Source organism: Heloderma suspectum, chromosome 9 (genome assembly GCF_057233095.1).
Source record: "Heloderma suspectum isolate Gila_16-S chromosome 9, 16-S_ref, whole genome shotgun sequence".
Classification (NCBI taxonomy): Eukaryota; Metazoa; Chordata; class Lepidosauria; order Squamata; family Helodermatidae; genus Heloderma; species Heloderma suspectum.
In genome coordinates this window covers 9,538,175-9,682,353 of record NC_139466.1, presented here as the reverse complement: position 1 = coordinate 9,682,353, position 144,179 = coordinate 9,538,175, and positions in this window count along the sequence as shown.

Below are 144,179 nucleotides of genomic sequence, written 5' to 3'. Positions count from 1 at the left end.
GCAATTAGAGTGAGTTTTTCCTTCCTTTCCAGAATGGTCATTGAGGGCAAAGGATTTCCCTCACAAACATCCTAAAACTTAATGGATGTTAGGGAGAAATGCAATTATCCAGGGTATAATCAAAAGCACAGTTGCAATGGAATGCAAAGTATGAATTTGGCAAGCACAGAGTGCAGGCTTGTTAAAATAGAAAGGAACACGCATGCACGCGCACACACACTAATCACAACTTCTTGTTTTAGATGTTCTTGAAACTGACAAGAGAAAAGGCATATGCTGGTACCAAAATAACAAGAGATAACTGCCTGCATTTCTACTGATTAGCTGAGCTTTGCAAAGCAGCCTGAATAGCCTTCATTGAATGTATTCTTTGCACAAATGAAGCAGATGGCACGCTATTTCTGAAGTGTGCAATAATGGTTAGGCAGTGTAAATATATATATAAATGAAGGATAGTACTGTCAGAGCAACTGCATCTACAGTGGAGGATTTTCTGATCCGTGTTCTACTCCACTTGAGATTAGAGGAGAGAAAGGCTGGAACACCTGTCCCCTCCAGGTTCAACATTGCTCACCAGCCCAGGGAATTTTGGAGACCAGTGATCGGACCTGCCCTGCCAAGTCTATTACTTTATACTTAAAGCAGGGATGGGGATCTTATGTAATCCCCCCGCCCTACTGTAGCACTTCAACTCACATCATATCTGACTATTGGGCATGTTGGTTGGGGCTGAGTGGAGCAGAAGACCAAGAACATTTGGATTAATTTTTTTTATCTATTTATAACTTTTCTAACTTGCCCAATAACTAATGTTCTGTAGGTGCATTACCAATAGTTAAAAAAAGCCTAAAATGCCATTTTAAACAGTTAAAATCACAATAAAAGATTTTAAAAATAAAATTCAAAACAATAAACAGCACAGGAATAGGTAAGACACCCATAATGACATAAAGCTAGGTCTCTAAAATGTGTGGGGAAAAATTAAGGTCTTTGTACATAGTAGATGCCAGGCAAGCCTCTTTGGGGAGTTCATTCCACAAGTGGGGTGCCACCTTTGAGAAGGCCTTCTCTCTTGTAGCCACCTGCCTAGCTTCCTTTGGCAGGGGCACCCAGAGGAGTGCCTCTGAAGATGGCCCAAGGATCCTAGGAGGTACATGTGGGAGGAGATGAGTCTTTAGATACCTGTTTAGGGCTTTGAAGGTCAACATCAACACTTTGAATTAGGCTCAGAAATGGGCTGGAAGCCAGTGCAGCTGACAAGGCCCTGGGATCACATGATCAAATCACCCAGCCCAGTCCCAGTTAGTAACCTAACAGCTCTGTTTTGAAAAAGCTGAAGGTTTCTGAATCTCAAGGGCACCAGCACACACCACACTGCAGTATTTACACCAGAAGGTTACCAATGTATGGGTAACTGTTGTGAGGCTATCTCCTTCCAGAGAGGGTTGCAGCTGGTATGGCCACAGTTTCCCATGATTTAGGCTGAAATCCTATTGAACTCAAGGAGGGGTTACTTTTGAGTATACATCTACAGGATTGCTCTATTGAAAGGTTTTTCTCTTCCCATGTGAGCCTGATCACTAATTAAGGGAGCAATCCTTTGCGTGTTTAGACAGAGAAAAGGCCTACAACTCCCAGCATCCCCCAGCCAGCCATGCTGGCTGGGGGATGCTGGGAGTTGTAGGCCTTTTCTCTGTCTAAACATGTGAAGGATTGCTCCCTAGATATGTCTACTGAGAAATGTTGCCTTAGTTCTATATAAGAGGTGAAAAGGGAGAAAGGAAAGCAAGGGAGAGATGGTCAGGTTGGTGCTAATTGTTCTAAACAAATTTGTAATCAAAAGGTATTTTCTAATATAAAACACAGAGAAAGTATGTTTAGATACCAGCCAAAGTCAATAAATACTTGAATGGAAATATTTCACAGCACATCAGTAAGAATAAAGACCATCGAGTCCAAAAATCCAAACTGCTTTTGATTGGCAATAAAATAAAATCAGATACAAACACCGATTGCTAGTTTGAGAAACTAAAATCCACAATGAGCAGTCAGGGGAATGTGCTAGGAATGTGGTTTGGAAACGAAGTAATAAATTAGGGGCCCAGATTGACCCAGTTATTGCATTAATTTGAAGAGAAAAAAAACACAATTTAAGTATAAATAGATGGCAATAATAATAAAATGTATGGACATGAATGATGTATGGGTTGTGGCCTGCCAAAAGATGGGAAACTAACTCTTTATAACTGGAGGCATTCTGCCCTTGGCAGTTTCATGGGGAAAAATGAAGTCCAATGTATTTCACCCAGGGTCTTTATAGTAAGGATGTATGAGAAATTCATTTCAGTTAATCTTTGAACAGTATTTCATCCATTTTGCACTTGAAAATGGACTCATACAAAATTTCTGGTTGAGGTCCATACGTTACCGAGCTTCCAGTATGATTTGTGGACCCCCCAAATGTGTTTGACAGCATGTACACATTTGAAAAATGCACATAAAAAGTGCACTTTAAAAAAAATGCATAGAAATATGTGTGAATCAATGGGAAAATTATGTGCACATTTCAAAGATGTGCACAACTGATGCATACATTTGAAAAAATATTCATGGAAATATGCACGGATTGTCATATGAAAAGAAAACACACAAACACACACACACCAAGGCTCACAGTTTGATACAATTTGTGTGTTCAAGATGGAATTCGGAGAACTTCAGCAAGCTCAAGTTTTGCACATCCCAACTTTGTAGTTTTATGCAGTGGTGCAACTAGATAATTTTAGACCTCGGACTTAATGGTCTGAGGGTGGGGGTGGCATCATGTGACCATGCACATGCCAAGCCAGCTGCCCCCAGATTATAACATTCATTATTGTTGTTGTTGTTATTGCTATTATTAAGAAACAAAGGATTGTGCAGCAAGAACAATCAGACAAGGCCATGCTGGCCTAGATCTGGATCTAGATCTGGATCCATGATCCTAGATCTGGATCTGGATCATGATCTAGATCTGGATCATGATCTGGATCTGGATCATGATCTAGATCTGGATCCATGATCCTAGATCTGGATCCATGCTGGCCTAGATCTGGACACCAGGCCTGTTAGCCCTTCTCCCCATCATGTACTGCTCTCTGAGGGGACCCCCTAGAGAGCAGTACATGACAGACATCTTAGGGGGGAGTGCTGCACCCCCCTAGACTTTGGCCCCAAGGTGCAGCCTTGGCTGCAGTACGGGATTTATTGAGGCAACAAAATGGGTGTGGGGATTTCATTTCTTTTCAGATATGTGGAGAAGTTAGCAAAGTTCTCTTACAGCTTCTCAGAACATGAGGAAGGAAGGAAGGAAGGAAGGAAGGAAGGAAGGAAGGAAGGAAGGAAGGAAGGAACACATAGCAGTTTTACCACTATCATACTGCAGTGATAACTATTGGTGCCCATTGGTGTCATGTGCACCAATAGTTATCTTTGCAGTATGCAGTATTTACACTCTCCATGGCCCCCTTTCCGCAGTGAGTTTACCTTCTCACCACGATTGTCACTAGCTGGTATTGCTTCTCCTTCTCTTTCTCATCACTGCTACCACCTGCTTTCTTGACAGGCATGGAGCCAGGGAGCAAGGAGGCTGCAGCATCTACTGCTCCTTCTTCTGAGCACCTCCTAGCCCAGGCTGAAGAGTGAGGCAGATGAACAAGCAGCTACAATGGTGAAGAGGGGGAGCAACTCCAGGGAGTTCTCATCAGAGGGCCCTGCTGGTGTGTGAACCCTTGGCAGGTGCCTGACCATGCCTACCATTGATACTTGCCCTGGCCAGTTGATACTGCTGTCGTCCAGGCAGAGTCCCAGTAGATCTGTCATATCAGGCATCCCTGGTTTACTCTGAAGACACCAGTTCTCCAGAGTAATTTCCCAACTCCTGTTGTTGTTGTTGTTCAGTCATTAAGTCATGTCTGACTCTTCGTGACCCCATGGACCATAGCACGCCAGGCCTTCCTGTCCTCCACTCTCTCCCGGAGTGTGCTCAGGTTCATATTCATTGCATCAGTGATGCTATCTAGCCATCTCATCCTCTGCCGTCCCCTTCTCCTTTTGCCTTCCATCTTTCCCAGCATCAGGGTCTTTTCCAGGGAGTTTTCTCTTCACATTAGGTGGCCAAAATATTTGAGCTTCAGCTTCAGTATCTGTCCTTCCAATGAGCAGTCAGGGTTGATTTCCTTCAGGATTGACTGATTCGACCTCCTTGCAGTCCAGGGGACTCATAAGAGTCTTCTCCAGCACAACAGTTCGAAAGCATCGATTCTTTGGTGCTCATCCTTCCTTATAGTCCAGTTCTCACAGCCATACGTTGCTACTGGGAAAACCATAGCTTTGATTATACGGACCTTTGTCAGCAAAGTGATGTCTCTGCTTCTTACTATGCTGTCTAGGTTTGCCATAGCTTAGCTGCAGATGCCAAGAATTGAACCTGGGACCTCCTGTATGGAAGGCATATGCCACTTTCCCTCAAAGTTGCCAAATATTGACCCACTGATAGATCATTTATTTGTATTTATTTAGTACTATCTGTACCTGGGGATAGATGAACACACTGCTGTCCAGTATCAGTGGACCCCTGCAGAAGTTCTGTCCCTGCTCAAGCCCCTCTGGATCTGCACTCGAGCTCCCACGAGCTCGCTAAGCCACCTGCACTCACCCTTGGTCCGCGAGTGCCCACCAATTTGCTGAGCTTATTTTTATGGAAGAAAGGAGGTATTTAAAAATGTGCATACGTAAATATCTGAGGTGCGGCAGGGGAGGGCAGACAGACTCCCAGACCCAGTTGGGCATCCACACCATCCCTATCTATACCTGTATCATCTCATCTCTCCTGCCTTTTAGAAAATACTTTCTTATAAGGTGGCTTACAATATAAATCAAACAATTTATAAGAATAGGAAACAACCATGATTATTAAAACATTAAAAAACCATGGTCACAATAAAATTAAAGTTTACATAATTAAAATTTATATTAAAAAAATAAAAAAGGCTAGCAAAATTTGTATGGGAGTGTTTTTGCACAGCAAATTAATTTCATCTCTAGCAGATACTCACATTGCAGTGTAGCATCCTGAAATTATGTTCAATCAATAAAAAAAGTTCTCCTCCTTAGAAATAATTATGATGAACTGTCTACACATTAGTCGTTTTCTATAATCTGTTGCTTTGCTCATTGCTGCAAGACAGCTTGAAGAAGATAGACATGTGCCGCGAAGGTGAAAGCTTTAAGAACAGCTATCACAGAGACTTTCTATAATTCAGATGGACTCCCGTGGCCTTCATGTGCTCGTATTATTCACACAAGGTTAAGTGTCAAGTTGCATCTCGAATCAAAGGTTGTTCTGCCCACCCTTTGTGTACCCCTAGGTAGGGATGTCAGAGAATTTCGCCATGAATCTTGGGGAGGCTTAATGCCAGCGTATTCGGCCCCCCGAAATTGGTGGCGAAATGGTCTGCCCCCCCACCCCCACCCCGGGATGGGACTTACCTTGGGCGAATCCTCCTGGCGGCGGCAGCGGCTCCGGCGGCAGTTCGGCGGCTAAATAGATCATAAACAAAAAAGTACCTTCACATAATAAATAAAGAAGCAAACAAGTCAATAAATAAATAAATATCAGGGATAGGAAATGCGTCCAAACTAAAAGGTTACGTTGAGCCGATGCCCCCCACCCCTCAAATAAAATGAATAGTATCTTCATATTTCCTTCCACTTGTGCAGGCTGTAATGAGTGACCTCACCCTAACAGAAATCATAATTTGCTTCCCAGATTCTGAATTCCTCTGTCCAATCTTGGACGAAAGCAAAGTTTTACCAGTCACGTCGGATTCCCCTGCCCCCAGGGAGGGGTGTGAGGTGCAGCCAAGGTCAAAAGCCAGGAGATCAGTCAAGCAGAAATACAGGCTGAAAGCATAGTCAGATAGGAGTCCAGGTGTCAGTAGCACAGATATCCAAATGCACAGCAAGTTCAGGGGAGAGGAGGAGGGAGAAGGGAGCTTTGGCTATTGTGAGGTATAGAAATGAAATACATACATACATACACACACACAACAAGATATCCAAGACTACAGCTGAACATAAAATGCTGTTTCCAGCTGCTGGCATGGGTGTGTGTGTGGTGGGGGTAGGGGGGTAGGTGGTGCCCAATATATGGCTCTGTCTCAGAAGCTGAGCTCTCTGCCTCTCCAGGAATCCAATTCAAAGGCATCACCCCTGAGGGCCCCAGGTTACCTTGGGTAGTGCCAGGATCTTCTAAGAGGCCACCTGGCCCTGGAATTTCTGGCTCCTTCTCTGAAGATAATTCAGTGGTGGCATGACACCTGGGGCTTTGACATCAGCACTTTGGGACACTGTGGGAAATTAAAAGTGTGATAAGAGCTAGCTGCCCAATACTGCTTCAACTGCTGCCCCTCCAGCTGTGAAAGCCCACCAGGGTCCACAAAAAAAGGAGGGGCCTCACCAGGGGACATTTTGACTAGGGCCCTCTCAAACCTGTAGTCGGCCCTTCACTTAGGTCCATCATGGATAGAATCATAGGACAGTAGGGCTGGAAAGGGCCTATAAGACTATCGAGTTCAACCCCTATATGTACACCCATGAGGGCTAGAAACCTGCATTCTTAAAAATGAAAGCCGGCATCCTCTGTTGTGTTAAATTCTGTACAGCTTTTACATTGTTCCCTTGTGCTTGCACAGAACTGCAGAATGCACACAGGCCTGCATATGGTAACAAGGAAGGGCTTCCTAGACTTGCCCAAGGGACACTTCCAAGGGGAAGCTGAATTTGAGCCCAGGTTCCCTCCGCCACAAAAGGACATTTAACACTTCTTCATTTCCATCTGCAGATGATGATTGGCTATAGCTGATTGCTTCCCCTACACCCCATGATGCTCTATTATTCCCCAGACTTCCTTTTGTCAAAATGTAGGGTGACACTGAATCACAAGATGTGATTGTGAATCACATTGTGAATCTGAATCACAAGATGTGACTCATCAAAAGCTGAATGAAGGTTTCTGTTCATTGATGTGTTTATAATTTGGATCAGCAGATTCCTGATTTTTTTCTTTTCTTCCAGAAATAACTCTGTGAGCTGAGCATCTGGAAGACAGGGTAGGGAATGAGTGCCTTGTCACTGGTAAGCAAGGGAGACGAACAAGAGTAATTAAATTAATCTGACTCATTAATGTTTTAATTAAAAAAAGCAATTCATGTGGACCACATATGTTTGAATTGTTAAAATACTATAGCATTGGACGTCATCCAGTCAAACTGAAGCACTTTTCATCCCAATCTGCATGTTCAATCCTAAGTAAATCCCCCTGACTTAATTGGGATTTGCAGCTTCTAGGTAAGTATTTAAAAGGTTGCAAGCCTTACAAATACAATCCTAAGCAGGTTTTCCCAGGAGTAAGCCCCAAAGAGTTGAATGGGACTTCTTTGTAAGTACGCATGCTTAGGTTTAGATTGCAGCCTAATTGATTTTAATGGGATTAATGAAAGGCACAATCCTATACACATAGAGCACTATATGGGAATAACATTTAACTAGAAAAGATTGTCATGCTATGAATACTGACCAAGCTGGACCAGTCATAGATGTAGTTAGAGAGGTTGCAAGGTAATAATTCAGGGTGGGTGGTTGATGTATCCTCAACAGGATCTGATAGTTGGGAGATGGTCAGAGATTATTCTTGGACTACAACGCCTATTTAGAGAATGTGACTCGACCATCCTTCCCACCCTATACCACCACCCCGATCAGGAAAGGTCTGTGTATGGAGGTTTTAAGGTCTGCATATGGAGGAAACTGCTGTTTTGGAGATCGGAGACATACAGAGACAGAGAGAGAGCTGTGAGCTGAAGGTAGCTTGGCATGCAGATATTTCTCCTTGGGGATCTGATGTGGTATCTACCTTGCTGCCTTCTAGGAGGGCTTTTTGCTGCTTGCCTCTCCTATACTGTACTTGCCTGTTTCTAAATAAATTAAACATTAGTAAAATACCATAAGGAAGCATCCCTAAACTCACAGAGAGGGTGGCCGAGGGTCTCTTTGATGGTCGCAGAACTTGCTTTCTGCTAGTAGAAAGGAGCATTCACAGGCAGAGAAAGAGGTCCTCCACCAGAAGCATCCTTGTTATGGCCATCATTTTTCCTCCACCATCTCTGCTTCAGCAGCTGTAGGGGTTAAAAGGGTTATATTGAGTGGATTGGGGGAAGCCTTTGATCTCCAGGATCCAAGGGCCTCCAGTTCCCTAACCATACCACAAGAAGGGGGAGGGAGATTTTTTGTCAGCTTTTGTCCTGCTCTAGAGCAAGTCTTGGATGTTTGTGAACGAGGCAATAGAGTAGTTGAGTTGGCAAACAGCCAAGCCTCGGACAGTTTGTTCCAACCCTGGCTGGGGTTCCAGTGAAGGCTTTTAAGCTCCAAGCCAGCAAGACCCCACCCAGAGTCAGCTGTAGCAATCAGGGCTCCCTTCCCAGAGCCTATTCCTGAGGAGTCTCCTTCTCCTGAGGAGACCTCATCTGCAGGCAAGCACTCTTTTGCACAGGAACCCTGCTAGCCTGCCTCTTGAGGCGATGATGCTCCTGGGGATCAGGGGGTGGGTCAGCCTCTGCCTCAGAGGCAGAGTCCCTCTCTCCTGACCTGGACGGTCCAGCAGCCACTTCACCCAAGGGTTCAGGCTCCTGTGGGGCTGGTGGCAGTCCCTGGGCTGGGCTTCTGGAACCTCCAGCTCCTCCTCTGAGGAAGACTCCTCCAATTGTGTTATGACAGCCTCAGAGTTATTTTCCTTCCCATTGAAACCAATGGGACTGAAAAATAAAGGAAAAGGATGGATGCCCAAGAGCATAAACAGAAGGGAAAGCTGCCTCCCACTTCATAGCTGATGTGATTGCAACAAGGCTTATGAGGTGACTACTTCTCTGTCATGGACACCTCACTTCCCCCCAACCTCCATAGGATTGCTCTGTAAGTCTCCAGTAGGTAGGGATGTACGAAACTCCTATCTTCCATCCCGGGGAGGGGTCTGTGGGGGGAGGCGATCCATTCCTCCCCCTGGAATCCTCATGGGCCTGCTCCGCTCCATGGCAATTCCGCGGAGTCGCTGGCCAGCTCCATATACCCAGCAATACGGCTGCCACTGCCATGCCATATCGCTGAGGAGGAAGGAATCCAGACACAAATGGCATCCACTACGCCATTTGTGGCTGTAAAGCCCTTAGTTTAACCTAAATGCAGCCATAAATGGCTAGCCTATCATGGGAAAAACCACAGGTGCAAATGACGTAGTGGATTCCTTTTGCGTCCAGATTCCTTCCTCCTCAGCGATATGGCATGGCAGTGGCGGCCGTATCGCTGGCTATACAAAGACAGCTGTGGAGAGGAGCTGGCTTCAAAAGAGCTTCCGGGGGGGGGGGGAGGTGAGTGCACTATTCTGCCTCGGACTCCGGAGGCTGGATTCAAAGGAATCCAGCCTCACTGGGGTCCATGGCAGATTTCTCTGACATCCCTTCCAATAGGGATGTCAGAGAAATCTGCAATGGAATAAAATGAGTTTGGATTTCTATGAATCTGACGTGTGGATTCCACAGCAGACTGGCTTTTAATGAGTCATACAGATTCCATGTACTTGCAAGCCTTTATTTTTTTTCCAGAATTTTATGCAAATTTAGTTGCAATAAAGGAAAAGTTAAAAAAAACAACACACTGGCCCCAAATCTGCATTTCACCCATGCACATTTTGGGGGGATTTGCACATTTTCACAAATGAGAACTTGTGCAAATTCAGGAAATTGGAAAATATCTGATTCTATCAATGAGTAGATGATGGAACAAAAGGCATCTGACAATCCGTGAAATGCAGACGTAACAGATTTTATGAAATCCAACATCCACAGTATCCAGCAAAGAACTATCTAGAGATGGATGGATCTGTTGATCTCAGTCTTGCCAAGATTGCCAGGTTTTTTTAGCTCTATATTGTTCTGTCCTATTTCTGCCTGGAAATTCTTGCTTCTTGGTGGAAGTGGGTGCATGTAAAAAAAGGAAGTTGGAATATGAAGATCAAGCAGGAATATAAGCAACAGACACTGGGCAGGGGAGCAGAAACAAACCCAATGTCTCTGATACCTAGGATCGAGAGGAAAGCTAAAGTGAGCTCTTGTTTACCAAATGCTCTCTTATGAACAGCCAATGTCCTGTCCCGTGTGATTAATACTGATGAAACATTAGGGACGCTGTCTAACAGGCACCATTCTTTATAGAGGAGCAATTACGTTAAGGCTGATTGAAAAAATATTAGGAGAAATAACTCTTTGCATGGTGTTATCTGCTCCCTGGATGGTAAGTAATTGTCTCCTATCGTAGGATTTTTGCCCTATTATATGCTTCAGTAATTCAATCTGCTGTACAGCATTTTCCAGATCTTTGAACAGAGCTAGGAAATTTGGCCTTCCACACATCCCTGTTCTCTCTCTCTCTCTCTCTCTCTCTCTCTCTCTCTCAATTTGGCATGGGGTAACATTTTCAGCAGGGAGTAGCAGTGGTGGAACTACAACTGGACCAACATTCCAAGGGCCCACAGCCTCAGGGGTGGGAGAAATGACCACCCAGAGAGTGGCAGATGATGGAGGCAGTGACAAAGAGAATCGGAATAAACACCTTTTCTAGAATAGGCATACCAGTGCCCGCCAGGGCTAGTGCTGCTGGGTTTGGCCTCCTTCATTGTTTGTTTTTAAAACATTTTTGAGTCAGGCACAGCTGACCAGGCATGTACATGGTGAATGATGGGCATTTTATTATTTTGATTTTAATAAAGAAATGGTGTGTATTCCCCCAAGTTAATATCTTTAGGAGCAAGTCAGCTAGAAGAAACCTATATTTTCTTCCTGGAGTTATGCTGGTGCTATGATTAAAATGAGTTTAAAATGCAAAACAGTATATGCTGGGAGTACTTAAAAAACAGGATCTGTGGGGTGGGGGTGGAGGCTATTCTAACATGTTAAGAATATAGAAGCAGTTGTGAAGCATGGGATGGCAGTGGGGGAGAGAAGACAAATGTTAGCTGTGTGCTTCATAGCTGAATAAGCATGGAAATCGAATGCCCCCTTCCATAAGTAGGGATGGCGGAGAATTTCTCCCCGAAACTTCGGGGGGGCCGAGCGCCAATGTGTTCGGCCCCCCGAACAAGTTTCGGGGAGAAATCCTCCGCCCCCCCGCCCCCCGCCCCCCCGGGACGGGACTTACCTTCCCTGAATGTCCCTCCCGGCGGCGGGTCCGGCTGGCGGTTCGTCTGGTGTTCGAGCGGGGCGGGAGCGGCAGCCGGTCTTTCCACCGGCTGCCGCCCCCGCCATTGTAATGAAAGAAAAAAAAAAAAAAAGTCCCCTGATAGGCTACGTGACGATTCACGTAGCCTATCACGGCAAGATTTGCAAAGTCAGCCGTGATAGGCTACGTCAATCGTCACGTAGCCTATCACGGGTGACTTTAAAAAAAAAAAAAGTGTGTACGGATAATGGCGGCCCCCATAGGGAGCCTCCATTCCCCTTCCTTATTTGGTGGCTGTAGTCTACGTCAATGTTTACATAGACTACGGCGAAAATAAGGGCAACGCTATTTGCGTTGCCCTTATTTTCGCCGTAGTCTATGTAAACATTGACGTAGACTACAGCCACCAAATAAGGAACGCGAATGGCGGCTCCCTATAGGGGCCGCCATTCGCGTACGCGCTTTTTTTTTTTTAAAGTCACCGTGATAGGCTACGTGACGATTCACGTAGCCTATCATGGCTGACTTTCCAGATCTAGCCGTGATAGGCTACGTGAATCGTCACGTAGCCTATCAGGGGACGTTTTTTTTTTTTTTTTTTACTTTCGTGTTCGCGGCCGGGCGAGGCGGGAAGCCTCCTCCCCGGCCTGAATTTCAGCCGGGCGAGGCGGGAAGCCTCCCCCCCCGGCCTGAATTTTGGCCGGGCGAGGCGGGAAGCCTCCCCCCCCGGCCTGAACTTCGCGGGGGGAGCAGCGAAGCGCTCCCCCCCACCGCGAAAAAGCTGCGAGAAAAGGTAAGTGACTTTCGTTCACCCCTATCCATAAGACAATTAAGTCCAGGGTCTAAATTACTTATGAGCCTTGCATGGCACAGAGTGGTAGGCGGCAGTATTGCAACCAAAACTCTCCCCACGACCTGACCCCACGCAAATAGCGTTGCCCTTATTTTCGCCGTAGTCTACGTAAATCTTTACATAGACTACAGCAACCAAATAAGGAACGGGAATGGCGGCTCCCTATGGGGGCCGCCATTATCCGTACACGCTTTTTTTTTTTTTAAAGTCACCCGTGATAGGCTACGTGACGATTGACGTAGCCTATCATGGCTGACTTTGCAAATCTAGCCGTGATAGGCTACGTTAATCGTCACATAGCCTATCACGGCGTGGTTTTTTTTTTCTTTTATTGTAATGGCAGCGGCGGCAGCCGGTCGAAAGATCGGCTGCCGCCCCCTCCCAGGACGAACACCCGCCGAACCGCCAGCCGGACCCGCCGCCGGGAGGGACATTCGGCGAAGGTAAGTCCCATCCCGGGGGGGGTGCGGGGGCGAGGGGGTGAGGAGAATTTCTCCCTGAAACTTGTTTGGGGGGCCGAACACGTTGGCGCTCGGCCCCCCGAAGTTTCGGGGAGAAATTCTCCGCCATCCCTATGACTCGGAGCTTGCATAGGAGAAACCTTTCCTTTTCTAAATTACTTAGCTGCACTACTTGAATGTAGCAACCAGAAGCTTATCCTTCCCCCTTTTCTTTCTACCTCAGTTTGGTTTAAACAGTTTTTCTCTTTGCTAAAGCTGTGGTCGTACTCCATCTGGGACCATCTTGCCCCATAATGCATCTGAGGAAGGATGCTATATTGGAGATGAGGAATATTGACTGCTACTCCCTGCTAAACATGGAAGAGCCTCACCCTTGAAAATCTTTCATCTGAATTTCCCCAGACACTTGTAATGTGAAGATGGCACCCCTAAGAACGGAACTGTGAAACTGAGCAAGTACTTTTTGTATTGTCCTAGTTTTCATTAGAGATGTACAGAATTTGAAAAATCCATTCTGTCTGTGCTTCACGGATTGTCAGGTGCCTTTTGTCCCATCAATAGAATCATTGACAGAATCAGATTTTTTCCAATGTCCTGCATTTGCACGAATTCAAATTCGTGCAAATTTGCACTTGTGAATTTGCCTGTTTGCAAAAACAGGCAAGTCTCCCCCAAAATGCACACATTTTCCCATATGTGTATTTTCATGTTTTAGCCTATGGGGGAAATCCACGTTTTGGGTTGGTGTTTATTTTTATTTTACATATTTTTCTATGACTAAATCTGTGTAAAATTCTGGGAGGTAAAAAAGAAAAAGAAAAAAGGTTCACACATCTACGGAACCCATGTATCTCAGGAAAAGCTGCTCTGTTGTGGAATCCACAGGTCAGATTCACAGAAATCCAGATTCATTTGATTCCATTGCAGTTTTCTCCGACATCCCTAGTTTACACATCCAAGTTTTGGTTCACAGTAAAAGGTCCATATGTGAACTGCTGTATTTGTGCATATGTGCTTGTGTGCAAGTTTTCAGCATACTCTTGTGCCCACCACCCCCATGTGAATCAGTATTATAGAGGGATGAAAGAACCAGAGACATTTGAGCTCACTGATGTCAGCTTGAGCAATGAGTTCATTTTAAAACTGTGCATTTTTAAAGTGGTGAATTTTGCAAATGCACGTTCAGGAGTTTGCAAACGTTTTCAGAGAACATGCGGTTCCGTTCATGTTTGAAGTTGTGGACAGGACATTTTCAAGTGATTTGTAAACTGAAACAAGGGTCTCATACATCCCTAGTCTTATGTGACTGTTTCAAATCCCACTGTTTTAAGCTGGTCTCTGGCAAAAGGAGAAGGGGACGGCAGAGGATAAGATGGCTAGATAGCATCACGGATGCAATGAATATGGACTTGAGCACGCCCCGGGAGAGAGTGGAGGACAGGAAAGCCTGGCATGCTGTGGTCCATGGGGTCACAAAGAGTCGGACATGACTGAGCGACTGAACAACAACTGTATCAAAAAAGTATAAGAAAATTGTAAAACATCCAAATTAGATCCAAAGAGAGAGAGCAAGTCTCAAGATGCTGAAACCCACCTATATTCAAATGTATTAGGCAGTCCTGACAGGGTTCTCTGAAGGCTTTTTAAGAATTCCCCTGGGGAAGGCCATACATAATATACTGGGCTGAAATGCATTGGGAGTCTTAAAGAATAAAACTATTCTTTCAGCATCTCGAGACTAGCTCTCTCTCTCTACGTTCAAAAGCCATGTATCAAAACTCTTATCCTAGCTGCAATATGATAAAGATTCTCATTCTCTCTCTCTCTCTCTCTCTCTCTCTCTCTCTCTCTCTCCCTCTCTCCTTTTTCAATGTTTCATTTGAAGTTTGGCTTTAAAACAAATGAACAAAAAATCAAATTGAATAGATTCCCAGGTATCCTTTGAAATACAAATGACACATGGCACACCAGCTTTAATAAATAAAAATACATATTTGTTAAGAGATATCGTCCCGGCAAACCTCTCCCAGAAACAAATAATCCACAAAGTCCACATTTCAATTCCACTCAGGCATTCTGAACATCCAAACTTACGTTGGAAGTCAAATTTTTAATTGGATTTCCTGCTACAAATGCACCAGAAGCACTCCATGTTATTTCTCCATTTAATTTACTCTGAGCATGTTCTGAGTCCCTGAGCCCTCCATCAGCTTAGTCAAAGTTTCCCTTGGCCAACAGAGTGTATCTCTATTTATTAGATCCCTTAGCTCATCCCTTGCACTCTTAAATAGGAACTTTTCTGCAGAGGCTTGGGAATGTTCTGAATTAACTCTTTGTCTTCTATGAGTTTTTTTTTTTTTTGAAACACACACATCCAGGAAGATCTGAGCTCAACTCTGTTCCTTCCAACAGACATTTTCCCTATCACAACTGTCTGAATCAATCAACAGGAAGATATTTACTTTTCAACAGACGAGCAAACATGGCTGATGGGAAGTTTTGAACATTGGAAGTTCAATCTCAAAACTCCCTGTTCTTTAGAGATGGCAAAATATGGTTCCCTGGAAAAATCCAGGACAGAGCTGGCTCCTGGTTTGAAGGGACCCTAAGCAATGAGGGGTGGGCCCCACTGGCTTTGCCTGGTGGTGGCAGAATTGGGCAGCATCAGTGTTCCAATGAGTGCTAGGTGGCTGGGTCTCTGGGAGCCACCATTTAAATTTCCCCAAATGCATCATGGGAAATTACAATGGAAATAGCTCCAGCCCAAAATCATTTTTAAAGGGGGACCAGGGCAGGAATAGACTGGTTCAGGGATGCTAGAGATTCAGGATAGCTGAACCACCAGCAGTTGCCCAACTATGCTGCATACTAGTGTTGGACCTGGTCCAGATTACGGATTAGCAGACATGCAATGTTCAAGTTCATTGAGGTTCTCTGAATTCTTCCCCAAAGCTCTTTTTCCTTCATTTGTATTACCAAATGTGACTGTTCTTTTTTTTAAAGTGCACATTTTCCCCTTGTGTATATGTATACATACATACATACATGTACGTATGTATATATGCACTTTTTTCCCCAAACAAAAATGTGCATTTTCCTCCATAGGTTAAAGTCTGAAAATGCTGATTTAGAGGGCCTTTGCCCAAGTGTGCACATATGCATGTCTTCATATCTGCAACTGCATTTACACAAGTGTGCATTTTCAAACTTGAGTGCAAGTTTGGGAAATTACAAACATTTCCCGAGAATTGTGTTCCTGCTCCTGTTTGCATTTGAGGATGTGTAAGGAGTGTGTTTGCATGATTTGTGAACAGGAATGAAATTCTAGAACATTCCTACTCTAGTTGGAAGCCTTTCCTGATTCCTCTGTCCTGCTTCCCTGGCCTCCGCTGAATTCTCAGGTTCACAATCTGGATGTATTCAGCCCTGGACCTGGATGCCCAGGCCAGGTCTTATCAGTGGCTAGGATTGTGACTGCGTAGCTGAGGCCTGTGAGCCAACTTCACCCATTCCTGGAGATGTCTGATCTGGCCATGATTACACATGCTTTAGTTAAACCCCATTTGAATACGGTAACATGCTCTTTGTGGGGCTGCCTTTGAAAACTGTTTGGAAACTTCTGCTGATCCAGAATGCTGCAGCCTGACTGTTGATAGGGACTTGTTACAGGTGAGCATGTGACTCCCTTGTTCCAACAGCTGATTTATACAAAGGCAGGGTATACATCAGATCAGGAAGATGAAGATAAATCTTGTTGATAGGATTATTACATTAATGAGGGGGAGGGGATGCTCTTTAAATGTGATTTCTATATCATTATTGGTGAAACACTCTGCGTTATTAGTACCACCCTATTATTATTATTATTATTATTATTATTATTATTATTAACATTGTTAAATGAGAGAAACAAACATCTGGAGCTGCTTCTTCACTAATGACATTCCCAAATCTTTGATTCCTAGAAAGCTCTTCTTATAAGCTGAACGTTTAAGAGAAGAGCCCATAATGAGAAAGTACATCTCATGGACTCCAATTTGCATGCTCTTTAGAGACTTAACATTGTCAGTGCTTTTCAAAGTTAGCCCCCTCCCTGCCTCCCCAGGGGACCTCTGAAAGTGGCTGCTGCAGAACTTGAATTTGCTTGAAGGAAATCAGAAATGGTAAGACCTTACAATGATGGGCTGGAAGGAGTTGTAGCAGTCGAGATCAAAGTGGATGTCCTCTGAAATGAGAAGGAGGGTGGGAGCAGGGGCCAGGAAATGGATGTGCAGATGAGCTGCAACATCATTTCCTCTATTTCTAATGTTTGGGTGTGAATGCCATTTTTTATGGAGCCAAGATGCCACCACTCAGACATAAGAAAGGTGCATTAGCAAGCTCAGGGGAGCCCCAACATTTTTAGAAATGCAACAAAAATAGGGGGGGAGACAAAAGGGAGATAATCCCTCCCTCCTCCAAACAACAAGAACAACAACAACAACAGCTCAATGTGGGCTGAATATGCTCAGTGGTCACCAACATCTGACTGACTGTTTGGAGAGTGGGGGAATGAAAAACAGATGTGATTGTGTTATTGTGTGTGTGTGTGTGAAGGGAATGGAATTGGAGTATGCTGGAACCCCAGGAAGAAACACACCACACTATAACATTATATTGAAGGTCCCCTTGATTCATGCTTCCCTCACCATCACCCATATAGGTGGCCCTTATGTTTACCTCTGGATGCTTTACTGGGATGCCACAATTTCCTCCCTCGTCAGTTAGAAGAAAAGAGGAGCCCTGCTGGATCAGGACAAAAGTTGATCCAGCCCCAGAGTCCTGTCTCCTACAAAGGCCAGACAAGGCTTCCAAGAATGTTAGCCCCATTGAAATGAATGGAGCTTGCTCACAGTTATGTGAGTACAGTATTGCAGCCTGAATTCCATAAATCAGTTACGCATCATGAGAGAATGCCTTGAGAAGTCAAAGCAAAAAAAATTGGCTCTCGGATTAGGGGGAGGGACCTCTGAATTCATTCCGAATTTTGCTCAGCGTGAAATTCATGAACACATAGGGAAGGACAGGACCCCCATGGGGATTATTGCTGATTTTCCTCAGAGGAACCCCACATATCCTCGGTTTTGCCTCAGAGGAACCCAAATTCACTTTTAACTGCTGTTTACACAAAATTCCACTTTCAACCCTATTCCTATTTTAATAACATTTTCTTTTTAATGATTTCCCCCCCCCATGGCTTTTACCTTAATTAGTTTTTTACATCAACAGTATAGTTCCAGTCAGGTGAGAAAAAAGTGTACACCATCAGTTAAATCTGATAGAACTCATACCAAGCCTGAGAGGGGGGAAAGGCCTAGTCTTTTCTATGTCCATATTTGAAAATCCGTATTTGCAACTAGGGATTAGGGATATGCAAATCAGCAAAACCCAAACTCACTGAAGTCCCAAATTCCATCTTGAAGTTTGTTCTGACTCAAGCCCATATCAGATTGTGAGCTTAGATTTTGTTTTGTTTTCACAAAAAGAACCGTGAGCATTTTTGTACCTATTTTTTTAAAGTGTACACATCAATTCTGCACATATTTGAAATGTATGCATTCTTCTCCATTAATTAAAGGATATTTTTGTATATTTTTCAAAAGTACACATTTTTAATGTGCATTTTTCAAATGTACACATTCTATCAGACACATTTTGGGGGGGGGGGTCCACGAATTACATTGCAAGCTCCGAAATGTATGGACATTGTCTGCAGGTTGTATCCAAGTCCATGTTTAGTCCAGAGGGTGTGACCTGGGTAAATCCTGATCAAAAACAAGCTGAATAAATTTATCATAGATCCATATTAGGGATGATTCTAGGGTTGGCGGAGAATTTCTCCCCGAAACTTCGGGGGGCCGAGCGCCAACATGTCCGGCCCCCCGAACAAGTTTCGGGGAGAAATTCTCCGCCCCCCCGCCCCCCGCCCCCCCCCAGGACGGGACGTACCTTTGGCGAATGTCCCTCCCGGTGGCGGATCCAGCCGGCGGTTTGGCGGGTGTTCGCCCGGGGCGGGAGCGGCAGCCGGTCTTTTGACCGGCTGCCGCCACCGCCATTCCAATAAAAGAAAAAAAAAACAAAAACGCCCCCGTGATAGGCTACGTGACGATTAACGTAGCCTATCACGGGGGCATTTTTTTTTTTTAACTTTTGAGTTCGCGGCCGGGCGAGGCGAGGCGCCTCCTCCCCGGCCTGAATTTCGGCCGGGCGAGGCGGGAAGCCTCCCACCCCGGCCTGAACTTCGCGGGGGGAGCAGCGAAGCGCCTCCCCCCCACCGCGAACAAGCTTCGAGGACAGGTAAGTGACTTTCGTCCATCCCTAGATGATTCAGAATTCCATTCTTATTCACAGAGTATATAAACATGTCTTGTTCTCAACCCTGAATGTGAATGCAAGCAGGATCACAATCCTCAGGAATGTTTCACAATTTCCCAAGCTTGCATTTACGTTTGAAAGTGCACGCTTCTGAAAATGTGCATCCCCCTCTCCCCCTCCAGCACACACCACTTTTTCATACATTAGGCTATGGAGGGAAAGTCCACATTTGGGGTGCATGCTTGGAAAAGTGTACACGTTTCATGTTCAAAAATGTACACATTTCCTGTTTGGAAAAATATGATGCTCATATTCAGGAGCATGAGGAAAGATGAGCATTAAGCTGGAAAATGGAGAACCTTAGAAAACTCGAACATGGCTCATCTTCCATCCCTATTTGTGACTGTGATCCTTCCAGAAGGCACTAAACTGTTACCATAACTGCTTGGTGAGATTTCCTAAAGGTAAACAGAGATGTTTAAAGGCACACAGTATTAGGGATGCTGGAGAAATTTGAGACGGGCTTAAATGAGCTCAGTTTTCTAAGAATCTGACCTGCAGAATCCACTACAGAGCTATCCTCTTAGGCCGTGCGGAGTCCATGGATTCCTGGATCTTTTTGTTTAGTTTTTACTTTCCAAAATTTACATATATTTATTCATAGGGAGATATGCAAGTTTCTGCTTAGGAAAAGTTGAATGGAATGGTGGAGAATATGCTAATTGCTACGTATTTAGGTAAATTATGTAAATAGTTGCAAACCCTCTTATGGAATTATTTGAGTATTTTTCCCACCTAACTTGCATTCCTGCCTGCCATTGCACATTCCTCTCTCTCCAGTCTGACAACCTCACATCACATAACCCTTCTTCCTTACTTGCTCCTTTACCTCATGGTTCCATATTACTGTGCACATTCATATTATTCCATAAGGATTGAAAGCTCCCTGCACAAAGCAAACTTTCATGCCATTGGGAAGGGTTTTATCCCTGCCTTCATCCTGACATGCCAGTTTTCTACAGGCAGAGAGCTGCTGTTGTTGTTGACCATGAGAGGCATTCCAAAATCTCCCTCCCCCCTGCACAACTCAGTCCCAGGAAGGCTGTGCCATGACACTTTTAAAAAGTGTCAACCAGTTTCAGAGCAATGGATTTATGTAGATGTTCTGGAACTTTATGGCACTAACTTGTGCTTTAATATGCATTAAATTCAGGAAGAGGATGGCACGTTCTGCTACAATCCATGGCTTATTTTATGATGAACTGATTTATAAAGTATCAAGGTTGTTGAGAAAGCCTCTCAATGGATACTTTTATAACCACATCAGAAATATGGCAGCTGCAAATTAAATTATTCTATTAAAGCCTCAATAGATTTGTTCTGCAGGGTTTAATCTGACAGCCATAGCCAGAAGACCTCCCAAAAGTGAGGCCAGAGTTTTTCTTTACAAGAGACATAGGGGCGACATGAACAAATGGCAACCCATGTTGAGTTCTCCCCATCCCTCTCCATAATGTGTAATGTGATACTTAATTTAGGTTATCATGTCATAACAACACAGCACTCTCTGCTACCATTCATACCATAATACATAATGTCCTGATTTTCCAACAAAGGTTCAGGGTGAATTCAAGACTTACTTTGAATTGATGTCAGAAACAGATTGGAAGCCTGTGCAATATGGTCAGCAAAACACACACCAGAAATCTGGCAACTGCACATTACAATAGCTGTAATTTCTGAACACTTTTCAAAGGCAGCTCCATGTAGACCACATTGCACTCATCTACATGGGAACCATGGATCACTGGGGCCAGTTCTGCCTTCTCAGGAAAAGGCACAACTGGTGGACCAGCCAAAGCTGGGCAAAACCTATGAACATGTAGTGGATTTTCACAGAAGTGAGTGGTGAGGAGTTAAGTGTGAACTTTCCACAGAGCCATGTACAATGTCTAGTAACATATGTGCATATATTTAATAGAGTACTTTGCAACTGTTATGATGTTAGAGTTGGTTTACATAGCTGTAGTACACACATATGTATCTATTGCATTTATATCTTGCCTTTTTTCCTCTTGCAAGGAAGCCAAGGCAGCTTACATTATCCTCCTCCTCTCCATTTTATCCTCACAACAACAGCCCTGTGAGGTAGGTTGGGCTGAGAGTGTGACTGGCCCAAAGCCACCCAGTGACCTTCCATGGCTGAGTGGGGACCAGAACCTGGGTCTCCTGGCTCCTAGGCCAACACTCTCACCACTACACCACACTGGTTCCCACCATATAGTGAAGGTTAATGCTTCTTGCTACCATAACCAAGCAGATAATGCTCAAGGGTTGTCCTGTACATTTCATACTTTACTTCTGATACATCTTTTCTTCTTTGCTGTGAGAAACTCTTTCCTGCCAAGAAGTTAACATACACACACCCTTTCCCCCTCGTTGGTGAGGAGAGGGAGATGTGTGTGTCTTCTGACAGTTTCTGGAACTTAGGAGAAACCTATGAAAACCATCTGAGAGGGGGAAGGTCTGCTACCTGCTCAGGAAAACAGCCCCAGGGGCATCACCTGGTGTGGGCAGCTGCAACTTTGAGTTGAGGGGTGTGTGCAAGCTTGCCTTTGCTTTTATTGTCTACATCCACTTTCCATCAATACATTATATATTTTTCTTTCACACAAGTGGACTTGAGTCATATTGGTACACTCAGATCTGTTTAGCTTGGATCCTGAGTGAATCAGGCCCCAGGTTTAAGACATCATGTTTGAAAAATTCATTTCAGTTTGTTTTGTTTGTTTTAATTAGGATTTAGGATGCAATCCTATCAGGATAGGTGTCCACCTCCGAATTCAGAGGCGACCGCCTATCCAACGCAGGACAGGAGCAGCACGGAGGGGATCTTCTCCTCTGCACTTCAGCTGCCCTGCATTCATGGCTAGACAGACCATTTTGGCTGTCTAGCCATGGAAAGTCAGAGCAGCTGGGGAGGGGGGAGGTCGCACTTCTGCCCTCCATGCCCCGCCCCCAGGAATGCCCCGTTTTTGCTGATTCTAGCTGCTCTTATGAGCACGGAGTGCTGGGCTGATCAGTGCTGCCTATGAGGCAGCGTGGGAGAGGGTGGAGGTCAGTTCTCAAGGAACCAACCTTGGGGTGCGGGCTGCAAGGTTAGTTCCTGGGAACTGACCTATCCCATGGTCATCTAGCCACTAACTAGCAGCCATAGGATTGTGCCCTTAACCAGGCAGTTTGCACCTCCCCAACTGAATACGGATTCAAATGCAAGCTGTGGCTGATGTACGCCCATTTGCAAGCTTCCAATGTGATTCCTGGGGGGGAAACAAACAAACAAACAAACCACCACCACCACCAACAACAACAACAACAATGGTGCTTGACAGCATGTGTACATTTGGCAAAATTGCATGAAAAAATGTGTACTTTTGAGATATGTGCACAAACATGTTTTAATGAATGGGAGAAGAATGTGTACATTTCAAAGATGTGAACAATTTATGACTACATTTGAAAAAAGATGAATGAAAATATATACAAATTTTGATCTGAAAAACAAAACAACAACAAAGAGACAAATGCAAGATGGAACAAACTTTGAGGTGGAATTTGGAGAACTTCAACAAGCCCAAGTTTTGGTTGTACGGACATTCCTAGAAAAGGTACTCCTGGCCAGAACAGCCACCTGACCTTCCAGGAGCAAGGCTGGGTCCAGAAGCACCCCAAAGCTGTGAACCTGATCAGTGATCATGTCTAGCGCTGTGCTGAAAATTTCTCCCACATTTCTTTCAATCGTTCTCATTCAGTTTGACAGTATATATGTATGTATGTATGTTGGCCACCTAATGCGAAGAGAAAACTCTCTGGAAAAGACCCTGATGCTGGGAAAGATTGAAGGCAAAAGGAGAAGGGGACAGCAGAGGATGAGATGGCTAGATAGCAACACTGATGATAGGGATGTACGAAAGTCACTTACCTTTTGACGAAAAGTGATTCGAGGTGGGGGGGAGGTGCTCCGTCCCTCCCCCCGAAATTCTGGCCAGGGGGGAGGCACCCCATCCCTCCACCCCAACATTCTGGCCAGGGGGGGAGGCGCCCCATTCTTCCTGCCACGAATCCTGGCCGGCCGGGTCTGCAAATGGCAGCGGCTGTAGCCGCCACTGTTTGCGTCCCTGCAGTCAGCCGTGATAGGCTATGTAAATGTTTACGTAGCCTATCACGGCTGAGTAAAAAAAAACAACAACAATGCTACGCTATTTGCATTCCCCTTATTTTCGCCATAGTCTACGTAAATGTTTACGTAGATGAGACGTGCCAAAATATGGAACGCAAATGGCAGCGCCCACGGGCACCGCCATTTGCGTATGCACTTTTTTTTGTTTTTTGTTTTACTCAGCCGTGATAGGTTACGTAAACATTTACGTAGCCTATCACATTTTTTTTTTTTACTGGAAATGGCGGTGGCGGTGGCGGCGGCAGCCAGTTGGAAGACCGGCTGCCTCACCACCGCCGCCGCACCGCCGCTGGAGCCGCCGCCACTGCCACCAGGGAGATTCGCCCAAGGTAAGTCCCGTCCCCGGGGGGGGCGGGGGGGCAGATTGTTTCGCCACCGATTTCGGGGGGCCGAATGCACTGGCATTCGGCCTCCCCAGATTCGTGGTGAAATTCTCTGAGATCCCTACTGATGCAATGAATATGGACTTGAGCACACTTCGGGAGAGAGCGGAGGACAGGAAGGCCTGGCATGCTATGGTCCATGGGGTCACGAAGAGTCGGACACGACTGAACGACTGAACAACAACAAATGTATGTATATGTATGTATATGAAATTCAAATAGAAGTTGTTCTTGTTTTTGTTTTTTGATTAAATTCTCATGGTTTAGGTTGGGGGTTCTTGTGCTTACCTTACTTATGAAGTGGCTGAAGAGTGTGTGCAGGTATCCTGTCCTTCACTGTGAACTCATTTCTCATGAAGCTTTTAGCCTCCCTTGTTTCCCACACATAGGTTGAAGCCCAGGGGCAATTCCTCCCACAGGGATTTTTCAGATCAAGAAGCACAGGCAGCCTGGGAGGCTGCAGAGCAATGGAGAGATATGCAAAAGAAAGGGGGGGGAACCGATGCATCCCCATCAATCACATCACAATGATTAAGCTTAAAAACAGCACCAAAATAAACTCAAAATAAGGTATAAAATGCCCTGAGAATGAGGCAGAAAAAAAGGAAGCCCCTTTAGTGAGGGAAGAGAACATTCACGAAATTGGAGGTTAGAATTTGGCACAGCAGTAGCTAGGGATGCTGGAGAAATTCGAAATGGACTAAAATGAGACTGGATTTCTAAGGATCTGACCTGCAGAATCCACGATGGAGTGATCCCCTCAGGCCAAGTGGAGTCCATGGACTTTCAGAATTATTTATTTTTTTAACTTACCTGAAATGTATGCATATGTATTTGTAGGAAAATACATATGTTTTTGCTGTGCTGAGAAAAAGTTGACTGCAATGGGGAACAATACACTAAATGTTACGTACTAAATTATGGAAATTGTTAGGAAAACTCTTACATAATTATTTGTATACTTTTCTACATGATGGGGGAAAAAAATGTCATCCATCTGTAAGCGGTCAACAGAACAAAAGGTGCCTGACAATCCGTGAAACACAGACAGAGCAGATTTTACACAGTTCATCCCTAGCATCAGCTCCACTTCTGGAACTGGACAACACCCCCTCCACACACACACACACACACACACACACACATGAACACACCTGCATTGTGGAGGAAGCAAAATGGGGGTTAGGCCTCCCACACGACTGATGCTGTTGCCACTTGCGGTGGCAGTGCAAAAAACAAGCAAACAACCTTAGGAAGAAAATAAAAGAAGTGCTACAACTAGGGGTGTACAAATGACTTACCATGTTCCTTTGGGGCCCTCCACTGGGAGGGGGGAGATGACCCATCCCTCCCCCCCCCCAGAATCCTCCCTGGCCAGCTCCGCTCTGCAGGGATACATAAATATATACGTAGCCTATCACGGCTACCGCAGGGATGCAAATGGCATAGTGGCCGCCATTTGCATTCCTGCCTTTTGCCGTGATAGACTAAGTATATATTTATGTAGCCTATCATGGCTACCGCAGGGACGCAAATGGCATCCCTGAGTTAGCCGTGATAGGCTACATAAATACTTATGTAGCCTATCACAGCTAAAGTGGAATGGAAATGGCGGCCGCAGTCCAGGGAAGCCATTCACAGGGCAGCGGACAGCCGACAAAGGTAGGCTCTGTCCTGGGGGGATTCCGCAGGGTGGCAGGGGTGATTGCTAAAGCATCTGGCCTCACTGGAGTCCATGGTGGAATTCTCTAACATCCCTAGCTACAACCCCTGCCAATAGTGAGCCCTATCTGTGAGAGAGGGTTGGAGAATGTCTGCTTCCTATGGAGAAAGTCAGCAAAATTGTCCCCCAAATTTATCATAGAATAGTAGGGCTGGAAGGGGCCTACAAGGCCATCAAGTCCAACCCCCTGCTCAATGCATCTGCCCACAAGTAGGGTGGAGAATTTTGAGAGGCTATTTGCATACATCTCTAATCTGTCACCCCTTAATCTCCTCTTCTCCTTTCTCTCTTTTGCCACTGCTGTGTTTTTGTTTACAGTGCCGTGCCATTTGCTACGCTCATTGATGATAGTGCTAACAGCAACGGCAATAAATGGTGTGAAAGCCTGGTCACAATATACAGAGCATGAGCATTGAAGAGCAATAGTGCTTGCTAGAATTTGTCAGATAACTTCCAAACATGCAGACCAGGTCCTTGGGGAACAAATTAAATGTCTTTAGGATCTGTGGCCAAATAATTCATAACTGATTTGCAAAAAGGATATTTCAGGCAGATGCGTGGTTAAGATCTTTCAAAGGAGAAGGGTCCTCATTGGAAAAGAATAGACTACAATGTTTACTTCTCCATTTTCTATATCATTATTGTGCCCTCTCGTGGAATTTGTATTTCATTGCATGCCATCTGTGTTGCGCACAATGCAACACAAGTTAACAGTTTTGTGCTCTCTCTCTCTCTCTCTCTCTCTCTCTCTCTCAGTGTCCAGATCATGAAAACATTTTGCCTGATTAAATTATGCAAATTAAGCTAATGTTTGTACCAATGCAGGTGGATGCAACTGGCAGGGGATATCCAGTGATTTGCAACTGGCAGGGGACATGATTTCCAGCTGAGCTGGCAGTTCATTTTTTCAGTCCTGTGAAACTGAGATGGGGGGAAAGAGGTGAGGTCTTAGGAGCATGGGCAATGCATAGATAAGGCAAGGTAAGGGGAGGGCCGAAGTGTGGGAATTATGGTGGGGGAGGTCAGAGGCAGCCTGTCCCCTGATCTTTGCCTCCCTTACAGCGCAATCATATACATGTCTACTCAGAAGCATGACATGCAATTCGGATGAGGCTTACTCCCCAGAATAGCAGGTATAGGATCGTAGCCTCATCTACTGTTTTTAAAAGTCTATGGATTGGCTAACTTTAGGGAGGAGGGAAAAAGAGGGTCAGCCACCTCCCCACCTCCCCCAAGAGTCTAGGTAAGGGATAAATGGAAGAAACCAGGAAACAGGCTAATATTGTGCCTTTCACGCATGCTGTTCTGAGGTTCTGGACAAGAGCTAGGAAGCTCCTAGATGTCGTTGCATTGGCAATTGTGGTGGAACTTATTTGGGGCACCATTTATGTGTGCTTCCTTTTTGATACAATCATATGAAAGAGATGGTATCCTAGTCTTCCTGCATTCCCGATTCACAATAGATCAATGTCATGGAACACTTACATTGAAGGAGCTTTCTTTTCATATATTTGCAACAGAAGAGATTGATTCCCCCTTATACTTGTTCAAAAACACTGAAAGCCGCTCAGTGGATAATTATAATAAATTACTCTAAGTGGGATGGGTGCTATTATCTCACGTTAGGCAATCTTGTCGTGAGAATCAGATAATTTTAAAATTGTATTTAAATGAGGATTAAATAAAGATGTTAAAAAGTAAGCGTAGGTAAATGAAGCATATCTGAGCCCTGGAAAGGAAAGGGGGAGGGGGGAGCTAAACAGATGTAATTGAAATCACTTAAAATAAGTCATGTTCCCTAAGTTAATTTTAAGAAATTCATCACTAATATTATGTATCTTAAACAAGGGCTCAGATTGTATCCACTGAAATAGATTCTTGGATCGAAGCAAGGAAGTGAATGTTTGGAACATAAGGATGGGCGGAATAAGCCTAGAGAAGAGAGGCATGAAATTTTGCTGTGTCAGCCTTCCCTAAGATATGACAATTGGCCATTGGTGGGGATGATGGGACTTGCAGTCCAGCACATCTTGAGGACATCAGATTGGGGAAAACTGGTGCATGTGAATACTTTGGATGGAGTTGAAGATGCTCCATGTTAAAGGGCAACACAAAGCCTTCCTCATCCCAGGGTCATACAGATGTGTTGGACTACATATCTCCTCATCCCCAGCCAATGGCCTACTGACTGGGGATGATTGGGGTTGTAGTCAAATGTATCTAGAAAGCACCAGGTTGGGGAAGGGTGGGATATAATGTTGCTGGCCACCATCATCAGGAGAGAAATAAAGCCCTAATATTTGGATGTGCAAAGCAGAGGTGGGCAGAAGGTTGATCTACCGATAGATCTCAGGTGATTTGCAGTAAATTGGCAAGGGTTTCTGACTTCCAACAAGGGATGTACGGATTGTGGAAAATCCTCTCCATCTGTGTTTCACTGTCATTCCATCATCTGTTCACAGATGGGTTCAATTTTTTTTCATTGTGCAGAAAAATATGTAAATAATTCCATAAGAGGGTTCACAACAATTTATGTAATTGATGTTCGTATGCAACATTTAGCGTATTGTCCCCCATTCCATTTCACTTCTCCCCAAATCTATTTACCAATCTCAGAAGAAACTTGTGCCTTTTCCGACTAATAAAGATGCATAAATTTCAGGAAAGTTAAAAAAGGAAAGAAAAGAGAAAAAGACCCAGAAGTCCATGGACTCCATGTAGCCTGAGGAGGTTGGTCTGCAGTGGATTCTGCAGGTCAGATTCTTAGAAATCTGGGCTCATTTTAGTGTGTCTCAAATTTCTCTGGCATTCCTACTCCTAACTGTTCAATACTAGCAAAAACAATAACAAAATGACACACACACACCCATGAGGCTTCTGAAATTAAGAAAGCTGGGATAACCAGGTGTGGACTTTTCTGTGAAAGGGCTGTGAGTTCAGTTCAGTTGATACTGAAAACAAATCCCTAGGACTAGCCTTGGAATGTGCTCAGACTCAGAGAGGTACCCTTTCGTTTACTTCTACCTGTATGAATTTTGCTCCCGGCTCTGGTTGGTGGATCTTGGTGTTCTAGTAAGAAAACAAATAAACAGACAAGTAGATCTGACAAGCCTGAAGTGCCTCCACACTACGGATGTACAAGCATTTCATTTGTGTTTGCAAAACTTTCATGCAAGCACTGTTTGCCACCCTGAACAAGAATGTGTATGCATTCTGGAGAATTCTGGAGAAAATGGTTGTACATTTCCAAAGTTGAAGCCCCTTTCAAAACATGCACTCCCCCCCCCCCCAAGACTATGCATTTTCACACTGGAGTTGGGGGAAAGTGCATATTTTGGATGTACACTTCAACATTTTTACTTCCTCCCCCCAATCAAATATGCTCATTTTTTTTTCTCCTGTTTGTGGGTGGGGTGACACCCATATTCAGGAATGTGAGGCCTCCATCAGGGTGGCCTCCAAAAAAGGAAGCATTGTAACAATGGGTGACTTCAATTACCCCCACACTGATTGGATAAATGCATGTTCCAGCCACGACAAAGAGCTTAAATTTCTAGACGACCTAAATGATTGTACCCTAGAACAGTTGGTCATGGAACTGACCAGAGGGGAGGTGACCTTGGATTTAATTCTAAGTGATGTCACCGAGGATCTAGTACAAGAAGTAAATGTTGTTAAACCAATTGGAAACAGTGATTCAGTCTAGTATTGACCCGGTTGTTGGTATGTTTGGTATTATATATTTCATTTATAAAGATAAAATAAATAAAAATATATTGGGAAAAAAAGGAACCAGTGATTCAGTGTTATCACATTTAATATATATTTAAGTGGAAAATTGCCTAGGAAGTCCAACATAGTCACATTTGACCTCAAAAGAAGAAACCTCCCTAAAATGAGGGAACTGGTGAAAAGGAAGTTAAAAGAAGGAGTTGAGAGGATTAAATCCCTTCAACATGTTTAGAGATAACTCAAACCCACAATAATAGCCCAGCTAAAATGTATAGCACAGGTTAGGAAAGGTAGCACCAAGTCCAAGAGGTCGCCGGCATGGTTAATGAGCAGTGTTAAGGGAGCTATTAGAGAAAAGAGAGCTTCCTTCAGAAAATGGAAGGCTTACCCAAGTGAGGAAAACAGAAGGGAGCACAAGCTTGCACAAAGATGATGCAAACAGACAATAAGACATGCAAAAATGCATTTTGAAGATCATATTACTAACAACATCAAGGCCAAAAAAAGTTATTTATTTATTTATTTATTTATTTCTATACCACCCAATAGCCGAAGCTCTCTGGGAGGTTCACAAAAAATAAACAAAGAATTCTTTAAATATATCAGAAGCAGAAAACCAGCTAGGGAGGCAGTTGGACCATTGGATGGCAATGGAGTTAAAAGACTGCTGAAGGAGGACAAGGAGATTGCAGAGAAGCTGAATGAATTCTTTTCATCCATCTTCACTGCAGAAGATATAGAACAGATACCTGTGCCTGAACTGATGTTTTCAAGAAGGGAGTCTGAGGAACTGAGGTAAATAATGGTGACAGAAGATGAAGTTCTCAACCTTATTAATACATTGAAAGCAAATAAATCACCGGGGCCAGATGGTATCCATCCTAGAGTTCTCCAAGAACTCAAATATGAAATTGCTGATCTTCTAACCAAAATATGCAACATGTCCGTAACATCAGCCTCTGTACCAGAGGACTGGAAGATGGCCAATGTAACCCCAATTTTCAAAAGGGATCCACAGGGGATCTGGGAAATTACAGGCCAGTGAGCTTAACATCTGTTCCAAGTAATTTGGTTGAAGGCATGATTAAAGATAAAATTAGTTACATCAACATAGCTTCCACAAAGGTATGTCCTGTCTCACTAACCTTGTAGAGTTCTTTGAGAGTGTCAATAAACATGTAGAGAGAGGTGATCCGGTAGACATTGTTTACTTGGACTTCCAAAAGGCTTTTGGCAAAGGCTCACCAAAGACTCCTGAGCAAACTTAGCAGTCATGGAATAAGAAGACAGGTCCTCTTATGGAGCAGTAACTGGTTAAAGAACAGAAAGCAGAGAGTAGGAATAAATGGTAAATTCTCCCAATGGAGGGAAGTAAATAGTGGGGTCCCACAGGGATCTGTATTAGGACCAATGCTTCTCAACCTGTTCATAAATGATCTGGAATTAGGAGTGAGCAATGAAATGACCAAGTTTTTGGATGACACCAAATTATTTAGAGTGGTTAAAACAAAAATGGATTGAGAAGATCTCCAAAACGATCTCTCCAAACTGGGAGAATGGGCATCTAAATGGCAAATGTGGTTCAGTGTACGTAAGTGTAAAGTGATGCATGTTGGGGCAAAAAATCCCAACTTCAAGTAGAGCCTGATGGGATCTGAGCTAGCAGTGACTGACCAGGAAAGAGATCTTGAGGTTGTGGTGGACAGCTCAATGAAGATGTCAACCCAGTGCACAGCCATTGTAAATTTATTTATTTATTTATTTATTTATTGTTGTAAAAAAAGGCAAACTCCATATTAGGCATACTTAGAAAAGGGATTGAGAATAAAACTGCCAAAATCATACTGCCCCCATACAAATCTAAGGTGTGACCACACTTGGAATACTGTGTACAGTTCTGGTCACCATGCCTAAAAAAGATATTGTAGATCTGGAAAAGGTGCAGAGAAGGGCAACTAAAATTATCATGGGGCTGGAGCATTTCCCCTATGAGAGAAGGTTACAACAGCTGGGATTGTTTAGCTGGGGTGGAGGGAGTAGGGTAAGGGAAGACATGATAGAGGTTTACAGAATGATGCATGGTGTGGGGAATGTAGATAGGGTGACATTTTTCTCCTTCTCTCAAAATTCTAAAAGCCAGGGTCATCCTATGAAGCTGATTGGTGGGAGGTTCAGGGCAGATAAAAGGAAGTACTTCTTAACACACCACAGAGTTGAATGATGACCTTCTCTACCACAAGATGGAGTGATGGCCATCATTTGGATGGCTTTAAAAGAGGGTTAGACAAATTCCTGGAGGAAAAAGCTATCAATGGCTACTAGTCCTGATGGCTTTGTGCTGCCTCCAGTACCAGAGGCAGTGAACCTGTGTACACCCATTGCTGGGGAACATGGGTGGGAGGGTGCTGTTGTGCTAATGTCTTGCTTGTGGGTTCCTGGTCGACAGCTGGTTGGCCACTGTGTGAACAGAATGCTGGACTAGATGGACCCTTGGTCTGATCCAGCATGGCTCTTCTTATGTTCTTATGAATATGAATGTGGTGAACTGAGCTTCAAGGAGAAATTTGGAGAATTTCAACATGCTCAGACATTGCATTTTTGCCCTCCTATGCCCCACACCAGGCTTAAAGTATACCATAGTCACAAAAACCCCAAAGCAATGCAGGTGATGAGTCCAATGCCCTGGGAGCCTCTGGGCTATAGACCGTGGGCTAAATCAATGTTGGGAGTTCATTATTCCCCAGATCCCCAGTATGGGTTCCCAAAGTCTCTACCCATTTGTCCTAGCCCGACACACACCTTGTAGGAGAGAATAACAAACATCAGCTTCTCAAAGGACATCTCCTAGTCTCAGTGTTGTAGGATGTATGTCCTACAACTAATGAGCCATAAAAAAATATTTACAGGTCCAGCTACCTAATTGCACAACCATTAATGCAAATTGAAACAAAGTGATCTCTCATATGTTAATGAGAATTTTGACCGTTCTGTGAAAGACGGTGTCCTGGAGCTTCAAAGTTAAACATGATTACAACTGAAAGGTAATACCTTTAAACAGGTTTGGGTAGAAGGATCCAGATTCATCATACGAAGAGCTCTAGCTTAATATACAGCTTTCCATAAGTGAAAACCAGCAGAAGTTGTTGTACTAAGAAATGTCCTTCTGCTTCTTCATTAGGGATGGACACAAATCAGAGAAGCTCAAGCTCACTGGTTTTAGTTTGTTTTTGTTTTGTTTTTAATTCCAGCTTAATATGGCTTATTTCCATACCAGATTGCAAGCTCTGTGTATGTGTGTTTCTTTTTCATTCACATGAAAATTTGTACATCTTTCTGTGCACATTTCAGCACACACATTTTTCTCCCATTGATGAATGAATTCATGTTTGTTCACAGTTTTCAAAATATGCATTTCCCCCCCATAGGCACACAGTTTTGAACATCCCTCCCCCCCTCCTTGGGCCACATATTGCATGACAAGCTTGGAACTATATGGACGTCGTCTGCCGATAGCATTCGAGTTTGTGCTCGACTTGGGGACGTGTGACGTTGGTCAATTCTGGTTTAAAATGAACTGGAATGAATTTCTCATACATCCCTATTCCTCATTTTGCAACACCCACCTTTAGGGATGGTGTGTACAACCAACTCAGTATGTAGTCTGATGGACTCCCCCGCACCCCCACTCACACCTCAGGGCTATGCCTGCTGAGCTCCTGCCCCCGCTCACGCCCCCTCCATGCTCACTGAGCCACCCTCACCTACCCTGAGCTGTCCTAGAGCTCCCGCCGCCCCCACCATCTCCATTTTGCAAAAAAAAAAAAAAAGGTTCCTCTGGAACTTCCATAAATCTTATATTGCACACATAGTGGCTGTGAAGGCCCCCACCTATGCAACGTTACAGGTAAATGGCTCATTTATGCCTCATTTATGCCCCACAGATGGGGCCTTATGGCTGCTATGTACAAAATATTAGATTTGCAGAAATTCCCGAGGGCTGTTCTTTTTTGCAAAATGGCAACTGCGGGAACACCAGGTTCTTGAGGACGGCTCAGGGTAGGTGAAGGCAGCTTGACAAGTGCAGCGGGGGGGGGGGTGCAAGTGTGTCCATGTGTGCATGAGTGGGGAAAATGGCTTGGTGGGCACCAACAAATAACAGGGTGAGTGCCCTACCTACATTTACACATCCTGCATTTCTACTCCTGTAGGAAGCCAGTTTAGACACATAATATGCTCAGACTTAAAGATGTGGGATCCTGGGAAATCCCTTCCATTTAAGACCGACGGATTTACACAGCATTTTTGGTCCAGTAAGCGGGGGCTAGGGATACCACAAGCATCTGTGTGGTGGGGGTAGTGGCAGAGTCTGACAACCCCTCACCCCTTGCCCACCCTCCCAGACCCCACTTGCTGAATGCTGGGGCGCTCGCAGACTCCCCGCCTCTAAGGTCTTTAGGGCTTTATAAGTCAGCACCAATGCCTTACATATAGGGATGTTGGAGGGATCTGTCCAGGGGGGTGGAGTTCACTGAGACTTTGGTTCTCATACCTGCAAGCTGGCCTGATTCAACCTGCATCAAGTTGGGCCAGCTCATGGATGTTCTAGTTTGGTGTTTTTTTCTCGGCAATAGAAAGTTGTGCAAATTGTAGGCACAATTTTCATAATTTGCACACACTGTAGGCATAGTTTGTGGACATTGCACAAATTACACAAATTCCAGTCGGAATTTTGCTCAAATCAAGCAAATTGCAGCCAGAACTTGTGCAAGTTAAGCAAATTGTGCCTGCAATTTGCACAACTTTCTATTCATGAGAAAAAGAAACCACACAAAAACTTCCCAGACTTTGGGGAAAGCCCATGGTTTGGCTCCTAAACACAAGCTGAGCCGGGTGGGCAACGGGGACCCATTGGGCCCCCAAAGGGCTGGTTTTTCAAAGGATGGACATCCCGATTAACCCATCTGTAAATTAGGGATGGTGGTGGAATCTGTCCAGGGGGTCAAATCCACTGAGCTCTGGGTATCTTGGCCACCCAGACTCTGGCTTGCTTGCCCACAAGATGGCCTGACTCAACACAGCTTGAGTTGTGCCAGCTTGTGGGCTTCTGCCGCAGCCATTGCCCAGGAGGGAGAAGGAGAAACTTGCACACAGTGACTCCAGTGCCACAACTGTCTGCCACTAGTGGCTGTGCGCAACTTGTCTCTCCTTCTCCCTGCTGGGTCCCGGAGGGAAGAAAGAGAAACAAGTTGCACACAGCCACGGTGATGGCTGGGAGTCTGGGAGTTGCGGCATGGAGTATGCAGCTTGGGTCATGAACACACACTGAAGTGGGGGCACTGGGGAAATCCAGTGAGTCCCAAGAAGGTCATATTTCCTTCTGCCAGACATTCCTAAGTTAAATGCAGACATATGCACTCTAAGGGAGATGCCAGATGCCAAACCTGGAATGTTCTGTTTTCAAAACATGTGTTCCACCTAGGGATGTCAGAGAAATCCACCGCAGACTCAAACGAGGCCATATTCTTTGGAATCCAGCATCTGGAATCCGCGGCAGAATGGTTCCACTTACCTCCGCTCCAGGAGGATTCTGGCTGGAATGGCACTCCGCCATTACCATTGTAGCAGCCATATCAGGGGTCAGACTAAGTAGCCTCATGCAGTCTCATGCTTCATGTTCTTGCTGAGCTCTTTCTCCCTTGAATATATTGTTGTAAGCTGACGAGACACAAGAATTCCTTATCTTGTCAAAGGTCATACAGTTGTATATCTTGTTCTCTGCTGTTCTCTTCTTTTCTCTCCTTATCATGGCTACCCTATAACCCAGTTCTTGTATTATAAACAATAGTGCTAAGAGAAGAAATGTTGAGGATTGCAACCCCATGCGGGAGGGGGAGGAGGAGCCGTTTCATATGTGTCACAATGTCTATAAAACCAATGTGCTGATGTATTTCGGGGCTTCTGGCTCTTTGGAAATGATTCCAGCCTTAAGCCCGCGCGTTAAATAAAGAATCTCTTTTTCCTTCACTCCATGGTCTCTCTGACTCTGGGTTCTGCAACACCATATCACCAGCGCTCCAGAGCCGGAGTGCCATTCTGGACAGAATCCTCCTGGAGCGGAGGTAAGTGGAGCGGTATGGAGCCAGAGTGTGGCTCTGTAGAATCCGGAGCAGAGCCGCTCTGGAGGATTCCAAGGGGGAGGAACGGATTGCCTCCTCCCCAGGCAGATTCCCCACCAGACAGAACATGGGGAATCCGTACATCTCTAGTTCCACCACTGAGCTATGCCTCTTTCATTTTTTCTTTCTTTCAGTACAGTTAAATTCACAATGGGAAATGAAGTGTTGTGAGATTCCCGTCCTTTTTTCTACTTCATTTCTGCCAAGAGTTTCTTGTCTATCTCCCCCTTTCTCATTCCTATTTAGTATCATCAGACCCTGATTTCTTTTTGTAAGACAACATTGAAAAAAAAATCTTTAGTGTCTCACAAGCAAATTTCTCAAGGCATCAACTGAACCATTATGCATCTCTATGGCTCTGGGCAACACATTCACTTTCATCTCTCTTCACTAGATCTGCTCTATCGTTATGTTCATCTTTGCCTGTAGATGGCAATAGAGAACAAGAAATGGCCTCTTTTGGATTGTAATTGTAATACAAAGCTGCAGTGGAGCTCAAAAAGTCAATGGTTGCTTTCTTTATTCCATTTTTGTTCAAAGCCTTTAGATGTAAAGCTGTGCTTGCAGTGGGCCAGCTGAGTAGTGATGTATGAGAATTTCATTGTGATTCGTTTATGACCAGAATTTACCCTGTTTACAACCCTGAACATGAACAGGAGCACTTATTGTTAGGAAAACCTCACACATCCCCAAGCCTGCAATTGCATTTGAAAAATTTGCAATTTTTTTTTTTTTTTGGGGGGGGGAAATCACATGTTCATGCTTTAGTCAGTAGGGGAAAGTGTGCATTTCAGTACAAACTTCTTAAAGTGTGCACTAGAGTGGACATTTTCCCATTCAACTGAAAAGAAAAAAAAGAGATTAGAAGCAGAACCAAGGAGGTCTGATCTTCAAAGAGGAGCTTGGAGACTCTAAGGATGCTGTGGGAGTCTGAGGGGGGAGTTGAGTGTGGTGGACTCCCCCGTGCTTGGCCTCCCAGAGCCTGCTGGCTAAGCCACCGTGCTTAATGGACCTGCTTGCCAAGCCACCGTGCAGTCCGCGAGCGCCTGACAGGCGCTCATTCCGTCAGCGAGCTGCCATTGCTTCTGAATACATTCATCCATAAGTCTGTTTCATCCCATTTGTGCATTATTCTGCATTTGGGGTAGGATCTACAGGATGACTATTCAAATATATTTAAACACTATTGTAAAATGTATTTTCTCTCAAATACCCAACTGTAAAGTATTATCTCTCAAAAATAAAAGACACATTTCGAGACATTTCTTTTCTCACAAAATATGTATTTCAGTTAGTGCTGTGTCAAAACTCTATCCTGCATAATTCATTCATCTATTTTTACCCTTCTCATTCAATTTGGTAGAAAAGATATTGCTTTCGAAAAGAAATTAAAAGGAGAGGAAACATTCAGAGAAATTCTCATGGTTTGGGCTTGGGCTTCTTGTGCTAATCTGATTTACGAGATGGAGGAGGAGGGTGGAAGGGCATCCTGTTTTTCATTCTGAGGATATCTCTCTGGCATCCTTTAGCCTCCTCAGCTTCCCACACACACACACTCCTTTCTGATGTCTTTAATTGTAAATGCCAGCAATAGAATCTGGGACTTTCCGCACCCAAAGCATGCAATCTTCCACTGATCTAGGAGCCATCACTCAGACTCAGGTTTATTGTTGGGAAAAGCCAAAGGTGCACACAATTTGAGGTACAAAGGCAATCCAATGTTCTCTTGAGTTCCTGGGGTTTCATTGATCATAATTATCTCCACCAAGTAACTTTTCTCAAGAGCCACCCACCCACTTGAGCACCAGACAGAACTTAGCAAAGGCAACTACTGTTCTATAGTTCCTCCCTATGGGTTAAGTTCTTCCTACTCCTGAAAGACTCTGGCAGCCCCCCCCCCCCAGCACTGCTGCTAGTTCAAAGCCATCAGTGCAGCAATGAACCATCACAAAAGCGTCTGTTGCCTTGGATCCAAGAAGACACGATGATGTATGTATGTATGTATGTATGTATTTTCTTAATTGCCCATCTGGCTGGTCACATGGCCACTCTGGGTGATGTACAACAGTACAAACAGTTTAAAACAGTAAAATTACACATTGGAAACATAAATTTTCCAAACCAAAACCTTAACCCACTCCAAATGCCTGCCTGAACAACCAGGTTTTCGATGTGTGGTGGAAGCTCATTAAAGAGGGGGCATGGCAGAGTTCCCTAGGGAGGGAGTTCCACAGAGTGGGGGCCACCACAGAGAAGGCCCTCTCCCTTGTTCTCACCAGCCTAGCTGTCCTGGCTGATGGGGCAGAGATAAGACCTCCTGAGGCTGGCTACAGCTCATTAATTAAGCTGACCTGTGGGTGTCATCTGTGTCTCACTGGCACAGATGACTAGATGTCCTGTTGACAGTTTGGGATGGGCGACTGGCCCATGTGGTGGGCAGAGCTGAAAGAAGATTGGCCAGTGCATTTTACTATGTTGGTTCTAGGAATGTGCAAGAATTTAGATTATCTTCACGATTCATGCACACATGCCCCATTCGCAGTCTGGAGATGAATACTAGCAGAACTGCTTTTCCCCCCAGAAATGTTCACCAATTCCTGAATGTGCAATCATGGGATAGATATAGATATCAATAGAGACACACACACACACACACAGTTTGAAATGATCATTTTCAAAAAGACACATTTCACTCAATGGGGTAAACTGAACACTTCTGAAAAATCTGCTCCGCCATGCACACTTTTCCTGTTTGAAATGCACACATGAAAAGGAACAGAAATGAACTTTCAAGTGATTTTCAGAAGATGTAGGTGAGCTTGAAAATTGCAGGGATGGCGGAGAATTTCTCCATGAATCTTCGGGAGGCCGAGTGCCGACGCATTCGGCCCCCCCGAAAGTGTTGGGGAAATTCTCCGCCGGCCCCCTGCCCCCCCGGGATGGGACTTACCTTCGGCGAATGTCCCTCTCGGCGGCGGGTCCCGGTGGCAAATAGCGTTGCCCTTATTTTCGCCGTAGTCTATGTAAAGATTTACGTAGACTACAGCGACCAAATAAGGAACGGGAATGGCGGCTCCCTATGGGGGCCGCCATTATCCATACGCGCCTTTTTTTTTTTTTTTAAGTCACCCGTGATAGGCTATGTGACGATTTACGTAGCCTATCACGGCTGACTTTGCAGATCTAGCCGTGATAGGCTACGTTAATCATCACATACCCTATCACGGGGGCGTTTTTTTTTTAACTTTTTAGTTCGAGGCCGGGCGAGGCACCTCCTCCCCGGCCTGAATTTCGGCCAGGCGAGGCGGGAAGCTTTCCCCCCCCAGCCTGAACTTCGTGGGGGGAGCAGCGAAGCGCCTCCCCCCCACCGCGAAAAGCTTCGAGGACAGGTAAGTGACTTTCATGCACCCCTAGCTCTGACTTGGATTCCTGCATTGAGCAGGGGGTTGGACTCGATGGCCTTGTAGGCCCCTTCCAACCCTACTATTCTATGATTCTATGATTCTACGTGCTATGACAGTCATTAACACCAAGTATCGAAATAAACTGAACATAGAACCAGATGTTTGAATCGCTGTATCACAAAGTGTTAAACCAAGATTTTCAAAAATAACGAAGCCTATTCAATCACATTGCTCTCAGTATATATATATATATATGGAGGGCAAAAAGTTTTTTTGTACATTTAATAAATAAAATAAAAACATTATTTTTTAATAAAATGTTTATTTCATCTTTACCTTATCCTTTTTAAAATTTCTATTTTTGTGTATGTTTTATAATGTACATATTATATTAGTAGAGTAGTGCATGTGTACAGTTTATAAACAAACAAACATGCATTGGGGGTGCATGCTCAAAACATTTTTACTGAAAGGAGTATGTGATCAAAAAGTTTGGAGACCACTGGCTTAGAAAAACTATCTGAGTAGCACTGAGGGAAGCTAAAAAGAGTTCTATAAGTCAGGGGTGGGGAGCATGTTGCACTCCCAGTCCCATCCTTACAGGGTTATCTACCATCTACCTACCCATATAGGTAGGATTCCAGGAGAGAAACAGGTGAAGAAGGCCTCAGAGCTTTCTCCGGTGTGACCACACACACACACACACACACGCACACACACACCAATCTAACATCAATAGCTCTGAGGGAAGCATTCCAGGAAAGAGAGGGAGGTAGATGAGGATAACAGCTTCTCTTGTTCCAGCTGGACCCTCCCTGGTCTTAAGGAAATCTTCCATCAACAGCCTTGTGGGTAGGATCCTGATGCTGTTATTGTTGTTTTCTTTTTTTAAAAATATTGTTTATCATGTTTTTATTATTATTTTATATGTTACTTGTAAGCCACCTTTGTATATTCTGTATCAAAAAGGCAGCCTATAAGCAAATAAATGAAAAAGGCCTTACCATTGGCTAAGGTGCCTAGGGCTGATGGCTAAGCCTTGGTCCCCAGCAACATATGGAGGGCAAAATGTTCACTGCCCCCACTATAACTAGTGCTGTTTCCCCTGGTAGGATGATGTTCTAATTTTTCTTTCCTCAAAGAAGCAAGCATTTTCTCTGTAAGTCCAGCTCTATGGGTCAAAGCAAAGGACTTGGGACTGCATCCTCAAAGCAGGAACACTCTGGAGGAAATCTGGCCAAAGAGCAAAACTAAATGAGCAAGGCAACAGCCGCTGAAGTCTTTCCATCTCATAAAAAGGTCACAGCAAGAATCTGTGACCTGGAGATTGCAGGAAATGGATGTACGAGTGGGCACCATGAAGACTGGGATCTATATTTAAGGAAATGAACAACTGTCCAAACAAGCAAGAGAGGACAATCAGCCACCTCTTCCCAACTAAGAAACCAGACCACTGCAGGCTAATGGTGGCCTTTTATTATTCATTTAGCAGTGACATTCTGAAAGGAAATATGTTGAGACAAGTTTGAGCTCAGTGGGTGGCACCGAGAGCAGCCTGTTCCTATGCCTTAGTAAATGCCAGGCTGACAGTTAAAGGGTCGGAATACTCATTTTGTCTCCATTAACTCATCACTGATGACACTCTCCACTGTGGGAGAGCCCAGTCAGCATCAGTGGAGCCTGTAGTGCAAAAAATCTGCTTTGAGATAACAAAGAGTGAGACACAATCTCCCTCCCAACTCCATTTCCCCCCCTTACACCCTTGTTTAAGGGCCTGATTCCTTCAGCTCAGGGCTGTACTGGTTTAGGCCATGGGTTCTGGTGATGCTCTGTGATGTAACATGGGTTTCAAGGGACACCTTAAGCAGGTGTCAGGTTGGGTCAGGTTTCTCAGGAGCAAAACAGAAAATAATCAACACCATGGACAGTTCCAAGTGGGACTGGAAGCCAGACTGGGCTGCTTGCATGTTTCTCCAACAAGGAGCAGAGCAAGACTGGGGCTCAAATAAGAGTGTAGTCAGATTAAGGCTGATTGGCCCCGCCTCAGTACTGATCAAGACTTGGTCCCTTAAAGGGTCTTGACCTGTTTTAGCGACCTCTGGCTGTGAAGATGTGGGAGTGTCTATGCTAGTGTCCTCATAGCACACAGGTCCTCAGAATCTGAGGATGGTAGTGTAATCTCCACTGGATGCAATGGAGAAAACCTCTAGGGTATTTCAGGTGAAATGGATCCTGGGATGGTAGAAACCTCATGGCACCTTTCTTTGGCCAATTTATCTTCCTAAACTGGAGTATTCTTGGAGGACTAGGAGTCAGGATCCTCTGAGGATGAAGGTTTCAAGTCTTGCTCCAAGACTCAGGCCTAGCATCACCATGTCACATCCTTGAATAGCTACTGGAGCTATGGCAACCCAACAGGCTACACTGATGAGGCCTATCATGGGCTTCCCTAATTCCCCCCCCCAAATGCCGAGCATGCCACTATTTGATCTTCACTAATTCCACCCCACCACATAGAATATGTGTTTGTTTGTTTCATTTCTATACCACCCCATAGCTGAAGCTCTCCAGGCAGTTTACAGAAATTAAAACACTAAATACAATATAAAACATTAAAAGCCATTTACATAAAAGCACACAGACAATATACACAAACCACATATAACTAAAAAACAACTTTGAACTGTCAGTCATAACTGGACACATCCAGGACCGATTAAAACTCATCATGTGCTCATCGTGTTATGTAGGCATTGCTCCTGGGCATTGTAGGAAAATAAAATGGTGGTTTCCCAGTGCCAATTTCAAGAGTATAAGCCCACCATGGGGGATCCACTGGTACACATGTGTTTACATGTAAATAGATGGGCTTTCAAAACTTTGATAGAATCCTGAAAGCTTGGAGTAGCCAGGCTGAAATCAGTGGGACTTCTCTATGTATGTACAAGAATATAGTTTTGTCCTGTCTGGTCTGGTCTTTCTTAAGACCAGAACTTGCCTCATTCATAGCCCCAAATGCGAATGTGAGTGCATTTTGTAGGCAAAAACTACACATTCCCAGGCTTGTGATGCTTGTCCACAAAACGTGTACTCGAGGGGAAAAATTACACACTTTGGGGAAAATGTATGCATTGTGTTGTGTATTTGAAAAATAACTGTGCACCCAAATGCATACTTTATGTGTTTGAATGGGGTGGGGGGTCACAATCAAGAATGGGAATGAGATGGACTGAGCTTTGGGATAGAACTCAGAGAACCTCCTCAGGCTCAAGCCTTGCTGAGTCTCCCATCCCTAGGTGTCTCCGGTGGTGGGGGGAGTACTTGAATATGGTGACTAGCACTGTAACATTTTGTTGTGTTTGATTTCTGTTGTTCTGAGTCACAAATCCATACTAACAGTCTAATTGTGTTGTTCTCTAACTGTAAGACACCAGGACCAGCAAAATGATATCAATGCAAAATACAGAATACTGCTCTGTTGTGTGTGTTTTAATTTTATATGACTGCCCCCCTTTTTTTTATTTGTAGGAAAGAATAGGATGGAATTCATAAGGCAGGGTTGCTGCTAGGAATGTACAAAACTCCCCTTACCTGGCTCTGCCGGGTTCCGCTGGGGGGGGGAGGTGCTCTGTCCCTCCCCCTGGAATCCTGTCCAGCTGGCTCTGCTCTGCCGGGATTCTGCAGAGCCGCCAGCCAGCTCCGCCAGTGGCTGGACATCCATCTGCTGGCTAGGAGGGACGCAAATGGAGGTGGCCGTAGGCGCCGCCGTTTGCGTCCCTGTATTCAGCCGTGATAGGCTACGTAAAGACTTACGTAGCCTATCCCATCTGGGTTAAAAAAAAAAAAACATGTACGCAAATGGCAGCGGCTATGGCCACTGCCATTTGCGTTCCCTATTTTTGGTTGTCTTAGTCTACGTAAATATTTACGTAGACTAAGATGGAGAAACTAAGGGGGAACGCAAACAGCGTAACGGATGCTATTTGTGTTCCCCTTTATTTTTGCTGTCTTAGTCTACGTAAATATTTACATAGACTAAGACGGTGAAAATAAAGGGGAAGGCAAATAGCATCCGCTACGCTATTTGCGTTCCCCCTTAGTTTCACTGTCTTAGTCAATATAAATATTTACGTAGAATAAGACAACCAAAAATAGGGAACGCAAATGGCAGCATCTATAGCCACCACCATTTGCATACGTGGTTCTTTTTTAACCCAGACATTAAAATGGGGGGGGGGGGAGACTGCAAATGGAATTCTCCGAGCTCCGAGATCCATGCACCGAGATCTGTGGCAGAATTCTCTGACATCCCTAGTTGCTGCTGTTTTGTTTTGTGGCTATTCTTCCAGGTGAAAAGCTCAACCCATGTCCACTGGAGTCACTTGGTTATACACCCACTCAGAATCCTGATATCCATATCCAACTTTGAAATTTTCTATAAATCTACAAAAGACACTTCAGAACTCTTGGTAGCAGCCGTTAGTAGGGATGTCAGAGAATTACACATGAATTTTAAATGGGACCAAATTCTGACAAATCCTCCTCAGAATCCTCCTCGGAACGGAGCGGCCCAGTCAACCTGGACTGGAGCTTTTCTTTTTGTCCACAAAATGACAGATTTTACAAAAAATAATTACGAAAAGACATCCGTAAATCAGAAATGGAGGCAGAAGAACGCAAACGGTTTTAACCTTTTTACAAGGCTTTTTCCCTGTGACCTGAGGCTTTCTTTCATTGGGGCTGAGTCTTGAATTCCATGGAAATCCTCCATCATTTCTGTTTATTGTCTGTGGAGGTGAGGTCAGGACAGGTGAGGTCAGGTGAGGTCAGGTGAGGTCAGGTGAGGTGAGGTGAGGTCAGGACAGGTCTTGTGACATCAGGTGACCGGAAGTTACATGGGGAATCCCCATGAAGGGCTTTAACCTTTTTACAAAAATAAATATGCATTTTCCCTATGACACAAGGCTTAAGGTAGGGATGTACGAAAGTCCCTTACCTGAACCCGAAGCTTGATTCGTGGTGGGGGGAAGTGCTCCATCCCTCCCCCTGAAATTCTGGCCAGGGGGGAGGCACCCCATCCCTTCGGCCACGAATCCTCCTGTCCTGTCGGGACGCAAATGGCAGAGGCCATAGCCGCCGCCGTTTATGTCCCTGCAGTAAGCTGTGATAGGGTACGTAAATGTTTATGTAGCCTATCGCGGCTGACTGGGGGAAAAAAATGCACGTACGCAAATGGCGGCACCCAAAGGTGCCGCCATTTGCGTTCCTTATGTTGGCACGTGTAGTCTACGTAAACATTTACATAGACTACCGTGAAAATAAGGGCAATGCTATTTGCGTTTCCCTTATTTTCGCTGTAGTCTACGTAAATGTTTACGTAGACTACACATGCCAAAATAAGGAATGCAAATGGCGGTGCCCATGGGCACCGTCATTTGCATACGCATGGTTTTTTCCCCCCCAATCAGCCGTGATAGGCTACATAAAGATTTACGTAGCCTATCACAGTGTTTTTTAAAAATCTAGCCATGATAGGCTACATAAATCTTTATGGAGCCTATCACATTTGTTTGTTTTTTTAACATGGAAATGGCGGCAGCGGCGGCAGCCGGTCAGAAGACTGGCCGCCGCCGCACTGCCACTGAACTGCCGCCGGAGCCACCGCCGCCAGGGACATTCGCACAAGGTAAGTCCCATCCCGGGGGGGTGGCAGGTGGGTGGCAGACCGTTTCTCCACCAATTTCGGGGTGCCAAATGCGCTGGCATTCAGCCTCCCCGAGATTTGTGGAGAAATTCTCTGACATCCCTAGCTTAAGGAGACTGACGATGGGTGCACGGAAAGGATTTTTTGGTGGAATTTACGGAATTATTTACGTAAGTTTAGGGATGGCAGAGAATTCCACCATGGATCTCGGTGAGGCTGAATGCCAGTGCATTCAGCCCCCCGAAATCTGTGGCGGAATGGCCTGCCACCCCCCCGCCCCCGCGCGGATCCCCCCTGGGATGAGACTTACCTGGGGTGGATCTTCTGTGCGGCAGCGGCTCTTGCGGCGGTGGCTGCGGCGGCTGCGGCAGCTGCAGCGACTGCGGCGGCTGCGGCGGCTGGTCTTCCGACCGGCAGCCACCACCGCCATTTGCAGTTTTTGTTGTTTTTTTTACAGAGACGTGATAGGCTACGCATGTTTTTACATAGCCTAAAACGACTGGGTAAAAAAAAAAAAGACGTACGTAAATGGTGACGCCTATGGCCGCCGCCATTTGCGTTCCTTACTTTGGGCCATCTTAGTCTACATAAATATTTACGTAGACTAAGATGATGAAAATAAGGGGAACGCAAATAGCGTCCGCTACACTATTTGCGTTCCCCTTATTTTTGCCATCTTAGTCTACGTAAATATTTACATAGATTAAGATGGCAAAAATAAGGAACATAAATGGCGGCAGCCATAGCCGCCGCCATTTGCGTACACGGTTTTTGTTTTTTCCCAGAGCCCTCCGCAACTGGAAATCCGGTTGCGGACGGCTCTGGCCTGGCTGGGCCTGGCCGGCTGCTCCACGGAGCTGTATGGAGCACAGCCAGCCGTGGAGGATTCCGGGGGGAGGAATGCAATGCCTCTCCCCCACCATCAACATAATCTGTGGAAGGTAAGTGACTTTCGTACATCCCTACATAAGTTCGGGGAGCCAGAAAAAAAAAGGGGGGAATCTGGGGCATGCGTACAGTGGAACGCAGTGGCCCTCGGCTCTGTGGAGTCCTCACAGAACAGAACAGCTCCATGAGGATTCCGGGGGGAGGAATAGATCGCCTCCCCCCCCCGTTGGTTCCCCATCAGAACGGATGGTGGGGAATCCGTACATCCCTAGCTGTTAGAGCCTGGTGATTGTGTTTGTTTGACTAAGGGCTTTTCTGCATGATGCATTTATTGTGTGCTCATCATTACTTACTCAAAGTTGTTTACATGTTCTTTAGATGAGTTAATGACATTCCATTTTTTTTCTTGTTTTGCAAGCACATTTTCCCATTTTTAAATAATAATAATAATAATGGAAAATGGAGGATTATTTCTCAAAGCAAAAGAAAAATATTTCCTTACTTGTGTAAATTGTATTATTCTGCTGTAACATAGCACCACCTAGAGGTTATGTAGTGGAAAAGCAGAAAAGGAAGAGCTTGGTTCTCAATTTGGTGATGAAACTGAAAGTAGATACAGCAGATGAACAGGCGGAGGTTTTGGGGGCGGTTCGGCGGCTGCAGCGGCCGGTCTTCCAACCGGCTGCCGCCACTGCCATTTCCAGGAAAAAAACAAACAAACAAAAAGTGATAGGCTACGTAAAGATTTACGTAGCCTATCATGGCTAGATTTTTAAAAGAATACCGTGATAGGCTACGTAAATGTTTACGTAGCCTATCACGGCTGAGTAAAAACAAAAACAAAAACTGCGCGTACGCTAGGAGTGCTCGAAAGTCACTTACCTCATCTCGCAGCTTGCTTCGTGGTGGGGGGGAGGCGCTTCGCTTCTCCCCCCGAAATTCAGGCCGGGGGTGAGGCGCCTCGCCTCGCCTGGCCGCGAAATAAAAAGTTTTTTAAAAAAACACGCCCCCATGATAGGCTACGTGACGATTAACGTAGCCTATCACGGCTAGATCTGCAAAGTCAGCCATGATAGGCTACGTTAATCGTCACATAGCCTATCACGGGTGACTTAAAAAAAAAAAAAGCGCGTACGCAAATGGCGGTCCCCATAGGGAGCCGCCATTCGCGTTCCTTATTTGGTCGCTGTAGTCTACGTAAATCTTTACGTAGACTATGGCGAAAATAAGATTTACGTAGACTACAGCGACCAAATAAGGAACGCGAATGGCGGCTCCCTATGGGAGCCGCCATTCGCGTTCCTTATTTGGTCGCTGTAGTCTACGTAAATCTTTACGTAGACTATGGCGAAAATAAGATTTACGTAGACTACAGCGACCAAATAAGGAACGCGAATGGCGGCTCCCTATGGGGGCCGCCATTAGCATACGCGCTTTTTTTTTCCCCCAAAGTCACCCGTGATAGGCTACATGACGATTTACGTGGCCTATGACGGCTGACTTTGCAAATCTAGCCGTGATAGGCTACGTTAATTTTTTTTTTTTAACTTTTCTTGGAATGGCAGCGGCGGCAGCCGGTCAAAAGACCAGCCGCCGCCCCCGCCCCTGTCGAAGCCCTGCCGAACCGTCGCTGGGACCCGCCGCCGGGAGTGACATTAGGGAAAGGTAAGTCCCTTCCCGGGGGGGGTGGGGGGCGGGGGGGCGGAGAATTTCTCCCCAAAACTATTTCAGGGGGCCGAATGCTTTGGCACTCAGCCCCATGAAGTTTCGGCGAGAAATTCTCTGACACCCCTAGTGTACGCAAATGGCGGCACCCATGGGCGCCGCCATTTGCTTTCCTTATTTTGGCTCGTGTAGTCTAGATAAACATTTACGTAAACACCCGTGATAAACACCCGTGATAGGCTACGTGACGATTTACATAGCCTATCACGGCTAGATCTGCAAAGTCAGCCATGATAGACTACGTTAATCGTCACGTAGCCTATCATGGGTGACTTAAAAAAAAAAAAGCGCGTACGCAAATGGCGGCCCCCATAGGGAGCGCCATTCGCGTTCCTTATTTGGTCCCTGTAGTCTACGTAAAGATTTACGTAGACTACGGCGAAAATAAGGGCAACGCTATTTGCGCTGTCCTTATTTTTGCCGTAGTCTACGTAAATCTTTACGTAGACTACAGGGACCAAATAAGGAACGTGAATGGCAGCTCCCTATGGGGGCCGCCATTAGCCGTACGCACTTTTTTTTTTTTTAAAGTCACCCGTGATAGGCTACGTGACGATTAACGTAGCCTATCACAGCTGACTTTGCAAATCTAGCCGTGATAGGCTACGTTAATCGTTACGTAGCCTATCACGGGGGCGTTTTTTTTTTTTACTTTGCTTGTAATGGCGGCGGCGGCAGCCGGTCGAAAGACCGGCTGCCGCCCCCGCCCCTGACGAAGACCTGCCGAACTTCCGCCGGGACCCGCCGCTGGGAGGGACATTCGTGAAAGGTAAGTCCCATCCCGGGGGGGGGTGGGGGGGCGGAGAAGTTCTCCCTGAACAATCTTTGGAGGACCGAATGTTTTGGCACTCGGCCCCTCGAAGTTTCGGGGTGAAATTCTCCCCCATCCCTAATACGTAGCCTATCACGGCAAAAGACAGGGACACAAATGGTGGCAGGTACGGCGGCCACCATTTGCTTCCCTCGCAGCCCAGCAGCGTCCAGATGTCTGGCTGCGGGCGGCTCCGGCTGGTGGCTCTGCAGAGTTGCCACGGAGCGGATCCAGCCAGGGAGGATTTCGGGGGGAGGGATGGAGCACCACCCCCCCACCGCAGATGTCCCTGGACGAAGCCAGATAAGTGTTTTGTACATCCCTAGATTCTACTGTTTGAAAGAGGGAGAAAAATGTCCCCCGTCTATATTCTCCATACCATGCATAATTTGGTAGACCTCAATCTTGTCTCCCCTTAACCTATTTCCCCCCACACATTAAACAATCCCAGTTTTTGTAACCTTCCCTCAGAGCAGAGTTGTTCCAGCCCTTGATCACTTTCGTCCTGCAGCTAAAATCTTTGTCCACTCTGACTGGCAGCGGCTTTCAGGCAGAGCTCTTCTTTCCCATCCGTTACCTGATCCTTTTCCACTGGTGATGCCATGAGTGGAACCATGTTCCCTCTGCATACAAAGCTAATCTAACCTGCATGCATAGCTCCGCTACTGAGCAATGGTCCCTATGTGTAAGGGGAAGCCCAGCACGTAGCTGGATTTGGGTATGTCCAGCAAAGGAGATCGTTACCTTGTCGTGGTGCTGGAGCTTGAGCCCCTCAATGACTTCATGAGCTAAACCGTGAAGGGACACCCAAGATGGGAAGGTCATGGCAGAGAGGTCAGACTAAATATGATCCCTGGGGAAGGAAACGGCAACCCACCCCTGTATTCTTGCCATGAAAACTAAATGGATCAGTACAACCAGAGATATGTCAGTATACCATCGGAAGATGGGACTCCCAGGTCGGAAGATGGTCAAAATGCTACTGGGGAGGAACAGAGGATAAGTTCAACTAGCCCCAGATGTGATGACGCAGCTAACTCAAAGCCGAAAGGACGGCTAGCAGCCGATGGTGCTGGTGGTGAATGATGAATCCCATGTTCTAAAGATCAACACATCATAGGAACCTGGAATGTAAGATCTATGAGCCAGGGCAAATTGGATGTGGTTATTGGGGAGATGTCAAGATTCAATATAGACATTTTGGGTGTCAGTGAACTAAAATTGACTGGAATGGGCCACTTCACATCAAATGACCACCAGATCTACTACTGTGGACAGGAGGACCACAGAAGAAACAGAGTAGCCTTCATAATTCATAATAAAGTGGCTAAAGCAGTGCTTGGATACAATCCAAAAATGACAGAATGATCTCAATTCGAATTCAGGGTAAGCCATTTAACATCACAGTGATCCAAATATATTCCCCAACCACAGATGATGAAGAAGCAGAAGTAAATCAGTTTTATGAGGATCTGCAGCACCTACTGGATAGTACACCAAAAAAAGATGTTATTTTCATTATAGGAGACTGGAATGCTAAGGTGGGTAGTCAAACGACACCTGGAATTACAGGCAAGCATGGTCTGGGAGAACAAAATGAAGTAGGACATAGGCTGATAGAATTTTGCCAAGACAACTCACTGTGCATAACAAACACTCTCTTCCAACAACCTAAGAGATGACATTATACATGGACTTCACCAGACGGTCGACACCGAAATCAGATTGACTACATCCTTTGTAGCCAAAGGTGGTGGACGACATCTATGCAGTTGGTAAAAACAAGACCTGGAGGTGATTGTAGTTCAGATCACGAACCTCTTATTGCACAAATTAGAATCAGACTAAAGAGAATAGGGAAGACCCACAGATCAGTTAGATATTCCTCATGAATATGCAGTGGAGGTGAAGAATAGATGTAAGGGACTAGATTTAGTAGATAGGGTCCCGGAAGAACTATGGACAGAAGTTCGCAACATTGTTCAGGAGGTGGCAACAAACAACGTCCCAAAGAAAAAGAAAACCAAGAAGGCAAGACAGCTGTCTGCTGAGACCCTGGAAGCATCCCAAGAAAGAAGGAAAGCAAAAGGCAACAGTGACAGGGGGATATATGCCCAATTCAATGCAAAATTCCAGAGGTTAGCCAGAAGAGATAAGGAATTATTTCTAAACAAGCAACACACGGAAGCGGAAGAAGATAATAGAATAGGAAGGACAAGAGACCTCTTCCAGAAAATTAGAAACATGGGAGGTAAATTCCAGGCAAAAATGGGTATGATCAAAAACCAAGATGGCAAGGACCTAACAGAAGCAGAAGAGATCAAGAAAAGGTGGCAAGAATATACGGAAGATCTGTTGAGGAAGGATAATAATAGCGGGGATAGATTTGACGGTGTGGTCAGTGAGCTAGAGCCAGACATCCTGAAGAGTGAGGTTGAATGGGCCTTAAGAAGCATTGCTAATAACAAGGCAGCAGGAGATGATGGTATCCCAGCTGAAATGTTTAAAATCTTGCAAGATGATGCTGTCAAGGTGATGCATGCCATATGCCAGCAAATTTGAAAAACACAAGAATGGCCAACAGATTGGAAAATATCAACTTATATCCCCATACCAAAAAAGGGAAGCACCAAAGAATGTTCAAACTATCGAACAGTGGCACTTCTTTCACATGCCAGTAAGGTAATGCTCAAGATCTTGCAAGGTAGACTCCAGCAATTCATGGAAGGAGAATTGCCAGATGTACACGCTGGGTTTAGAAAAGGCAGAGGAACTAGAGACCAAATTGCCAATATCCGCTGGATAATGGAGAAAGCCAGGGAGTTTCAGAAAAACATCTATTTCTGTTTTATTGACTATTCTAAAGCCTTTGACTGTGTGCATCATAACAAATTGTGGCATGTTCTTGGTGGGATGGGGATACCAAGTCATCTTGTCTGCCTCCTGAGGAATCTGTATAATGACCAAGTGCAAGTAGCAACGGTAAGAACAGACCACGGATCAACGGACTGGTTTAAGATTGGGAAAGGAGTACGGCAGGGTTGTATACTCTCACCCTACCTATTCATCCTGTATGCAGAACACATCATGCAACATGTTGGGCTTGATGAATCCAAGGCTGGAGTTAAAATCGCTGGAAGAAACATTAACAGTCTCAGATATGCAGATGGCTGAAAGTGAGGAGGAGCTGAGGAACCTCATGACGAAGGTGAAAGAAGGAAGTGCAAAAGCTGGGTTGCAGTTAAACCTCAAAAAAACCAAGATTATGGCAACCAGGTTGATTGATAACTGGCAAATAGAGGGAGAAAACGTGGAGGCAGTGACAGACTTTGTCTTTCTAGGCCCAAAGATTACTGCAGACACTGAATGCAGCCAGGAAATCAGAAGACGGTTACTTTTTGGGAGGACAGCAATGACAAATCTTGATAAAATAGTGAAGAGCAGAGACATCACACTGACAACAAAGGTCTGCATAGTTCAAGCAATGGTATTCCCCGTAATAACCTATGGCTGTGAGAGCTGGACCATAAGGAAGCCTGAGTGAAGGAAGATAGATGCTTTTGAACTGTGGTGCTGGAGGAAAATTCTGAGAGTGCCTTGGACTGCAAGAAGATCAAACCAGTCCATACTCCAGGAAATAAAGCCAGACTGCTCACTTGAGGGAAGGATATTAAAGGCAAAACTGAAGTACTTTGGCCACATAATGAGAAGACAGGATACCCTGGAGAAGGGGCTGATGCTAGGGAAGCGGAAGGCAAAAGGAAGAGGGGCTGACCAAGGGCAAGATGGATGGATGATATTCTGGAGGTGACGGACTCGACCTTGGGGGAGCTGGGGGTGGCGATGGCCAACAGGAAGCTCTGGTGTGGGCTGGTCCATGAAGTCATGAGGAGTCGGAAGTGACTGAATGAATAAACAACAACAAACCTATTTTCCTGGCATTGTTTTAAACCATACAAAATCCAGGTCCTGAGTTAATAACTCATTTGATCAAAGATGAACTTTGCAACTTGGGGGGGGGGGTTGTCCTTGAACTCCTTGGAATAGTGAAAACAGAGTTGTTTGCATGAATTCTATGCTTCTCTATTTTTCCCCCTCTGCAACAAATTATATCAATGGTAATGAAATGTGAATAGGGTAGAAAGAGAACAGTCAGCAACATAAGCATACTGAGCTATTAAGGTAGACAAAACTTTAATTATTCATGTTGCCAGTCCTGTACCTGGACCAGATATATGGGGCTATGTGCTGTTCTAGTAATAATGTTGACACAGCTGTTGCTACCCCCCCCCATATACTTAACAGAAAAACTTTGGAATATTAACAGATTTTGACATTGTCCTGTGGTGTAGACTTGAACACACTTTGGTGACAGTAACTAACGTTGAGCAGATCTCTTTTTCAAGCCTTGGTGAACTTTGCAAAGAGTCTGGGGTGATTTTGCTAGCTTTACTGTGGAGTTCCATATGCAAAATCCAACAAGAAGCTTTTAACAATGCACTCTTATTTTAACAATGCACTCTCCAATGAAGGCATGTCATCTTGGGCTCAAAACCGATGCCCCTGAGAACTCATGACTGAACATGAGATGGATTTGTGATGAGTAGCTCTTCCAGATATATTAGGCATGATAGCTAAATAGAAGTTTCATGCTCAGAGGCAGGATATCAGAAGCTGTGCGGGGTGGTGGTGGTGGTGAAGAACAAGGAAAGTTCTGCATCTCCATGCCTGGTTTCTGAGAGTTTGTTGTGATTTTATAAGCAAGGGAGCCCCGAGACATTTTGCTGCCTCAGGTGGAGGGGGAAATGGTGTCTTCTCTTGGAATAGTGATAATAGGGGATCATACAAAATATGCAGCTAAGGGTTAATTTTTTCTTTGAGTTTTTAAATCAGTTAGTATGTGCAATAGCAAGGGATTCCGGTGTGTGTGTGTGTGTGTGTGTATTGACAGCTTTAGGTTCATCAGAGAGCCTTGGGTGAATCAATGAGGCTTGAGTGCCAAGAGGGGTCAGAAAAGGGAGGGGCAGAAAATGGCATTGTAATATTCCCCCCTGCTTCTCAATTTTCTTTTCCAAGTAGGTGTGTGTGAATCAGCAAAACCCAAGCTTGCAAGGCTCTCCAAATTCCATCTTGAAGCTTGTTCTAACTTAAGTCTGTATCATATTGCAAACTTTGATTTGTTTTCTTTTCATATGAAAAATTGTCCATATTTTCATGTGTGTTTTTTCCAAATGTACTCATCAGTTGTGCACATCTTTGAAATGTGCACATTCTGCTCCCATTGATTAAAGCATATTTGTGTGCATTATTTTCAGAACTATGGATTTTTTTCATGTACATCTTTCAAATGTGCATGCTGTCAAACACGTGTGCATGTGTGTCCGTGAATCACATTGCTAGCCCAGAACTGTATAGACTTTGACCACAGATTGCATTCAAGTCTGTGTTTGGTTTGTAAGGTCCAAACTGGGTAAAAAAGAATGAATTTCTCATACATCCTTATTTCCAACTGATGGTCAACATTATATAGCAATTAAGCATGGTTGGGTTTTGTTTTGGGGGGGATGGAGGAGTCTTTAAGTTAAAGTTTTTATTGTTATTTAAATATGCTATTGCAAACCTTGGGGTTCCTCAAACATGCCAATATCTTCCTTTCATTTCTCAATGGCCCCCATTTTTCTCTATTTCTGTTGGAACTCATCAGCTGAATTTGCTATTAGAGAAAGTGATATCCAATATACTAACCTACATATAAACTGATGGTATGCATCACTTGACCAGATGCTGATGAACTTTACTAATGCTAATGCATCTTTTGCACCACTGTCAGCAGACAGAATGCCAAGCTAAGGTTATGATCCTTCCTTCCTTCCTTCCTTCCTTCCTTCCTTCCTTCCTTCCTTCCTTCCTTCCATTTCCTTACCACCTGAAAATCAATCTCTTTCATCCCTTGGCAATAAACAGTAGTTAGATCTTTTTCTAGCAAAAAAGAGAGAGAAGGATTTTCAGCACTTAACAATTCTAGTTTTTCCTTGGAGTCTCAGATAACACTATTTGTGATAACCCACCTGTCTCTGGAAGGCCCTTAACTAAATAGACTTTGTAGAACATCATTTTAAAAAGCCACATTAAAGGTTATTTATTACTCTCCTAGAAATGAATCTTTTCAAACATTTTCTTTTTGTTCTCCACTTTGGTCACCCAAGAAAGCTAAAACAACTAAAACAGCATGCCATTAGACAGAAAAAGAGGAAATGTAGGCCTATACTCCCAACTATCAGAAACTGGTACTATTCCATTGGTTAAAAATGATGTTGCTGCCAAATTTCATGTAAATGTACAATTTAGGCAAATTCTGAGGATGCTGCTGAGGCTAAGGAACTATAGGGACTTTTTCCAAGCTTCAAGAATCTCAATTAGTTTAGCAAATCTCAAAGTCACAACCCAGCAAGTTGTTTCAGGAGGATACCAGGTTCAGTGCTATTGAAAGCTGCAGATGGGTCCAGCAGACCAACAGGGATATACTCCTTCTCTCCAGGATTTCAGGCAGGAGTCTTTCACAGCTATACCTAGACATGCCAGTGATTGATCCTGGGACCTTTCTGGATGAGGTGGAATATTTGGCTCCATTTCAATCTAGCTTCAGATCTAGCTATGGGGAAGAGACAACTTTGGACTTGGTTCCAGTTCTCGCTGCAGACTGCAGTGCCTGACTCAGTCTGCAGTGAGTCAGGCAAGCTGGAGGATTCTCTAGGCATTTTGTACACACTCTCCTCTTCAAGTTCTGTAATTTGTGCCGATTTTTGAGCAATAGCTGCACATTGCTGAGCAATTTGTGGAAATTATGGCCAAACTTGTGCAAATCTGGGTATAATTTGTGCAAATTGCTCAAAAATTTGTGCAAATTGTGAAACCTGTGTGTGTGTGTGGGGGGGAAATGTGCAAGAACAATTCCTGGAGGTTGGGGGGAAAGCCTACAGATCAGCTCACAAATGCAAATTGAGTTGTACATGCTGCAGAATTTCGTCAAGTCAAAAAAAGAACTGGATTTGCCAGTGACAGACATCCCTGCTCTCTTTTCCATCTAAATTCAAGGAATCCGTTCACGTTTTGAATCAAAACAGTGACAAGTCAGAGGAGTTCCAACTTCCAAGACAGGAGAGAGACAGATTAGGGAATAGGGGTTCAACCTATGAATCAGATATATTTATTATATTTCTATGTTACTAAAATATCTTGCCATCTCACCTTGTCTGTCTGTCTGTCTGTCTCTCCCACGCCTCCGCATATATATATATATATATATATGTATGTATGTATGTGTGTGTGTGTGTGCAGTTCTCTTACAGATGTCACAATTTATGTGTACTTTTGGATTTAGACCTGAACCTGATTGGCCATGTTTTGCAGGGAACAGGAGCACTTTTGCACAGCTAAGGCCAATATGCCAGCTGTGACTATTCCTGGAAATGACAGATCTGACCATTGTTGTAATGTTGTTAAATTGTGTAACTGTGGTTAGATGGACACACCATGTAGACTTGGATATTCTTTCCAATACCTCACTCAATCCCTCCCTCGGCTTGCTTTCAGGATATCATTACATCTCCACCAGTATTTAAATCTCCACAGTTAGCTCAAATTACAGTTTGCATACCCACAGCTGCAGTTGCAAACTCTGATGGGAGCTAGCCATTGTTAGCAAAAACAACAACAACAACAGTGCATTTATATCTCTAACCAGGGTTCATTAAAACAATGAAAAGGAGATGAGTATTTGCAAGCAAGGAGAGAGGAGGAAGGAAGAGGCTCATCAAAGTTCTCCAGATTTCACTTCAAAGCTCATATTCCATCTCATGTCTGCATCAGATTGCAATCATTTTTTTCTTTTTGCATGAAAATTTGTGCATATTTTCATGCAGAATTTTCCAAATGTATGCATCAATTTCACACATCGTTGAAAATTATGAAGTTTTCTCCCATTGATTAAGGCATGTTTGTGCACATTTTTCAAAATGTGCACTCTCCCCCACCGACTAAAGCATGGGGATGTGTATTATTTTGGAGGGGAAAAGGTGCATTTCAAAATGCGCATTAAACACACACATGTGTGCACACACGTGCGCGCATGCACACACACACACACACACACACACATTTTTTGAGCACAGTCACAAATTCAGGAATTTGCAAACATTTCTCAAAGAAAGGCACACCTGCTCATGTTTGCATTTGGGACTGCAAACCGGATGTGTTTGCTTGCTTTTTCAAACAGAAACAACATTCCTGTACATCTCTAGATGATGTCTGGTGTCAGTGGTAGCCCTGCCAAAGGTCACCACCATACATTGATTTTGGTCCAGGGCATGGCTGTGAGGTGACCACGTTATTGGAAATGTAAAGCTTTTCATAGCATCATAGAATAGTAGGGTTGGAAGGGGCCTACAAGGCCATCGAGTCCAACCCCCATTTTTGTGGCTATTCTGTGTATGAATAGTGTACAATAACCAGGAAGGGCAAGGGATAATGACCGCATTGCCCTGCATTGTGCCCTGTTACCACTCTCCACTCACTGTGTGTACCTTGCAGCTCCAGCCTCCTCTGTGCCCCTGTTCTGTTGCCACTGAGAAGTATTGGCAATAGACAGGAAGTTATTTCAGCCTCTTCCCACCACATGCCCTCCTTCTATTATTGCTGTAGTTGATGATAGAAGTAGCAGTAGCAGTAGCAGTTGTAGTTCATTTATAACCCACCTTTTTCCCTCTTGCCAGGAACTCGAGATGGCTTACATAGTCTTTCTCCTTGTATCATTTATACTCCATCTTTCCTCCAAGGAGACTAAGGTGGTGTATGTGATCCTCCACCTCCTCTCCATTTTGTCCTCACAACAACCCTGTGAGGTGAGGTAGGCAGTGAGTCAGTGACTGGCCCAGAGTCACCCAGTGAGCTTCATGGCAGAGTAGGAACTGGAACCCAGATTTATTTATTTATTTATGTCATTTCTATACCGCCCAATAGCCGAAGCTCTCTGGGCGGTTCTCCAAGGTCCAGTCCAATACAACCATGGAACCAATTCCTTAGGGAGGTGATAGGCTCTCCCACACTGGAGGAATTCAAGACAAGGCTGGAGAGCCACTTGTCAGGGATGCTTTGGCTTGGACCTCTGCATTGAGCAGGGGGTTGGACTTGATGGCCTTATAGGGCCCTTCCAACCCTACTATTCTATGATTCTATGACTCATTACACCACACTGGTTCTTTTTTACACTGTAGCTATGTAGATCTCCCCTCCATCCTCTCCCCAAGATTTCAGGCAACTGAGGAATGAAAAAGACTCATTGAGGGACCATGCACCAAAAATGCACCATTTTTGACAACTCTCAATGTTTGAGCAAACTTAGATGTCTCAAAGCAGGAACATTACTGAATTTGCTTAGATAGGGTATTGGAGAGAAGGCACATTAAATATTGAGTGCCCTACATTAGAGAACAAAAATAAATTCAGATCACTTCAAAGTAAGGTCAGACCACTCATTGGAATGAGGAAAGGATGGACGTTCGTTGAACTGAATATCAGAATGGGAGGTCAAGTGAGTTGCCTGGGGCAAAGAGAGTCAGGGTATGGGAGACAACGGTGACTTCCAGTTAGATCCAATTCATAATTTATGGTATTCTTTCTTCTATCTGTGCCACTTCAGAAGTAAAATCTGATTTAAACAACACTAATATAATTGATAATGGAGTTGTTCATAATGTATCCTTTATAAGATATTTGTTTTGCACTAATGACTGTAGCTCCTATTCTGAGTGTTTTCCTTACCAATTATGACAATGATGTTGGGAAAGGGATAGGGATGTATGATTACTTTGTTTCATTTTGTTTTTGATCAGTTCACATCTTCCAGATCGAACATGGACTCAGACACAATCTGAGATCAAACTCCATATATTTCCGAGCTTGCAGTGTTATTCACAGATTCTACATAGATACATAAATACATCTGTTCAACAGCATGCATACATTTGAAAAAAAATGCACAGGAAAAATACATACTTTTGAAACATGCACACAAATATGCTTTAAGTAATGGGAGAAGAACATGTACATTGCAAAGATGCATACATTTGGTAAAATGCACATGCAAATGCACATGGATTTTCATGTGAAAAGAAAGAAAACAAAGCTCGCAATCTGATCTAGGCTCAGCCCGGAATGAGCTTTGAGACAGAATTCAGAGAACTTTGGCAAGCTCGAGTTTTGCTGATTCACACATCCCTAGAAGGGATTATTTTGGGAGGGATTTCTGCAGGTTTAAAAGCATACTCAAATAACACTACAGTTCATCTGCTGCCATCAGAACATTGTCTGGAGGACCTTAAGAAACCAAATGGTCATCTTGTCTGCTGAAGATCCTCTAAGCAATTTCATAGCATAAACTGCCCTCTCTTTCTTGTGAGAGGTGTGCCATTCCATCAGTTTGAAGGTACAATTCCCTCGCAGGTATTCAGAGAAAGTTATTGGCATTATTGCTTTTCTCCTGGGTCTCACCTTAGCCTATATATTCATTTCCCTTCCAGCTATCTCAGTGGGATGTAGCAGAAAAGAAAAGAAAATATGAATGGTGAGCTGGACCATTCTATATAGCAAAAAAAGAAAAGAAAAGAAAAGGGCTTGTCGGCCAACAGAGAAGCCTTTGGAAAAGCAGGCAGCTTCTGTAGAGAAATGTGTTTAGTGTGTGTGTGTGTGTGTGTGTGTGTGTGTTTGGAAGATGTTATACTGCCCGCGCACACACACACACACACACACACACACACACACACTCTCACACACCCAGACCCTTGGGATATTAAGAAGGTTTGTAATTCCTAGGGATGGGCAAACCTGTCAGTTTCACTTTCTCCTGTACTCCTGTTTTTAAGATCTGAAGTGCTTTCTCTGCCAAATATGACAGAGTTTGTGAATGTTGGTAAAATATAGCCAATTTTTTTTATTTATTTATTTGAAACTTTTCAATCCCACCCTATATCATTAAGATCTCGGGGCAGCATACAGATAAAATTAATGTAAATAGTATACAACACCTAATTTAAACACCTAAAACATATTAAACTATTAAACCAGCTAAAGCCAGTTAAAATCTAAAACAATAAAACAGTTAAAACAATGTGCTGGGGAATGCATTTAGCCCACAAAGGCTTTTTGGTAACAAAACACTTTTTACTTGGCGATGAAATGAGACCAATGCCTGTGCCAATCAGGCCTCCAAGGGGAGGGCACTCCACAACCAGGGTGCCACAGCAGAGAAGGCTCTCTCCCACATCCCACCATAGTGTATGTCTCTCGCAGATGAGGTCCCCTCCAACAGATCTCAGTTCTTGTGCAGTCATATACTCCGGGCCACGGAGTCCACCTGGGGCTCCAGTGACAGGGATGGATCTAGGAGTACTCCCAAGCTATGCACCTGCTCCTTCAAGGGGAGTGCAAACCTGTCCAGGACAGGTCACTTACCTAATTACCGACTTAACCACCAATCCACAGAGCTTCCATCTTGTCAGGATTTTAGGGGTGTACGAAACCCCACTTATGTGGCTCCGCCGGGTTCTGCAAGTGGGGGGAGGCGATCCGTTACTCCCCCTGGAATCCTCAATGGGGGGGAGGCGATCCGTTCCTCCCATCCGGAATCCTGCCCTGCCAGCTCCGCTCTGCAGCCAGGCCGCAGAGCTGCCAACCAGGCCAACCCGCAGTGGGGCCTCCAGCCGCTGCCGGGCTGCTGCGGACGCAAATGGCGTCCTGTGTAGGGGACGCCATTTGCGTCCCTACAATGGCCTGTGATGGGCTACAAATATATTTACATAGCCCCTCACAGCTAAAACAGGGATGCAAATGGCGTCCCCTACACCATTTGCATTCCCACTTTAGCCGTGATAGGCTACGTAGCCTATCATGGCTAAAGCAGGAATGCAAATGGCATAGAGGATGACATTTGCATCCCTGCTTTAGCCGTGATAGGCCACATAAATATATACGTAGCCTATCACGGGCCGGCATAGGGACGCATTTGCAGCCGCAGCAGCCCGGCAGTGGCCGGAGTCGCTGCCACCGCCGCTGCCACCACTGGAGCCGGAGCCGCAGCCAGGTAGGCTCCGTTTCATGGCGCTTTTGAGGGGTGGTGGGGTGGGGGGCTCTGTTCCGCCATGGATTCCAGGGGGCCAAATTCACTGGAATTCGGCCCCCCTGGGATCTGTGGCAGAATTCTCTAACATCCCTACAGGATTTACCTTCAGTTTATTGGCCCTTATCCAGCCCATTATAGCCTCCAGGCACTGGTCCAGCACATTCACTGCCTCAGCCGACTCTGATGACAGGGAGAAATAGAGCTGGGTATCATCAGCGTACTGGTGACACCCCACCCCAAAACTCCTAATGACATCTCCCAATAGCTTCATATAGATGTTGAACAGCAGAAAATAAAATTCTCAGCCACCTACATTGGCCCTGGTTAAATTTAATAGGTGCGGATATTCCCAGTATGGAGAGGAGCATGATGTACCTGCCTGTATATAGCTGTTAAAGATAAGGAGTCTGTCAGAAAAAGAAGAAAGAAAAAGTGGCATGACTAATGTCACAGAAATGGCCCCTTTATGGCTGCTATTTATGTAATATAACATTTCCAGAAAACCCTGAGCCACCATTTTTATGCAAAATGGTGGCTTCCTAAGGGGATGGGCAGCTGCTGGGCACTCATGGACCACACAACGTTTGGCAAACGGGTCAGGAAGGATGTGGTGGCATGGCAAACAGGGTCTGGGAGGCCAAGGGTGTGGGGGTTGTTGGACTCCACCCCTCTCTTGGGCTCCTGCAACACCCTAATTCAGCATGACCATGGCTGAATACACAGGGATTCAAGCCAAGACTTTTGAAAGCAACCCACTCAAAGCCCTGGACCTGGATGCAGGAAACTGCCAGTTCTGGTTTCTCCCACATTCAAATGTTTTGAATCTCAAATTATTTTCTTCTCCCAAATATGGAAAACATTGCAGCTTTTGGTAAATTCTTATCAAAACCAAACTGAAACAAATTCTCAATGATCCTTAGTAGTTGCAGGGAAGAGAGAGAGAGAGAGAGAGAAGATTGTGGTACCATTTCATACCAATTCTTTGACAACTTGCTTTGACCATTTCTATTGTCATTCATTGCCTCTGTTTTATTCCTTGCTTTTCTTCACTTGACTATGCAGAGATCCTGACCACAAGATCCACTCAGCCCCCTCCACCCCACTATCCCACTTCTAACACCAAGCTGCTTGTCTGAGGAAGAAATCTGGAGATTTTGAAAGCTTGTGTGTGTGTGTGCGCGCGCGTGTAATCTTTGAGTTACCCTAATAAAGGATTTTGGATTTTTTCTAATTGCCAACAACAGAGCTGCCATATGTGTGTGTGAGCATGTAATGGAATGTCCAAGTTTTCCCTTTTGCAGAATTGCTCAGGATTGCAGATGGATGATACTGTCAAGCTCAGTTAGGTTACTTTTTACCACCACTAAGTTCATTTTGTCCTGTTTCTGCATAGGACTGCATTTTTTTAGTCCACATGAGCATTCATACATATTTTTGTGAGTTTTTTTTTTTTTTTAAATACACACACACACACACACACTTTTGGTATTTTTTCAACCCGCTCACTCACTCACTCACTCACTCACTCACTCCCCTTTTCCCTTCATCAATGTTCAGAGAAATGAAAGCAAAATACTCCAGTTTTGTAGACATGCTGTCTGCCTTTCCAAATCCAAATTGCAAACAACAGAGTGCTGGACTAGGATTGGGGAGACATGACCTCTAATCCAAACTCTGCTATGAAGCTCACTGGGTGACTCTGGCCCAGTCACTGACTCTCAGCCTCAACTCATCTCTAACTACTTTCAGGGTGAAACAAATGAAAGAAGCCCTGAAATCTGATCCGTTTCCTTAACATGATGATCTTCATTGGATCATATGTGAAAATTATGAACTTGTGGTTGTGATTGCACCCAGAAATACAGAGGTGAGATATGTCAAGTTGGGGCCACAGCTTCATTTTTTATAATGAAAAGGTCAGTGGGAAGATCTGCAATGACAGCCAGTGTAGTGTAGCAGTTAGAGTGTTGGACTGAGCCTAGGGAGATCCAGGTTCTTGTCCCCACTCAGCCATGAAGCTCACTGGGTGACTTTGGGCCAGTCACTGACTCTCAGCCTAACCTAACTCACAGGGTAATGGTGAGGAGAAAATGGAGAGGAGGTGGATCATGTACACCACCTTGGGCTCCTTGGAGGAATGAAACAAATACATAAAAATGAATAATGCCACATGCAGGATTCAGCTCAGGTTCTGAGTACTAGAGTGAAGCCCACTCCACCTCAAGAAGAACCAGAAATGGTCCAAAGGAGCTTGATTTGGCTTGGACTTTGTCTTCAGCCAAATCTGATGCACATCACAAATGTGTAGATCTATATCAATATCTATTCTTGCTTATATATTTATGTAAACGCTTCCTTTCTATTTCATATTTGAACTGTTCTCAGTTATTTTCATGTACATGACTGAAATATATGCATTTTTCATGTCTAGGCTTATTAGATTTCAAAGACATCTTGACCATAGAGATGGCCAAGGTATCAGGTTTCTTAAACTCTTCTGAGATGGAGTGGAAAAGGAAAGATGAACCATAACAGAAGGCAGAACCACATGAGAGAGAAGAGCAAAAGCATTGCTTCATACTTCATCATGGAAGCAACCTGTAAGGCAAGGAGAATAATAACAGAAGGCAAAACAAAACAAAACAAATGCCCATATATTAGGAAGGCAGAAAATTAATTTGCAAAGCATACTAGCCTAAGCCGAGAATCAATTAATTCAAATGTAATGTAATCCACCTAGTATTTGGAGGTGGATTTTGTGGGCCCACTCGGGGGGGCGGGGGGGAGAGAGAGGCCCAGGGCCAAAGTGAATGATACTCTAAGCAATGCATATAAAAATAATATTTGACAGCTGCATGGTATGTGGAGGTTTGCATAACATGTTGGGGTTCCCCACACCCACCCTTGTGTCCTTCACTTGTGTGTTCTGCTAATATAGCAGACATTGCTTTTTAGACCCCCCCCACCTCCCCCCTATTTTGCAAGTTGCACTTTGCTGTGTTGCACCTCCCCTCAAGATGTTATTTTATTTTATTTTCATTACAGCATAGTTCAGCTGGGTATGTTTAACTAGGAGAAGGCAATACTAACGAAAGATATAATCACTGCCTTCAAATATCTGAAAGACTGATATGCGGAAGATGAAGAAGCCATGCTAGGGATGTCGCGAGCACTCGGGTTGGTCCGGGAGGCCAGTGGACTCCCCCGTGCCCAGCCCCCTGGTCCCTGCTCGCTGAGCCTTAGGGTGCTGATGGACCCAGCTGCCAAGTGCTCCGGTGTCAAGGGCTCCTTGGAGGCCTCTCTCAGTCTAATCCAGTAGCCAAGTCCAGACACAGACAAAGGGATTCCTTTCAAAGCTTTATTCTTCTTTTACAACTTAACAACTATACCGTTTGCAACTAGATCTGAGCAGCACAGTACCTATGCCCTACTTGTTGGAACAGTTGGTCCCCATTTGAAAGGGAATTACTGGCAGACCCCTGAACTTAAGGACTAGGGAGAGTCCCTCCCCTTTTCCCTTGGATCCTCTGGGCACAGCCGTTGTTTGTGCGCCAAGCGGGCACTACGCCTCCTTTCTGCGCCCTCCATTTGGCGCCACTCTCTACGTCGGCATTACGCATCCATCAAGTCTGCTTCCCGTGCTCTGTCACTCCCAGGACTGCTATCTAAGCTAGGAATGCTGGTGGGAGGAATCTCAGCTGTGGGCCCTGGGAAAGAGGAGCGTGCTCCTCTCCCAGGAGCGACTGCTCTTCCTCAGAATCAGAACTACTCTGGGATTCTATGGGCTCAGTGTCCACCCTGACACCCAGAGCTCGGCAAGCAGCTGGGAGTGGTGCCTTGGACTCATCCTGCCTCTGCCAGCTGTCAAGGAAGGCCTTGACAGCCAGCAGGAGCAGGATGGTCCTCGGTGCCCCAAGCACTCTAGCCCTCTCCCCCTTGTGAGGAGGACAGGGCTAGAGCAAATGGGGTGCACGTAACACCAAGGACTCCAGCAGTCAAGCTCTTGTGTGCATAAAGCACAAGGGCTTGCCTGCCAGAATCCTTGGTGCACAGAGGACGGGCGGCTCACATGGCTCGGCATGCATGGGCAGGGTGAGCAGGGAGGCTTGCCGAGTGGGTCCAGGCCAAGCGTGTGTGTGGGGGTCATCGAGCTCCCCTGTGCCCCAGATAGAGGTGAGTCCATCCATCCCTAAGCCATGCTCCCTGTTGCTCCAGAGGGCAGGACCAGAACCAGTTGGTGGAAATGGGAGGGAAGTAGATTTTTGGTTAAAAAATAAGAGCAAACAGGCAAAATGTCCTAATGCAAAGTGTCCTGCTCTAGACAAAGTCCTGGGTCTTTGCAAGCAAATACAGGGCGACATGCAATAGAATAGTCAATTTGGCAAGCAAAGGGTCAAGCACACAGGTTTCAGTCCAATGGGCTTTAGGCTGAGGCAAAAGTGGTGGTCATAATCCATGCAGAAATAAACAGATAGATTAATTAATGCAGAAACGAGACTGTGTCACATGCAAATGGGGAGGGGGGTCTATAGGTTAGTGGTAGAGCACCTGCTTTGCATGCAGAAGGTCCCACATTCGATGACACTCAGATCCCCAGCATCTCTAAGTAGGGCAGGAAAAAAATCCTCCCTGAAACCCTAGAGATCTGCTTCCAGTCAGTGTCAATAGTACTGAGCTAGATGGCTCAATGGTGTGACTCAGTATGCGGCAGCATCCAATTTTCCAAGGACAGTGATTGGAAATGGATGTATTAGATTATCTGTACTAGTTAACTACATGCAGGGATGCTTTGTTTTGTTTGGTTAACATAGCGGAACATTCAGTCCCTCTATCTCCAGGCCAACCTCGTAAAACCCCAAACGGTACCACCTCATTGTGGGTAGTGTGTCGAAAGGCTCACAGTTCATAAGCAGTGGTGTAGTGGAACCAGGGCTTGCAGGAACGCAGCACCAGCACATTTTGATTATCAGGGGCACTGATAACCTCTGCCCCACACCCCCACTCCTGTGTTTCCCTGTTCCCTCTGACCTTCGCTGCCATCGTCAGACTAGCTGGAGAAAATAGATTTTCCCATCAGCAAGTTTTGAACTATTCCTGTTTTAATGCAAAATATTTGGAGACAGCTTGGTTTTGAATAGGCAATTCAGACCCCTTAGCTTGACAAAAGACCTGCTCCTGGTGGAGATGGAAACAGCTAGAACTGGTTTGTTGATGTGGATCAACACAGAGGCCTGCATGCTTGGACTCTCCTCTGGGGTGTGGTTATGAGGACTGCGATGATGAGTACCTGCACATCAGAACTGACCACTACACCTCTGATTATGAATGGACATGGGGAACCCTCACCTACTCCTTCCACTGCTAAGATTTTGCTGACTCTTATGAAACCCTTTCTGCATCCCTCAGTATTCCTCATGCATCAGGAGCCTCTAAATTTATTTTCAGTTTTGCTCTGAAGGACTATGAGTAGAATGTCTAGACAAAACCCAGGGGGAGGTGGGGAGATACGATCAAATGAACAGGAAAAAGATCAGATCTAAAACTTACCAATATATGAAGCTTGGCAACCAAAGGCTTACTTATAATAGGATATATCACAAAGTGGGGGAAGGGGTGTAGTAAATCAGTTATTGGGACTCTCCACAATAGGAGGGATACAATACTGTTAGCAATTCATAGCTAAATAAGCCCAAAACATCACCATCTTGGAGTTCAAGATAGAATTTAAGACTCGGCCACAGGGAAGAACTTATCACAGATTAACAGCCCACATGCAACAGGAATTGGTTAACTGCTGGAGAGACTTGAACAGTCACAGTGAATGCATGTAGCAATCGCAATCCAAAGTCTATCAGTGACCCATATGCAGAGGCTGAGGGGCCAGTGGTGCTGCTGACTGAGAAATTCTTATGTAGCCTATCATGGCTGTCTAGCTGGACGCAAATGGCGGCTGCTACGGCGGCCGCCATTTGCGTCTGCACCAGGCCATCCGCAGCTGGAAATCTGGCTGCAATCAGCCCTGGCCGGCTACTCCATGGCCTGGCCGCAGAGCGGAGCCGGCAGTCGAGGATTCCAGGGGAGGGAGAGGACAGGATTGCCTCCCTCCCCCGTCGAGGATTCCGCAGGGGGGGGACAGAGCAAAGGTAAGTGAGTTTCGTACATCCCTACTTAACCTCCAGTGATCTTGGACTCCAACTCCTCTGATCCTGAACATGACACAGGAAGTATGCTTACACACAGTGAGATGGTGCAGTGCCAGACTCCAGTCCAGAGGGCTTCCCCTTTCGGGCTTTGTGATCATCAGCAAGTGGGTGGAATCTGAGTGAATCAGTCAAGCTCAGGAAATCTACAAAGTCTCCTCTGAGACTGAGCTCTTGACGGAATAAAAATCACCACCTACTTTGCTTGCCTTGACTGAACCATGCTGTATGTTTCCTGCCTGTCCATTCCTTCTGCCCCATAGTGCTCACTGCCTTCCCTCCTCCCTATCCCACCTGTGGGCTCTGCTTTATTTCCTCCTGTAAATAATAGCCTATTAAAAGAAAATGTATGAGGTTATTGCATTGCATCATGAATTTCATTGACCCTATTCTACTCCATTGACCGCCACTTGCAAGCTCTCTGTAATGTAAAAATGCCATGTCACATGTTCTGATTTACTCAAGGTTATGAGGGAGAGAGGGAGAGGAGACACTGGTCTGCTGCTTTTGGAAAAACTAAGGCAACCTCTGTCTCAGGGGTAGTCAATGTGGTACCCACAGGCACCAATGCGTTCCAGACACCTTCCTTGGTGCCCACCAAGACACCCTACTATTCCCATTGATTTATTTACATTCTCTTACTGGCAGCTGGGCATGGAATTGCTTCAAGGTGAAATGCAAACCTCCAGCTGCTGTCATCTTAATGTGATGGCCACCAATTTGGATGGCTTTCAAAGGGGGTTAGACAAATTCCTGGAGGAAAAAGGCTATGGATGGCTACTAGTCCTGATGGCTCTATGCTACATCCAATATCAGAGGCAGTATGCCTATGTACACCAGTTGCTGGGGAACATGGGTGGGAGGGTGCTGTTGCACTCATGTTCTGCTTGTGAGTTTCCCGTGGGCAGCTGGGCAGCCACCGTGTGAAAAGAATGCTGGCCTAGATTTGGGATGTCAGAGAATTCTGCCATGGATCTCAGTGAAGCCGAATGCCAGTGCATTCAGCCCCCCAAAATACGTGGCAGAACGAAGCCCCCTGCCCCACCACCCGGCGAAAGGCATGCAAAATGGAGCACTTACCTGGTGCCATTCGTGCTGCTTTGTGAATGGCGGCCGCATATGTGGCCGCCAATCGCTTCCCCATTTAGGCTGTGATGGCTACGTAAATACTTACGTAGCCTATCACGGCTAATGCAGGGATGCCATTTGCAGTATTAAGTATTTACGTAGCCTATCATGGCAAAAAAGGGAACGCAAATGGTTGTCACCGTAGCTGCCGCCATTTGCGTTCCTGGTATCTTTTTGTCATGATAGACTATGTAAATATTTACGTAGCCTATCACGGTAAAAAACAGGGGTGCAAATGGCATAGCGGCCGCCATTTGCACCCCTGTCTTTCACCATGATAGGCTACATACATATTTACATAGCCTATCATGACCAAAAACAGAAACGCAAATGGCAGCTGACGTAGCTGCCGCCATTTTTGTCCACAGGCTCCAGATGCCTGTGAATGCATCCGGCTGGTGGCTCCGCGGAGTTGCCGCAGAATGGAGCCAGCCGAGTTAGGATTTTGGGGGGAGGTGCGGAGCGCCTCCCCCCCTCCACGAATCACCCCTGTGAAAAGGTAAGTGACTTTCATACATCCCTAGCCTAGATAGATCCTTGGCCTGTTCCAGCATGGCCATTCTTATGTTCTTATGTTCTGCCATGAATGTCTCTGGGCAAGGCTTTTGGGGGGGGGCATTGGGTGTAGGGGTGAATGAAAGTCACTTACCTTTTCTCGCAGCTTTTTCGCGGTGGGGGGGAGCGCTTCGCTGCTCCCCCCACGAAGTTCAGGCCGGGGGGGGGAGGCTTCCCGCCTCGCCCGGCCGAAATTCAGGCCGGGGGGGGAGGCTTCCCGCCTCGCCCGGCCGAAATTCAGGCCAGGGAGGAGGCTTCCCGCCTCGCCCGGCCACGAACACGAAAGTAAAAAAAAAAAGTCCCCTGATAGGCTACGTGACGATTCACGTAGCCTATCACGGCTAGATCTGGAAAGTCAGCCGTGATAGGCTACGTGAATCGTCACGTAGCCTATCACGGGTGACTTTAAAAAAAAAAGTGCGTACGCGAATGGCGGCCCCCATAGGGAGCCGCCATTCGCGTTCCTTATTTAGTTGCTGTAGTCTACGTCAATGTTTACGTAGATTACGGCGAAAATAAGGGCAACGCAAATAGCGTTGCCCTTATTTTCGCCGTAGTCTATGTAAACATTGACGTAGACTACAGCGACCAAATAAGGAAGGGGAATGGCGGCTCCCTATGGGGGCCGCCATTATCCGTACACACTTTTTTTTTTTTTTAAAGTCACCCGTGATAGGCTACGTGACGATTCACGTAGCCTATCACGGCTGACTTTGCAAATCTTGCCGTGATAGGCTACGTGAATCGTCACGTAGCCTATCAGGGGACGTTTTTTTTTTTTCTTTCATTGCAATGGCGGGTGCGGCAGCCGGTCAAAAGACCGGCTGCCACTCCCGCCCCGCTCGAACACCGGACGAACCACCAGCCGGACCCGCCGCCGGGAGGGACATTCAGGGAAGGTAAGTCCCGTCCCGGGGGGGGGCGGGGGGCGGGGGGGCGGAGGATTTCTCCCCGAAACTTGTTCGGGGGGCCGAACACGTTGGCGCTCGGCCCCCCGAATTTTCAGGGAGAAATTCTCCGCCATCCCTAATTGGGTGGATAGCCATGCCCACCCATTACAGCGAATTTATGGCTGTGCTCAGAACAAGTATGAGTTGTATGAGTCAACCTTCTGAGTTGACCCATGCCTATGTATTGCTTGTAAGCAAACACAATTTGGCCGATCTCTCTTGTCTAAATCTTAGACATTAATTGTAGCTCCAGAACAACAAACAAACAAACAAAAAATAAATGATGATTTGTCAGGCTCCAGGGAATTTTAGAGGCTAGTCAAAGTTTTATTCCCTTTTAGGTAAGGCTGAACTTCAGTGGCATTGCTATTGACTGGAGGCCAATTTGCACCTTCTTCTTCTTAAGGTGCCATCTCATATTGGAGGTAAGCTATAATTACAGCGTTTTCTGTTTTTGATGCCGCTGCTCTGAATAGTTGTATAGAAGTACAGCTGAACCTTTCCCTCCAATTCTTTAACCATGGTGTTCGTCTTCTTCCTATTGATCTTTTTCCTTCCATTTTCCCTTGTATAATAAGTTGGAGTATAGAGTATTTTTCGCCTCAGATAATATGACCAAGGTATTGTAACTTTCTTCTCTTGATGATCATTACCAATTCTCTTTGTTTGCTTACTCTGCATAGTCTGTTCACATGTGTTACTTGATCAGTCCACGGTATTTTCAGCATGTGTCGGTATATCCACATTGTATTTGGTTTTCATCAGGTTGTTCTTTTTAAGTGCCCAAACCTCCACTCCATAAAATAATATTGAGAACACATAGCATCTTACCATCCAAATCCTTAGTACAAGATTTGTTGTTGTTCTTCAGTCGTTCAGTCATGTCCGACTCTTCGTGACCCCATGGACCATAGCACGCTAGGCCTTCCTGTCCTGTGCTCTCTCCCGGACTATGCTCAAGTTCATATTCATTGCATCGGTGATGCTATCTAGCCATCTCATCCTCTGCCGTCCCCTTCTCCTTTTGCCTTCAGTCTTTCCCAGCATCAGGGTCTTTTCCAGAGAGTTTTCTCTTCGCATTAGGTGGCCAAATTATTTCAGCTTCAGCTTCAGTATCTGTCCTTCCAATGAGCACTCAGGGTTGATTTCCTTTAGTATGGACTGATTTGACCTCCTTGCAGTCCAGGGGACTCGTAAGAGTCTTCTCCAGCACCACAGTTCGAAAGCATCAATTCTTCGGCGCTCAGCCTTCCTTATAGTCCAGCTCTCACAGCCATACATTACTACTGGGAAAACCATAGCTTTGATTAGACAGACCTTTGTCAGCAAGGTAATGTCTCTCCTTCTTACTATGCTGTCTAGGTTGGCCATAGCTTTCCTCCCAAGGAGCAAGCGTCTTTTAATTTCATGGCTACAGTCACCATCTGCGGTGATGTTGGGGCCCAAGAAAGTAAAATCTGTCACTGCTTCCATTTCTTCCCCTTCTATATGACAGGAAGTGATGGGGCCAGATGCCATGATCTTAGTTTTTTTAATGTTGAGTTTCAAACCAGCTTTTGCACTCTCCTCTTTCACCCTCAACAAGAGGCTCTTGAGATCCTCTTCGCTTTCTGCCATTAGGATGGTATCGTCTGCATATCGGAGGTTGTTGATAATTCTCCCAGCAATCTTAATTCCGACCTCTGATTCATCCAGCCCGGCATTTCTCATGATGTACTCTGCATATAAGTTAAATAAGCAGGGTGACAATATGCAGCCTTGTCGTCCTCCTTTCCCAATTTGGAACCACTCGGTTGTTCTATGTCTGGTTCTTACTGTTGCTTCTTGACCCTCGTACAGGTTTCTCAGGAGACAGGTAAGGTGGTCTGGTACTCCCATCAGTTTAAGAATTTGCCACAGTTTGTTGTGATCCACACAATCAAAAGCTATAGCGTAGTCAATGAAGCAGAAATAGACATTTTTTCTGGAATTCTCTTACTTTCTCCATGATGCAGCAAATGTTGGCGATTTGATCTCTAGTTCCTCTGCCTCTTCGAAACCCAGCTTGTACTTCTGGTAGTTCTCAGTTCGCATACTGCTGAAGCCTAGCTTGTAGGATTTTGAGCATCACCTTGCTGGTATGTGAAATGAGCGCAATTGTGCAGAAGTTTGAACACTCTTTGGCGTTGCTCTTCTTTGGAATTGGAATGTAAACTGACCTTTCCAGTCTTGCGGCCATTGTTGAGTGTTCCAAATTTGTTGGCATATTGAATGCAGCACTTTAACAGCATCATCTTTTAGGATTTTAAATAGCTCAGCTGGAAGACTGTCATCTCTGCTAGCTTTGTTGTTAGTAATGCTTCCTAAGGCCCACTTGACCACTTTCTAGGATGTCCGGCTCAAGTTCACTGACCGCGCTATCATAGCTATCAGGGACATTCAGATCTTACCTGTATAGTTCTTCTGTGTATTCTTTCCACCTCTTCTTAATCTCATCTGCTTCTGTGACGTCCCTGCCTTCTTTGTCCTTTATCATGCCCGTCTTTGCACAAAATGTTCCCTTGAGATCTCCAGTTTTCATGAAGAGATCTCTAGTCTTTCCCATTCTGTTGTTTTCGATTTCTTTGCATTGTTCATTTAAGAAGGCCTTCTTGTCTCTCCTTGCTATTCTCTGGAACTCTGCATTCAGTTGGCTATATCTTCCCCTTTCTCCCTTGCTTTTTGCTTCCCTTCTTTCCTCAGCTACTTGTAAAGCCTCATTAGACAGCCACTTCGCTTTCTTGCATTTCTTTTTCTTTGGGATGGATTTCGTTGCTGCCTCCTGAACAATGTTACGGACCTCTGTCCATAGTTCCTCAGGCACTCTGTCTATCAGGTCTAATCCCTGAAATCTATTCCTCACCTCCACTGTGTATTCATAAGGGATATGATTTAGGTCATACCTGAATGGTTTAGTGGTTTTCCCTATGTTGTTCAATTTAAGCCGAAATTTTGCAAGAAGCAGCTCATGATCTGAGCCACAGTCAGCTCCAGGTCTTGTTTTTACTGACTGTATAGTAGGGGTGGATGAAAGTCACTTACCTTTTCTCGCAGCTTGTTCGCGGTGGGGGGGAGCGCTTCGCTGCTCCCCCCGCGAAGTTCAGGCCGGGGGGGGAGGCTTCCCGCCTCGCCCGGCCGAAATTCAGGCCGGGGAGGAGGCTTGCCGCCTCGCCCGGCCGTGAACGCGAAAGTAAAAAAAAAAAAGCCCCCTGATAGGCTATGTGACGATTCACGTAGCCTATCATGGCTAGATCTGCAAAGTCAGCCGTGATAGGCTACGTGAATCGTCACGTAGCCTATCACGGGTGACTTTAAAAAAAAAGAAGAAAAAGCGCGTACGCGAATGGCGGCCCCCATAGGGAGCCACCATTCGCATTCCTTATTTAGTTGCTGTAGTCTACGTAAATGTTTACGTAGACTACGGCGAAAATAAGGGCAACACAAATAGCGTTGCCCTTATTTTCGCCGTAGTCTACGTAAACATTTACGTAGACTACAGCGACCAAATAAGGAATGGGAATGGCAGTTCCCTATGGGGGCCGCCATTATCCGTACACACTTTTTTTTTTTTTTTTAAGTCACCCGTGATAGGCTACGTGACGATTGACGTAGCCTATCACGGCTGACTTTGCAAATCTAGCCGTGATAGGCTACGTGAATCGTCACGTAGCCTATCAGGGGGCTTTTTTTTTTTTTTTTTTTACTTTCGCGTTCGCGGCTGGGCGAGGCAAGGCGCCTCCTCCCCGGCCTGAATTTCGGCCGGGCAAGGGGGGAAGCCTCCCCTCCCGGCCTGAACTTCGCGGGGGGACCAGCGAAGCGCCTCCCCCCCACCGCGAACGGCCTTCGATGACAGGTAAGTGACTTTCGTCCACCCCTAATCTTAGTCTACGTAAACATTTACGTAGACTAAGAAGGCGAAAAGAAGGGGAATGCAAATAGCGTAGCGTCTACGCTATTTGCGTTCCCCTTATTTTCTCCGTCTTAGTCTATGTAAATGTTTACGTAGACTAAGACGTGCCAAAATAAGGAACGCAAATGGCAGCACCCATGGGCGCCGCCATTTACGTACGTGCATTTTTTTGGGTTTTTTTAATCAGCCGTGATAGGCTACGTAAACATTTACGTAGCCTATCACGGCTGACTGCAGGGACACAAACGGCGGCAGCTACGGCCACCGCCATTTGCGTCCCTGCTAGCCAGAGGCCAGATGTCCAGCTGCTGGCGGAGCCAGCCGGCAGCTCCGCAGAATCGCTGTAGAGCACAGCCGGCTGGCCAGGATTTCGGGGGAGAACACCTCCCCCCGCACCATCAGCATAATCCCCGAAAGGTAAGTACCTTTCGTACATCCCTAATTTCTTCAGATAACTCTCCATCTATACAAACTAAGGCTGTTTGAGTCCAATACAAATTTTTTATAATCCAAATCTCCTGACTTTCAATACTGGTGTTTCTCAGTATGTCAATCAATTGTTTGTGATGAACTTTGTCATAATCAATAAATCCCAAGTATATGTCTTTATTCATATCAAGACATCTTTGAATTAAGATCTTAACTCCAAATAATGTTTCTCTTGTTCAAATCCCACTTCTAAATCCAAAACTGTGTTTCACTTATATACAGTTGTAATTTCTTATATATTGGATTGTGAATAATGTTGAGAAATATTTTTTAATGCTTGGCACATAAGGCTGATGGTTCTGTATTCAGAGCATTCTTTAGCATTGTCTTTTGGGGGCAATACTATGAACGTTGATTTTATTTATTTATTTATTACATTTCTAGCCCGCCTTTTTTTCCTCCTTAAGGAACACTGATACAATCCTCCTCCTCACGGTAGCAGCAAGTGCAGCAGTGGCAGGTGCGGTGGCAGCAGCAGCGTGTGCGGCGGTGGCAGGTGTGGCGGCGGGGGCGGTGGGGTGGCGGCGGGGCAGCGGCAGGTGCAGCAGCAACAGGTATGGCAGCGGCAGCAGCGGTGGCAGAAGCAGCGGGGCAGCAGCGGCGGTGAGTGCGGTGCCGGCGAGTGCGGCAGCGGCAGGTGTGGTGGCAGCAGGTGCGGCAGTGGGTGCAGCGGCTGGTCTCCTGGCTGGCCGCAGCTGGGCGCAGCATATGCAAATGGCGGCAGCTATGGCGGCTGCCATTTGCGTTCACTATTTATCGCCGTTCTAGCCTACGTAAACATTTTCATAGGCTAGAATGGTGAAAAATAGCGAATGCAAATGGCGGCCGCCATAGCCGCCACCATTTGTGTATGTGGGTTTTTTTTACTTTGTCGTGATAGGCTACGTAAATATTTACGTAGCCTATCACGGTTAAGTACAGGGACGTAAACGGTGGCGGCTATGGCAGCTGCCATTTGCATCCCTGCTTCCCAGAGGCCGGATGTCCGGCAGGACAGGACTCTGGGGGGAGGGACAGAGCACCTCAACTCCCGTTGAGGATTCCAGGGGGAGGGATGGAGCGCCTCCCCCCCCCACCACGAAGCAGATCCATGAAACGGTAAGTGACTTTCATACATCCCTACTTTGAACTCCCTGGGCCCTAAGATCAGCCACAAAGCCTCTGCTCATGTGCTCACCAATAAGAGGAGTTAGCTGACACAAGGGACGGGACCTTTTATGTGGTTATGGTCTACCCTATTATGGACTCCCTTTCTGACTGTTTTTAAACCAGCCTTAAAGACCTCGATGTTCCAAAGGACTTGTAAATGAATGGATGACCATTTTAATTTTTTTAGCTGGGAGTTTTTACAGCTTTTACTTGTATTTAGAGTGCAATCCCATGGCTGCTAGAGAGCAGCCAGAGGGCCATAGCATTTTTCATTTTCTGGGAACCAAGCTTGGAGCCAGCGCTCCAAAGTCGGTTCCCAGAAAACTGCCTCCCTTCCTCCTCCCATCCCCCACTGCCTTGTATGCAGCGTGGTTCATCCCGTGCTCATAAGAGAAGCCTGGAGAGGGGGGAAAGGGGGATTCCTGGGGGTGGGGAGGTGAGGGGATGGCGGAAGGGCCATTACAATGCTTCCTATGTGCCGTCATCACCACCACCACCACCCCGCTCCAAGGCACTCCAGCTAGACAGCTGAAATCATGCTGTCATGATGCCCGCCATGCTCCCCATACCCCGCATTGAATAGTCAGTCACCGCCAAGTTCAGAAGCAGCCAACTATCCCTGTAGGATTGAGCCCTTAAAATGTTTTATGCTGCTATTTCAGTTAATTGAATTTTACATTTTCTTTGTTTAAATGTTACCTTGAAAACTGCCTTGAGAAGGCTTTCCCTTGAAAGGCAGTGTGTATATATATATATATATATATATATATATATATATATATATATATAATAACTGAGGTAATGACCCAAGATCACTGACAAGTTTCTTTCTTTCTTTCTTTCTTTCTTTCTTTCTTTCTTTCTTTCTTTTTATTTTATTTATTACATTTCTATACCATGCAATAGCCAAAGCTCTCTGGGTGGTTTGCAGTAAGTAAAAACATAAAATACAAGACAATGAAATAGAATATAAAAGTTTAAAATGTTTTTTAAAAAAGCCCATACACAACCTGATAGAAGCTAATGGCAGTGCGAAGATTTAAAATAGAATATCAGATATTAAACAGAAACTGAAACGGGACAGTTTCAGTTGTGCCACCAAAGGGTATATAGTCACCGCTGTGTGCCAAAAGCTCTAGCCTGAGCTTTTGAATTTCTGCCCGTTAATCTGACTGGCCTAGCTAGCTACCACAGAATCTCAAGGATAGTTAAAGGGTTTCCTTCTAAGTTTGGTCACCTACCCACCCAGGATTGAGTTCACTTCTTGGAAATTGCTTCCCTCACTGGGGAGTTTATTTCAACTGTGGTGTCCTCTCTCCAGTCTCCATTTCACAGCTGGATTCGACCACTGTCAATTGCATTCAATTGCCCACATTCAATTTTGCATAATTCCAGATAACAGCAGAGAAAGCCGTGAAAATGTCAGCAAATGCTGGGCCACTCGCACGCCACTGAAATAACCCATCTGCCACACCCAATCAATAATAATAATAACAATAACAACAACAACAACAACAATAATAATAGCATCTTAGAGATCAAAAGAGCTCACTACTCCCTTGTTCAAGTGAGACTGATACACACTACGAAAACATAATAAATAACAAATGATGAAATAAACCATTAAAATGCTGGTAACAGTAAAACATTTAAAACATTAAAAGGAAGGGAGCACAACACGCCAAACTTCACACCTTTTAAACATCAACATCAATAAAAACATGTGCAGATCAGAACATATTTATGCATAACTTTTGCACTTCATGAGTGTCAAACACAGTTCTTGGTTAAAATAAGACAGATACCAATAATTAAAATGATAACGATAACAATAATGATATCAATAAAACAATAATAATAAATCAAAACAATTTTTAAAAATACATATTTTGATAGAAAAAACATTTCAAAATAAGTATTGAAATGCAAAGATACATGTGGGGGTGCTTTTAAAAGTAACAATAATTGTAGATTAATGAGGATGCAGGATGGAATGGATTTGCATGAGGATCCAACTGGATCAATACATACATGTGCAGATCAGAACATAGTTATGCATCATTTTTGCACTTCCTGAGCATTCAACATAGTTCTTGGTTAAAATAACTACAACAATACTGTTAACGATAACAACAACAATAATAATCAAAATACATTTTAAAATACGTATTTGTATAGAAAAGACATTTTAAAATATGCATTGAAATGCAAAGTTTCATGTGGAGGTGTTTTTGTTGTTGTTTAAATAGTAACTGTAGATTAATGGGGATATATGGGATGGAATGAACTTAAAAGAGAAAAGATATTAAAGTGACTCAGAAACAGACTGATTCACCCACCCTTGGAGGGGTAGTGTATATTCTATGGCTTGCCCCTATAACAATGAAGAAGCTGCCCTTTGAACCAATTGCTGGATGCTTCTCAATACCAGGGGTATGTCTCTGTGCAGACTGACTAATAGACATCCTCAGACTTGTGCACAAAAAAGTACTTTGTAGTTGTACGATGTTCAACTTATACTTTAAACTGTGAGGGAATAAACATCCATTTGACCCATCATTTCAAGTTCACAAAACCTTTTCAATACAGCTGAAAGTATTTCAGGATCTGCCTTTGTATAGCACTTGTTGTCACACACTAAGCTATTGTTCCCTGCACCATTAGCATTAGTTACTATGGATATATCTATCTATCTATCTATCTATCTATCTATCTATCTATCTATCTATTCAGAAAAAGGAAGAGAAGTGAAGAGAGACTAAAAAGCAAGTCCAAGCCCGCCCCCCCCCCCACACACACACATCACCAAAGGAGGAAGGAGCAGAAAAAGATGTGGCAGAATACAATGGAATCAAACGTATCCTCTCAATTTGCTGGGAGTCCTGACTCTCATACATGCCCATTCAGGACATCTTGTTATCAACCTGGCATTGCACTGCACACTCCTCCACCCCTTGAAAAAATCCTCAGAAATATTGTTAAGATGATTTTAAGCACATTTCATCATTACATGCTGCAGTGAGTATGCTTACCAGCATTCCAATAGTTTATTTCATCATTTCTTATTTATTATCCTTTGTGTTTATTTTCTTTTTCAAATCAAGGATAAGATTGTGCACATTTCTATATATCAAGCAAAGTTTAACCTTCCAGCCATGTATAGTGACTGACTTGAAGGGTGCTCCAGACCCCCCCCCATTTTCCCCATCCCAGGCAGCTAGCAAAAACAGGCGGATTATCAAGCTCCTGATGGGTTCCTAGAGAGAGCATAGTTCAATGGTGGAGCATATACTTTGCATGCCGAAAGCCCCATGTTCATTCCCTGCAATCTTCAGACTTTAAAGCAGGCGGGATGAGCAACTTGTGGGTCTCCAGTTATTTTAGCTTACAAATTCCATCGTAAACAGTGGTAAGGGATCATGGGAATTGCAGGACAAAACATCTGGGGGGGCACAAGGGGCCCACCTCTGCTTTAAAGGACAAGGTATCGGGTGCGGGGAAATACCTTCTTCTTCCTGAGACCCTGGAGAGATGCTGGCAGTCAGAAGAGACAATACTGGGCTGGATGGACAAACAGACTGACCTGATGTAAGGCAGTTTCCTCTGTTCTTATCTTCATATCATGATACATGGCTAGCAGGTTGCCTTCAGCTTGTGCATGACTAGACTAGTTAAGCAAGCCTGCTCTAAAGAAGGAAGGAAGGAAGGAAGGAAGGAAGGAAGGAAGGAAAGAAAGAAAGCAAGCCAAGCATTTTTTGTTATTGGTTACACTTCAGGTTTTGCTCAGACATTTATTATTATTATTATTATTATTATTATTATTATTTTCAAAAGTATCCATGGCTTATGATAGAATTGTACCTATTGCTCAGGTCGAATCCTTCTGTTGAGATTAGGGATCTGCAGATAAGATAAGAAAAAACCCAAGCTTTTGGAAGATCCCCAGATTCCATCTCAAAGCTTTTTCCAACTTGACTCTGTGTCAGATTGTGAGCTTTGTTTATTTTTTTTCTTTTCACATGAAAATGCCTGTATATTTTCATACATATTTCTTCAGATGTATACATCAATTGTTTGCGTCTCTGAAATATACACATTCTTCTTTCATTGATTGACGTGTATTTGTGCACATTTTTCAGAAGTACACATAGAGAGCACACTGCATCTGAGACTGTGTTTGGTCTGAAAGGTGTGGATCAGGTAAATGATCCTGATCAAAAATGAACTGAATCTCTCATACGTCCCTAGCTGACATCCTCTTCCACCATTAAAATCTTTAATGCTTTGAATGCCAAAATACTCTATGCTTGCTCAGTGAGAATCCAAAAGGGTCACCACTGCCTTGGAGGGAATAGCCCCAATACCTAGCGTTTACTGGTCAGGTGCCCAAGGACTGCATCTTCTCTGAAAATATTTGCAAATTCTCAAACTTCCATTCACAAAATGTGCACTTGAAAAATGCACAACTTTGGCAAAATGCACAACCTTCCCATTCAAATGAACTGAAAAACAGGCCAAACAGAACTTTAAAATGAAGTTCAGAGAATTTCAGCAAGCTTTCGCATCCCTGATTCTCCCATCCCTCCTTAAGAATCTGCTGTGGGCCTGTGGCTGTTTGCAAACTGTCCTTCACCCCCCTCCCCCCCACTCTCTCTCTCTCACACACACCTTCTCAATATCCATGGGATCAATTCAAGGTGGTGATGTCACTTGCTGAAGTTTTCAATTACACTCTGGTGAGTGTAAGGAAGGAGTTACTTTTAATTGAAGATGCTCCCTATAGGCAGGTCTCTGCACACCCTGGTTTTTAAATTAACCTTAGGTTTATCAGCAAAGCAAGAATAACAAATCTTCCAACAAGGGAAATACAACATCTCCTATGAGTGCAAGTTTAGTATTGGTTTTGTATTGACATTTAATTTATATTAAGAACTCAAGAGACAAACATGTCTTAATGGATATTTTACTTTCCTATGAACTTAAAGGCCTGCAGAGAAATGCATTGTATGGGAAGCTTAATACAACAAGCAAAACAAAAATAAGTTTAAGGAGCTAGTCTTAATCTCAAAATGTTAACTTCACTGGTGAAAGCTGTCCTAGAAGAGTCAGGTGAGTAGCTGAGACCTTCTGTTCCCATTCATCAGCTGTAATTTCCCACAACTAAACAGAAATCATAAGCCTCAACAGTTTCCTGGACAAGAGATCATGATGAATGTTTTCCAATGTTTCAAAACACATCTTGACTTAAGACAGGTGTGAGCAGCATTCCACTGCCCCACACATGCAACAGGCAGTGATGAGTGGGTTGGGGTTCAGTGCTGATGGTAGGTGTGAGCAAAGGCTGTGGTAGACATAGCCAGGGCTGGTGTACCCTGGCTATTTTCCTGCACCTAGGAAAGAAACCAAATGCATAGTTACAAGATGGGGGATATGTGGTCTACAACACTACAAATGAGAAGAATCTTGGAATTGTTGTCGATCACAAGCTGAATATGAGCCAACAATGTGATGTGGCTGCAAAAAAAGGTCGATGCTATTTGGGGCTGCATTAATGGAAGCCTAGCTTCCAAATCCCGGGAAGTACTAGTTCCCCTCTACTCAGCACTGGTTAGGCCTCATCTGGAGTACTGTGTCCAGTTCTGGGCACCACATTTTAAGAAGGATGCAGACAAACTGGAAAGGGTTCAGAGGAGGGCAACAAAGATGATCAGGGGACTGGAAACAAAGCCCTATGAGGAGAGACCGAAAGAACTGGGCATGTTTAGCCTTGAGAAGAGAAGACTGAGGGGAGATATGATAGCGCTCTTCAAGTACTTTAAAGGTTGTCACAGGGAGGAAGGCCAGGATCTTCTCCATCATCCTAGAGTGCAGGACACCGAATCATGAGCTCAAGTGACAGGAATCCAGATTCCAACTGAACATCAGGAAAAACTTCCTGACTGTTTGAGCAATACGACAATGGAACCAATTTCCTAAGGAAGTGGTGGGCTCTCCCACACTGGAGGCATTCAAGATGAGGCTGGACAGCCATTTGTCAGGGATGCTCTGACCTGGATTCCCACACTGAGCAGGGGGTTGGACTCGATGGCCTTGTAGGCCCCTTCCAACCCTACTGTTCTATGATTCTATGATACTCCCTGTCTCCCTCTCATACACACAGACACAGAGCTTCCCCTAACTCTCTTACATGCACCCACACACAAATGCCAATCATGTACGGAGGGGGAAGCATGCAGGAATCACCCTTTCTGTTTCTCCTCTACAGTACAACCCTGCTCCCATCTCTCCACCAAAAAGCCCATGGAAAAAATGCAAATTTTTGCAAGCAATTTTCCTGATGTAGTTAATGTTTAATGCTATTTCGACTAAAATACATATGTGTGTGTATGCATACGTGCGTGCATGCATGCGTGCGAGCGAGCGAGCACACATATTCCCCAAACTATTATTTTGAAGATTGTATATACATCTCTGATTGGAGAACTCCATTGAAAAATTCAGGGAAGTGCAAATATCAAAGAATAACTGAGATTTGCTTCACATATTGTTTTGAAAGTTTGACTTTAGATATATTTGCATTAAAATATGAACCAAATAAATTTCTCCCCCATCCCTAGCCATGATCTGTTCTCCCTATCAGAAGAGATGAGAGTTAAGTAGTAAGTGCATATTAAACTCTACCCAATGTTGAAAAATAATCTGAGTATTACTATATACCCACATACACATTTCAAGCTTTATTGTCTCCTTTAGCATTATATTTTGAATAACTTCCTCAGTCACCTGTAACCTCACTTAAGGACATTCATTACTCAGCCCACACACATATACACACACCAGAATGGATCAAGTTTTTTCTCCTCCTTTACATTATTCTTATTAATTTATTTTTGCAAACCACTTTCCAAAAGTCACATGACAACCAGCAAAAGCAATGCCTTATCTTGGAAATTCAAAACGGGCACAAGGATGCCAACACAGATGGTTTGGAGCAATTGGTAAAGGGACAGAAAGTTATTTTGCTTGGTGCCATTGTCCAACTTGTATCCTGAGTTGGGAATTTTCAAAAATGGCTATGAGTGGTGAGTAGGGAGAGTTGATGTGGAAGAGAGAAACAAGACAGAAACAAAATTCAAAATGATCTTGAATAGGCTGGAGCACTGGGCTGAAAACAACAGAATGAAATTCAATAGGGTAAATGCCAAGTTCTGCACCTAGGAAAAAGATACAAAATGCACAGTTACAAGATGGGGGATACTTGGCTCAGCAATACTACATGCGAGAAGGACCTTGGAATTGTGGTAGATCACAAGCTGAATATGAGCCAACAATGTGATGTGGCTGCAAAAAAAGGTTGATGCTATTTGGGGCTGAATTAATAGAAGCATTACTTCCAAATCCCGGGAAGTACTAGTTCCCCTCTACTCAGCACTGGTTAGGCCTCATCTGGAGTACTGTGTCCAGTTCTGGGCACCACACTTTAAGAAGGATGTAGAAAAACTGGAGAGGGTTCAGAGGAGGGCAACAAAGATGATAAGGGGACTGGAAACAAAGCCTTATGAAGAGTAGGGATGGTGGAGAATTTCTCCACAAATCTTCGGGAGGCCGAATGCCAACGCATTCGGCCCCCCGAAATTGGTGGGGAAATTCTCCGACATCCCCCCGCCCCCCCCCGGGATGGGACTTACCTCGTGCGAATGTCCCTCTCAGCAGTGGGTCCCAGTGGCGTTTCGGCGGTGTTGCGGCGGCGGCGGCCGGTCTTCTGACCGGCTGCTGCTGCCGACATTTCCCAGTAAAGTAAAATAAATAAATAAATAAATGTGATAGGCTACGTAACAATTTACGTAGCCTATCACGGCTAGATTTTCAAAGTCAGCCGTGATAGGCTACGTAATTCTTTACGTAGCCTATCACGGCTGACTTTGAAAAAAAAAAACCTGTACACAAATGGTGGCACCCATGGCTGCCGCCATTTGCATTCCTTATTTGGGCACGGGTAGTCTACGTAAAGTCTACGTAAAATAAATACGTTTAGTCTACGTAAAATAAGGAATGCAAATGGCGGCGCCCATGGGCGCCGCCATTTGCGTACACGCTTTTTTTTCCCCCAAAGTCAGCCGTGATAGGCTACGTAAGGATTTACGTAGCCTATCACGGCTGACTTTGAAAATCTAGCCATGATAGGCTACGTAAATCGTTACGTAGCCTATCACTTTTTTTTTTTTTTAACAATTTACTTTTTTATTTCGCGGCCAAGGAGATGGGGCGCTCCTCCCTGGCCAGAATTTTGGCGGGGAGGGATGGGGTGCCTCCCCCCCGGCCTGAATTTTGGCCGGGAGGGGCGAGGCACCTTCCCCTGCCAAGAATTTTGGGGGGAGAAACGGAGCGCCTCCTCCCCCCACCGAAAACAGCTGCGGGACCAGGTAAGGGACATTCATCCATCCTTAATGAAGAAAGACTGAAAGAAGTGGGCATGTTTAGCCTTGAGAAGAGAAGACTGAGGAGCGATATGATAGAACTCAAGTACTTGAAAGGTTGTCAAAGAGAGGAAAGCTTGGACCTCTCCTTGATCATCCCAGAGTGCAGGACATGGAATAATGGGCTCAAGTGACAGGAAGCCAGATTCCTTCTGAACATTAAGAAAAACTTCCTGACTGTTAGAGCAATATGACAATGAACCAATTCCCTAGGGAGGTGGTAGGCTCTCCCACACTGGAGGCATTCAAGATGAGGCTAGGCAGCCATCTGTCAGGGATGCTTTAACTTGGACTCCTGCACTGAGCAGGGGGTTGGACTCGATGGCCTTATAGGCCCCTTCCAACCCTACTCTTCTATGATTCTGTATGATTTGTCTTCTGCAGCAGTGCAGAGCTCTTTCAGCCCAAGGGCCAAATTCCATTCCATGAGACGCTCTCAGTGGCTGCATTCCAGTGATGGCTGAGGCCGAAGGCAAAAGGGGCAAAATGAAAATGCCAAAAATAACAGCATATTTTAGTTTAAAGGTCTTAGTGCCCATAACTAAACCTTAGGAGAGGCATTTCAAGGTTTTGGAATGGGAGAAAAAACAGCAGCAACAACAACGAAGCCAGAAAACCTCCAAATGATCAATAGTTTCAGGAAGGCGATGGGGCCAGAGGAAGGTGACATGGCCTTCTGGGCCCCCTGGTCTACTGGCTGCTGCCATCACAATGGTCCTTAATGGTTCATTAAGATAACATTCTGACTACTGATCTGCCCATAAGAGTGTGGTTGTTTGGGAAGTTATTGGAATTGAAAGGTCACAATTTCCCCCAACTCCATCTTTAACCCATCCCCCGCCCTTAGTTTTCTGGTAGTGCATCACTTTCCCAGGCCATGCTCCATGTAATATTTTTTATTTTCTTTTTACACTAACTGTTTATCAAGTCAGATCACATTACTGGAATTATTGGTTTACCATAGTATGGGCATTCTGCTCACTCTATTTCATCACTTTGATGCCATTCTGTGTTTGCTCTGGATTCATCATTAATAGCAAGCTTCTAAGGTGACAAATCTGTCTTGGTTGCAGTATAACAAATTCCTTTTATTTTTCATTCCCTTATCTTTTATTTGCTTCTTCCTTCCACATTTTTTATCATTACGGTGACAAAAGATTCTCAGCGATCTGCCTTGTGGTTATTTGTTAACACATAAACTATCTGAGGACATTCTTAAAAGCCTACAGATTTCTACCACAGCTGCAGCATCACCATTGTTAACTACACATTATGTGGTAAATAGTGTAAACAATGAAGCAATGGTGAGGATTAGATAGGGAATTTACATTTCCAGGAGCAAAAATGACAAAATTAAAGGGATTCTCCTGAGACAAGATACAATATCTTCATTCTTCAGGCAACTTGGTACAAAGTCATAAAAATCATAATCATATAAGCTATTGTCAAAGACTCTAAGGGCAGAACTTCCAAAAACTAGTGTTTCTTCCACTTGCTCGTAGTGTTTCCAAAGGCTTATTTATTTTATTACATATAAATGAAAAGCATTTTCCAATATCTGTTCTATGTACCAGAGAACTTACCTTGCCAGGTAGCCTTTTCTAGGAGTCAGGATTTTGTTGGAAGGAGGAGAAAAGTACATCATTCTGAGGAAAAGCGATTCTGAACAGGAAGGACCAAAAAGCTCTTGTTGAATGCATTGCCAAGGTGGGACAATCTACATTTCCCAAAATCTGCCTCACAGAGCTCCCATTGGTCAATAAATTATTGGGCCAAATCCAGGGCCAGTGTTAGAGGAGGATCTAGGATGTGCAGTTTCAAGGGCATCTGATGTCCATATGAAAGTTCCACAAGCAAACTACATTTCCCAGGATCCTTGGTGTCCAACAGACCACTTTTGCTTCACAGCACCTGGAAGCTAGACAGATTAGAATGGAGGTGTCTCACAAAGGCCTCCACTAGGGTTGTATGAAAGTCACCTTTTTGAAGAGTGACATTCGCGGTGGGGGGGAGGAGCTCTGTCCCTTCCCCCCGAAATTCTCTCTGGCCAGCTCCGCTCCACGGAGATTCCGCAGAGTAGCCAGCGAGGGCCACCCGCAGCTGGACATCTGGCCACTGGGCACCCTGCAGGGATGCAAATGGCGGCTGCCATAGCTGCTGCCATTTGCATCCCTGTATTTTGCCGTGATAGGCTACGTAAATATTTATATAGCCTATCATGGAAAAACAACAACAACAGCAGCAGACGCAAATGGCGGCAGCTATGGCTGCCACCATTTGTGTTCCCTTTTTTTGCTGCTTTAGCCTACGTAGATATTTACGTAGGCTATTACAGCAGGAAAAAAAGGGAATGCAAATGTCGGCCACTACGTCATTTGCGTTCCTTTTTTTTTCACCGTAATAGCCTACGTAGATATTTATGTAGGCTAAAATGGCGAAAAAAAGGGGACACAAATGGCAGCCTCCATAGTCGCCGCCATTTGCATTCACTGTTGTTGTTTTTTTTTTACCATGATAGTATCTACGTAAGTATCTACGAAGCCTATCTAGGGATGGCGGAGAATTTCTCCCCGAATCTTCAGGAGGCCGAGCGCCGACGCATTCGGCCCCCCGAAGTTGGTTGAGAAATTCTCTGCCGGCCCCCCGCCCCCCCCCCGGGGACAGGACTTACCTTCAGTGAATGTCCCTCTCGGCGGCGGTCCCGGCGGCGGTTCGGTGGCGGTTCATCACGGGCAGGGGCAGCAGCCGGTCTCCTGACCGGCTGCCGCCGCTGCCATTGCAAAAAAAAAAACCTAAAGTAAAAAAAAAAAAAACCATGCATGATAGGCTACGTAACGATTTACATAGCCTATCACGGCTAGATTTCCAAAGTCAGCTGTGATAGGCTACATAAATCGTCACGTAGCCTATCACGGGGTCTTTTTTTTTTTTACTTTTTGTTTCGTGGCCAGGGAGACGGGGTGCTTCTCCCCGGACTGAATTTCAGCCGGGCGAGGCTGGGCACCTCCCCCCCAGCCTGAATTTCGGCCGGGCGAGGCGGGACGCCTCCCCCCCCTCGCCTGGACTTCGGGGGGAGAAGCAAAGCACCTCCCCCCCACCGCGAAGCCAAACTGCGAAAAGGTAAGTGACTTTCGTACATCCCTAAGCCTATCACAGCCTCCGCAGGAATGCAAATGGCATCCCTGCGTTAGCCATGATAGGCTACGTAAGTCTTTACATAGCCTATCATGGCTATAATGAAGAAGTGAATGGCAGACGCGGCCGCCATTCGCAAGTCAGTGCGGACGGCAGCAGGTAAGTGCCGCTACCTGGCAGGGACGCAAATGGCAGCGGCTGTAGCCACCGCCGTTTGCATCCCTGAATTCAGCCATGATAGGCTATGTAAAGACTTACGTAGCCTATCACGTCTGGGTTAAAACACACACACACACGTACACATATTTACCTAGCGTCCGCTACGCTATTTGCGTTCCCCCTTAGTTTCGCCATCTTAGTCTACGTAAATATTTACGTAGACTAAGGCAACCAAAAATAGGGAACGCCGATGGCGGCGGCATTTTTATTTTTAACCCAGACGTGATAGGCTACGTAAGTCTTTACGCAGCCTATCACAAATGGGGGGGGGAAAGACTGCAAATGGCGGCGGCGGCAGCAGCCGGTCAGAAGACCAGCCGCTGCCGCCGCTGCCGAAGCCGCCGCTGGAGCCGCCGCCATCTGGAACATCCGCCCCAGGTAAGTCTCGTCCCGGGGGGGATCTGCGGGGGGCGGGGGGGTGGCAGGCCATTCCGCCACAGAGTTCGGGGGGCCGAATGCACTGGCATTCAGCCTCACCGAGATCCATAGCGGAATTCTCTGACATCCCTATTTGGGAGGGGGGATACGTCATTAGGAGCACAACAAAGATTGTACTTTGCAATTTACCTTGTAAAACCCTATTCCCCCCTCCCCTTTACAGAAAAATTCAGTTTTCTGAGACCAATTCCAAATCATACTGAGGGGAAATTCACCGATCACTAAATCACAGTATTAATTATATTTGCCTTTTGTCAAGCTCCCGCACAGCATCAGCAACCAAACTTGTTTTAAGGAAACACTGGACTTTTTATTATTATTATTACTGCAGGATACAAAACAAAGGCAGCTCACCAGAGTCCACAGATCAGAGTCCTTAGTGAATCCAAGTTCAAATAAACTCAGATAATGCAGCAGGAGCCAGAGATCATGTTTTATAATTCAGCATTATAATCCGAATCAGGGTCCCCAACCCCAAGGCATGAGATTCAAGGCATGCATCAGTTCAGAGTTCAAGAGTAATCTCAGCAAAAGAGTGCCCAGGATCAGCAATCTTGTAACCAAAACCTCTTTTGCCTGTACACCAGCTTTTATGCACATGCGGGGCGACTAAAGTTCCTCACTTGTTAATCCAGCCCTGCAAAGAAACTTAGTCTTGAGTCAAAAACCCTGCCTGCCTGACTGGTTGTTTTTCTTCACTCCTTTTCAGTCACTGGCAATGCCAGCCCCAGGGAACAGCTTTGGGCACAGCCACTCATGAGCCAAGTCAGCCTCCTGGCCTTATCCAAGAATGTTCCACAGACTGGGGTGAGTTGGCCACCTTTTCCCATGCAAGGTCTGGTTTGTAGGGGAGGAGGAGTGACTTACGCTTCCTAATCACAATCTGCCATGGAATAGGGATGTCTGTCACTGGGAAATCCAGTTATTTTTTGACTCGGCAGAGTTACACAGTATGTATGACACACTTTGCATCTGTGAGCTGAGCAGTGGGCTGTTCCCTGAACTCTGGGAACTTTTCTGGGCATTTTTGTGGGGGGCTTTCTGCAAATTTCTGAGAAATTTGTGCAAATTACAGCCAAATTTGCACAAATTGCTCAGAAATTTGGGCAAAATGCAGACCCCCTCCCTCCATTGCCCCAAATCCCCATAAAATCCACAAACTGGCCCAATTCACTGCAGATTAAATCAGGCGCCACATTGGGAATCAAAATGAAGTCTGCTGAGCTGAGCCTAGGAAAACTCATTGAACTCCACCCCACAAACAGATTACTCTGTCAGCCCTACTGTGAAACCATGCAGAGATGAATTTTAGGGATGTTAGAGAATTCCACCATGGACTGAAATGGGATCAAATTCCCTTCAGCCCGTGCCATGGAATCCTCCACGGAATGGCACCACCAAGGTCCTGTGGAGCCAGGAGTCATGCAGCTTTTTTTTTCATCGCCTGCAAAGAGCTGCAAAATTTTCATAAATAAAAACGCAGTGTAGTATATTCAGATAATAAATACGTAAGTTTTTTTTTTTAAAGAATTGTGCCCACCACCTTGTTTGTGGGTGTTCTTTTTGAATTGAAATCCTCCATCTCCACTTACTTTCAGCGAAAACACTTCCTCTTCCTAGAACTTCCCAAAAGAAGGCTGTCTTAGGTGAGCCTGAGCGATAAACTATTTGTTTAAAGCAACACTGTTTTAAAGAAAGAAAAAGCCTTTTAAAATGACCATGGTCCAGCACCACTGAACAAAGAAAGAAAGGCAAAGAAAGGCAAAGAAAGGTTTTTTCTTTCTTTAAAACAGTGTTGCTTTAAACAAATAGTTTATTGCTCAAGCACACCTAAGACAGCCTTCTTTTGGGAAGCCCCTAGTAGGAAGAGGAAGTGTTTTGGCTGAAAGTAAGCAGAGACGGAGGATTTCAATTAAAAAAAAAGTAAATATTTATGAAAAAAATAGTGATTCTTATGGAAGTTATGCAGACTCATGGAGACGGCTGGCCACTGGAATTATGGGTGTCAGTATGGATTGATCTTCATAATTTTCAGAGCGGAAAAAAAAAAGAGAATTCCGGGGGCTTGTGAATGGCAGAACGGAGCACTGGCTGGAAACTGCGGAAGTCAAGCGGCACAGAAGGTACACAATTCATACATCCCTAATGAATTTCCAGCACCCCCACAATACAAAACTTTACTAGGCCCCAAATTGGATTCTTCTACCTTTGAATCAGATCCTTCTTCTGAGACCGCAGTTTCAAAGGAAGTCATGAGACCTATTTTTGAGGATTCAAGAGGATAAGTTACAACATTTAAGAAATAAAGAAATATTAACATAATTTTAAAATGCACCATATCAAGCAGACTACTGAGGAATGGACTCCTGCATCATACCATAACTGAAACAGAATGAATGATTTAACCTATGTGGAGTCTAGTCCCCACCCAGAGATGTTCATGCATTCATGGGAACGTCCATGTATAAAGGAATGTGTGAGGCAACATTCCCTCACACAAGAGGGTAATAGCCACTCACACCTAAGTGCCGATGTGATCTGATAGCCAGTGGGCTTGACTTGTGAAAGGCCTTGTGGAATAGCGGATCCATTTTTCTCATTTGCACAGGATTCATGTGCATGGATTAGATCGGTTAGAACATGGATTAGATTAGATGGATTAGAACAGCATGAATATAGTAAGAGATGAGTGCAGTGCAGACTGCTCACAATAAACATACATAATGTTATTTCCCTTTTGTTGATAACTGGATACAAATCTCTGAGGCTCTCTGAGTTGGAAAACTTCCCTTTCTGAGCCTTTCATTGGGCCATTTACAGTGAGAGTTATTTATTATTAGGGCTGAGCAAAACCTACTTTTGTGTTATTTTACAAAAAATGTAACAACAATACTGAAAAAAAAGTCTCCCCCTACCAGCACACATGATTCCAGACTTCATCTGCAACATTGTGACTGATGGCTTTGCTCTTCCTGAAGTAAATTCACAAGTCAAGGGTGCCCTAGGCATTGCTTCCTTCAATATAGCACTCAAGATGGCACAGCAGCAAAGTCCCGGTCAGTTCATGTTCAAGGTGCAAGGCTGAGTTTACCATCTGATAGGCAGTTAGATGAGACTCCAAGCTATGGCTTGCTGTACATTCTTGACACTGATGAGGCTACTATGGCTCATCTTGAGTGCTCAGAGAACAGCACACTGGACTGCACCTTGCTGGAGTCACTCATGAACCTGCTACTTAATGTTAGCACATACACTGATGAGTACTGACATGTCAGTGAAATCCTTGAGCACGAGAATGCTGCTGCACTTGTTGCTGGACGTGCATCAATGGACATACTGTTGTGACAACCGCAGAATGTTGAAAACTATGGCTCACTCTGGAGGCTATAACATTAACTGTGTCTCTGAAACCGCTGCTGTGTTTGTTACATCGGATGGGTTTCCTCCAGCTGATTGTTGCCTGATGGTATACCCTAAAGGTGGACAGTGCCGCAAGATCTCCTACACGGAGAGTTGTGACCACCATCTGGTTTACCCTTTGCTGCACTTCCACGGTGAGGCTAGATGGGGTCCTGGCATGGTGCATGTTGCAGCCAGGTAAACCAAGTGGGCACCTACCTGTCTTCTGCCATGGACAACTCTACGTTGTCATGAGTCATGTGCACTCATTGGCAAACCTGAAGATTCAAGTCATTGATGGGCCAGAACAAGGACATTGCAGTGACTACCCTGGAGCTTACACCAAGAACAATTTTTGAAGATAAAAGATGTAACGCTTTAAATGTTTCAATAAACTAGGGATGTATGAAACACCTACCTGGTTCTGCACTGGGGCATCCGCGCGGGGGGGGGAGGTGCTCCGTCCCTCCCCCCAGAATCCTCCCCGGCCAGCTCCACTCCAAGGCAGGTCTGTGGAGCTGCCGGCCGGGGCCAGCCGCAGCTGGAGTTCTGGCTGTGGTTGGGCTGCTGCGGCCGCAAATGGTGGCTGTGGTAGTGGCCATCATTTGCATCCTTCTAGGCTGCCATGTTAGGCTACGTAAGTATTTACGTAGCCTATCACGGCAAAGAGCACGGGCGCAAACGGTGGCTGCTATGCCCTTTGCACCCCTGCTCTTTGCCATGATAGGCTATGTAAGTATTTTCATAGCTTATTATCACGGTAAAGGCAGCTACGCAAATGGCGGCCGCAAATGGCATAGCAGCTGCCATTTGCGTATCTGCCTTTACTGTGATAGGCTATGTAAATACTTACATAAATACTTACGTAGCCTATCACAGCAAAGAGCAGGACCGCAAATGGCGTAGCGGCTGCCTTTTGCACCCCTGCTCTTTGCCGTGATAGGCTACATAAATACTTACGTAGCCTATCACGGCAACCTGGAAGGACACAAATGGCGGCCACTACGACGGCCACCATTTGCGGATGCAGCAGCCGGCCGAGAGACCAGCCGCCGACGCTGGAGCCCCACCAGAGCTGCCACCGCCTCCGCCCCAGGTAAGCTTCGTCCTGGGGGGATTCTGCGGGGTGGTGGTGGGGGGAGGCCGTTCCACCACGGGTTTCGGGGGGCCGAATGCCTGTGCATTCAGCCTCACTGAAATCCGTGGCGGAATTCTCCGCCATTCCTACAATAAACACAGTTAGGGCGCAATCCTATCGGGATAGGTGGCTGCCTCCAAACTCGGAAGCGACTGCCTATCCAATGCAGGACAGCAGCAGTGCTGGGGGGATCTTCTTCTCCATGCTCAGCCACCCTGCATTCATGGCTAGACAGCTCATTTCAGCTGTCTAGCTGTGGGAAGTTGGAGGGTGGAAGGTCAGATGACAGATAGGAAGCATCAGAAAGGCAGTTCCACCCTCCCCGCCCCAGGCCGCCCCCAGGAATGCCCTGTTTTCAGTGCTCCACACTGCTTTTATGAGCGTGGAGCAGCACGGGAGGGGTGGAGGTCAGTTCTCAGGGAACCAACCTATCTTATGCTCATCTAGCCATTCTTGGGTTCCTTGCAAGAGGAAAAAAGGAGGGATATAAATGCAATAAATAAATAAATAAATAAATAAATAAAAGCAGAGGCCATGGAATTGAGCCCTTAGTTAAGTTAAACCTTACATTAAATTTGATTTTTCCCCACAAACTGTGTTTGCAGGTAACTAACTTCTTGTGATATAATCCAGTTCACTATGTAATCACTGATGAACTGCAATTACCAATGTGACTGATCCTCATTCTTATTTTTATTCAGTGGCATCATTATGTAGCCAAATTACTGATACACACTGTCATGGCATAAACACATTCGCTGCAAGTTCTCTGACTGATTAGTGTCACACATGGGGCTGATTTAAGAAGGAGGAAGGAAACAGGGAAAAAACTGGCACTGAACAAGTTCCTTAAAAAGATGGGTATGTAGACAATTAAAGTGAGTTAAGTTTCGGGAAATATTTTCACCCACAGACATTGCTATTTTTTATATGATATGTGAAAAATTGGGAATATTCCGTGAAGCTCTAATCATGATAAATTGCCATAATTAACAGAAATCATACATTTTGTTTCATGCAACGCAGTCTCAACAGCCATTGTCAAAGATTTCCATCCCATAAGCTAAGATCCACTCATATTTTAATTTCCCCTGGATGCCTTTTGGTCTCCATGGTAACTGTTCAGCAAAAGGAGGCTTGAAGTGTTACACATTATCTAATATATCCTCAATCCACATAAATGTTGCCAGAAAATCTGTCAAATCTGTTCAAGTGTAGAGCACCATGGGATTTAAGCAAGGGAATGCATTAAATTGAAGCTCAGTGTAGCCCATCACTGTTGACACTGCTGCCCTTGAAAGAATGTCTATGAGACTCCAGAGAACAATCCCACAGAAATCAATAGGTTCAGTAGAAACAGCACTGATTATAATAGTCAGCAAGCTCATCATAAAGGCCTCTCATATTCCATAATAAATGTCCCTTCAATTTAGCAGCACCAGTACACAGCAAGTTCCCTTCACCTCAGATCTACCATCACTTCACAAACAGCTGTACCTTTTCACCATTAGCTAATGACATACATTCTGTGTGTTCAATATAAGGATACAAATGCAATCCTTGATGTTGTTGTTGCTCAGCACTTGATCCCTTGTTGTTACTACAATACATTCTTTGTGAACCTTGTATGTTGTGCCCTAACAACAAGAAAACAGAAGGAGGTGAACATCCAAAGTAGATCACAGAGAAGAGAAACGGGTTCTCAGGATGCAAAAATATATGTATTATAGGAAGCCCAATATCTTTTGAACATTTCCCCCCCTTATTTTTAGGCCTTCTTCAGGGTGCTGTAACATTAATGTTAATAACTATCACAAATAGGAGAACACACATGATTAAAATGATACCATTAATGTTACAGCCCCCTGAAGAAGGCCTAAAAATAAGGGAAAAGGGGCAAATTGTGTTGGGCTTCCTATAATACATTTATTTCCGTATCCTGAGAACCTGTTTCTCTTCTTTGTGATGTACCCTAACTACAGTATATATAGGATTCCTCCCATAACAGCCCAGAAGTTGTTTCCATATTGGGAGGAGGCATGAACTCAGTTTAAATGTTAACAGAGTGGGATGGGGCCTCTTTGCCTTCTATTAGGGATGTGTGAATCAGCAAAACTTAAACTTGTCAAAGTTCTCTGAATTCCATTTTGGAGCTCATTCCACCTGGGATCCATATCAGATTGGAAGCTATGTTGTTGTTGTTGTTGTTGTTGTTGTTTCCTTTTCAGATGAGAACCTATGAATATTCCCATGGATTTTTCCCCCCAAATGTATGCATCAGTTGTGTGCATCTTTGAAATGCATGCATTCCCATTGATTAAAGTGTATTTGTGCACATTTTTTCAAAAGTACACACTTTTTCATGCACATTTTCAAAAGTATGCATGCTGTCGAACACATTAATAAATAAATAAATCCATGAATCACATTGAAAACTTGAAAATATAGAGTTTGAGTGCAGCTTGTGTCCACGTCTGTTTTCAGTCCAGAAGGTGCAAACTGAGTAAACCCTGACAAAAAACAACAACACTGAAACAAATGTATCATACATCACTAACCTCTGTCCAGTTCCTATGCAGTAGTCACAGCCATAGGGAAGATCCATCTGCATTGGCATTGGCTCTTTCCAACAGTACTATACTATTCTTTCTGACTTGCTGCTCTCACCAAGCTTCTAAATAAGTGAATATTCCCCTTATCATTATATCTTGGGGGGGGGGAATAAACACTTTGTGTTTTCAGAAAGGGGCCATGGCTCAGTGGTAGAGCAAATGCTTTACATCAGGGGTAGACAGCTGTAGGGGCCTGAGGGCCATTTTAACCCCACAGACCCCACCTGTAGCCCACAACCCTGCTAGTACCCTGTGAAATTCCTCCCAAGCACCAAGGAAAACAAGTTGGTGGTGTGCTGCCAAAATTCAGTGGCAAACTTCTATGGAGTGTAATTGGGTCAAATTTTGAACAAGCTAAATTTGACCTATTTACCACTTGGTAGAGGTAAATGGATTAATTGTGTTCCTTTGTTTTTGTTGTTGCTCCTGCAACAAATCCCAGCAGCAGGGATGACTGGGGTTTAGTGGGGGCTACACCAGTGGGTACACGTGTCCTGGGGGGCATATATTGCTTTTCAAACACAAGGTCCTAGGTTCAATTCCTGGCACCTCCAGGTAAGGTTTTTCAACACTCCTGTTTGAAACCTTGGAAAGCTGCTGCCAGTCAGTGTAGAATAAACTAAGCTAGACAAATCAATCTTGTGACGAGAAATACAGCTGCTTCCTATGTTCCTATCACCTCTAACAGGAGTTCTCCTTGTCAGAGTTCCAGCCCGCCATGCCCTGGGTCAGTGACCTGCCTTGGCATAAGACAGCTTCCTATGCTCCTATTGCATGCTAAAAGAAAGAATTAGTTCACTGGTAATGCAATAACTGTCAAAATACAACAGGATTAATGATGCCCAATTTGCAGCTTTGTCCAACCTGGATCATGGACAGGCAGCTCCTATTCCCCTACTGGGCAGAATTGCAACCTGAAAATTCAAATAAATAATAAGCTGCTGGATTTCTGGTCAACATTATTTTGAAGCCATAATGCATTTGAGGCTGGATTTTCCCAGCATTTCCTCTCTCTCTCTCTCTCTCCAGTGAACATTCATGAGGAAATGCATTTCAGCATTTCACAACATACATAACCCTCTATTATCATTTATACCTTCAGAAGTGGTGGTACCTGCAGAGAGCTATTATAATCATCTGTCACTGATAGAATGTTGCCTAATTTTATCTCAACAAACTTTATGCTGGGGTGTGTGTGTATATGTATGTGTATGTATTTATGTATGTATGTGTATAAATATATGTGTGTGTGTGTGTGTGTGTATGTATGTATGTGTGTGTGTATATATATATATGTATATATATATATATATATATATATATAGGCCTTTACAGTGACAAACTATGATGGTGCCAGTGACCCCTAAAAACAAACAAACAAACAAAAAACAAAACACTGAGTCACTGTGCCTGGCCCTTTCCAACAGTCTCAGCATGTCAGGCCAGCTATGAAATATTGAGCAGGAGAAAAAGAGAGAGCAAAGGGGGGGAGACTTGCAGAATCTTGTGTCTCCACTCTCCAGCTCTGCAACAGCCTTCCCCAACCTGGTGCTTTCTAGATGCGTTTAACTACAATTCCCATAATAACCAAACACCATGGCCATTGGGCATTCTGCATCTTTAGCAAGTAAGTCTGAAAATGGTTGTTTGCTGGGGAACTTGTCTATCTAAAAAGTTGGATATGCATCTGCATTATGAGTTTATGCAGAGTCTGAAGAGTCAAACACAGGATTTCTTTTTCCCTAAAGCAAGACACATGGCTAATCAATTTGGAAACTGAAGGGAGTTCTGAAAGCCATGTATGGGTGTCTCTCATAAATATATTGTTTAAAGAAGAAATGGTCTAAATGGTCAAATTTGGTTGTGAACCATGCAGTGTAGAGAAATCAAGTGCAAAGAGAAGATGTGACTATGTGCACGTGTGAACAAGCCTTTTATCTATCTCACCTGGTTGTTGTGATGGTGAAATTGGGGTGGGAGACTTCAGCTCTTTGGAGAAGAACAGGATTTTTTAAAAATGTTCTCCATCTCTATCATCTATACCTATATCTATTATAAACATTTCTACCCCGCCTTTGGATTACAGTCCCCAAAGTAGTTGATCTGTACTTTCATTATATCTTCTTCAGAACAACCCAGCAAGGTAGGTTGGCCAATGAGATGGTGGCTTGTCCAAGATCACCACGTCAGCTTCAAAGCTGAGTGGGTATTTGATCTGAAGGCTGACTAATCCCACACTCTAACCTTTTTACTACAGTGGCTGGCTGCAGTTTTGCTGGGGGATTTGCAGTTGTTGGGTCATCTTTGATGACTGATAGCTGGACGTGCGAAGTGAGTCCATGGTGGTGGTGGGAGGGAAATGTTGCATTTGAGATATTGAGAGAGAGAGAGAGACAGACAGACAGACAGACAGATGTAAAGCAGCACACCTGCAAAACAACAAGGAGGTTCTGGATCCACGGTGGATGCAGTCGTCAGTCTTAAGGTAAAATATATAAGAAAGATGCAAAGATGAAAAACACACACACAGAGTATTCAAAAATATATATTTAAGCTAAATGTTTCAGCTTCTGCCCTCATCAGTAGCTGTGCATCTCTCTCTCTCTCTCTGTATCACAGTATATATATATATATATACACACACACACATAAACACACACACACACAATTGTGTGTGTATTTGTATATACTATAACTCTTTCTCTTTCTCTCTCTCTCAAACTATATAACTCCCTTCCTGCCCTCCCTCTCTCTCTCTAGTTAGATCTGTGATGACTCTTGCACACAGGAATGTTGTAACATGACACTGTAGTCAACAAGAGATCCATATGCACATGTGAATCAGGCCAAGGAGGATTAGGATATGCATGCCAGAAAGCATCAAATTTGCAAGAGTGTAGCTCTGGCTATTTGCAGGAAATATACCAGGGGTGCAAACCCTGAGGCCCAACAGGCAAATCTGACCCACCTGAGGCCCAATTCTGGCCTTCTGGGGTTGCCCGGTTGCCCCTTTGCACTGGTACCAGCCCCTTTCCTCCGACCACTGATTGCTTGGTGGTTTCCCAGCTTTTGTGCTGGTCTCTCTCTCTCTCCCCCCCCCCCCGCTAAAATGTTGAAATGCCTGTCCTGGTATTCTGTTTTGTAGACATGATAGAGGTCTACAAAATTACGCATGGTGTGGAGAATGTGGATAGGGAGACATTTTACTCCCTCTCTCAAAATACCGGAACCCAGGGTCATCCCATGAAGCTGATTGGTGGGAATTTCATGACAGATAAAAGGAACTTCTTCTTCACATAGCACTATGGAAACTATGGAACTCACTACCACAGGGTGTAGTGATGGCCACCAGTTTGAAAGGCTTTAAAAGGGAGTTGGACAAATTCATGGAGGAGAAGGCTATCAATGGCTACTAGTCCTGATGGCTATGTGCTACCTCCAGTGCCAGAGGCAGTAAGCCTATGTACACCAGTTGCTGGAGAACATGGGTAGGAGGGTGCTGTTGCGCTCATGCCCTGCTTGTGGGTTCCTGGTCGACAGCTGGTTGGCCACTGCGTGTACAGAATGCTGGACTAGATGGACCCTTGGTCTGATCCAGCAGGGCTCTTCTTATGTTCTTATGTTCTAAGTCTTAGTTACTGGCAGTAACACAATTAAGCTATAATATGCTGGTATTCATTGTTATTTTGGCTCTGCCTCCTTTGCCTTCAGGCCTGCCCACAAGTCACAACTGGAATATGGCTCCCAAGTGTTCTCCAAAATGGAATGCAGCCTTTGGGCTGAAAGAGGTTCAACACTCTTCAGTATATATGCAGATAGGAATATATTCCCACCATAAACAGCATTCAGGGTAAAAGTCGCTCTGAATGTCCCCACTGGAAGAAAAGGGTTTTCTTGTGGGTCTCTTGAGCCTCATCTCAGCTCTCACTGCCTTCAGGATTAGGGATGGACAAAAGTCCCTTACCTGGTCCCGCAGCTTTTTTCGGGGGGGGGAGGCGCTCCGTTTCTCCCCCCGAAATTCTTGGCAGGTGGAGAGGCGCCCCATCGCTCCCCGCCAAAATTCTGGCCGGGGGGGAGGCGCCCCATCCCTCCCCACCAAAATTCTGGCCGGGGGGGAGCGCCCTGCCTCTCCGGCCGTGAAAGAAAAAAGTAAAGTAAAAAAAAAAAGTGATAGGCTACGTAAAGATTTACATAGCCTATCACGGATAGATCTTCAAAAAACAACCTATCATGGCTGACTTTGGGGGAAAAAAAGCGTGTACGCAAATGGCGGTGCCCTTATTTTTGCCATAGTCTATGTAAATCTTTACATAGACTACCCATGCCAAAATAAGGAACGCAAATGGCAGCGCCCATGGACACCGCCATTTGCGTACGCGCTTTTTTTTTTTTTCAAAGTCAGCCATGATAGGCTACGTAAAGATTTACGTAGCCTATCACGGTGTTTTTTGAAAATCTAGCCGTGATAGGCTACATAAATCTTTATGTAGCCTATCAAGTTTTTTTTTTTACTTTACTTGGAAATGGTGGCGGTGGCAGCCGGTTGGAAGACCGGCCACCGCCACCGCCGCACCGCTGCTGCACCGCCGCCGGGACCTGCCGCCGCGACGGATATTGGCACGAGGTAAGTCCCATCCCGGGGGGGCGGGGGGTGTCAGAGAATTTCTCCACCAATTTCGGGGGGCCGAATGCGTTGGCAGTCGTCCTCCCGGAGATTCGTGGAGAAATTCTCCGACATCCCTAGCTAGGGATGTATGAAAGTCACTTACCTTTGATGAAATTTGCTTCGCAGTGGGGGGGAGGTGCCCCGTCCCTCCGCCCCGAAATTCTGGCTGGGGGGGAGATTCCCCGGCCCTCCCGCCTCGAATCCCGTCCGGCCAGGAACGCAAATGGCGGTGGCCGTAGCCGCTGCCGTTTGCGTCCCTGCAGTCAGCCATGATAGGCTACGTAAATGTTTACGTAGCCCATCATGGCTGAGTGAAAAAACAACAACCCGCGTGTACGCAAATAGCGGTGCCCATGGGCGCTGCCATTTGCGTTCCTTATTTTGGCATGTGTAGTCTACGTAAACATTTACGTAGACTACGGCGAAAATAAGGGGAACACAAATAGTGTAGCATTCCCCTTATTTTCACGGTAGTCTACGTAAATATTTACGTAGACTACATGTGCCAAAATAAGGAACGCAAATGGCGGCACCATGATAGGCTACGTAAACATTTACGTAGCCTATCACAATATTTTTAAAAAATCTAGCCGTGATAGGCTACGTAAATCTTTACGTAGCCTATCACATTTGTTTTTTTTTTTTACTGGAAATGGGCGGTGGCGGCAGCCGGTCGGAAGACCGGCCGCCGCAGCTGCCGCCGAACCACCACCGAACCACCGCCGCAGCTGCCACCTCCAGGTGGATTCGCCCAAGGTAAGTCCCATCCCGGGGGTGGGGTGGGGGGGCAGACCGTTTCACAACCAATTTCGGGGGCCGAATGCGCTGGCATTTGGCCTCTCCGAGATTTGTGGCAAAATTCTCTGACATCCCTAGTTCAGAGCAAGCTGCTAAGCAGACAACAGCTCTCCTCCTGGCTGGCCTCAGCAAGGCCTAGAGGACTACTTCAGTTACCTCTTCGACCTTAAGGTTAACAACTGTTTATTTGTTGGACCATTATTAAAGTCCTGCTATTGTTCGCTCGTCTATGGTTTGTTCTCACTATACAGGACTCACTGAAGTTTTCTGAATGCCTTCTTGAAGTTCATTCTGATTCAAGTCTATATTAGATTGCAAGTTTCATATTTTTTTCTGTTTGCATGAACATCCGTGTGCATATTTGTGCATATTTTCCAAATGTATATGCATCAGTTGTGAGCATCTTGGGGATGTATGCATTCTTCCATTTATTAAAGCATATTTGTGCCCATTTTTCCAATGTGCATATATATATTCATGTGCATTTTGGAAATGTATGGTGTCAAATGTACTTCTTTTGGTCCAGAAATCACATTGCAAGCTCAGAAATGTATGGACTTCGACTGCAGATTGTGTCTGAGTCTGTGCTTGGTCTGGAAGGTGCACACTGATCAAAAATGAAACAAATTCCTGATATATCCCTAAACATGTCCCATTTGCAATCGTGAACATGAGCAGGAACAGTTTTGTTTTGTTTTTTGAGAGAGAGATGTTCACAAATTCCCAAATTTTCAGTCACACTAGAAAAATAGGTTTGTTTGTTTTTTAAAAGTACGTTTTGAAATGTGCATTGTTAAAACAACAATGCGGTTTCATGCTTTAGCCAGTAGGGAAAATGCACACACTTTAGGGGAAAAAGACAAAACAGAACAGATGTCCACTTTTCATTTCAAATGCACACTTTTCCCATTCAAATCAGCTGAAATGGGGGTTGAAAACAACAGTGGAAGCAATACAAAATAAGCTTCTAAGGGCACAATCCTATGCATGTTTAGACAGAAAAAAGTCCTACCATTCACAGCATTCCCTAGCCAGCGTATACTTTTTTTTCTGTAACTTTAAACATGCATAAGATTGCACTCTAAGTGATTTTGGGAGAATTTAGGTGAGGTCAAAAACCACTGATTCTCCCATCCCTAGTCTTGCCAAAACCTACTTAGCTAGCCTCCAAATTCTTCAGGTGTTGTTGTTGTTGTTGTTTTTCTGATGACAAATTCCCCATAAACGCTGCTTGGGAGTGGGGGGTGGGGTGCGTGCATCAAACATTGCATTGGGTGAAATCCACTTGTATATTAAAGGTGTGGAGGAATCTCCTGGGACATTTTGCTAACCAAATTATTTTGGCTTCTCTCAAGGTTCCTCAGATATTTCACTTTGGAAGAATTACCAGAATCCACTTCAAATGTGGCTCTGTATAAAATGTCCATGCCATCCCTAGCTTTATTCCAAGCATTTTTAAAATGAAAAATATACAGGGTGAAACTGTGGTGTCCTTGGGTTTAACACCAAGGAAGAGAGATTTTCCAAAGAATCATTATCACTGTTATAAAACAGAACAGGCCATGTAGCTGGCTGATGTCTTAGGTAATTAACCAGTGCCCAGCCAGCACTCAATTTAACAATAGAACTGTCGCTCATAAAACAGTCTATACACACAGGGATTTACTCTTTGCTGGCTTTTTCATTGTGGAAGGACACCATGTTCTGCAAAGAACTGGGTTTCCCAGGAATTAATGACTGTCTGGGATTAATTGTGTGAATTTCAGTTTCTGTTGGCTAATAATGATAATACCTTAAGCGCTTCTAAGGGAAAGATCCACATAAAATGCAACTGTTTAGTCAATGTCATCTAGGGCATTTATGTGTTGATAGCTATGCACAAGTACCTTGCAGGCAGTGAACAGGTCCTTATGAGCAAAGCCCGGCATACTACTGATTTATTTTTGAATATGACTTTAAGGTAGGTTTTTTCTTTCTTTCCCTCCCATAAAGTAGCATGAGGTCTTTCTTAAGAAATTAGTTCCAAAAAGGTCACGGAAAACATTCATCAAAAGGCAACTGGTAGGATACAAAGTTGTGTGGATGTGTCATTGTCCAAGATCCTGAACTCTCTCCCTCAGAAGACAAGGCCCCTGAGTTAAAAAAAAAAAGTGCGTACGCAAATGGCGCGTACGCAAATTTGCGTTGCCCTTATTTTCGCCGTAGTCTACGTAAATGTTTACATAGACTACGCGTGCCCAAATAAGGAACGCAAATGGCGGTGGCCATGGCCACCGCCATTTGCGTACGCACTTTTTTTTTTCAAAGTCACCTGTGATAGGCTACGTAACGATTTACGTAACCTATCATGGCTGACTTTGGAAATCTAGCCGTGATAGGCTACGTAAATCGTTACGTAGCCTATCACTTGTGTGGGTTGTTGTTTTTTTACATTTACTTTTTTATTTCACGACCGGGGAGACGGGGCGCTCCTCCCTGGCCTGAATTTCGGCGGCGAGGGATGGGGCGCCTCCCCCCTGGCCTGAACTTCGGGAGGAGAACTGAAACGCCTCCCCCCCCCACCGCAAAACAAGCTGCGGGACCAGGTAAGGGACTTCCGTCCATCCTTAGTTGGAATCTTCTGAACTTGACTTTCCCCAAAGAACTGAACGTCATAGCACACAACAATGCTAGGCCTTCACTGCAACAGGCCTTGCTACTTGAAACATAATAGGTTGCAAGGAGAAGTGCTAAGTTCCTGACTAGTTACCAGACTTTTACTCTCTGTGCCATTGTTCCAGAAGGCTTCCAGAAGGGGATGTATCTGGATGGCTCTTTGCTGTGTATCAACACCACCACTGCAGAAGGTCAAAGAGTGGCACTGTGGCTACCCATTCAGCAAGGGTCATGGGGCCAATAGGATTCCATGTGGGTCCATAAAGCTGATGATTCTGGCCTGGCTTCTAAATATGAAGTGCTCTCAGTATGGTGCATGACACCAAATGTTTGGAATTGCACATGGCTCTTTAGAGCCTGCCAAGTTTCTGTGTTAAGTGGCTGCAAACAGGAAGTATAGCCAAAGTTATAAACCTGTTCTCTGCACAACTTTGTGTTTATACACAGTGCTTTAATACTATTGCTGCCTCTTCCCCTGCATGCTGGTGGCTTCAGGGAAGCTTGAGTTCATCTGTTTCTATTGGAGGAGAGAGGACTAGAATCAGGGCAAGTAATTGGGTGTGTAACAGACCAAGAGTTTACCATTCTACTTCTTCCAAGCCTTTCTTTTAAGTAGCCAGCATTAATTCTTTATTTATTATGTATTTAAAGAATTTTAGCTGCTTTTTAGTTCTAAATCCTAGGGATGTACGAAAATCACTTAGCTGTTCACGGATTATGCTGATGGGGGGGAGGCGTTTACGTGGGTTTGTTTGCGTTGCGTTGCCCTATTTGCGTTGCCCTTATTTTCGCCGTAGTCTACGTAAATCTTTATGTAGACTAGAGGTGCCAAAATAAGGAACGCAAATGGCGGCGCCCATAGGCCGCCGCCATTTGCATACGCGCTTTTTTTTTTCAAAGTCACCCGTGATAGGCTACGTGATGATTTACGTAGCCTATCATGGCTGACTTTGGAAATCTAGCCGTGATAAGCTACGTAAATCGTCACGTAGCCTATCACGGGGTCTTTTTTTTTTTTATTTCACGGCCGGGGAGATGGGGCGCTTCTCCCCTGCCTGAATTTCAGCTGGGCGAGGCGGGAAGCCTCCCCCCATTCGCCTGAACTTCGGGGGGGAAAGCGAAGTGCCTCCCCCCCACCGCGAAGGCAAGATGCGAAAAGGTAAGTGACTTTCGTACATCCCTATGTCCCACAGCTTTTTTCGGCCGGGGAGGCGCTCCATTTCTCCCCACAAAATTCTTGGTGGGTGGAGAGGTGCCCCATCCCTCCCCACCAAAATTCTGGCCGGGGGGTAGCGCCCTGCCTCTCCGGTCGCAAAAGAAAAAAGTAAAGTTAAAAAAAAGTGATAGGCTACGTAAAGATTTACATAGCCTATCATGGCTAGATTTTCAAAAAACACCGTGATAGGCTATGTAAATCTTTACGTAGCCTATCACGGCTGACTTTGAAAAATAAAAAAGCTCGTACGCAAATGGCGCGTATGCAAATTTGCGTTGCCCTTATTTTCGTCATAGTCTACATAAATGTTTACATAGACTACGCGTGCCCAAATAAGGAACGCAAATGGTGGCGCCCATCGGCACCGCCATTTGCGTACGCCCTTTTTTTTTTTTCAAAGTCAGCCGTGATAGGCTACCTAAAGATTTACGTAGCCTATCACGGTGTTTTTTGAAAATCTAGCCATGATAGGCTACGCAAATCTTTACGTAGCCTATCACGTTTTTGTTTTTTTTTTACTTTACTTGGAAATGGCGGTGGCGGCAGCCGGTTGGAAGACTGGCCGCCACCGCCGCCACACCACCGTCACACCGCCGCCGGGACCCGCCGCCGCGAGGGACATTCGCGCAAGGTAAGTCCCATCCCGGGGGGGGCGGGGGGGGCGGAGAATTTCTCCACCAATTTCGGGGGGCCGAATGCGTTGGCATTCAGCCTCCTGGAGATTCGTGAAGAAATTCTCCGACATCCCTACTGCTCATCTAAATGCCTGCATAGAAGAAGGTAAGCTCAGAAGAACATATCAATAGCAACGGAATTCCATGGTGCTGAGTAGGGGTGGATGAAAGTCACTTACCTTTTCTCGCAGCTTGTTCGTGGTGGGGGGGAGCGCTTCACTGCTCCCCCCGCGACGTTCAGGCCGGGGGTGAGGCTTCCCGCCTCGCCCGGCCGAAATTCAGGCCGGGGGGGAGGCTTCCCGCCTCACCCGGCCGAAATTCAGACCGGGGAGGAGGCTTGCCGCCTCGCCCGGCCGCGAACACGAAAGTTAAAAAAAAAAAAAACGCCCCTGATAGGCTACGTGACGATTCACGTAGCCTATCACGGCTAGATCTGCAAAGTCAGCCGTGATAGGCTACATGAATCGTCACGTAGCCTATCACAGGTGACTTAAAAAAAAAAAAGCGCGTACGCGAATGGCGGCCCCCATAGGGAGCCGCCATTCGCATTCCTTATTTAGTTGCTGTAGTCTACGTAAATGTTTACGTAGACTACGGCGAAAATAAGGGCAACGCAAATAGCGTTGCCCTTATTTTCGCCGTAGTCTACGTAAACATTTACGTAGACTACAGCCAACAAATAAGGAACGGGAATGGCGGCTCCCTATGGGGGCCGCCATTATCCGTACACACTTTTTTCTTTTTTTTTTAAAGTTACCCGTGATAGGCTACGTGACGATTGACGTAGCCTATCACGGCTGACTTTGCAAATCTAGCCGTGATAGGCTACGTGAATCGTCATGTATCCTATCAGGGGACTTTTTTTTTTTCTTTTATTGCAATGGCGGGGGCGGCAGCCGGTCAAAAGACCGGCTGCCGCTCCCGCCCCGCTCGAACACCCGATGAACCGCCAGCCGGACCCGCCACCGGGAGGGACATTCAGGGAAGGTAAGTCCCGTCCTGGGGGGGGTGCGGGGGGCGGGGGTGTGTGGAGGATTTCTCCCCAAAACTTGTTCAGGGGGCCGAACACGTTGGCGCTCGGCCCCCCGAAGTTTCGGGGAGAAATTCTCTGCCATCCCTAGTGCTGAGGCCACTGCTGATCATGTCCTATCATTTGTATGGACTGACCTAATGGAACTTAATAGAGGGCACACAAGAAGGACACCTGACATACTTCTTATTGTATGGGCACAATTATATTGGTGAAGGTGTTCATTCAAATAGCATGGTCCCAAAAACATTTAGGATTTTTAAGATTAAGACCAGCACTTGAACTAGGACTGGAAGCTTACTGCCAGCCAGTAGAGTTGGGACAAATGTGAGCTGTTTTGCACCACATTGTGTACCAACTACAGATTCGAAACCATCTTCAGAGGGACCCCCCATATAAAGTGAATTGCTCTAGTCCAGTTTGTAACCAGTGCATGAAGACCAGATACAGTTGCTCCAGATAGGACCACAACTGGCATACACACCAGAGCTTGTATAAAGTATGCCTGGCTACAACCACAACCTGTGACTCACCAGACAATGAGTCCAGATGCACCTGCAAGTAGGGATGGCAGAGAATTTCTTCCCGAAACTTCGGGGGGCCGAGCGCCAACGTGTTTGGCCCCCCGAACAAGTTTCGAGGAGAAATCCTCCGCCCCCCCCGCCCCCCCCCCGGGATGGGACTTACCTTCCCTGAATGTCCCTCCCGGCGGCGGGTCCAGCTGGTGGTTCGTCCGGTGTTCGAGCGCCATTGCAATGAAAGAAAAACAAAACAAAACATCCCCTGATAGGCTACGTGACGATTCACGTAGCCTATCACGGCTAGATTTGCAAAGTCAGCCATGATAGGCTACGTGAATCGTCACGTAGCCTATCACGGGTGACTTTAAAAAAAAAAAAAAGTGTGTATGGATAATGGCGGCCCCCATAGGGAGCCGCCATTCCCCTTCCTTATTTGGTCGCTGTAGTCTACGTAAATCTTTACGTAGACTACGGCGAAAATAAGGTCAACGCTATTTGCGTTGCCCTTATTTTCACCGTAGTCTACGTAGACATTTACGTAGACTACAGCAACTAAATAAGGAACGCGAATGGCGGCTCCCTATGGGGGCCGCCATTCGCGTATGCGCTTTTTTTTTCTTTTTTAAACTCACCCGTGATAGGCTACGTGACTATTGACGTAGCCTATCACAGCTGACTTTCCAGATCTAGCCGTGATAGGCTACGTGAATCGTCACGTAGCCTATCAGGGGACTTTTTTTTTTTTTTTTTACTTTCGTGTTCGCGGCCGGGCGAGGTGGGAAGCCTCCTCCCCCGGCCTGAATTTCGGCCAGGCGAGGCAGGAAGCCTCCCCCCCCGGCCTGAACTTCGTGGGAGGAGCAGCGAAGCGCTCCCCCCCACCGCGAACAAGCTGCGAGAAAAGGTAAGTGACTTTCGTCCACCCCTACCTGCAAGCTGATCACCTGGTTCTTCTAGGAGAAGACATCTCCCTCAAAGACTGGTTTCACATCACTGTTTAGATCATCTGATTTTACAACCCACAGGACCTCTGACTTTTTCAGACTAAGTATATTTTCTCTCTCTTTCATCCATCCCAGCACCACATCAAGATGTCTATTCAAGAGTTTCATGGCATCCCTTGGACTTGTAGATGGAAAAGAGAGATAGAGCTCTTTGCCCTCTTCATGTTAATGAAGATGATGCCCAAACCTCCAGGTGACTTTTCCCAATAGCTTAATATGGATGCTGAAAATAATGATGCAGACTGGATCTCTGTGGCAATTCAAAAGCAAAAATCAGGGGGTGGGACAGATATGACCCAGCACTTCTTCATCAGGTGTAAACTGCTAAGAGTTAAGCATCAGTTCTCCATACATACAGTAGGTATATTCATTTATTTCCATTGTGGGCTGACTCACTGTATCTTTCAGTAACATTCTAAGGACAGTTACAGTCTAAAAGAGAATGTGGTAAACACACCCACACCCACATTCCATGGACAAATAATAAACACACCCCTGGAGGCAATAATCAGCCAAGGTTTTATCTACCTAGGCTTTTTGAACATTCAGCACCATTCAAACATTGCAGAAAAGCTGCAGTCAACCTATTGTCAAAATCTAAGAATTGGATGGGGTGAGCAACCTAGCATTCCATGGTTAAGTAACATAGGCAAACATGCCCTGTAGGTCTGCATCTGGAAGAAAAGTGTTTGGTTTTTAGAAAAGTACAAGTTCCTTGTGGTGTCTAAATTTAGATGCATTTTTTTTCCTGCTGTTCCATAGACTTCTTTGTGCTTTTCACTTGTGGGCTACCATTTAAAAAGTAACTTGGAAATAAGAGAATGGAATTTTGTAAAAATTGCATGTTTCCATTAGGAATGTATGAAAGTCACTTACCTTTTCGCAGGGGTGCTTCGCGGTGGGGGGGAGGCGCTTCGCTTCTCCCTCTGAAGTTCAGGCGGGGGGGAGCCGTCCTGCCTCGCCCGGCCGAAATTCAGCCCGGGGGGGGGAGGCTTCCCGCCTTGCCCCGCCAAAATTCAGGCCAGGGAGAAGCGCCCCGTCTCCCCAGCCACGAAACAAAGTGTAAAAAAACAAAAACAAAAACAAAACCCGTGATAGGCTACGTAACGATTAACGTAGCTTATCATGGCTAGATTTCCAAAGTCAGCCATGATAGGCTACGTTAATCGTTACATAGCCTATCACGGGTGACTTTGAAAAAAAAAAGCGCATACGCAAATGGCAGTGGCCTATGGGCGCCGCCATTTGCGTTCCTTATTTGGTCCTGGTAGTCTACGTAAAGATTTACGTAGACTACTGTGTAGTCTACGTAAAGATTTACGTAGACTACTGGGACTAAATAAGGAACGCAAATGGCGGCGCCCATAGGCCACTGCCATTTGCGTATGCGCTTTTTTTTTTCAAAGTCACCCGTGATAGGCTATGTAACGATTTACGTAGCCTATCACGGCTGACTTTGGAAATCTAGCTGTGATAGGCTACGTTAATCATTACGTAGCCTATCATGGGGTTTGTGGGGGGTTTTTACACTTGGTAATGGCAGCGGCAGCAGCCGGTCAGAAGACCGGCTGCCGCCCCCGCCCCCGACAAAAGGCCGACGAACCACCGCCGGGACCCGCCGCCGGGAGGGACATTCACCAAAGGTAAGTCCCATCCCGGGGGGGGGGGGCGGAGAATTTCACTGCCGATTTCGGGGGGCCGAATGCATTGGCGCTCAGCCCCCCAAAGATTTGGGGAGAAATTCTCCGCCATCCCTAGTTTCCATTACACCACCGCGAATCAAATTTCCTTACAGGTAAGTGACTTTCGTACATCCCTAGCTGCTACGCCATTTGCGCCCCTGTCTTTCGTAGCTGCTGCCGTAGCTGCTGCCATTTGCGTTCCCTTTTTTTTTGCCATGATAGGCTACGTAAATATTTACATAGCCTATCATGGTGAAAGACAGGGGCGCAAATGGCGATGGCTATGGCAGCCACCATTTGCATCCCTGCACAGCCCAGGCATTTTCTTATCTGCTCAACTCCCACAGGTGCAAGAGGTTCGTGCAAGGAGTTCATCTTCAACTACTGTGCTGGTCATTCAGCTCATGGGGACAGTGTAACCACAGTCCTGCCCAACATTTGTGATATTCTTCAGAGGCACTGTTGTGTGTCCCACTACTGTGAGAAGTCAGATTGGTGGGAACACAAGGCAATGCCTTTTTGGTGGCAGCACCCTAACTGTGGAACACCCTCCTTAAGGAGGTCAGGTTGGCCCTATCATTGCTTAGCTTCAGGTGCTCTGTAAAGACTAGCGATGGGTGAATATGTGATGTTCCAATTCATTGAGAATCTCTGAATTCCTCCGCAAAGCTCAGTTTGCCTCATTTGCATACCAAATGTGTCTCCCCCCCCCCAATTAGAAAAAAATGCACATTTTTGAAGGGGAAAATGTGCATTTTTGAACATGCACATTTTCCCCAATTGAAAAATGCACATTTTCCCCTGAATGGAAATGTGTATTTTCCCCCATAAGCTAAAATGTGAAAATGCAGGGTTTGGAGAAAAAATGCATATTTGCACACTTACGGAAGTGCACATTTTCAACCGGAAATGCAAGTTCAGGGAAATTGCGAAAACCTCCTGAGAATAGTGTTCCTGCTCACATTCGTGGTTGTGAATGGGACATAATTCACATGAATTATGCACAGGAACTAATTTCTCGTACTTCACTAGTAAACATTATTTAGTTCTGTTTGGCTTTTAAAAGGATTAACTCTCCTCTCTGGTATGTTTCAAAGGTAGTTGTATTCTGTTCTGAATTTCTTTAGCTTTTTGATATAATACTGTTTTATAGTTTGTATATTGTCTTTATATGGGTATGCTTTAAGGCAGAAAAGTGATAAGTTCATAACAAACAAACAAGAAGACAACAAATATATAAATAATTCCCCTCAACAGTATAGGTCTTTAGCTTAGAAGTCCCTCCAGCCTCAAAGCCTGAAAGAAACTGGAGATGGTGGCATGTCCTCAGAAGTAAATTAAAAATCGACACTCCCTAACCTGTTCTCTCTCGAGAGAAGGAAGATGTGAGCATGTGCAGGATTGTTACGGAGAGCTCACCCTTTCACTAATGCAATCTGAGTTTGATATATAGCCTTACGTTTTAAGGTATCCTCTTTGAGTTCTAATCCATGCTTTCAACTACCCGAGAGCATGAACACAAATGAATCATTCTGTTTTTGTTTTGTTTTCTGCTGAATGATCCTGTGCAATTTGCATTCCTTTTATTTCAGCTCTGCTGTTGAAAGAGTTTCAAACTTATCAGTTCTGCTCATTCACAGATCTGTGCTTTAATGAAGAATGAAACCCTTTCAACATTCAGTCTCTGACTCTAGGCTGAGAATGGATAGGGTCTACCCAGAACTGAATGTTCCATCTGCTGATTTATGTTTAACTACACCCCCTGCACTTTATTATTTGTCCTCGTCCGAAAAGAAAAGAGAAGATCATGATTTCTTTCTTTCTGTAGGGCGGGTTTACTATCTTAATCTTCCATTTGCATGTTGTTGTTTTTCCCTACAAGTAGCTTATCATCAGGACAGGCAAACATCTCTAGGGGAATTTTCCTGCCAATTTTTGCATATAGTTTATTTTGCTTCAGAGGTTTCTCTCGTTTTTGATTTGAGACAATATTTAACTTGATTTCTGTCAAGGGCAGAGAACTTGGAACATCACCCCCCCCACACACACACACACCTATGGTTAGGATACAGGATGGTATCCAAAAACATTTTCTATATACTGCCCTGCTGCTTGTCAAATCTGATTTAGACATCTCATGCTTTGTTGGCTGGCAAAGGAGCAGGGGGAAGACTGCAAGAATGAACAAAGACCTTAGCAGTCTGGCAACTCAGGTCTGACATAGTTTTCACTAATCAAAAGCCAATCCAGATCAAGTGTTCTGCCTTGAGTGACATGTTTGGTGGAAAGTCATGCTACAAATTAAGTATTAATTAATTAATTAATTAATTAAATATAACAGTTTTATATTGCCTTAATTCAATAGAACTTCACCATATTTTCCCTTTGTGCAGGAGTGGAGTCCCATCCTTCTCTGCCCATGAGGCATGCTTTACTTGGATGTCTATGTGTAGTTATAATGCTGGAATCAGGGGTATATACACAAAACCCAGTGCATGTAGGTCTGCTGCAAAATCATCCTCATCATCCTCATCTGCAAATACATTTCATGATTTGGGCTGACACACATTGGATATTAGGGCATCAGATCCAGATTTAGCCATACTGACCAGAGATTGGAGACCCATTGACATCAATGGTGCTTAATTTTGTCAGTATTAGCTTAATCTTGATAGGTTTCAGTGGGTCTGTTCTAATTATGACTAAGACTGGATTTAAGCCTAGGTGTGTATGCTCTGCTGAATTTAAACTTTACATCCACAAACATTATGTCCCAGTCAATCAGGGTGCTAAATTGCAGAGGGAATCTACATGAGCAGAGATAGTTCTTTGCTGTTACCGTTCTGCTGTGTGGGAGGATGGAGGGATAGAGAATGAGGGTGCAATACAGGAAGTGGTCCCTAAGTCAGGGTCCCCTGCTGCCTACCGAATACTCCAATAGCCAAATCAACACTCAGACAAAAGGGCTGTTTTCCAGAGTTTTAATTCCATTTACCCTAATGAGGCATACAGATGTTAATTGCTAGAGACTCAGAGAACTACAAAGGAACAGCCATCTAGGGGTTCAAAGGGAAACCATGCCAGTTAATCTGCGTTTGGGAAAAGGGCAGCAATTCTCTGAACTTAAAGGGTAGGAGGGGAAGATCTCCCCCTCTCCCATGATGCTTCTCGGCACAGCTGTTGACATTGAGCTAATTGGGCTGAGTGCCAAAGCTTGGCCCCTGAGATCTCTCGCTTGTGCCTGCATCTGCGCCTTGCATCTGAAAGTTCAGGTTGTCCTTCCCTTTCCATGCCTGGTTCGCTCTCACTCCCAGGGATGTGAGAAGGGGGGGACTCCCCCTCCAGCTGCACCTCTGAAGTCTGAGAAAGCTCCTCTCCCACGAGTTGCCTCTCTTCCTCAGAATCAGTGCTGCTTTGGGACTCTATGGGCTTAGATACAACCTTGACATCCTATGGGCTTGTATCCATTCTCCACAATCCTAATCACAGTCTCTCCCCTCCACACAATTCAAATCATGTGTATGGGAGTGAATATCTGAATAGAGCTCTTGCTAAAGAGTCATTATAAAAAGAGAAGCTGCAACAGACACAAAGGGGCTGACTTAAATCTACTTATCGGACTCATCTCTCCCAACATTATTTCTTAATTTTATGTCTCAGCAATTGTTTTATTCTTTCATGATTTTTTTTTCCATTTACAAACATGTTCTCAATTTGGCCATATATTTGTGGTGGGGTAATCCTCCCCCATATTAATGTAATCTTTGCAGGCTCCCTCTTGCAAACATTTCACTAGTCACAATCCTAAATCGTAATGACATAATAACAAGGTTTGCTTTCTGTACATTACACTATGTGCTCTGGCAAAAGTTTTTAATGGGTGGGTGGTTCTCTGTGTTCCCTTCTACAGAACAAGGTACTGGGCATTTAACAAAAGCATACTTGTTTATTCTAAGTAATAACTCTCCCATAACTTACAGGAAAGCTCATTTTGTTCTTTCAGAAAACAAACACAAACATAAACACAGAGAGCTGAGCCATGGTTTTCTGCAAAACTAAGCATTTATTTGCTTAATTCAGACAGCAGGCAATGCAACCATGCTGTTGTTGTCCATAATCATTTGAGTTGTGTCCCAGGGAAGTACAGCCCATGGGAGACAGATGGTACAATCAGATGTCTGGATGTGATGCAGAGAGTAGGAACTGACAGGACAGGCAGTTTCCAATCTGTGATCCAAACCGCATGACATGAATCCAGTGGAAGACATATCAAATAGGGTTGTGGGCAATTTTGTTCAGTTCACAATTTAATACAAACTTACCTAATTTGGCACTTTAAAATGAGAAATTCATTGTGGTTCATAGTCCACACCTTCCAGACCGAACACAGGCTCAGATGCAATCTGCAGTCATAGTCTGTCCATTTCTGAGCTTACAATGTCATTTGTGGACAACAAAAACAACAACATTCAACAGCATTTGGAAAATGTCCATGAAAAAATGCATACTTCTGAAAAATGTGCATAAATACATTTTAATCAATTGGAGAAGAATGCATACATTTCAAAGCAGAGCTGTGTGCAAATGGTCTCTCAAAATTTCCCAGAGTATTTCTGGGCAGAGAAATTGGGGAGAGGGGGGCAGTTTCACCAAATTTCTCCAAGGGGACAAGAAGCTCTCGAACAGTTTCTCACAAATGGGGCTCACTGTCAACAGGGGTTGTCACACAGATTCTTTCTTTTCTCCTAAGTGTTTTTTGGTTTTTTTCCAACTGACACTACAAGTGTTGAGGCTTCCACTTTTCTGCATCATTTTCAGGGCATTTTATACTGTATTTTGGCAGTGTTTTTAAGGCTACCTAATTGCTCCAATAGTGGTGGTGGTGGTGGTGTGTGTTTCTTTCAGTTATACATCTTCCCATTGCTCTGCAGCCTTCCAGGCTCCTTGTGCTTCCTGATCTGGAAAAGTTCAGTGGGAGGAATTACTTTGTTATGTATTCTCTTGGGCAGTAATTGCAGTGTGGGAAGCAAAGGAAGCTACAAGCTGCCACAGAGATGATTGTACAATGAAAGACAGGTCACTTGTGTACACTCCCAAGTAAGGTAAGCACAAGAACCCTGAACCCAACCCATGACAATTTATCTGAAAATTCTTCTCCTTTAGAAATTTCTTTTCTAAAGCCATTGTTTCCCTCTCAGATTGAATGAGAGTGGTCAAAAAGAATATGGGAGAAATTTTCAGCACAACACTATTTCAAAGATGTGCACAGTTGATGTGTACACTTAGAAAAATGCACATGAAAATGTGCACGCATTTCCATGCAAAAAGAAAAATCAAAACTCATAATCTCATACAGACTCAAGACAGAACAAGCTGCAAGATGACATTTGGAGAACTTTGGTGACCTCAGGTTGTGCTGATTCACAAACTTTCAAACCACTATGCAACCCAAAATTCAAAAGTTATCCTTCGGCACTCACACTTCTCTGAATATTGCAATAGGATTCTCCAATCAAAAACTGTGTAAAAGAATGCATATACCAGGGGAAATAATGTTCAAAAATATATTAAGGAAATTGCAAATCTGCATAGTAAAGTACATGCTTAGAAATGTTCATGCAAACCTTTTCACACACACACACATGCACACACACACACTCAACATTGTGGGCGGGGGGACTCTAAGACTGGAGAAATTAGCAAAGCTCAACATGAACCAAATTTAAGACTGGGAAAGAGAGAGAGCTAGAAGCTGAAACTGGTTTTGTCCAACCATAAATTCAAGACAAGCAGGCTGGCCAGAATACTGTTAAAAAGAAACTGCAGTCACATACAGAAGTTTCAGGACCCTGGACAGTTCACTGGGATAGAAACATAGAATAGGGTTGGAAGGGGCCTGCAAGGCCATCAAGTCCAGCCCCCTGCTCAATGTGCTCAGTTGTGCTCAGTTTCCATTCCAACAGTCTTCCAGCCAAACTCTCATACACCTCCTGGACCTGACTATCCCCTTCCATGGTTCCACTCTTTCCCTTCCCCAGCTGAAGAATGGAGACCTGTAATGGGCAACACTCAGGTCAGGATCCAAATGCTCCCATCTCCTCTCCATGAGATCCTACCTAGGGCTGCTGCTGAAACTCACAATTAGGCAGTTTGTTGCCATTTATAGAATGTATTGAGTTGCAATGCCCACGTGTGCCTCGAGCCTGAATAGCTACCTAAGGAACTTTAGTATTTATTCAAACCAAGATTGATCACAAGCTGAGATTTGTGTTCTGTGCCTGTGTAGTCTGTATGACTAAGCCACTGTTTCTTCACATGTCTTATTGTTGGCTGATTTAACTCTTTACTTGCCAAAGGAAATGTGATAGGTACACAGCACCCTGCTTTGTCCCAGACTGCTTTGGACCAAATTGCTTTGAATCCAGAGTGGTCTCCAGTGAGATGTATGGATTCTGCAAAACCCAGTGCATGTGTGCTTCATGGATTGTAGGCATCCTTAATTCTATCATCCTCTCACTGGTGGAATAAGATCTTTTAAACCAGAATTTCATTCTTCTTGTTCTAATTAGTGTGAATCTGTATTTGTTCACTTATGCAAATGCACGAGTGGCAGTGCACATTACTTAATGTCTGTACACTATGCTCTGCATCCAAGGCCTTCTCCAGGGATCCTTCTCCAAAGGAGGCTAAGAGGGCAGGAACAAGGGAGAGGGACTTCTTTGTGGTGCCCCCCTTATAGAATGATCTCCCTGGCGAAGCCCTCGTGGTGCCAACACTATCATATTTTTTTAGCACCACGTTAAAACTGCCTTCTTTTTTCAGGCATTTGGAAGCACAACAAGTCTTTTGATCAGGTCCTGGATGGTCTCTGACTGATTGTTTGAAATTCATTCATTCATTCATTCATTCATTCATTCTATTTCTATGCCACCCCATAGCTGAAGCTCTCTGGTCAGTTCACTTTAAAAAACAAACAAACAAAAATGTTTACTTACATTATATAAAGTATGAAACAATTCACATAATGATACAGAACAAATAGCACACACAACAACAACATATATCTAAACCAATTTAAAACCATCAGCCAGAGACAATCAAAGAGACTCCTTATATGCTGCCAAATGCCTGAGAGTGTGAGAGAAGAGGACAATTTTAACCTGGCACCAAAAAGATGACTATGTTGTTGTCAGGTGGGCCTCATCAGGGAGATTATTCCATAAATAGGGGGGCACCACCAAGAAGGCCCTCTCCCCTGTTTCCGCCCTCCAAGCCTCCCTTAGATGCAGAGCATAGTGTATAGGTCGGTTCATGCTGGAAGAGACATTCTATCAGGTGCTGTGGTTCCAAGCCATGTAAATTGTTTTAGACATATGTTTCTGCTGCTGCTGCTGTTGTTGTGTGCTGTTTTATGTCCTTTTGCAAATGGATTTATACTTTATATAATGCATTTTAATGGTTTTAATTTTTGTGAACCACCCAGAGACCTTCAGCTATGGGGCAGTATAGCAACAGAATGGATGGATGGATGGATGGATGGATTAGTGCTGATGTGCACTGCAAATTAGCACACACACACACACACACAAATTGGTGTGAGTCAGAAAAAGGTGAAGTGAAGTGGGAGGTTCACCTCAGATTTGTGCTTCATCCAAAGAGAATGTTCACCCCCAATAAAAGCACAAGAAGAATGGTACATTTACCTCACATCTCCACAAATCCAATGCTTTTAAATGGAGTAAGAGCTAAGCTACACCATCTCTGATAAATAAACAAACAAACAAATAAATAAATGAGTGTGTTGTTTCAGCTTATAGTAGGTCTTGGCTCAATTGACTGGGCTATGGTGGACTGCAAAACAGAGTATTCAACTATCCCTCCCTTCACATGACAGGATCAGAGCAGGCAATTTTGAATGTATGGAACAACACCCATCAATGCTACTTTTCTGCTGGTGGCCACCTTTTTCATTTCCCCAGGGAGCCATGGAATAGCACTCTGTTAGAAGCAGCAATACATTTTGTGCCCCTCACACATGTTCAATATTTGCTCCATACCCATGAAAAAAGCTGAAATCCCCTCTTTCATGACCTGAACATGTGGGCACAGAAAGGTAAGAGCAAATTCACCCTCTCACTAGATACAAAGTAGAGGATGGTGAAATGTTTTATCCAGTAGTATGTATACTTTTTTGGTAAAGCCAATATGGGATCCCACCTGTAGGTCCTTGAATCTGCATAAACCTGAACAAGTCTAGGAATGGCCCAGAGGATAAGCAGATGTTGTGTTCAGAGCAAAGTATTGTCATCTGAAATCTTCAATGTCCACACAAGCTCAATCATGCATTAGACATCAAAAGTCTCTGTAACAAAGCTAAGGATTTTTGACCTCCAATAGTTTTAAATGGACTTCTGGGAGTGTAACAGGTTTCCCCCCCCCTTTTTTTTTCCCTAAGCAAAGCTGCCTTATAATGGAGGAAGTAGCTATTTTTGAACAGCAGGACTGGATGGTGAAACTTGAGGCTGAACATGTAAAAAATATTAGAAGAAAGAAAGTTGGCACTTTTGTGCAATAAAAAGAGAGAAAGAACTGAGTTGTGTCAATAAAACAGATATTGCTCTAAGTTATACTGTATTTGCTTTTCAAAATCTAATTTAGAAGAACGTGCTCCATAACACCACATGAAGTTTTCGGAAAGAAATGCGTCAAAAAATGGATGGATAAATATGTGCTTTGAGTCTAAGGATATTAATCTAAATGTGCATGCTTCCATCACTAAGCTCCATTCTGGAAGAATGGTTTTGTATGTCTGTAATCAATAGGCACCAGTTCCCCTGAAGATCTGTCCCTGAGATCAGTCCCCTGAAGTTCTGTCCCACCTCCACACTTACTAAGAGGCCTGGTCTGTTTTAGCAGCTTCAGGCTGTAATGATGTGTATGAGTGGCTGTGGCATGCTGGTGTTTTCATGGCTTGAGTCCTCAGAGTTCAAGGATGGCATGCGGCCTCCTCTGTGTGCAGGGACACAGGTTCCTGGGGTCTTCCTGGAGAACTAGGTCCAGAGGAGGTGAAAGCCTTATGATGCCTTTCTGTAGTCAAGTCTAAACCATTAAGAGAGCCTCTTCTTCTGAGGACGAGGGGTGAGGGTCCTGGACCATAATGCCTTTCCATAAAAAAATCTAAGATGGCTAACAGTAATGCAATCCACAAAAGAAAATAACCAATCCAGATAACATAATAAGCAATATCACATTAAAGGCATATAAAAATCAGGTAAAAGCAGACAAAAAGGGGAGAGACAGAGGGAGAGAGAGAGAGACCAATTCAGTAGGCTGAATGCCCATTTAAATGTAAAGGGGTTTGCCTGTCAGCAGAAGGCCATTAACATGGTGATGAGTTTCTGGTGCAAACATTGAGTCTGGGTGCAAACACTGTCACTGAGAAGTCCCTTCCTTGATCTCCTTCCAGATAAAAGTCACATATTGGCAGATAGGATACTTACAGTGTCATACAGTGCCTCAGACCACTGATGGTTTTCAGACTCCACCTTATTAGCCAAACTATGTTTGAGTTTCAAAGTACATATCATAGGGTCATCAGAACTCTCATAAATCAATGTAGAATTGTTTTCCCTTGTCTTATTGAAGCTCTTTTGGGTTCCTTGGAAATTCCTTACATATTTTGCTTCTTTAGGCAGCTCATCATGATACCCCCCTGGCCTGGCCAAGCTATAACTACTTCTGTTTCTGGTATTTTACTGATGGGCATATGCACTTTATAAGCTAGGCTTTAGCAGTATGCGAACCGAGAACTACCGGAAGTACAAGCTGGGTTTCGAAGAAGCAGAGGAACTAGAGATCAAATCGCCAACATTCGCTGCATCATGGAGAAAGCAAGAGAATTCCAGAAAAACGTCTATTTCTGCTTCATTGACTATGCTAAAGCCTTTGATTGTGTGGATCACAACAAACTGTGGCAAATTCTTAAAGTGATGGGAGTACCAGACCACCTTACCTGTCTCCTGAGAAACCTGTACGAGGGTCAAGAAGCAACAGTAAGAACCAGACATGGAACAACCGAGTGGTTCCAAATTGGGAAAGGAGGACGACAAGGCTGCATATTGTCACCCTGCTTATTTAACTTATATGCAGAGTACATCATGAGAAATGCCGGGTTGGATGAATCACAGGTCGGAATTCAGATTGCTGGGAGAATTATCAACAACCTCCAATATGCAGACGATACCACCCTAATGGCAGAAAGCGAAGAGGATCTCAAGAGCCTCTTGTTGAGGGTGAAAGAGGAGAGTGCAAAAGCTGGTTTGAAACTCAACATTAAAAAAACTAAGATCATGGCATCTGGCCCCATCACTTCCTGGCATATAGAAGGGGAAGAAATGGAAGCAGTGACAGATTTTACTTTCTTGGGCTCCAAGATCACTGCAGACGGTGACTGTAGCCATGAAATTAAAAGATGCTTGCTCCTTGGAAGGAAAGCTATGGCCAACCTAGACAGCATAGTAAGAAGCAGAGACATCACCTTGCCGACAAAGGTCCGTCTAATCAAAGCTATGGTTTTCCCAGTAGTAATGTATGGCTGTGAGAGCTGGACTATAAGGAAGGCTGAGCGCCGAAGAATTGATGCTTTCGAACTGTGGTGCTGGAGAAGACTCTTACGAGTCCCCTGGACTGCAAGGAGGTCAAATCAGTCCATCCTAAAGGAAATCAACCCTGAGTGCTCATTGGAAGGACAGATAATGAAGCTGAAGCTCCAATATTCTGGCCACCTAATGCGAAGAGAAAACTCCCTGGAAAAGACCCTGATGCTGGGAAAGACTGAAGGTGAAAGGAGAAGGGGACGGCAGAGGATGAGATGGCTAGATAGCATCACGGATGCAATGAATATGAACTTGAGCACGCTCCGGGAGAGAGCGCAGGACAGGAAGGCCTGGCGTGCTATGGTCCATGGGGTCACGAAGAGTCAGACACGACTGAACGACTGAACAACAACAACAACAACAAATATGCACTTTACATGTATAGGCAAAGGAAAATGTGTTGGGAGTGTACATGTAGTTGTATCAAGAATACGTTGAGTGTTAGAAGAGCACATGTGTTCATCAGTAAGACACCACACAAAATCTTGATAAAAGCATAGGTAGAATGACATGACAACTGGTTTTTGCAATGTTTCTGAGGTCAACACATTCACACTGTTAATGTAGACAGTAGGGCAAAGGGACATGAACAGAAGGAACATAAAGCTATGGCAAACTCTGCTTACTAGAAATATTTTAGATGGTCTGCTAGTTAAACCTGAATTCTATAGGAATCCACAGAATAATAAAGGAATCCAGTCAGCACTCTGTGCTTGCTTAAGCAAGGTGGCCTCTTCGGCCACCACTACAGCTTAACCACATCTCGGTCCTTAGGAGGGATAAATGAATATGTCTGTTTCACTTGCTATAATGTACTATTAATTACCATCATCATCATCATCATCATCTAGCACAACTTTGTTGGATCCCATTTCCACATCAGTTTGGATTTTTTTTTTAGTCAATTCATTTGTATGTATGTTTGTACACACAAAAATATGCATTCTTTTGTTTTGTGTGTGTGCAGTCTCCCCTAATATACATGTTTTGCAAGCACTTTCCCCATATATCTTTTTTTGTATATACTATTTCCCCTAATGATTGCATTTCTGTATACTTTTTTTTTTTTTAACCACAGAAATGCATCACCAAATTCAGAGAAGTGTGAAAACTGAAGGATAGTTGCATTCTGGTTTGCATATTAGGAAGTGCAAATTAGATAGGGATGGGTGAATCTATCAGTTTTGCTTTCTCCTGAATTCACATTTTTGACATCTCAAGTTCTTTCTCACCTGAATATAAAGAACTTTGCTAATGTTGGTAAATTATCATCAAAAATGAACTGAAACAAAATTCTCACCTATCTGCACCATCCAAATGCAATACAAAACAGGAAACCACTGTTCCAAGCGTTCAGAGGACCATGGTTGCCCATGTCTGTCATACAGCTGTGGAAGATGAGGATGTTGTCAGAAAAAAGAGGCAGCGACTCCAAGCAAGCACTAACAGGGTTGAATATGCTGGGATTCAGACCCAGACTTTTAAGAGCTATGCACTCAAATCCCTGGGCCTGGAGGGACAAATCTCTGTTTCAGTTTCTTCCACATTCAATTAGTAAAATAAATAAATAATCCTAAATTTCTTTTTGTCCCAAATATGGAGAACTTTGCAAATCCTTTGATAAGGATTTTTTGGTAAATCCTTATCAAAACCAAACTGGAACAAAATTCTCACCCATCTTTAATTAAAATATGGATGAGATCTCATCCTCATCCCTCGCGTTTGCTGCCGAACATGGGGATTCCTTTCCCTTTTCACTTGTGCTGCAGTAGCAGCATGTAGTTCAAGTTGACAAACCACAACTTGCTGAAGTTCAGCTTATCCCTTTGGCATGTTGCACTCCTGGCTGCCCACATTGAGGACTACTTGAGACAGATGACACCTAGACCTGGCCCACCATGTTAGGTTAAATCTGCAGTGAGTTTTGTGATATCTAGAGAATATTTCTTCAGAAAAGGTCATTCAGGATGAGAGGAAGTGGTTTAAGGATAAAAGCGGATGGCTGAAAATAAAGCATTGCTGTATGGTAGCCTAGGGAGAGTGATTCATTCTGGGAGTGAGTAAACTGTGTGTGGAGAAAGGTTAAAAAAAAGAGAAAAAGATGCTGCCCACTATGTTTCCTGACTGAATGAATTATCTCAGAGTGTGTTGTTGTTGTTGTTGTTGTTTTTGGGGGGTTGGCAAAGTCTTCAAGCAGAAACAGATTCCTTTAATAAGCTTTAAAGGAAAAAAAATCCCCAAAGCAAAGTGGTTCAAACACAAAAGGGATTGATAATAAGGATTGCATGGCAAAGCATTCATTAATACATCAATCAATCAAGTATTTAATGCCAACTTCATGTATTTTTCCAGTAAGCCCACACTATGGGTTTTAATAGGTGAGGTCTGGAAGAAACTGGGAAGATCATGGAGGGAGCCTAACAAAATCTCTTATTTATTTATTTATTTATTTATTTATTTATTTATTTATTACATTTGTGTCCTGTCTTTTTTTCCTCTTGCAAGGGACCCAAGATGGCTTACATAATCCTCCCCCTCTCCATTTTGTCCTCACAACAACCCTGTGATATAGGCTAGGCTGAGAGTCCATGACCAGCCTGAAGTATCCCAGTGACCTTCAGGTCTGAGGGGGCCTAGAACCTGAATCTCCTGAGTCCTAGTCCAACACTCTAACTACTACACCACACTGGCTCTCACATTAAATGACTTTTGCTAGGATACATTTTGGATATAGAAAACACATTGTAGAGAGGAGTTATATTGACCACATATGCAAGCGTGATTTAGTAGATCATATCTGCACAACTTGTGACCCATCAAAGACTATGCATGGCACTGAGTGCATGTTTCAGACTAAGGCTCCTTGCAGTCTTCTTACCACCTGCACAACCAGTGCTCTGTTCCCATTCCAAATGCTGCCCTTGAAGGCACAATCTCTAGGCTGCAGTACCAGCCTGGCTGGACACTCAGTCAACGGACTCCCATCACCCAACTCCTGTCTGTCTGCCTTAGCCTTTGATCTTGCTCCTCTGTCCTAGGGATGTATGAGAAATGTGTGGTTTTTAATCAGGATTTACCTAGTTCACACCTCCCAGACCAAACATGGAATCAAATGCAATGTGTGGTCAAAGTCTGTATATTTCCTAGCTACAGCAGTGTGATTTGCTGCAGAACCCTCCTCAAAATTTGTTCAACAGCTAGGGATGGCGGAGAATTTCTGAGACTTTCTCCACGAATCTCGGTGAGGCCGAATGCCAATGCATTCGGCCCCCCGAAATCGGCGGTGAAATTCTCCACCCCGCCGCCCTCCCCCGGGATGGGACTTACCTTTCACGAATGTCCCTCCCGGCGGTGGGTCCCGGGTCTTCGTCAGGGGCGGGGGCAGCAGCCGGTCTTTCGACTGGCTGCCGCTGCCGCCATTACAAGTGCAGTAAAAAAACAAAAAAAACCCGTGATAGGCTACGTAACAATTAACATAGCCTATCATGGCTAGATCTCCAAAGTCAGCCGTGATAGGCTACGTTAATCATCACGTAGCCTATCACGGGTGACTTTGGGAAAAAAAAAAAGCGCGTATGCAAATGGTGGCCCCCATAGGGAGCCGCCATTTGCATTCCTTATTTGGTCGCTGTAGTCTATGTAAAGATTTACGTAGACTACGGCGAAAATAAGGGCAACGCTATTTGATAACGTAACGTAGCCTATCACGGCTGACTTTGGAAATCTAGCCATGATAGGCTACGTTAATCGTTACATAGCCTATCACGGGGTTTTTTTTTTTTTTCGCGGCTGGGTAGACGGGGCGCTTCTACCCGGCCTGAATTTCGCCGGCGAGGATTGGGGCGCCTCCCTCGCATGAACTTCGGGGGGAGAAGCAAAGCGCCTCCCCCCCACCACGAAGCAAGCTTCGAGGACAGGTAAGGGACTTTCGTCCATCCCTACAGCAGGCATGCATTTGAAAAAAAAAATGTGCATGAAAAATTAGTACTTTTGAAAAACGTGCACAAACACATTTTAATCCATGGGAGAAGAGTGCGCACATTTAAAGATGCGCACAATCGATGTGTACATTTGGGCAAATACTCACACGCTCGCATGGAAAGAAACATGCAAAGCTCGAAATCTGATACAGACATGAGATGGAATGCGCTTCAAGGTGGGATGTAAGGAACCTCCAACAAGCTTGAGTTTTGCTTCTACACACATCCCTACCAATCCGTTCAGCTCTTTTGTGGGCAGAAACCTGCCTAAGCTTTCCCCCCTTTCCCCTGATTGCTATCGTGGATCTTCACTCTTTCACAGCTTTGACTGTGCACATGCTTGTGTCCCCTCAGAGCCTTGATTGCTACCTTGGATACTGACCCTTGTCTGCTGCTGACCCAGCTGGAGTGAAAGGCAGCACCACCCACACCCTAGTTTTGCACATGGACTGCCAGGAGCTTGCCCTTTGCTGAAAGCAACCAGACTGCAAGTCTGGAAAGGGGGTTGGCCCAAACCTGGCTGGCCACAATTCAAGTGTGATTGGCTACATTTGGACTGATGGGCTGGTGCCTATAGTGCCTGTAGTGGCAAGAACATTGGATTTGAACTGGGGCTTGTAGGGGAAATTCCACTTTCTACCTCACATACAGTTTCCCAAGTCTCTTTGGACAATAAAAGCGATTGCCTTAAGTATTTGGGAGCCCTGCCTATTTCCTAACACAGTACCTAAGCTCTGAGACTCTTTGGCACACAGTGGTTGCATGCGATAGATGTACCCACATTGCATTTTCTGCCTGGAATGGGCTCCACTGTCAAGCAAAATAGAACCAGAGAAGTTGGAAGAGATGGAGAGTGGAGACCTTGGGATGCAAGCCAGCTATTGATGGATTGCTGAAAGGATGGGAATCCAATTTTCCGTTGTGTAATGACCTCTGAAATTTAGAGATTCTGAATGTTCCTCACTTTCATGAGCCACTAGCAAAGGCTCCAAGAGAATGACTGGGCTGCCCCCAGTGACATATGATGTCCATCCAGAGAGTATTTCTTCACTCACCAATCTATCAGCTGTCAGCATAAGGTTCATGCTTGTGCTCTGCCATTCTGGCATGATTTGAATTGTTTCTTAACATCCAAACGTTAAGCCTTCAAGCAATGTTTCACAAAGGCTGCAGAACTGTACATAAAAGGAGAAATTAATCCCAAGCAACTGAGAATCCTGTAATGTATTCTGAGGAGTGCCAAAGAGCTGATTCACAAATGACTGATGTTGTGGCCACTTTGGGGGCTTCTGAGTGGTGATCAGGGCTTCTTCTTTGCGGGCTTCTGAGGAGGGAAGAGATATTCCAAATGAGCATGATACTCATATGGGAGATATACAAATTCTCCCTATGCATGTTCCCTGAAAGTACAACACAACATTATTTCATTGGGAAAACCTGTAAGCCTCATTCACTTACTGGGAGTCTGCTGTGTGTCCTCATTGTGGCCTTCGACCTGTCTGGAGGCTGGCCTAGCCTTTTCTTTACATTTTGTCCATCCAGTAACTTAAAGTGTTAGTTACCCCACCCACCCACCTCAATGTTCCAACATTGCCTGGTGAGAGGGTCCTAGGCTAGGGATGGCAGAGAATTCCACCACGGATCTCGGTGAGGCCGAATGCCAGTGCATTCGGCCCCCCGAACTCTGTGTCGGAATGGCCTGCCACCCCCTGCCCCCCTGCAGATCCCCCCCGGGATGAGACTTACCTGGGGTGGATCTTCCGGGCGGCGGCGGCTCTGGTGGCGGCTGCGGCAGCGTTGTGGCGGCACCGGCTGCGGCAGCCGGTCTTCTGGCCAGCTGCTGCTGCTACCATTTCCAGTGTTAAAAAAAAAAAAAGACGTGATAGGCCACGTAAAGATTTAGGTTAAAAGGCTAGGTTAAAAATGACAACAACAATGTGACAGGCTATGTAAATCTTTACGTAGCCTATCACGTCTGACTTAAAAAAAAAAAAACATGCGCGTACACAAATGGTGGCAGCTACGGCTGCCACCATTTGCGTTCCTTATTTTGGCCTGTCTTAGTCTACGTAAATATTTACGTAGACTAAGACGGCGAAAATAAGGGGGAACGCAAATAGCATCCGCTACGCTATTTGTGTTCCCCTTATTTTTGCCGTCTTAGTCTACGTAAATATTTACGTAGACTAAGACGGCCCAAAATAAGGAACGCAAATGGCGGCGGCCGTAGCCACCGCCATTTGTGTACACGTGGTTTTTTTTAAAGTCAGCCATTATAGGCTACATAAAAATTTACGTAGCCTATTATGGCTGACTACAGGGATGCAAACGGCAGTGGCTATGGCCGCCGCCATTTGCATCCCTGCTAGCCAGCGGCTGGATGTCTGGCTGCTGGCGGAGCCGGCCGGCAGCTCCGTGGAATGCCCACAGAGTGGAGCCAGCCAGCCAGGATTCTGGGGGGAGGGACGGAGCACCTCCCTCCCCAGCAGAACCCGGCGGATACAGGTAAGGGCAATTTCATACATCCCTACCCTAGGCTAGGAATGTCTTGTTCCTGCATAGATTGTAGCCCAATACTGCCGATGCTGGACTGTGAGAAACAAACCTGGAAACAAGATACAAAACTCCTCAGGCACGTGGATCATCTTGTGGGGTACTGCTCCAGGTGCCTTCCTTGCTGAGTGCAAAGCAGCATCCACAAGGAGCAAGGCCTTTTTTCACCCCAAGAGTGACCATTTGATACCCACAATGCCATTGTAGGGACCTAGCACTGCTGCTGGGTCATTGAGAATGCTAGGTCCTTCAGAAAGGATGTGAAGACTCGTTGGTTCACACCTTTGAAGAATAAAGGAACACTTCTTTTCTTCTGTTTTCTGGGTATTTTGGAACTATTTTCAAACAAATGTTATTATGTTCATGCCTGTTCATTTTAAATTGAGGTTTATTAGTTGTATGCTGCCTGGTGGACCCAAAACGGGGATAACATTGAGATACAAATATTAGACCTAGGCTGAAGTATTGCCTGGAAGAAAATCCAGTGTTTAGTGAAAGGGTGTTAAATTCAAGAACAGCCCAGCATCCAATTTCCAAATATCCTCTGTGGCTGTTTTCAGTCACCTGTGTGCCTGCCTGTTCAGTCTGCTTTTGAGGTACATAAGAACATAAGAACATAGAGCCCTACTGGATCAGACCGAGGGTCCACTAGATCAGCATTCTGTTCACACAGTGGCCAATCAGCTGTCGACCAGGAACCCACAAGCAGGACACAAGTGCAACAGCACCCTCCCACCCATGTTCCCCAGCAACTGGTCTACATAGGGTCACTGCCTCCAGTACTGGAGGTAGCACATAGCCATCAAGACTAGTAGCCATGGACTAGTAGCCACCGATAGCCTTTTCCTCCAGGTACTAACAGGTACTAACTGTTGATGGTCAACAATTCTTATGGTTCTTTATGTTTACAATGGAATTGGACAGAACAGCCCTATGGATAAAGGATGCCTTCACATAGAGAACAGTCCTCTGGCAGCTGTTCTAATAGAGCACTATCCTCTGTAAAAGAGGACAGATGGCAACCCTCAATCCAACTCCAGGTTGGGAGGAGACTAGATGGGGCAGCCCCATGTATCTGAAATAGGTGCATAGGGAGGGGTGGGGAGTATTTCCTTGCCATGACATCCTAGGCTCAACACAGCATGGGAAGCTGTCCCTGCAGTTGGAAGGCTAAAACTCACATGGAGGCCCTCTTGTAGCTTCCAGTGGGCATGAGATATCTTTGCACATTGAGAATCCGCTTGCAGCTCAGGAAGGACAGAATGGTCTCCTCCGGTTGCTTGGTTTTGGTTTTTAATCAGGGAGTACAACTTGGGGGGGGGGGAATCCAATCGGTCTTGTGAGAATCTATGATGATTTCAACATTCATAAGCACTTGATGTTTTCTCTAATGCTTTGACATTTCTCTACCCTTCAATTAACTCATGACATTAATATATTTGTAAATGAACATACCGTTGTGGGGGACTCAAGAGGAAGGGATGGCTAGCCATCTTTTGCAGAGGCATGTACAGTCATGACAGGCCTGCATAACTTACCTGCTTACAAAGTGCAGCCCCTCTAGACAAATAGACTGATTTGTCTATAATTGATTTTTCTTTTGCCCCATGCACACGCTATCACATGTGGCAAAGCATGTGGATACATGTTGCCTTGCATACCAAGCTTTATCTGGGGCTAGAGATATCTGTTGCCAGGAAATCCAGCCATTTGGGGGCTTGCTGGACTTCCACAGCATCTCCAACTTGGCTTGCGTTTGTGAGACGAGTGGTTTTGAAGCTCGGGCGGGGGGGCAGCTTGCCGAGCCAGGTTGGAGGAGGGAGCAGGGGGGAGTTTGATGGACTCCCCGACCCAGTCAGGTGCCCATGACATCCCTCCACTTGACATGCATCAGCTTACCCATCACCATCACCACCCCTTCTGGTTCCTCCATGATGTTTAACACAATCTTATGCAAGTTTACTCTGAAAGAATAAACACCCTCTGTGTTAAGTGGGCTCACCCCACCAAAGTTTGCAAAAGATTAGGGAGAGAGTGGAGGACAGGAAGGCCTGGCGTGCTATGGTCCATGGGGTCACAAAGAGGTGGACACGACTTAATGACTGAACAACAACAAATAGCCCTACAGTGGCACTGAACTGAATGGGCCCTGCTCCCTGTGCATCACAGTAAACAAAAAACAAAACATAACTCAGTGTTGTTGTTGTTCTTATCCCCCCCCCCCAGCCGTGTCTTCAGCATGGTTTTGTTGATCTGGATTTTCTACACTAAGCAACAAGCCTCCTGATGCAGTTAGCAGAACTGTGAGAAAGTGGATGTGCTGTATCCTTTTTGGTCACAAGGGAAAAAAAGAACGATAGACATGGCACCACTGGCTTGTGATTGGTACATGTTGCAAATACATATTTTTTGGACGGGTTTAAATAACAGTTGATGTTATTTCTCATGTTCCTGTTTCTGAAATGTCAGGCTGTCTTGGTTACTGCATGCCAGGCTGTGCTGAGCTTGCAAGGAAGTGAACTGTGTCATCAATTTATTTCAGAGCCCCTAAATGTTAGGCATAGTGGCTCTTCTTCCTAGTGAAGCCTTCCCCAACCTGATGTCCTTGAGATCTTTTGGACTAAACCTTCAAGAATTCCCAACAATTAGACATTCTGGCGAGGGCTGATGGGAGCTAAAGTCCAAACCATTGGGAGAAGGCTGTCCTAATGCACCAGCTTTAATGTACTCCAAAATTGCAAGCTGAATTTGAAGGGTTTCTAACTCTGGAGAAATGTCTGAGAACCTTTTGAAGGGGAAAAACAGTTTTGATAGGACCAGAGATACACCTCTCCATCAAATGAGTGCCATAAAACCATAGATGTTCACTTGGGGTAGAGATAGGGGTGTCAGAGAATTTCACCATGAATCTCGGGGAGGCCGAATGCCAGCGCATTCGGCCCCCCAAAATCGGTGGCGGAACGGTCTGCCACCCCCCGCCACCCCCCCCCCCGGGATGGGACTTGTCTTGGGCATCTGGCAGCGGCGGTGGCGGCGGCAGTTCGGCGGTGGTTCGGCGGTGGCGGCTGCGGCGGCCAGTCTTCCAACCGGCTGCTGCCGCTGCCATTTCCAGTAAAAAAAAACCAAAAAACAAAAAATATGATAGGCTACGTAAATGTTTACGTAGCCTATCACGGCTGATTTAAAAGAAAAAAAAATGCTCGTATGCAAATGGCGACACTCATGGGTGCTGCCATTTGCGTTCCTTATTTTGACACGTCTTAGTCTACGTAAACATTTACGTAGACTAAGACGGCGAAAATAAGGGGAACGCAAATTGCATAGCATCTGCTATTTGCGTTCCCCTTATTTTCGCCGTCTTAGTCTACATAAATGTTTACGTAGACTAAGACGTGTCAAAATAAGGAACGCAAATGGGGGTGCCCATGGGCGTTGCCATTTCTGTACACACATTTTTTTTCCTTTTAAATAAGCTGTGATAGGCTACGTAAACATTTACGTAGCCTATCACGGCTGACTGCAGGGACTCAAACGGCGGTGGCTACGGCCGCCGCCATTTGCGGAGCCGGCCGGCCAGGATTCGGGGGGGGAGGGACGGAGCGCCTCCCCCCCGGCCAGAATTTCAGGGGGGAGGGATGGAGCACCTCCCCCCTGGCCAGAATTTTGGGGGGGAGGGACAGAGCACTTCCCCTCCACTGCAAATGTCACCCTTCGAAAAGGTAAGTGACTTTCGTACATCCCTAGGTAGAGATGAGCATGTGGAGTGGAGGTCTAGATCAAACCTGCTGGTTGTAGCGCACACCTCCACACCTCCAAGGTCCTGTCTGAACAGATAACAGGATGTTATTTTTAAAAAATATATATTTAAGAAATGTCTCACCTGCTTTTTATTAGAAAATAATCCTGTAGACGGGTACAAGTATGGATGCCAGAGAAATCCACAACAGAATCAAATGAGTTTGGATTTCTATGAATCCTCCCTGTGAATTCCACAGTGGACCAGCTTTACCTGAGTTGCATGGATTCTGTGGACTTGCAGACCATTAAAAAAAAAAAAGAACCATTCCAGGAGTTTTATGCAAATTCATTCATAGAAAAATATAGGGATGGCGGAGAATTCTGCCACGGATTTCAGTGAGGCCAAATGCACTGGCATTCGGCCCCCCGAAACCCATGGCGGAATGGTCTCCCACCCCCTGCCACCCCGCGGAATCCCCCCCGGGATGAAGCTTACCTAGGGCGGATGTTCTGGCAGTGGTGGCTCTGGTGGTGGCTCTGGCAGCGGTGGCAGCTGGTCTCTTGGCTGGCTGCTGCGGCCGCAAATGGCGGCCGCCGTAACAGCCACCATTTGGGTCCTGCTGCCAGGCTGCTGTGATAGGCTATGTAAGTATTTATGTAGCCTATCACGGTAAAGGCAGCCATGCAAATTTGCGGCCGCAGCAGCCGGCCATGGCCGGAACTCCGGCTGCGGATGGCCCTGGCCGGTGTCTCAGCCACTGTGGAGCAGAGCCGGCCCAGGGAGGATTCCGGGGGGAGAGATGGAGCACCTCCCCCCCCACGAATTAAAGCTGTGAAAAGGTAAGTGACTTTCGTACATCCCTAGAAAAATACCTATTTAAAAAGCCATAAATGTGCATATCCTCCATAGCCTAAGCATGAAAATGCACATGTTAGGGAGATTTGCACATTTTGGAGGAGATTTGCACATTTGGGGGGAATTTGCACATTTTTGTAAGTGCAAATTTGTGCAAATTTGTGAAATCAGGAAAAAAAATCCAATTCCATCTATGAGCAGATGACAGAATGAAAGGCCCTTGACAATCCATGAAAAGCAGACACAAAAGCAGACACAAGCAGACACAAAAGCAGACACTAGGGACACTTTTACAAAATCTCTATATCCCTAGGTACAAACAATAAAGCATAGTAAAATGATATAAAATTGACAACAAACAGAAACATAATCAGACAAGAGAGAACACTAACAAATAAATAACAGTTTACACAGTGCAGAAAAAGAAAGACAAAAGAAAAATAAGAAAGGAAAAATTGAAAGCCTGGATAAACAAATAGAACTTCTTTACCAGGCAGAGGCACCAAAAGGTTGTAAGACTTGGTGCCATCCACATATGGGGAGGGAGGGAATTCCACAGTCGGGGTGGCTGTTTCAAGTATGCTCTTTCTTGAGTTGCTGTGTACTGAACTCTGGGCAAATGTGGCAAATGTGCCATACATACTAAACCTCAATAAATAACTTTTCATTTGTTTGTATGTTTAACAAGTTGTGTTAAGGGCTTTCCATGTTCACTCAAGCTTCAAAAATGCCAAGAATCTACAGCTGTTGTAAGATATATTATTGAGGCGATATGGATATGGTGTGGTATCCCATGCTGTGGCTAATTCCAGGTTCACCACTATCTTGGAGCTGGATGGCTGTCAGGGGCAGAGTGGTGGACCTAAGTCCCAGATTTGTCTGTTTCCTGCAATAGACACATGGCATTTATGCACAGGAGGCTACCATGCACCTGAAGCTACCATTCCATGTTACATGGTGTTTATGCAACAGAAGCTTCCATGCAACAAAAGCTACCATGAAGCAGAAGCTACCAGGTAGGGATGTATGGATTTCCCACCTTCCATTCCAGTGGGGAATCCACCCAGGGTGTGGAATCCACCCGGAGGGGGGGCGATCCATCCCCCGACCGGAATCCCCAGAGTGGCTCCACTCCGCAAGGATTCCATGGAGCCGCCCGGCTTGAGGGAGGCTTACCTGGAGCCATTCACCTCTGTGCCGATCACCATTTTTCTTTAAAAATGGTGATCAGCAGGATGTGCCCATAGTCTTATACGCAAAATAGAGCTGTGAATCTTGCGTATAAGTCTATGTGTCCATAGATCATTCCAGTCTCCTCTTCCCATTCCAGGCCAGCTACACAGGGGCAGCAGCTTGATAAGAGTCAAGAGTCTTGTCAAGCTGCTAACCCCATGTAGCTGGCCTGGAATGGGAAGGGGAGGCTGGAACAATCTATGGACACATAGACTTATACGCAAGATTCATGGCTCTATTTTGCGTATAAGACTATGGGTACATCCTGCCAATCACCATTTTTTAAAGAAAAATGGCAATTGGCACAGAGGTGAACAGCTCCAGTTAAGCCTCAAGCAGCTGAGTGCCATTCTGGCCAGAATCCTCCTGGAGAGGAGATAAGTGGGGCCATTCTGCTGAGGATTCCAGAGGACAGATTCTTTGGAATCCTGGCGGATTTCTCTGACATCCCTACTACCAGGCAACTGAAGCTACCATTCCATGTTACCCAGCTAGCCATCAATGACATCCACATAGAATGATAGGGTTGGAAGGGAGTCATACCTGGCATATATGTTCTTCTTCTCTCAGGCATTCTTCTTCTCTCAGGCATTTGGCAGCATATAATGAGTCTCTAGATTGTCTCTGGCTGATAGTTTTAAATTGTTATAGATACGTGCTATTGTGGTGTGTGTTACTTGTTCTACATCATTATGTGAATGGTTTTTAAATTTTGTGAACCACCCAGAGAGCTCCAGCTATGAGGCAGTATAGAAATATAATAAATAAATAAATAAATAAATAAATAAATAAATAATCCCGGTGTGTGTATGCTCTGTATGTATGCACAAGTGGTATTTCATTTGGGATACAGAGAGTATAATCAGAGCCTATATCTGTAGGCCCTGTGTAGACTGAATTTTGAACACATGGGGGTCAAAAGAAAGTCCAAGAGACATAGTTCTGAACCCCCTCCTCCATGTGTTCATCTCCATACTGAGTGAACACCTGCGCAGGGCTCTTGTTCCTTGATAATTTTGTACTGGACAGCAATCTATAGAGACCAATGCTAGACTAATTAGGTTGCTAACAATTCCACAAGACAGCAAGAGTGCCTATTATCCACTCAGATAACTAACAGCCAATTAGCTTGACACCACTTTCATAATTTAAATATCACTAATTAGATGTTCTAAAAAAATACCCCAAACCCTATTTATATAAATTATGCAGAATTTCAGCCAAAAATGGAATGAGACTAACGATGTGTTGCCAAAGGAATGGTCAATTGGTATTTGAAATGGAATGAAATTTAGGAATAGAATCAGAACTAAATTGGAGAAGACAAGTTGCTTATTATAGTTACTCTGGTTTTCCTGAAAATTCACTGCTGCCAATTTTCTAAATAAAGTAACTTCCAATGAAAATTCACTGTCTCCCCAACATTTAACAGAGAAGAAGTGGGGGTTGGGGGTTGGGGTGGCATTGTCCAAATATTGTCCCAGTAATTTCAGTGAAAGACTTATTTTATTTTTATTTATTTATTTATTGCATTTATACCCCGCCTTTCTCCCTCTTGCAAGGAACTCAAGGCGGCTTACATTATCCTCCTCCTCACCATTGTATCCTCACAACAACAACCCTGTGAGGTAGGTTGGGCTGAGAGTCTGTGACTGGCCCAAAGTCACCCAGTAAGCTTCCATGGCCAAGTGGGGACTAGAACCCGGATCTCCGGGCTCCCAGTCCGTCACTCTCACCACTACACTACACTGGCTCCCAGTGGGACTTGGGAGCTCTGTGGGTCTTTCAGAATGAGAAACAACTTAAGCATTACTCTTTGTGCCCAACCAAGAGCGTATGGGATTTCAATCCAATCCTTACCAAGTTTACTCAGGAAAAGACCTGAGCCTCAATGACTCACTTTTTTTTCAATGACTGTTTTTTTTTCCCACTTTGAATGAAAAAAAAGTCTTCCTTTTAATGATCTGTCTATATTCCTCTTGAACATGTCAAGCACATTTTAAATGGCAGCATTCCAGTTACTTACTAACTGGTCCTCATTATAGGTGACACCATCTTTGTCTTAATAAGGCTACATATGCAATGAAATAGACATACATCCAAGAAGATTGTGCCCAGAATTAGGGATACTTAATAGATTTGATCTTTGTGGACTCTGATTTGAATAAGGACCTGCCAGACTAGTGTGTGGATCTGAACATCAACACTTTCTGAATATTCAGATGTAGTTAGTCAAAAAAAGTCCTGGTTAATTGAAAGGCAGATCATGGAACAGGGATTCCACCTGTACTAAATGGGTTACAATTCCTCTTGAAGATAGGGATGTGAGAACACATCCCAGCTTGGGTTCTCCAGGCACCTGTGGAAGCACAGCCCTTGCCCGCCCCCTGTCCCCCGGACCTGTGCTTGGGCCGCTCATGAGCTCAGCGAGTTGCCCAGACTCACCGTGATCCCGTTCAGTGAACACCTGCCATTCTGCCTCTTTGTTGAATGCGCTAAACAGAAGCTAAATAAATGTGCATATTTAAATATGCACAAGTTGGGGGCCGGGAAACCTTAATATATGCAATATTAGAGGCATTATGCAAAGCAAAGAGACAAAACAGTTCAGTGAGGGAGCTGCAATTATTTATAGGGAGGGGAAGGGCCTCACAATTCTGATGTGAGGACTTCCACCTTTTTCTGTCCCTTCTTTCTTTTAAATTACCCCCACCTTTATTTTACATTTTTGTTAAGCTACAGATGGTGTCAGCAGCATAACAGGAGCAGGTGAAGCCAGAGGCGTAAAAATCTTTGTTTGTTTTTGTTTTAAATTTAAAAACAATCATCATGGGGAAGTTAACAAGTCCCACCATGCACTACAACTGTCCCCCAAAGTCATGTCAGTGCTTGGGGTTTTTTTTTGGGGGGGGGAATTATAACCCCTAAACCAGAACTGATGCAGCTGCCCCTAACTCACTTCCTGCAAATGGTGTGATGTATTAGGGATGACTATTGGCCAACCTCATTAAAAGAGAGGGGGGGATGTTTATAAATGTGTGAAACAAAAATATATATTTAAATGTGGATTTTTGTGGAGGTTTGTTTTGTTTTGTTTTAAATAATCACAGATCTAAATATTTGAAGATTGCAATAGAAAAGGGATGACATGTCCTTTTGGCGATGCATGCAAAAGGGATATGGACCGCAAACAAACTGCTTCACCCATCTCTCCCAACAGTGCAACACATACACCAGGGCTGTTGAACCTTGTGCCCAGAGGCCAAATCCAGCCTGGCTGGGGTCCAGCCCTCCATGGTTCCCCTTATTGTCATGCCCCTCTCTCCTAACCAACAATGGTTTGGTGGTTTCCTGGCTTTTGCTCAGTTTTTAACTCAGTTTAAAAGCTTAACATGCCATTCCTAAAGCTTAATTACTGGCAGTAAGGGCTTTGAGCTAAAATATTTTTGTGTGTGTATTTCCCCGCACCCCTTTTTGCCTTTGGTCCCACCCCCTTCTGCCTTCAGCCCCATACACCACTGGAACGTGCTCCACGCCAGCTTCTATAAAATTGAATACATTCCTCAGGCTGAAAGAGGTTCAACACCCCTGGTCTACACTATGCGTACCGCCATCTTGAATTTTGTGAGGCAACAAGCCCACTCAGAGAACAGGCAATCGAGACAGCAGGACCTAGAGCGTAGAGTCTTTAGAAACTACTTACATGCTTCCTGGAAGCTGCTGCCGTCTCTGCTGATGCTGCTGATGCTGCTGACACATTGCTTATGCAAGCAGCATTTCTCTCCATAAAAGCTGCTTCCATCAGCAGTATCAGCTAGGGATGTACGAAAGTCACTTACCTTTCCACGGATTATGTTGATGGTGGTGGGGAGGCGTTCCGTCCCTCCCCCCAGAATCCTCGATGGGGGGGAGGTGATCCGTTCCTCCCCCCGGAATCCTCCACGGCCGGCTGTGCTCCGCAGCAGCTCCGCGGAGCACCCGGCCAGGCCCAGCCAGGCCAGAGCCGTCCGCAGCCAGATTTCCAGCCACGGAGGGCTCTGGGGAAAAAAAAAACCACGTACGCAAATGGCAGCGGCTACGATTGCCACCGTTTGTGTTCCTTATTTTTGGCTGTCTTAATCTACGTAAATATTTACATAGACTATGACGGCAAAAATAAAGGGGAACGCAAATAGCGTAGCGGACGCTATTTGCGTCCCTTTTTGATTCACCGTTTTAGCCTAGGGTGGGAGTTGGGGTGGAGCCATAGCTCCCCCCTTTTGTATCTGTGGTAGCACAGGAGAGAATAGCAATATATTCATTTCAATAAGTGGGTTCACAATGAATAGCCCAGTCTAATGGATCAGCTTATTGTGGCTGCTGAGACATCTATCCCTATGATGAAAATGCTATTAGCCATATGGTCCTGCTTAGTCTCTTTCCTTCTTCTAACAGGCTTCCTTTCTTACTGGTGGCTGATCATAAATCATCAATATTTTAATTTGTACTAAGCATTAGTGGTACGTGGGTTTTTTTTTTTAAAAAATAGCTGGCTTTACAATTATGCAGCCTCTCATCTTGATTCTAATTTAAAATATGCAATGGCACCTGCATTGATAATCTTCAGGTGGGGAGAATGGGAAAAAAAAATCTGGGGCAAATAAGATGCCAGCATTGGGAGGGGAAGATCCTAAGATAATAATTATCATTTTCATTGATGTAAAACCTTAGCCGTTGTCAGATAAAATCCCCCACATTCTTACTGAATATGTCTGTGTGTGGGACTAAGACCACATCATCTAGCCAAACGCACAATATTGACAAATCCCTTTCACCATGCCCCCAGGGCCCACATGTGCAGGTGAACATGTGAAAGGAACCCCCGAGTGAGTAGAGGTTTACCTTAGGTGGATAACCCATATTTGTCCTGGGATCAGCTTGTAGATCCATGAAAAATCACAAAGCTCCACCCCTGCTTGGAGACATTTTACCCCACTGACCCAGAGGGTTTCTGCCCATGGTGCCTTCAAGATAACCAGAACTTTTTACTTGAAGAGCTGATAACTAGGGATGGGTTAATCTGTCAGTTTTGCCATCTACTGCATTCGGTTTTGTAAAATAAATATCATATTCTCTCTCTCTCTCTCTCTCTCTCTCTGTCTTTCTCTCTCTGTCTCTGTCCCAAAAAAGAACTCTGCAAATTTTGATACATTCTTATCATGAACCAAAACAAATTCTTACCCATTTGCACAAGCCAAATGAAATAGGTACAGCTGCTCCTAACATGGAGAGGACGTACCTGAGGACGTACTATGACGTACCTGACTACCATATAGCTATTAAAGATGAGGAGTCTGTTGGCAGAAAGGAAGAGGAAGAGGAAGAGGAAGAGGAAGAGGAGAGGAAGAAGCAGAAGCAGAAGCAGAAGCAGAAGCAGAAGCAGAAGCAGAAGCAGAAGCAGAAGAAGAAGAAGAAGAAGAAGAAGAAGAAGAAGAAGAAGAAGAAGAAGAAGAGTGGTGGCAACCCTCATACAGCAGTAATGATGCTGAACAGACAGGGATTCAAACCCAGACTTTTTTCAGAACAAAGCAAACAAACTACTGGGCCTGGATGGATGGAGCTGATCAGTCAGTTTCATATTCTCTTGCATTCATTTTTTTTTAAAAAATCTCAAGTTATTTCTGTCCTGGATATGAAGAACTTTGCCACTTTGGGGAGATTCTTATAAAAAATGAATTGCAATACAATTCTTCCCCATCTCTACTGCTAACCCTAGATTTCCTTCTGGAAACACAGGTGCTCCTTCCTCAGTTAACAGGGGTTTCCCTGCCACAGAATGTCCTCATTTCTCCATGTTTGGGTCTCAGAAACCTATTTTTTTTTTTAGCTGGGCTTGCTTTCTAGAAGGGCAGGAAAAGGTAAAACTCCAGGAAGGTCAGAACTGTACTTGGTGAAAAATTGTATCCTCCAATTTCAGGCATCCTCATAAGGAAACATAAAAGAGGCATTAAAAAGAATTGGACTCAAGTCATTGATTAAAATGCATCACAGCATGTGGGCAGGAAGAATAATGGACACAAGGGGAAACATAATGGGGAAATGTGGCAAGAAAGCTAAGGAGAGTAAAAGAAAAATGGTACACAAACTGTCTTTCAGGGTCAGGGGCTGGATTTTAATGCACAGCACTTTTCATTGGGGAAACATGGTTTTCTGGCCTCTCTTGAAATTAAATCACCTTTGATTGAAAATGGAATTATGGCAGCAGAGACAGATTTTTTTAGCTCAAAGGTTTTTTTCTTTTCTTTTTTTCATTTCTTTTTTGCATTACTTCTATACTTCAAATGCCACTTGGTTGAGGCCCAAATTTATATGAAGACATGGGACTGAATTACTGAAGTTATCATAACATACAGCTGGAATGTGCAGGGCTGTGGTTTTCCAAATTTCTGCCTTCAGGGAAGTGTTTCCATATTGGCTTATCTCCCAAGGAAGCTCTGAGAATCCACCATGGAACCAGCATGAGCTGCAATCATTGGAAGTTGGTGCAGTGGTTTGATAGGTGAAACTGTCCATATGGCATGGTAATAGGAAGGATATTCCCACCCTTAATAACATAAGAGCCAAAGGTCCAGCTGGTCCAGCATTCTGTTCATACATTGGACAACCACCTTCCCACGGGAAAACCACAAGCAGGGCATAAGTGCAATAGCACCTTCCTGCTCATAGAATCATAGAATAGCAGGGTTGGAAGGGGCCTACAAGGCCATCAAGTCCAACCCCCTGCTTATTGCAGGAATCCAAGTCAAATCATCCCTGACAGATGGCTGTCCAACTTCATCTTGAATGCCTCCAGTGTGGGAGAGCCCTAGGGATGGCAGAGAATTTCTCCCCGAAACTTCGGGGGGCCGAGCGCCAACGTGTTCGGCCCCCCGAAGATGTTTCGGGGAGAAATTCTCCGCACCCCCCTGCCCCCCGCACTCCCCCCCGGGACGGGACTTACCTTTCCCGAATGTCCCTCCCGGCAGCGGGTCCCGGCGGCGGTTCGTCGGAACTTCGTCAGGGGCGGGGGCGGAGGCCGCCGCCATTCCAATAAAAGTAAAAACAAAAACAAAAACGCCCCCGTGATAGGCTACGTGATGATTAACGTAGCCTATCACAGCTAGATTTGCAAAGTCAGCCGTGATAGGCTACGTAAATCGTCACGTAGCCTATCACGGGTGACTTTTAAAAAAAAAAGCGCGTACGGCTAATGGCGGCCCCCATAGGGAGCCGCCATTCACGTTCCTTATTTGGTCGCTGTAGTCTATGTAAAGATTACGTAGACTACGGCGAAAATAAGGGCAACGCTATTTGCGTTGCCCTTATTTTCGCCATAGTCTACGTGAAGATTTACGTAGACTACAGCGACCAAATAAGGAACGTGAATGGCGGCTCCCTATGGGGGCCGCCATTTGGGTACGCGCTTTTTTTTTTTTTAAGTCACCCGTGATAGGCTACGTGACAATTTACATAGCCTATCATGGCTGACTTTGCAGATCTAGCCGTGATAGGCTACGTTAATCGTCACATAGCCTATCACGGGGGCGTTTTTTTTTTTAACTTTTTATTTCGCGGCCGGGCAAGGCGAGGCACCTCCTCCCCAGCCTGAATTTCGGCCGGGCGAGGTGGGAAGCCTCCCCCCCAGCCTGAACTTCGGGGGGAGAGCAGCGAAGCGCCTCCCCCCCACCGCGAAAAGCTGCGAGACCAGGTAAGTGGCTTTCGTGCACTCCTAGAGAGCCCACTGTTACTCAACTACTGCTTACATAGCATACTGTCTCTGATACTGGAGGTAGCATATAGCTATGAGGACTAGTAGCCATTGGTAGCCTTCTCCTCCATGAATTTGTCCAGTCCCAATTTAAATCCATGGTGGCCTTCACTACATCTTGTGGAAGTGAATTCCATAGTTTGTGCTGTGTGAAGGACTTCCTTTTATCTGTCCTGAATCTCCCACCAATCAGGGACATGGGTTCTAGTATTATGAGAGAGGGAGAAAAACTTATCCCTATACACTTTCTCAACCATGCATAAATGTGTATATCTCTTATGGATGTCAGAGAATTCTGCCATGGACTGAAATAGGATCGAATTCCCTTCAGTCCGTGCCATGGAATCCTCTGCGGAACAGCACCACAAGGTCCTGCTGAGCCTGTAGTCATGTGGCTTTTTTTTGTCATCTACACAGAGTTGCGAAATTTTCATAAATAAAAACGCAAGGTAGTATATTCCGATAATAAATAAGTTTTTTTAAAAAAATGAATTGTGCTCACTGCCTTGTTTGTGGGTGTTGACCGGAGAGGAGAACCAGCTCTGTGCATGTCTACTCAGAAGTAAGTCTTACTGAGTTCAATGCAACTTACTCCTACACATGTCAGCACCCCGCTTGCCCCCAGCTCAGCTTTGTATTTCCACATCCAGCTCATTAGCAAACCTCCTGTTAGTTATTTCAGAAGACACTTGGGTGAAGGGGGGGGGGGCTCCAGGGAACAGCTGGATTGAGGGAGATTCCCCCTACACACACATAATGGAAGAATATAGTTCTTCATATTCCCAGGTACGTTTATTCCTCATTTTGTCCATTCCCTGAGCATTTGCAGAGTGTGCTTTTTATTCAAACAAAGAGGAGGTTGCTGATCTTCCCCTTCATGCTGCATTTGTACAAGTGTGACTGCTTCAGAAAGAACTTTCCATTGTACTGTCTCTTTTTCTTCATGAGTTTCATAACAGAAGTATGGTGTAGTGGTTAGAGTCCAGCCCAAAGTCACCCAGTGAGATAACTAACAGGTTTGCTAATGAGCTGAATGTGGAAATACAAAGCTCAGCTGTGGGCAAGTGGGGTGCTGACATGTGTAGGAGTAAGTCACATTGAACTCAATAAGACTTACTTCTGAGTAGACATGCACAGAGTTGGTTCTCCTCTCCATTTTTGCCTCTCAACATCAACAACAAAGCTGGATGTGGAAGTAGAAAGCCTAGCAGGGGGAATAATAGCTTGTGCAGGGCTCCAGACTGGCATGGTCATTTTAAAAGGTTTTTTCTTTCTTTAAAACAGCATTGCTTTAAACAAAGAGTGCATCGCTCAGGCACACCTAAGACAGCCTTATTTTGGGAAGTTCAGGTTGTCCTGCCCTTTCCATGCCTAGTTCTCTGTCACTCCATGGGATGTGAGAAGGGGGGGTGTCCTCCAGCTGCGCCTCTGAAGACTGGGAAAGTTCCTTCCCCACGAGTTGCCTCTCTGCTAGGGATGGCGGAGAATTCCGCCATGGATTTCAGTGAGGCCGAATGCACTGGCATTCGGCCCCCCAAAACCAGTGGTGGAATGGCTGGAATCCCCCCGGGATGAAGCTTACCTGGGGCAGAGGTGGAGGCTGCGGCGGCTCTGGCGGCAGCATCATCTGGTCTCTCAGCTGGCTGCTGCGGCCGCAAATGGTGGCCGTTGTAGCGGCCGCCATTTGCGTCCTTCCATGCTGCCGTGATAGGCTATGTAAGTATTTAAGTAGCCGATCACGGCAAAGAGTAGGGGCACAAACGGTGCCCGCTACGCCATTTGCGCCCCTGCTCTTTGCCGTGATAGGCTACCTAAGTATTTACGTAGCCTATCACAGTAAAGGTAGCCACGCAAATGGCGTAGCAGCCGCCGTTTGCGTAGCTGCCTTTACCTAGGGATGTACGAAACTCACTTACCTTTGCTCCGTCCCTCCGTGTGGAATCCTCGACGGGGGGGGGAGGTGATCCGGCCCTCCCACCCGGAATCCTCGATGGCTAGCTCTGCTCCGTGGCCAGGCCATGGACCAGCAGGCCAGGGCCGTCCGCAGCCAGATTTCCGTAGGCTACAATGGCGAAAAATAAAGGAACGCAAATAGCGTCCGCTACGCTATTTGCATTCCCTGTTTTTTTCCACCATTTTATCTTACGTAAATATTTATAGGGAACGCAAATGGCGGCCACCGTAGCCGCCGCCATTTGCGTACGCTTCGTGTGTGTGTGTTTTATGTTAGCCGTGATAGGCTACGTAAATTCTTACGTAGCCTATCACGGTGCAAGGATGGCAATGGCAGCAGCAGAAGCCCTGCCGTGGCCGGCCAGGAGACCAGCCACCACTGCTGCTGCCACCGCCGGAGCCGCCGCCACCAAATCCGCCACCGCCGCCGCTGCTGCCCAATCCAGCCCAGGTAAGTGCCGTCCTGGGCGGATTCCACGGGGGGGTGGGGGCAGGAGGCCGTTCCACCATGGATTCCAGGGGGCCGGATTCTAAGCGTCCCTACCTTTGCTGTGATAGGCTATGTAAATACTTACGTAGCCTATCACGGCAGCCTGGAAGAACGCAAATGGCAGCCGCTACGACGGCCGCCATTTGCGGCCGCAGCAGCCCAGCTGTGGCCGGAACTCCGGCTGTGGCTGGCCCCGGCCGGCATCTCTGCAGACCTGCCATGGAGCAGAGCCAGCCAGGGAGGATTCCAGGGGGAGGGACGGAGCTCCTCCCCACCCACCACAGATGCCCCAGCGCAGAACCAGGTAGGTGTTTCGTACATCCCTACTCTCTTCCTCAGAATCAGAGCTCCTTTGGGACTCTGTGGGCTCAGACACAATGCTGACATCATCCCCGCTCCGACCTTGCTCCCCACCTGGGGCGCCAGACTTGAGGGGGAATTATTGGTGGAAGTAGGGATGGACAAAAGTCACTTACCTGATCCCGAAGCTTGCTTCGCGGTGGGGGGGAGGCGCCCCATCCCTCCCCACTGAAATTCTGGCCGGGGGGAGCACCCCACCTCTCCGGCCATGAAAGTTCTGCTCCTGCCAGGATGCAAATGGCGGCGACCGTAGCCGCCGCCGTTTGCGTTCCTGGCCTGCAGTCAGCTGTGATAGGCTACCTAACTGTTGCCTTTATTTTCGCCGTAGTCTACGTAAATATTTACCTTGACTACCCATGCCAAAATGAGGAACGCAAATGGCAGCGCCCATGGGCGACGCCATTTGCATACATGCTTTTTTTTTTTTTCAAAGTCAGCCGTGATAGGCTACGTAAACATTTACGTAGACTATCACGGTGTTTTTTGAAAATCTAGCCATGATGGGCTACGTAAATCTTTACGTAGCCTATCACGTTTGTTGTTGTTGTTGTTGTTGTTGTTGTTGTTGTTGTTTTTACTTGGAAATGGTGGCGGCGGCAGCTGGTCAGTAGACCGGCTGCCGCTGAACCACCGCCAAACCGCCGCCGGGAGCCGCTGCCGCGAGGGACATTCACACAAGGTAAGTCCCATCCCGGGGGGTGGGGGAGTGGCAGACTGTTTCTCCACCAAATTCGGGGGGCCGAATGCATTGGCATTCAGCCTCCTGGAGATTCGTGGAGAAATTCTCTGACATCCCTAGGTGGAAGCATCTCAGCAGCAAAGGGCCATGCACATACTCAGCTGGTTCCCAGGAGCGTTCGTGTGGGCCATACCCCTTCCAGTCTACCAAGTATTGCAGGCACCCTTGGGAATGGCATGAGTCCAGGATGTCAGCGACTTCAAACTCCCGCCCCCAGCACTGGAGGGGGAGTGCAGACGAAGCAATGGGGATTGCCAGAGACCAGTGGGGAAAGCACGGAATGATGAAACACAGGATGCACCTTCATGGAGGGGGGAAGAGCCTGGTGAAAAGCAACAGGGTTAATCTGGGCCGTAATTTGGAAAGGAATCATCCAGAGGGCTGCAAGCTTCTTAGCAGGGGAGTGAGAGGGGAAGTATTGGGTGGACAGCCAGACCCAGTCTCCCAGCTGCAGGGCCAGACAGGGCTGGGGACGCTGGTCCGCAGTTTCTTTATACTCTGCTTTCGCTTGTTCAATGGAGTCCCATAAAAGGTGGTGCACCGTGACAATTCCTCTAAAAACTCATGGGCCACGGGCACCGAGGCAGGACCGAAGGAGTAGGGGAAAGCCTTGGGATGGTACCCAAAATTGGCAAAGAAAGGAGTTTGGTGGGTTGAGGCATGACATGCATTGTTGTAAGAAAATTCTGCCAGAGGCAGCAAGGAAAACCAGTCATCTTGTTGGTAGTTTACATAACAGCGTACATATTGTTCTAGAGTGGCATTGTCGGTCTGACCATCCATCTGGGGGTGGTGAGTGGAGGAAAGCTTGAGCATCACAGTGAGCGGTCCAAGCAACTCCCACCAGAAATGAGCTGTGAATTGGGCCTCCTGATCCGAAATTAGTCCCTCCGGCCAGCCATGGAGCTGGAAAACATGAGAAAAAGAGTTCTGCCATCTCCCTGGCCATGGGTAGCCTGGAGAATGGGATGAAGTGAGCCATCTTAGAAAATAAATCCACTACCACCAGAATGGTGGTCTTACCTTGTGAGCAAAGCAAGTTGGTGATGAAGTCAAGGGAGAGCAGCTTCCAAGGGCCTGAGGGTGTAGGCAGGGGGTGAAGTAAGCCAGTGGGTTTGCCGGAGGGGTCTTTTGCCTGCTGACAGGTCATGCAGGAGGCGACATAGGACTTGATGTCCTGACACACTTGGGACCACCAAAAATACCACATAACTCCATGTAGGGTCTTGGCGAAGTCAAAACCCCCAGCGGTGGGGAGTCATGGCACTGATGGAGGACTCTTTTGAGGAGGGGTTTGGAAGGTACATACACCCGGCTTGAGTGGTAAAGCAGCCCGCCTTGCAAGGAGTAGGGGTGGACGAAAGTCACTTACCTGTCCTCGAAGGACGTTCGCGGTGGGGGGGAGGCGCTTCGCTGCTCCCCCTGCGAAGTTCAGGCCGGGGAGGAGGCTTCCCACCTCGCCCGGCCGCGAACGCGAAAGTTAAAAAAAAAAAAAAACGCGCCCTGATAGGCTACGTGATGATTCATGTAGCCTATCATGGCTAGATCTGCAAAGTCAGCCGTGATAGGCTATGTCAATCGTCACGTAGCCTATCACGGGTGACTTAAAAAAAAAAAAAAAAAGCGAGTATGCTAATGGCGGCTCCCATAGGGAGCCACCATTTGCGTTCCTTATTTAGTCGCTGTACGTAAATGTTTACGTAGACTACGGCGAAAATAAGGGCAACGCAAATAGCGTTGCCCTTATTTTCGCCATAGTCTATGTAAATCTTTACGTAGACTACAGCGACCAAATAAGGAACGGGAATGGCGGCTCCCTATGGGGGCCGCCATTATCCGT